The sequence below is a fragment of the Nelumbo lutea genome, chromosome 3 (genome assembly GCF_056320005.1).
Source record: "Nelumbo lutea isolate HS-2025 chromosome 3, American lotus-T2T, whole genome shotgun sequence".
NCBI classification, from domain to species: domain Eukaryota; kingdom Viridiplantae; phylum Streptophyta; class Magnoliopsida; order Proteales; family Nelumbonaceae; genus Nelumbo; species Nelumbo lutea.
The window spans coordinates 23,640,036-23,784,214 of NC_142686.1; the positions used below are offsets into that span (position 1 = coordinate 23,640,036).

A 144,179-nucleotide genomic window follows, 5' to 3' on the forward strand; every position below is an offset into this window, starting at 1 on the left:
CAATAGTTTTAGGATGAGAGAGTTGCGACAAGGAATCGGCTATTGGTTTGGTTATGGCCTATGGGTCTTGTGGCAAGGCATCAACCACAAGAGCAACTACTCCATCTGCATGACTACCATTAAAATTTAGGAGCTGAGTGGGCTATTTCACCAACATATATAGAAAATGCAAGGTTCAGTTCAAATAATTTTTTTTTGTTTTCCAAGTATTCAAAATGAAAAACTAAAAATTAAGGTAATCCTTTTAATGAAAAAATAATAATTTTTTGAGTAATTTTGGCTCTCACTCTCTTCTCCATGCAAACAAAAATGGGTGTTATTGTAGAATAAACACATTTTACAGTAGTAGCTGGAAAAATACTTTGGTGAATTGAATTGAGTCGATCGTATTGAATTCAACAAATTAAAGGGCTGAACTAGGCCATGAATGTCGGTGCGATTTTGAACTTAATTAGAATGCAAGGCAGAAGACTGAAGGCGTACTAGGCCAGATCCAGTACCATGGCACGTTCCAAGGAGGAGGATTGCTCCTATTTTCAACAACTTAAGCAACACAATCTCTACTACCATCCAAAATTATTTAGCGCACTCTTTAATTAATTTGTTGTTGGCTCGTACGAATTCCCTTCTGTAACGATTGGTGTCTTCTCTGCAGTGCTGCCCTCATATCTTCATTATATAACAAGTTTGAGCTCTGGAGCTTCCTAGTCACCTACCACCAAATAGTGAAAGGGACTGCTCTGCTACCGGCTGGACGATCTCCATCAAAAGCTAGTATGCATGGTGGAGTCGGCTCTACTCATCATCAGATACAAACCTAATTTCTAATTTGTGTCCATATATAGCGTTTGGCCAGTGCTAGGGATCTTCAAAGCGATAGGAAGGTTTTGCTTGTTACCATTGATGTTTCAACCTAAATTGTTTTAGGATTATTCATACAAATTGGTGAGAGTTAAATGCTATATGAGAGTCACTTCAGTTAGACTAACTAGAGTTCAACCCCTTGAGTAAGAAATTCCCAGAGAACTATGTATTTTTAAGGTATACCTGTAACCTGCTGTTTCAACAATAAATAGCCTTAAATAATGATGATATATGGATTTGTATTGATCTATATATCCAAAACATTTTAGATAAAAACAGCAATCCATACATATCAAAGTAACTTCTGGAGCATTTCAGGAAATGCATAGAAATCGTAAAACAATTGAATTTTCCTTGATTGAAATAGAGAGGATTTTCCAATAACCCGGTAGAGCTAAAATTGTCACTCGGCAACATGGAATCAAACACACCTACCTAGCTAATTACAGGCTTTCCGTGGTAAGTTCAATGAACCTCGAGTGTATCTTGCTCTGTCCCCTATAATGTCTATTATGTGGGCTTGAATCTGTTACCTACAAGTTGTTCTCATATCTCTATCTATACATTTTCCTTTTCTTTTTTCTTTTAACTAAGAAAAAGATATTTCCAATACACGGCAATGGTGTAGAAATAGAAATATTTTGTGCGTAGCTATTATGTACCAACAAAATGGACAAGAATATGGTTCTGAAATGGGTGCTTGACCGAAGCTGGCATTTGAAGAAGAGATTCACATCTCCGCCCCACAATATCCCATAACATTTCCCCGTTGTGTATTGAGAACATCTATCAGTTCTGATCTAATCATCGGAAAATGTTTCCAATATAGGGCGTAGATATACTGTGGGGCGGAGATGTAAACTCTTGAAGAAGTCCAACAGCATATCCCTGATGTGAACTCTTGAAGAAGAAGCATGCAGTCACATCATCCACTACTATGATTCTATGAATAGTACAAGAAATAGACTAGAATAAAATTGCTACTGCCCACTTGTCACGGGGATAGTCAACGAGGCCCGTGCGGCATTTGATGGGGTCGAGAAAGCCTATGAAAGAAAGCAACAATACATACCAGGCAACAAAAAATGCACACAGATTAGACAAAAGGTGACTTGTATTGCATTAATCAATGGTAAGCACAAGCACACAGTACAGTGTCGAAGGGATCTCGTGCTTAACCTTTACACGCTCATGAACTCACTCGACTACCTACCTCCCCTCAAAGAGTACGTTAAGCTTTTGGGGGAGTGACAGTAAGAAACATCAAAAGAATGGAAATTCATACTATGTATTTACAATAACGCCATTGGTGGTACCCCCTTACAAGATACATGCGTAGTCCACCCATGACACACAAGCTGACACCTTGAAGGCACGCGGTTGGCACTTTGATGGCTCATGGTAGGTGCTTGATTGCGCGGCAAAGGAGTCACTCGTGACATTCTCCTCCACTCGATTCGATCTACGTCCTCGGAGATCGGCTTCGGCTGGTCCCTTAGATTCACTACTGCGGAAGGAAGGTTCTCCTGCTGCTCCCAAACCTGCTGTCGTCCAAGGCCGAGGTGTATAGTCTTGTAACATGGTTGGGTTGGCCTACTCTGTTGTGGTTTCCTAGGGCTAAGTCCTTTCCTGGCGGCCTCAAGGTATGTTAATGGCTGATTCGACTTGGTTATTGGGTAGGTTTGGGCCAGGTAATGGTCAAAATGATGGTTTGGATTGTTGGGGTGTTGGTTCCCATGAATATTTTCCCAAGGGTGACTCACAAGGCTCCTACATGATTCAGTCTGAGGGATGGTGCGAAAGTGGTCCCTAGGCAGCTTGGGTGGCACTCGCTTTCCCCTGTGGTTGTGGTGATAGGCGATATTGAACTTGGACACGGCCTTGGGTCTTCTACTTTGCTTGGTGGTAGTCGATGCGCACGAACTCTGTTGCTGGAGAGGTGTAGACGGCTGGATGGCCTGTTGTTTCCTACTGCTGCTGTAGTTGTTGGCTCGAGGTGCGACTTCTTCATCTTGTAGAGGGGTGAACTTCTTTGCTCCCTTCATGTTGGCGTTGAACAAGACTTCTTCATGAAAAAGTTGTAGTGCAGAAACTTGCTTCCCATGAACTCGAGTAGAAGTCACAACTGGTACCATGCAAGGGGAGCGCTCGTCCAAGATGCATAGAGAGTTGATGTGAGGCAGGAGCGCGGCTTCTGCTTGTCTCATGAAGTCCATTCCCAAGACAACTCGGAAGTCATCCAAGGGTACAACTGAAAGATTAATCTTGTCTGCCCACGGCCCAACTTAGAGGTCAACACCCCGAGTCGTGCCTTCAATCGCCTTTGCCCCGGAGTTCACAGCCTTGATCCACCTTGTCTCTTTCACGGTGTTCAGCTTGAGTCGCTTGGCCTCGGCAACAGAAATGAAGTTGTGGGAGGTCCCTGTATCAACAAGGGCTTGAGTCGGCTTCTCGCCAAGGAGGATGTCTACATACTTCAGCCCCCTTTGGGCTCTCTTTGGCCTTCCATGATTGGCCTCTTTCTTCACCATGGCATTGAAGAGTTGAAAGGCACCCACTCTTGGCGCCTGCACAGACTTTCCCTCATCACTTTGCTCGTCATCACTGAGCTTGGCAACAAGGGCATTGATCTTCTTCTTGGTTGGGCAGTTGTGAACCAAGTGATTTCCCCCACAAAGGAAGCAAGAAATTGGGGACCCAGCGGTTCTGGGCATGTAATGGTGCTGAGGGCCTTACTCTCCTTGTGGCTTCTTCCCGTAGTCTTGTCTTGCTGGCTTGTTGAAGCTGGAGTTGTCGTACGGAGGGCGTGAGCGACTTTCTCCCCCACTCAAATTAGGGGAACGCGGGCTTTCTGGCTTAGGAGCTTCTTCATCTGACAAGCCGGTCTCATTGAGTTGCTCCGCCACTGCCATTGATGTGGCGAGGTCCTGTACGTTGCAGCGTTGGAGTTTTAGCTAGGCCCATGGCTTCAGTCCATCCATGAAGTTGAACAGTAGATCCTTGTCGGACATGTCCGTGATCTCCAAGGTAAGGGCTGAAAACTCTTTAACGTAATCGTGGAGTGAGTCCCCATGTTAGAGTGCTTTCAACTTCTTCCGCGCCAAGTACTCCACGTTCTCCGGGTAGAATTGCCACTTTAGCTCTCGTTTGAAATCAGCCCATGTCTCAATGGTGCACGTACCCCGTTCAATGTCTTGGCATCGCCTGCACCACCATGGCATAGCAATGTCAGTCAAATACATGATCACTGTACGAATTTGTGTTAGGTCATCACCAATGCTAGCGGCATGGAAATATTGTTCCATCTGCCACAAGAAGTTGTCAAGTTCCCTAGCATCTCGGGAGCCGGCATAAGGTGTGGGCTCCCGAATCTTCACACGAGTAGGGACCAGCGTTGTAGAGGGGCTTGGGGTGCTGGCCACCAGTCTCTTGAGGAGCGACATGTCTCCTCTTAGTTCATCCACTTGAGTCTGGATGTCGGAAGGAGAGGCCATGGCTACTTTCATGGCCATCCATTCAGCTTTCATCTCATCCACCTGGTCTTGGATGTCGGATCGAGATGAGTTCCCTTCTTGTCGAGATTTTGTTCCAAGGACTTCCTTTAGGGTTCTATTCAGGACGTCTTGGACCTCATTCATAATGCCATTTAAACGGGCTTCTAGCTCCACCATGGAGATTTCAATTGTTTCCACATTCAAGTGGATTTCTTCTACACGGTCACGCATCTCCCCAACAGTCACTTCACAGCGAAGGATGCGTGTGTCGAAGGCAACAAGCGTATCAGCTGACTTGTCAGGCTTGCTTGTCTTGGATGTGCGACCCTTTGGGACCTTCTCTGCAGCGGCTTCATCGCCTAGAGACTCATCAGTCTCCCTTGCATGGGCAAGGCCATGCCTAATCCTGTCGGTGAGTTCCTTGTTGTGCTTCATTGCGCCACCACGAGCATTGAGGAGCAACCTGGCTCTGATACCAACTGTCACGGGGATAGTCAGCGAGGCCCCGTGCGGCGCTCGATGGGGTCGAGAAAGCCTACAAAAGAAAGCAACAACACACACCAGGCAACAAAAAATGCACACAGATTAGACAAAAGGTGACTTGTATTGCATTAATCAATGGTAAGCACAAACACACAGTACAGTGTCGAGGGGATCTCGTGCTTAACCTTTACACGCTCATGAACTCACTCGACTACCTACCTCCCCTCAAAGAGTATGTTAAGCTTTTGGGGGAGTGACAGTAAGAAACATCAAAAGAATGGAAATTCATACTATATATTTACAATAACGCTATTGGCGGTCCCCCCTTACAACATACATGCGTAGTCCACCCATAACACACAAGTTGACACCTTAAAGGCACGCGGTTGACACTCTGATGGCTCATGGTAAGTGCTTAATGACGCAGCAAAGGAGTCACTCGTGACACACTGGCCACATCTGGACTCGAGTGTCTACGTGTTGCCCTTTCTTCAACTACTGTTGGATCACCAATTTTGTAGCAAGCCTCAAGATAATGATATTCTACAAAGTGGTACGAAGCCATTTTTGGAGTTGATTCCCTCATTACAACCAAGGGAAGCCTTTCTATCGACTGGAAGGGAGATAATTAAACCAACGAAAGTAGTTGATAACTGCACATCTGTCAATAAAAGATTAAAAGAAACGTATTATTTACATTTACATATGGATCTTAGCTTAATTATATTGGTGGTTGCCTTGACGTAGAGGCAGTTAGGCTGTTTCTTTTCTGAAAGTCAAGTATTGGCATTAATGGATTATAAACTAAAAGGTTAAAAGATTGTATTGCATTGCAGATTGAACCGTGTTTGGATGAATCTCGAGATTGATCCGATCGCCTATTTGGCTGATTCAGATTGCACCGAACCGTTAATCATGTACTTCTAACTGTCGTTGTGTTACCATATATCAAACTCACCTATAGTCTAGAATTACATAAACCCCAAAAATAGCTTCATAAGCTCAGCCTATAGATGACTTAACCACGGACCATAGGCCGTGGCTGGTATAACGAACCATTGTGGTCAGTTGTGTCAATCTCCGATTGGCACCATGCGTCAAGTAAAGGTGGCCATCGAAATAAATATCAGACTTGAGACGTACCAACTTCATCTTTGAAGAGTGTAAACACTAGACAGTAGAAAAGTATTACACCGATGACTGGTCTGGATTCTGGAATGCTTACTTTGGATCTGGTAACTGGTGATACTGGATTGTAATTAAATGCGTCTGGAGCCATAATTTTTCGTGATGTACAATACTTGGACCCCAGACCATCCTAATGTTCTGTGTATGGACTTTCTTCTTTTCACGTGTTCTTGTCTTTGAATTTTGAAGTCCTACAAAAAAAAATATTAAAAATGGAATGGAGCTCTTTTTGTCAAATAAAAAAATCATTTTTTATTAGGAGTTGAAAATAAGTTGCATAGAGAAACACGTATCCACCTTAGCAGCCGCAAGCTATATTCGTGCACAAATTAAATTGTTTGTTAGAATGGGCTGGGCCTGGACTAATTGGTCGATCATCGGTATGGAGGTGCCCAAATCTGAAAATCACGTACATCACCCTACTAACAACAACACAAAGACTCATTTTGTAGTGAATATTATACATATAAGGCAAAATGAGGAAATTGAAACGAGAGGTGTCAACTCAAAAGGTATGATGGACGATATCTTAACGACATACCCAGCTAACCTTGTCTGCTGGGTATATGATATGGCTTGTAGTAAGATGTGGGTGTGTGTGTGTGGGTGGGGGGGGGGGGGGGGGCACACAACCATTGTTCCATGATTTTAATTACCCGGTTCCCCACATGTTCACCAGGCCTGCCTCAGCTAGGAAAAATATATATATAAATATATATAATAAGAGGGCCTGGGGTAGTGTCAGTTTAAGTCAATTAGATTGGAATTAAATGAATTCCTAGAGAAAAGAATGCCAAAAATGATTCCAGGCTGCACAGATACGGCCCACAGAAATGATTTAGGGCCCGTTTCTTAATAACCACAGTTCTAAATTGTAAATGCTCACTTGAGCAAGTGCACTGGCTCAAGAAGGGATTTGACTTGCTCATGTGACTTGTTTCAAAAAGGCTGGATGGATCAAAACCGGGGCAAAATGAGCAGTAGTAGAGATACTACTCAATCTGACTAATTTCAATTTTGCGTCCCATCAATAGCCTCAAGTGGAAAAGAAAAAGAGGGAAACGTCCTTAAAAACATGGACCAAAAGTGTAATTCTGATGGAAGATGAAACTTGAAACTTGAAACTTGAAAGCGTCCCCCATCCACTGGGTCCTTACTCAGTCACTCGTATTGAACATTTGTTATAATTTCAATGGGCCCCGCCCGACTGCCCCAGCCCAATGCTATGTAAAATCGTGGGTCAGCACTCTCCTATTTTGAGAGGGATAATGGGTTGGCTGGCGTGAGAACAACAATCTTTTTCAAGGTTAAGTGTTGAGATTTGATTGGTCCAAGAGTTCAATTATGTGGCTTTAAAATAATAAAGTTTAGAAAATTGTAAAAACGGGAATGGAAATTTTAGAGCAAATTTTGAAGAGGAGGAAGATGACACGTGGACTGAGTCGCTATATAATATAAGTATAGATATAGTCTTTTATTAAGCCTCTTCTAAGCCATTTAAATGAATATAGATTTAAAATAAAATAATGTAACGGAGCACAAGGCTAAAATAAAAGCTGTGTTTTCTCACAATTTTTCTAAGATGGTAATTTAAGTATGCATCTTTAATTTAATCCTTCTTTTAGATTTGACTCGACCATGTAATAGAAAAATAAAAATAAAAAACAATATGCTGATGGAGAAGCAAAGCTATGAAATGTTCCCAACTCAGATGAACCGAACGTGGTCAGAATTCTCCATCAAGGATCTTGGTATATCCTATTCCTTGTATATTCTACTAATCATGTGAACACAGTCTGATATCTATTGCTGTGTTACTGTCGGGTTGAAGTAAGAGTCATTACTCAATGTTGGGCTGGACATGGAGTTAAGTAGTTAATCTTTGGCATCTCTCATTTTCCAACTGCGTTGTCTGTTTGTCACACTTTTTAACATCCCAAAATGTTCAGTCTGCATCTTCTGCACTAGGCTTTTATGTTTATTCATACGCTCGCTTCAGAGAGATTTCACGCAGTGGCTTCTGGCTTTGCAAGGTGAGCAAACCATAAGCCTGTCTGGGAGAGCTTTTATGGTGATTGAGCTGCGGCGATAGAACTGCCACCGGAAAGTCGACTTTTTTGGCTCATGTAAGACTATTTTTCTGAACTCTTATCGAATAGGGCTTTAGTCTTTTCAGATTTCTTCGCTTAAATTCAATGCGAGAAGCTACAGTGTGAAAGGCCTCCTAATGGGAATTTGGTGAATACCCAGCAATGCCCGAGCAAAGCAACAAATCAACTTTCTGGTGGAACTAGTGTCAGTTGCTTCTTCAAATCACTTCAGTCAACACAGTTTCACCAAAACTGAAGCCCTCCCAAATGGGCTCCAAATGTCTGTTTAAGAAGGCTAAAGTGAAGTGGCTTCTTGGCATCCAAGGTGGCCCTATACAAACAGCTTTTAAATTATTTTTGGTGAAAAACCAGAAAAGCCCATATCAGCTGTCTGTCAGTCAGTTTAGGCTGTCAGCTTCAACTTCTTCAAATAATTTAGATGCCATTTGGTAAGTCTTTTTTTAAACATCTTTCAAAAAACAGTGGGTTTTTGCATAAAAATTTTGGCAGCCCATTACCTGTTTGGTTGGAGGTGCATCTTTCTACATGAAAACGCACGAAATAATAGGGGTAATCATGGGTCGGGCGGGCTTTGCCTTCATTACAACAGACTTAGCTAGGCTCGGGCCTGGCCCGACTCGCATTATAGGCCTAAAAATATAAGCCCGGACCGGGCCAGGACAAGATTTCAGGCCTAATTATTGTATTTCAATTCCAAAATTAAATAACCTGTAAGAAACTTTAAACTTAATATCAAGATAAAAGCTTCTAACTTAAAAGAAATTAAATAATTATACCTTATCATTTGTAAGTTTCATTTGGTCATTAGTATGCTAAAATGATAATTTTAACAAATCAATTCTTCTATCAACAAAAAATCAACTTAGAACCTATAATATCTATCAAAAAATAACCATTCATTGTCATATAAACATCCACAAAACAACTTTAAACATCTCTATAAGGGGCTCCATCTTCCATTCAATTCCTACAAATAAAAGGTGAAATAAAAAAGATATTATCAAACTAAGAAAAAATAGTTCAAATTAATATAAATAAATAAGTAATGAAATATTGAAAATGATTTCAATTTTATCCCAAACTTGCAACCACTCTAAACGTCAGATTTATCTTCATCAGTAGAAAATTCGTCTTTCAGTGTGTGCGTGTGTGTGTGTGTGAGTGAGAGAGAGAGAAAGACGAGAATATTAGGGTTTGGTACTTTCTTTTTAGTAATTTTTATATTTCATTAAATACTATATTAGAATTTGGTAAGATTTAAGACTACAGGATTAAAATCTTTAATCTCCTATAAATCTCTATTAATCTCCGTTTAATATATAAAACATCAATTATCAAATATTTTTAAATAACATATATACATAAAGATATATATTATTTATAAATATCAAGGCCGAGCATAAAAACCTAGGCTCAAGCCCGACCCTAAATTTTATGGGCCTGGGCCTAGGCCACGCCTTAACAAAAAACTTAGGCCCAGGCCCATATTTTCCAAGCCGGGCCAAAATGATCACCCCTACAAAAGAAGTCAAAAAACTCTATTTAGAGTTTCTCAAAATGGGATTTTCACGTTTTTCAGAGCTGTATCTTTCAGCGGATCCATCTTTTCCCAATCAAATAAAAAAACACAAAAACACAAAATGTCAACATTATAAAAAACTGACAATCCACACGAAAATATGCACCAAACCTTGTTTAAAGCATCCCAGAACCGCTAAGTGCTAAACCAACATAACTAAATATTTAATTCAGCCCTCCAAAATGAGCCCTACCGAATGAGAATTCATCAAAATTCACCGGGTAGTTTTGATTGGTTAAACTAAAAGGAAGGAAACACTCAAATTCCAAAGTTTGAACGATCAGAACCACCCCATGAAATTTTTGAATTTTCTATTGGTTAATGTACGACTTAGCATAAAAGCCCATGTATATGAGATCCATTGTGGAATATCATAGGGTTGCCTTCAAGTCATTCTTATCTAATAAATACCATTCAGGGTCAATAAACACTACCTGCTATTTCTTAATTCCAGTTTGCAGATGAGAATTCATCAAAACCAGCTGGTGAAATTTGATGAATTCTCTTCCACTCTCATGTAACTATGACCTATAGCCGAACCCTTACTTGATGTCCCTCCCTCGAGTCGGGATCTCCTGCCATATGCCAATAAAATATGTTTCGACACCCTTCCAAGTTCCAACATCTCTCCGTCAGATTAGGACCTATCATAAAAGTAAAAGTATGAAACATGCAGTATCAAAACAAATCTGGATTTTCTCTCACTGAGCGTACTTCCCACCGACCACACAGCTCTATTCCTATGTATAACAAATTTATTAACTACACAAAATGTTCCAAACGTACCACCGGGAGAGGACCACATCCGGGAGAGAAGCACATCCGGACTCTACCAAAACATGGGAAAACGGTGTTGCACCCAAGAAACGGTCGAAATTTTATTTTTTTAGTTTTTTTTTTATATTTTGTTTTTTTAGCTTTTAGCATGCTTTTTATTATTAAAAAAATTGGGGGTTTGAAACACCTGTGATGGTACGCAAATGTGAGCTAACTCGGGGTAGTAAACTCAGTAAAACAACTCCGATGCTTAAGTGAGTACTTATGTTGTGAATACGAGTTGAATGCTTGAGAACTTAAGTGCTAGTGAGTAGAATAATCATGCATACCTTTGCTTTGAGGTTTCATGTCTTTATATACTGTAATAGTCGTGAGCCTTATGAAAGATCTCCGAGATCTCCCGGCTGTGCAGATAAGGTTTATTCCGTTTTTGAAAAAAAGCAATATGTTGATAAGGTTTATCGTTTTACCTCCGATTCAAGTGGAGCTATGCTGTTAGGCGTTTTTGTATGCCCTTAACTTCAATCAACATGATGTACTTTATGAGTTTTTTGTAAATGAACAAAAGTGCATATTTGATTCATGTTCCCTTAATATGCTTCTGTGTAATACCTTTAAACTGGACACTTAATGAGATTCATGTTAGTTTATAATGTTCACAGCCAGTGGGTCGATCTGGGGAGACCTATCCTGACAAATCTGACACTGTGGTGCCACCAAGTCGGTTGGGGTGGCCTGTCTCAGTTGCTAGGGTGAGACCCTAGGCACATACTGTACCAGATTTCCAGTACTGCCCTAGACTTTGGAGATTGATGGGCAAAACTGTAAAGTTACACCTGACCCCTAGACTCGATTATGATACTGCACTGGGTGTTGGATTAGGCTGTTTTTGATGTACCTTTCAGTGAGATCCTTAGCGGGGGTCAAAACCTGGGTATGTTGGGACAATCTAAGAATTCATCTGAGTGGATGATCATAATGAGAGGATCAGCCCCTTTGTCGGACAAAGGTAATGATCGGGGATGCCTCTCGCTGATGGAAACCAAGACTGCCGGCAATCGATTTCAATCGTTGAAATTTCTTTTGCAAAATATATTTTATATGAGATATAAAAGTATATATATTATGGTTTCTAAAAGATTTGCAAAAGGTTTTAATTCCCAAGATCCATATAAGCAGAGAGTGCAACACTGTTCCTTGCAGCCGAGGGAGAGGTCCTCCCTTGTCGAGCAGTGTAAGATCATTATGGGCTGAGAGGTTAAGTGTAAGACCATTGAGGATAATACCCAATGGGGCTAATCTTGCATCTACCCACAGTCCCTGGGTGTTACAAGGTGGCTTGGCCCAAGGACCACTTAGGGTAAGTGTTGGGCCCATAGAGCCCATGAGATGGGTTTCAGGGGGTGCACTGTCCATAACAGTGTTTTCGGCCAGGCCTTGTAACAAAGGCTGGGCCGAACCGATGTGGCTAAGGTGTAGATCAATGTTTTGGTCCCACACCATACAAGGAAGCCCAATTGGGCAACAGTTTGGAAGGCTAAATGAATACATAACTGATGAAGGAAGATTTGGCCCGACCTCTCTCATGTGACACGTGGCAGAAACAACAGCTCGGCAAAAGGGGCCAAGCCTAGGCGGGAACAAGGGGACACACTTCGCCGAACTGACCCTTGTAACAGCTCGGGATACACTTCGCCGAACTGACCCACCTTGTAACAGCTCGGGATACACTTCGTCGAACTGACCCTTGGAACAGGTCGGGATACACTTCGCCGAACTGACCCACCTTGTAACAGCTCGGGGTACACTTCGCCGAACTGACCCACCTTGTAATAGTTCGGGATACACCTCGCCGAAATTGACCTGCACTATAGATACCTTCGAGCTCAAGACCGCCTCGCTCAACACTTCGCATCACCTTCTGGGCACCAAATCCAAACAAGTCGTACCATGCCTGACACTAGGGAAGTCCGTGCCCGAGGGCGCCACGCCTGACTGACTTGGGATCTGACGTTTGGCAGCAGCACTCTAAACGACCACCTGCCACCACCACTGACGCCGCCATCTCCAGTTATACGGTTAGGCAGTGACGGTTCTGTCTCAGCAGAAAGGACAATGGCCGAATTGACAAGCACAAGAGTAATCATACCCGATCTGACAAGGGCCTCGGGACGAGTACACGAAGTGACTATAAGAGCCCCCTGCCCCCCGACAATGGAGGTATGCAAACTTTGCGCTATCTGGTACTACCTTGCTTTTGAAGGATTCTAACTTGAGCTTTCTTAGCCTCTACATCGGGTTCCCCCCGAAGCTTTCCCATCTCCTCCGTTTCAGGTTTCCTGCTACCCCGTTCGGAATCAAGGAAGTGGACAGCTAAGACCAGCCGGATCGCGCTCCATTAATTGGCGCCATCTGTGGGAAACGCTTCAAAAAGCCTCCCTCCAAACTTCGATACCCCCTTCTTTCTTCAAAAAACCCAACACTCATGGCCTCCTCCAGCAACACCGGACGTGGCACGGAGACAAACGCCACCGGGGAGCAACTTCAGGTCCCCGTAGTGTGCGTTGGACAGTTCACCATCCCCCTTTCGGCGGATGGGATCCCCATCTTGAACACGCCACAAGCAGTGGCACCCGTAAACCCTCCTACCACAAGCGTCCCCTTTCTTCTCTCCATTGAGACAACCTTCACTGAACCAACTGCCATCCCCCTGGCAGCTAGCCAAAACCGATTGAAGGACCTGATGCAGTGCATGCGGGCAATGCAAGCCCAAATGCAACAGTTCCAGCAACACCAGCTTCACCAGCACCAAGTGCTGCACAACATCTCCCAGTATCACTATCAACAGCAGTTCCCCCAACTGCCACTGAACCAACAACTACTTCCACCTCGCCACCCCGCTCCGAGGCCGGTCAAGGCCTCCCCGCAGGATGGGCGCCCCCGCCAGGCGAAGGCCTCCCGGCCCCATAACCACCCCAACAGTCAGGCCTCGTCGCCAGGCCGAAGAGAGAAAAATGTCATCCCCGCCTCGCAACCCGCAGGAGGGTCGGGAACCTCGCCCACGCGGTCGGCACCCCGGCGCTCCAAGCCCGAGCTTCCGCTCACCGAAAACTGATTCAGCGCCCTGGCGGCAGACTACCAGCACTCCGGGCCCATCGAGCTCGGTAACACAGAGGCCAGCAGCGCCAACACAAGGCCCACTCAACGGCGTAGGCGTCGGCGAAGTCGCCAAACCGCCACCCGCGCCTTGTCGGAATTCAGAGGCAAAGACACGAGCTCGGATGAGGTAGGGGCTGCCCCGCCTCTCTCCATTCCTTCCCCCCTCGCATCGGAACTCCTAGCGGTCCCCTTACCCAGAGACTTCAAGCTCCCACCTCTGGACAAAACGACGGGTCCTTCGACCCCAACGACCACGTTGACGCCTTTCAGTCGCAAATGCACCTCGCCAGGGCTAGCAAATCGTGCATGTGCGTGGCCTTTACCACCACCCTCAGGGGGTAGTCCGCACTTGGTACAGGAACCTGGCCCCCGGGTCGATAAAGTGCTAGGCCCAGTTCGTGCAAGTCTTCACTACACACTTCGTCACTAGCCGACAGTGCCCCAGAACAGAGGAAAGCATCTTCGGAGTGGTCCAAAGAGAAGGAGAATATATTCGGGGCTACATCAAGCAGTTCAATGAAGCATGCTTGCAAATACCGCGGTTGGACCCCGCAGTGCAGCTCGCGGCGGCCAAAAGAGGGGTGACGCACAAAGAGTTCAAATGGCACATGGTGGCCAACCAGCCCGCGACCGTGGCCGAATTCCTCAAACTCGCGGATAAGTTCATGAGGACAGAGGAAGAAATCAACCAACGAACCGAAGGCGGGAACGAGAAAAGAAAGAGAGAAGGCGAGCTCTCCAACCCGGTGAGTAGAAAAAAACCCGACCCGGGAGCTGAAGCTGAACCAGTCCTTCCGGGTCCCCCTAGCAGTTCGGACGGACTACACGCCGTTAAACACGAGGCGGACAAAGATCTTAATGACGATCAAAGACGCTTCGTACGTTAAGTGGCCACCTCGCCTAAAAGGAAATCCGAACGAGAGAAACAAGAATTTGTATTGTAGTTTCCATAGAGACCATGGTCATAGCACCGAACAGTGTAATAACCTCCGGGACGAGATAGAGGGACTCATCCGTCGTGGATACTTGAGAAACTTTGTACAGCACAGCAATAACAATAAAGCATGTCGGCAAAGGGAGCACGAAAAGGATGCCCCCGAGTCTAGCAACAGACCTGCCGAACCGTTGCAGAAGCAGCCTCCGGAAGAGAGGCTAGTTCGGGGAACCATCCATGTAATAGTGGGAGGTTCGGTGGTAGCGGGGTGTACCTCGGCAGCAGCCCGGAATTCAGTTCGCGAAGCGACCCTCGAAGAACGGAACCCCCCAAAGAGACCAAAGGCCGAAGAACCAATCTTTTTCACGGAGGACGACGCGCGAGGAGTCCACTACCCCCATGATGACACGCTTGTCATTAAGCTAAGGATCAGCGACTTCGAGGTCAGGCGCGTACTCGTAGATTCGGGCAGCTCAGCGAACATCCTCTTCAAATCAGCATTTGACCAGCTGCAGTTAAAGAGGAGCGAGCTGAAGCCCGCGAACACTCCCCTGGTAGGTTTCAGCGGAGAGGAAGTCAGGCCCCTCGAAAAAGTAATTGTCCCTGTGGAAGTCGGCACATGGCCTTGTGCGGTCAGACTCAACCATGATTTCCTGGTAGTCGCGACCCCCTCCCCATACAATGCCATAATAGGGCGGCCGATCACGCATATCCTACGGGCGGCGGTCTCCACCTACTATTTGGCCAAGAAGTTCCCTACGGACTTCAGTATAGGGGTAGCGCGGGGCGACTAGCTCGAGTCCCGTAAGTGCTACGTTGCCGCCCTAAAGGGAAAAACCAAGGCGGCCGACGACCACGAACTAGAGCGGCCGGCGAAGCAAGGTGAGGAGCGAGCTTCGCCCACGGAGGAAACAGTCGCAATCCCAACTTCAGCTACGGACCCAGCTCGCACACTAAGCATCGGAGCTTCCATCGAAGACCCCCTACGAGCCGAACTGGTGAGTTTTTTACTTCAAAATTTAGATATTTTTGCCTGGTCCGCGGCCGACATGCCCGGCATTAGCCTCGGACTGATAACTCACAAACTTAATACTGACCCTGTAGTCAGACCCGTTAGACAGAAGAAACGCAACTTAGCCCCAGAACGCTGGAGAGCGGTCGACGAGGAGGTTGAGAAGCTCCTCGCAGCAAACTTCATAAGGGAAGTCCACTACCCGAGCTGGGTGGCCAACCCGGTGTTGGTAAAAAAGGCAAGCGGCAAGTGGCGCATGTGCGTCGACTATACCGACCTGAACCGAGCTTGCCCGAAAGACTGCTTCCCCCTCCCCAGAATTGACCGCCTAGTGGATGCGACCTCAGGAAACGAGTTGCTAAGCTTCCTGGACGCCTACTCGGGCTACAACCAAGTTAGGATGAACCCATCCGATGAGGAAAAAACCAGCTTCATAACCGAGTTCGGCCTGTATTGCTACAAAGTCATGCCCTTTGGACTAAAAAATGCAGGGGCAACTTTCCAAAGACTTGTAAATAAGCTATTTCGGCCCCTGATTGGTACGAAGATAGAGTGCTATGTAGACGACATGGTCGTCAAGACTCAGTTTTCACAAGAGTTAATACAAGACTTAGATTCTGTTTTCCAAATCCTGCGTCAGTTTAGCATGAAGTTGAATCCCAACAAGTGTGTCTTCGGCATCACCTCGGGCAAGTTCCTAGGCTACATTTTCAATCGACGCGGTATTGAGGCGAACCCGGACAAAATAAAAGCCATTCTAGATATGAAACCACCTCGGAAAGTAAAAGAGGTTCAAAGGCTAAACGGCCGCATAGCCGCTCTAAGCCGCTTCTTGTCTAAGTCAGCAGACCGCTGCCTACCCTTCTTCAAGGCAGTCAAAGGCAAAGGGTTCGAGTGGACCCAAGACTGCCAGTTCGCGTTCGATGAACTAAAAGGTTACCTCGCTAGTGTGCCAACCTTAGCCCTGCCCGAGGTGAGCGAGGTCTTAGAACTGTACCTCTCGGCGAGTGACGAGGCAGTCAGTTCGGTACTAATAAAGGAAACAGACCGGGTCCAACGCCCCATATATTATGTTAGTAAAATTTTGCAGGGAGCAGAGGCAAGGTACCCGGAGATAGAAAAACTAGCATATGCTAGTAATAGCAGCTCGTAAACTCCGTCCGTACTTCCAGGCTCACACCGTCATCGTCCTAACTGACAAACCTCTTAGACAAGTTTTACTCAAACTCAAAGTCTCCGGTCGACTGACGAAATGGGCCATCGAACTCAGCGAGTACGACCTCCAGTACAAACCGAGAACCGCTATCAAGGCCCAAGCTTTGGCAGATTTTATCGCCGAGTGCACTTTCAGCCACGAAGCCCCACAGGTCGAGCCCGAGGTCCCCAATTGCGGCGAACCCGGAGCTCCTGAGCCCATAGAGTCTGAACCCCGTGAAGTAGCAGCCAGTGTGGCATCTCTCCTGGTCAGGCGAAGAGCGAATTGGGATGAGGAGCCCTGGATCCTTCACGTGGATGGTTCCTCGAACCGGAAAGGCAGCGGAGCTGGAATAGTCTTGTGCGGCCCGAGCAGCACAAAAGTAGAATACGCACTACGCTTTGAGTTCGTGGCATCCAACAACGAGGCAGAGTACGAAGTACTGATCGTCGGGCTGGACCTAGCGCGAAAGGTTAAGACAAAACACTTGGTTATCTGCAGCGATTCTCAGCTCGTGGTAAACCAAGTTACCGGCGAATACGAAGCACGCAATCTCTCCATGATCGCATATTTGTCCAAAGTAAAAGAAGCCCTGCTCAACTTCCGGTCACACATCATCAGGCAAATCCCGAGGTCAGAAAACACTGAGGCCGATGCCCTGTCCCGGTTAGCCAGTACGAGTCACAACAATATGAGAACTGTGTACATAGAAGACTTACCTCGGCCTAGTATTCTCGGGGGGACAGAGGAGGTCGCTCCCGTCTTAGAAGCAGAGCCGAGCTGGATCGATCCACTCGCGAGCTTCCTGATAGACGGAACCCTCCTTGCAAAACGGAATGCGGCCAAGAGGGTGCAGCGCCAGGTGGCCAAATACGTCATAATAGACGAACGGTTATACCGACGGTCGTACACGCTCTCCTATTTGCAGTGCCTGCGACCTACCGAAGCCGAGTTCGTACTCCGCGACACTCATGAAGGCCTATGCAGCGGACACTTGGGGGGCAGAGCACTCACCCAAAAGACACTTCGACAATGATACTACTGGCCAACGATGATGGCAGAAGCTGTCGAGCTCGTCAGAAAATGCGACAAGTGTCAGAAGCACGCTAACATCCACCATCAACCTGCCTCTAACCTCAAATACCTCGCCAGCCTGTGGCTCTTTGCATAATGGGGCATCGACCTCCTAGGGTCATTCCAACCAGCAACAGGCGAAAGAAAATTCTTAGTTGTTGCGGTAGATTATTTTACGAATTGGATAGAAGCCGAACCTCTAGCAACTGTCACGGCTCGAAACATACAGAACTTCTTTTGGAAGAACATAGTATGTCGGTTCGGGTTACCTCGGGTTCTAATCTCCGACAATGGCAAACAGTTCGAGGATATCAAGTTCCAAGAGTGGTGCCAGAACATGGGGATTCGGAAAAATTTCACGTCAATCGCGCACCCGCAGGCAAACGGTCAGACGGAAGTAATGAACAGAGCCGTCCAGCGCGGACTAAAAGCACGTCTGGATCGAGCTAAGGGATTGTGGGCCGAAGAGCTACCAAGTGTCTTATGGGCTCACCGAACGACCGAAAAAGTAGCCACGGGAGAAACCCCCTTCAACCTCACCTACGGAACTGAAGCGGTGATCCCGGCGGAAATCGAAATACCAACGTTGCGATTAGAAACATACGACGATCAAACGAACGGAGACGAGTTACGCACCAACCTCGACCTACTGGACGAGGTAAGGGACCTCGCGCACATCCGAACAGTGGCATACCAGCAGCAGGTAGCTCGCTACTACAATAGCAGAGTAAAGCAATGAAGCTTCCGAGTCGGCGACCTGGTCCTCCGTAAGATTATGGTGCCCGAACCCGGCATCGGCAAGCTTGGACCTAATTGGGAAGGGCCCTATAAAGTAAAAACAGCGCTCAGGGGCGCATACAAACTCGAAACCTTGGAAGGCAAACGAGTACCCCGAACGTGGAACATCGTGAACTTGAGGCGATACTACCTATAAACCACCTAGCGAAGTGGACGAAATCAGGCCCTATGTGCCACAAGGCAAGCCGAGGAACTTCGGCGTAGACAGCACATTATCAGCTCAGCAAAAAATCAGTTCGCGGCATAAAAGACCACGGAAATTTAAAAACCCGACAAAGAAACAGCTCGGGGAAGATGAGCAAGGGGAAAAAGACACTCCATTGCAAGAAACAATACATTGGCAAAAAAAAAAAAATTTACATGCTCGGAGCCACTTCTTCGCCATCGGAAGGCACTTCAACAACTCCCGAAGGCCCTACCTCTCCTTCAGAGTCCAGCTCGCCATCGACAGCATTGGCCATCTCCTGAGTTATACGCGAAGTGGTTATGGCACTTACACCGAGGTCGGGGTATGTATTCCGGATCATCCACCGGCTCAACTTGAACTCCCTCCTATAAGAGTCCACAATCAGATCGTCAAAACGCGGGGAGGCAATGTAGTCTTCAACTGCCTTCTTCTTGGCGTCTTCAATGCCTTGGGAAAAAATCTGTGTTCTCTCCCTGATGTCCTCCTGAAGATACTCGACTTGATGCTGCAAATCCAACTTCAAGTCCGCCATATGCTTGACAACTACCCCCATGGCCTCGGCGTCACACTGAGACCTCGCCTGTCTGGCCATCGCAACGCGAGCAGCCTCTTCAGCAGCATAAGCAGTCGCTCAGCAGCCCGGGTATTTGCCTCTGCAGCACGGAAGGCTTCTTCGGCAGCATGAGCGGCAGCCTCAGCAGCTCGCGCCTGTCGCGAACTCCTCTCCACTTGGGCCGCTAAGGCATGAATCGAAGAATTCACCTACCAAAAGAAACAAGTGAACAAATGACAGCATAAGTAACAGAATAAAAAAGGAAGACAGAATCTAACTTACCACCATGGCATGTGTTACGGCGCGGCAAGCGACCTGATTCAAGGGAAGATCGGTCAACGCCGCGACCTCCTCGGGGAAAGTAGCGTCCCTACTCTTCTGAAGTGCGTAGTTCGGCGTCAACACGCTCCTAAACTCCCCTTGAGCTCCCGAGCCTGAGGGCCCAGCCCGCGTATGAGCAGACCCGGAGTGAGCAGGAGCACTTGAGTATGCAGGAGCGCCCATATGAGTGGTTTCAGCGTAAGGCGCCTCGGCAGTATCGTGCACCGGTGGAGTCACTTCGGGCTCCCTGGGCGAATCCTCTGGCATATGTTCTGGGGCTTGGGGCTCCTCATCCAGGGGCAGCTCGGTACAAGTTCGCTTGGCAACCCACTTCCTCCTCTTCATACCTTAGAACAAACGCCCCCCACGAATTCTCTCCGCATCCATCACACCTACAGAAACGAGTTCGACATCAAAAAAAAAAACAAAAGCCGCATAGCCAGAAACCTACCCGAACTCAGGCCAGCTGCAATAAGCATGGCCTCCGTTAAGTAGTGGTGGCACTTTAAGCCTTGTCATGCCCATTGCCGGAGACCCTTCACCGTCTCTTTATCAAGAGTTATGCCCAAATCGGGAGCGGCCTCACCCCACCCGGTCTGAAAGGGCCATCCTTGTGCACTTCGCACGCCGAAATAGTCCCGCTTCCAAGCCGTGATCTTATTAGGAAGATCGTGCAGAAGCTTGAAACCCTGGCGATGAGAAAGGTAATACGCCCATCTCCCCCCAGGAAGAGAACCCGCTTGTCTCTTGAGCATCAAGATAGAGGAGAATATATCTAAGTCTAAGGGAAAGTTCTGCTCGCAAAAAAGGGAAATTGTCCCCACCAGGTTCCGAATAGAGTTCGGATGAAGCTGGCCAATGGTGACACCGAAGTGGTTTATGACGTCGACGAGAAGGGGATGGAAAGGAAGTCGCAACCCTGTAGCAAGCTACTCTCGAAAAATCATGATCTCGTCGGGACCGTGTTCCCAAGGAAAGCTACCCGAAGGAATAAAATATGTGTACCCCACAGGAAGATTATAAGACAAAAGTATGGATTGAAGCCCCTCAGGCGTCATGGTCGAAGGGCCAAACCGGTCTAGCATCCGACCTCGGCGGGAGGTAGACGCCAAACTGCCCGAAGCGACTCGACCTACTGGTTCGTAGTCCTCAAACTCCACCTCAGGATCACTGAGGCAGTCTGGGGAATCGTCTGAGCTATCAAAGCTAGACATTGGGGAAAAGACGAATTCAAGAAAGTACTCACCGGAAAGTTTGAAGAAAAACCAAAGAACCGTGAACTGTATAACCAGCCTTGACGCGAGCTGGAAAAGACTTGGACGCGAGCTGAAAGGTTGGACGCGAACTCAGTAGACAAACCGCAGAAGTGACAACAACCGGGGTCCCCCACTATTTATAGCAACAGTAACCAAGAATCGACCGTGCAGACCGAAGATGATCCGACGGCCCACGTTCTTACCGATCGCAAAACCCTTAAGGTCGAGACGTGATTGGTGCACGTCTTTCCAAAAAAAGCAAAACATCAGCGCATTTTTTTGAAACCGACGTCGCTTCGATACGCGTCTTTTCGAAACTGACGCGCCGCAAGTCTCCGTAACAGTCTACCGCGCATGTACAGCAGTGACGTGTCTTTTTGAAATGACCCGCCGTCACGTCCCAACGGCGCGAATTGGTTTGAAATTTAAAACGCGCGATCACAACCACCAGCGTTCTTGAGTAAGCACGTTTCCAGCCTTCTCGGAAACTGAAAGAACCCTAGCAAAAGCGTCTCGAACAGTGAAGGTTCGAAGGACGAGACAAATCCACCAGCTACCTCGCGAAAACTCCTCGCACCATGGCAAGACCCCCGACGCAAGGAGTGGGGGGCAATTGATGAAGGAAGATTTGGCCCGACCTCTCTCATGTGACACGTGGCAGAAACAACAGCTCGGCAAAAGGGGCTAAGCCTAGGCGGGAACAAGGGGACACACTTCGCCGAACTGACCCTTGTAACAGCTCGGGATACACTTCGCCGAACTGACCCACCTTGTAACAGCTCGGGATACACTTCGCCGAACTGACCCACCTTGTAACAGCTCGGGATACACTTCGCCGAACTGACCCTTGTAACAGGTCGGGATACACTTCGCCGAACTGACCCACCTTGTAACAGCTCGGGATACACTTCGCCGAACTGACCCACCTTGTAACAGTTCGGGATACACCTCGCCGAAACTGACCTGCACTATAGATACCTCCGAGCTCAAGACCGCCTCGCTCAGCACTTCGCATCACCTTCTGGGCACCAAAGCCAAACAAGTCGTACCATGCCTGACACTAGGGAAGTCCATGCCCGAGGGCGCCATGCCTGACTGACTTGGGATCTGACGTTTGGCAGCAGCACTCTAAACGGCCACCTGCCACCACCACTGATGCCGCCATCTCCAGTTAGACGGTTAGGCAGTGACGGTTCTGTCTCAGCAGAAAGGACGACGGCCGAATTGACAAGCACAAGGGTAATCATACCCGATCTGACAAGGGCCTCGGGACGAGTACACGAAGTGACTATAAGAGCCCCCTGCCCCCCGACAACGGAGGTATGCAAACTTTGCGCTATCTGGTACTACCTTCTTTTGAAGGATTCTAACTTGAGCTTCGGAGCCTCTACACCAGGTTCCCCCCGAAGCTTTCCCATCTCCTCCATTTCAAGTTCCCTGCTACCCCGTTCGGAAGCAAGGCAGCGGACAGCTAAGACCAGCCGAATCGCGCTCCATCAATAACCTTAAATGGGCCTTAAGCCCATTTCGAACTAGCTGATTTGATTAGTCACTTAAAGGGGCGAATTCTGAGGTGGATCAGCTGATAGGATTGGGCCCAGACCCTATCCACTTAGAGAGTCTGAGATCTAAATAAGATTTAGATGTTGAAGCCTCCTAATTAGATTAGGAGATGGTTGATCTAATCTGTAGATAAGATAAGGGTTATCCCTTATCACTTAAAGGAACTTCCTATCCAAATATGATTTGGATTAGCAACTCCTAATGAGATTAGGAGCTGATCCCTTTAAGATTATAAAAGGAAGAGGGGGCGACAGCCTTTAGACATGCAACAAATACACTCTTGTCTCCAGAGCTGAGATCAAAAGAAGAGAGAATTCCGCACCCTGAAAATACTCTCTTGCCGCCTCCTTCCTGCAGCTGCCGCCTCCAACAGTTCGATCTCCAGTTCTTGGGAGAAATCAAGATTCGATCTTGATACCAATCTTTTGAGTTGTATTGACAAGCCATCCAGTTGATTCTTGCGAAGGGTCAAGTTCTTTTGGAAGAACACTGCTGATTCTGCTCCACCCTGCACTGTGTCATCTTCAGTGGGAGTAGATTTTGGATCATTCCTTGGGCATTAACACCTCCATTGGGAGATACTGCTTCTTTGTATCAGGTATAATCTCACTCTATTCCTTTTGGTTCAGATCTGGTTTAATTTATGGTTCAAGAATGACCCTTGAAAATATGATTTTCTAAATAGGGAATGTGATTCCCAATTGAAGGGAGAGAAAAAATTTTTAAATTTGCCCCCTTATTCCACAATCTTTGGGTGTCCATGTGATGGATATCCAATCCCTTCAAGGACGAGTCTTATCGTGATCTCGAGAAATTCGGGGCTTGTTGGGGAGGCCTTTGGAATTGATCATGTGACGTTTCGGCTCTCTAGCTCCAAACTGCCACTTTGATTCTTTAGTCCCAAACTGGATTGGGTGTCGAGGTGCCTTTACATCGAGGTGGTTTTTTGGGCCGAGGTGGCTGAATAGCCGAGCTCTGAATGTTGCGAACTAGGTTCGCTTGGCTGAATTGTCACCCCTTGATCAGATTGCGCCTTCATGTCCCCTTCTTGCTAGGTTGTGCCAAATCACCCTTCATCAATTGCACCCCGCTCCTCCAAACAGGAGTCCCAACCCGATGCGGGGAGTTCATGACGAGTCCAAGTGGATTTGGCACAAAGTCTAGACGACTTGAAGGGCGAACCGTTGATCTGGCCTGTTCAACCACATAGATCAGCCATGAAATGACATTGATCGTGTCTCAGCCACGCGCGGACGTCACACTGTTTATGAACTCTGCGGACATCAAAATACACGCTAAATCGATTTCAACCTCGGGGGGTGTGCAACCGTTTCCTTAGGAGTCGTTGGATCGTGTTGATCTTGATCGTTGATTCTCAGATATATATTGGCTATAAATAGGGGCCAAAGGGCCCATTTTCCTCGCCACAAATCCACAAATCTGCAATTTTTTTGGCCAAGGTTAAGGTTGTTGAGGAGTACAAGTCCTTAGTGGAGCTTCGGGAAAGGTTGGTCAAGGCAGGGACTGCGGGTTACTGCAAGGTGTTCAAACTTAGCAGGTGGTTGACCCGACGTAAATTTCCCCACCTCGACCGCAGTGCCATAAACACGTTGAAGATCACCAAGGAGATGGCCATCGAAGTTGCCAAAGATTCGGACTTCGAAGCGGAGAGTGATGACGACGTGCTTGACGAAGAAGAGGAGAATGGTGCTGGTGAGGACCGTATGGAGACAAATCCTCCTACCGAAGTCTCCAATAAGGATGAAGAGCCCCGAACTGATTGAAGCCTCTTTTCTTCGACCCCCCCCCCCTCTTTTTGTAATGCTCAATATTCCAAGCCTCTGAGCTCGATCAATTGTAATATTTCTCTCTCTTTTTTTTGTACTTGAAGTTCTATATCAATGAAATACAAGTGTTTTGCAATATTTATGTGCAAATTTTTCTAAATGTAGATTACTCCCGAACTAGCAAACTAAACCAAATAGGAGTAAACTTTTTCTAAGTATAGGTTACTCCCGAGCTAGTGAGCTTGACACTAGTTGAATGATCTAATTGCCATTATATGCCTGGACGAACAGACACTGTAAGGTACATACCCGATATGTCTATGCCTGGGTTACTCATTTTCCTAAGTGTTGGTTATCCGTAAGTGTCGAGCAAACAAGCTTGACTCTAGGTGGGATTCACCTTACGTTGTTGTACGCCGAGGTGAATTAGACACTATAGGGTTTGCACCCGAGTTGTCTATGCCTCATAGATGTCTAAGACTTGTCTGCCTATGTCAAAAAGGCGACTAGGACTTGTCTGCTTATGCTAGAGAGGCGACTAGGACTTGTCTGCCTATGCCGAAGAGGCGACTGGACTTGTCTACCTATGCCGATGAGGTGACTAGGACTTATCGTAGTGTCGAGGTCATCTGTCAGCTCAGCGCCATAACCCTTAGGCTTTTGGGAATGACTCGCGGTCCTCTCTCCAGCCAGTTGTCTTTTTCGACTAATTTGATGGTCACATAGACTTGAAAAAATTTTGCCTTTTCCAAAGTCTCGAGCTCATATGGGCCTTCCCCGAATACCTGTTTTACTCGGTATGGACCTTCCCAATTCGGCCCGAGCTTACCAATGCTGGGCTCAGGTACCATAACCTTCTGAAAACCCAAGTCGCCAACGCGGAAGTGTCATTTTCTGAACCGGGCAATATAGTACCGAGCTACTCTTTGTTGGTTAGTTGTGGTATGAATGTAAGCTAGGTCTCGTACCTCCTCTACCAAGTCTAGGTTGGTACGGAGCATGTCATCATCTGTTTCCTCATCATAAGCTTCCAATCGTAATGTGGGCACCTCTATTTCTATCGGGATCAGTGCTTCTATACCATACGTGAGGTTGAAAGGGGTTTCACCTGTCGCAGTCTTAATAGTAGTTTGGTATGCCCAAAGGACACTGGGTAGTTCGTCCACCCACAATCCCTTGGCTCGAGCTAAGCAATCCCCATTTCAGCTTGCCCGTTTGCCTGAGGGTGTGCCACCGAGGTAAAATTTTGTTGAATCCCCATTTCAACACACCAGTTTTGAAACTTAACATCTTCAAACAGCTTCCCATTGTCGAATATCAGCACTCGAGGTAGTCCGAAGGGACATACTATGCTTTTCCAGAAGAAATTCTATATGTTGCGAGTCGTGATCGTTACTAAGGGTTCGGCTTCCACCCATTTCGTAAACAATCTACTGCTACAACCAAGAACCTCCGCTGCTTTGTTGCTGGTGGGAAAGGACCAAGGATGTCAATTCCCCACTGCGCAAAGGGTCAAGGGGGGGGGGGGGGAGGTATTTCAAATCAGCAGCAGGTTGATGGTGAATGTTCTCATGCCTCTGACACTTGTCACACTTTTTGACGAGCTCGAGTGCATCTACCTTCATCGTGGGACCAATAATAACCTTGCCTTAACACTTTCTATGCGAAAGCTCTGCCCCCCAAATGTCCACCGCACAAGCCTTCATGGGTGTCGCGATGTACATGCTCATCTTCTAAGGTTCGCAAGTAGCACAGGTAAGGGAGCGTGAAAGATCTTCTATACAGTTGTCTATCTATGAGGACGTACTTAGCTAACTGGCGCTCAACCCTTCGGGCCGCATTGCATTTTGCAGGTAGGGTCCCATGGAGCAAATAACTCACGAGTGGGTCGATCCAGCTTGGTTCCGCTTGTGATACGAGAGCGACCTCTTCTGCCCCCCCCCCAAGAATACTGGGTCGAGGTAAGTCCTCTATGTACACAGTTCGCATGGTGTTGTTGCTCGTGCTAGATAGTCACGACAAGGCGTCGGCCTCAGCCTTCTTGGACATTGGAATTTGTCTGATAAATCAGGAGATGAAACTACGCAAGATCTCTCTAACTTTGCCCAAGTAAGCTGCCATAGTGGGGTTACGGGCTCCGTACTCACCAATGACTTGGTTAACCACTAGTTGTGAGTCGATACATACGATGAGGTGATTTGCTTTCATTTCCCTTGCTAAGGTTAACACGGCGACCGGCGTTTCATATTCTGCCGTGTTGTTCGATGCCTCGAATCTGAACCGGAGAGAATATTCCATCTTCACCTCGCTTAGGCCGAACAGTAACAGTTCTGCACCGCATCCCTACTGGTTGGATGAGCCGTCAACGTGGAGGATCTAGGGCTCCTCGTCCTAGGTCGGTTCCACTCGGACTAGGACTGGCGCCGCAATGGTTGATGCTCCCGTCGTGTGAGCGAGCTCGGCCAACTCAAGGGACGCTATGCTGAACATGCACTCTGCTACAAAATCAGCTAAAATCTGGGCTTTGACCGTTGGCCGAGGCTCATACCAGATATCGTATTCGCTCAGCTCGATGAATCACTTCATTAACCTTCCAGACACTTAGGGCTTGAATAGAATCTGCCTTAGAGGTTTGTTGGTGAGAACAACAGTGGTGTGGGCTTGGAAGTACGGGCGAAATTTTCAGGCTACTATGATAAGTGCGTATGCCAGTTTCTCAATCCCTGGATATCTAGTTTCTGCATCCTACAAAATTTTGCTAACATAGTAGATGGGTCGTTGAACCCGATCAACTTCTTTGATCAATACCGAACTAACCACTTCATCATTCATAGAGAGGTATAGCTTTAACACATCCCCTTCTTCGGGTCGAGTTAAAACTGGGGCGGTACCTAAGTATCTTTTCAACTCGTCAATAGTGAGTTGGCATTCTTCAGTCCATTCGAAGTCCTTACTCTTTTTTATAGCTTTAAAAAAGCGTAAGCACCGGTCTGCCGATTTGGACATGAAATGGCTCAGGGCGGCTATCCGAACAGTCAGCATCTGAACCTATTTTATTTTGCAGGGTGGTCTCATATCTAGAATGGCTTTTATTTTGTCTAGGTTGGCCACGATGCCACGTCGATTAACTATATAGCCTACAAATTTACCCGAAGTGACTCTGAATACACTTATTTGGATTTAACTTCATGTTATATCTTCATAAAATTCGAAAAACATTTTTAAATCATTCAACAGAAAATTTGAAAATTGGGTCTTCACGACCATGTCATCAACATGGCATTCTACTTTATTGCTGATTAATGGCTCAAAAATCTTATTTACAAGGAATTGGAATGTTACCCTAGCATTTTTCAATCTGATGGGCATGACCTTGTAACAATATAACCCGAGCTCAGTTATGAAAGCAATCTTCTGTTCGTCAGTAGGATCCATCCTAATCTGGTTGTAACCGGAACAGGCATCCAGGAAGCTCAACAACTCATGCCATCATGTCACGTCCACTAGGCAGTCGATCTTAGATAGTGAGAAGCAATCTTTCGGACAGGCTCTATTCAGGTCGGTGTAGTTGGCGCACATGCGCCACTTGCCATTGGCTTTTTTTCACCAGAACCGGGTTGGCCACCCAGCTCGGGTACTGGACTTCCCTGATGAAGTCTGCCATGAGGAGCTTCCCAACCTCTTCATCGACTACCCTCCAACGTTTTGGGGCGAGGTTTAGTTTCTTCTGCCTTACTGGCCTGACTAAAGGGTTAGTATTAAGCTTGTAAGTTATGATTTTTGGATCAATCCTGGCATCTTGGCCGCAGACCAAGCAAAAACATCTAAATTTTCAAGTAAGAAACTTACTAGCTTGGATCGAAGTGGTTCGTTGATCGAGGCACCGATCTAGAGAGTCTTGGCCGGTTCGGCAGCAAAGACTGGTATGTGGACCGTCTCCTCTTTTGGGGCAGCTCGTTCGTCAGTATACTCCATTGGTCGCTCGAGCTCAACATCCTCTGCTAGCTTTGTTTTTCCTTTTAGGGCAGCCACGTGGCACTTGCGTGATTAGAGTTGGTCACCTCGCACGACTCCCACTCCGTAATTAGTTGGAAACTTCATCGCGAAATAGTAAGTGGATACTACCGCACCTAGAACATGCATGATGGGCTGACCTACTATGGCGTTGTAGGGGGAGGGAGTCGCGACTACCAGGAATGTGTGCTCAAATCGCACGATGTTTGGCCATGTGTCAGCTCCTCGGGTATTGTGATTCGACCAAGAGGTCTGACCTCCTCGCCCCTGAACCCTACCAAAGGAGAATCTACCGGTTTTAGGTCGCTTTTTTGTAACTGTAGTTTGTGTCAAAGGTCTCCTTGAAGAATATATCTGTTGAGCTGCCTGAGTCTACCAAGATGTGTTTAACATTGAAGTAATTAATCCTTAGCTTCACCACCAAGCAATAGACATCCAGATTTCTTGTTGTTGGGTTTCCCCTTAGTTGGGGAGGTCATTTGATGGAGGAGTCCTTAATAGCCATTATGATCTTTCCTCGCTTGGCGTTCAAAGGCATGTAGCTCATTCTCTCCACAGGTGGGGTCCTAAAGCGGCTTCTTGAGTTGCTTCTTCCCCTACTCGAGGACTTGCTTTTCTTCCTTTCCTGTCCACCACTACTTGTTCCTTCATTCTCTCTCTTCCTCTTTTCCGGCGATGGATTGTCGATCTTTTGGTTGATCTCTTCCTCGGTACCGATGAACTAATCTGCTAACTTGAGAAATTCGATGATATCTTTTGGTTTGTTATCTACCACATGCCACTTGAACTCTTTATGGGTAATTCCTTTCTTTGTCGCGGTGAGTCGTACCGCTGAGTCGAGGTCTAATATCGGCAAGCAAGTATCATTGAAGCGCTTTATATAGCTTCGAATTGATTCTCCCTCCCTCTAAACCACGTTCAGAAGGCTTTCTTGCGTCTTTGGGCACTTCTTACTGGTATTGAAGTGCATAGTAAACAGGTCGGCGAACTGGGACCAGCTTTTGATGGAGCCCGACGCGAGGTTCAGATACCAAGTTTGGACTACCCCCTTAGACGTAGTGGAGAAGGCCACACACACATGTAGGACTTATCAGCCCCAGGTAGGTGCATCTGAGATTGGAAAGAGTCCACATGGTCGTTGGGGTCAAACGACCCGTCATACTTGCCTAATGGGGGCATCTTAAAACTTTTTGGCATTGGAGTTGCTAAGAGCTTGGGAGACAGAGGGGATGATCGGCAAAGTAGTGGAGGCAGAGTCATCGTAGCCACCAAGCTCACTTCTTCTTTTCCTTTGGCTTGCTCTTCTTGTCGGTCTAGCTTCGTCGGTGGACTATCTCTGGTCGAGGGGTGGCATGTCTTACGACGTCGCCACTGCTACTTCTTCACTGGCTCACCGTTGGTATTGTTGACCTCAGTCTGGTCTGGTATTTCGGCATTATCACGAGGTAGATCATGGTTCCTTCTCATTGGATTCTCTTGATTCTAGGCTTGAAATGGCCATCGCGAGGGATGAAGAGGTCTTCTCTTGAGTTTGCACTCGAACACCGAATTGGTTAGTATTTGCTCGCGAGCCGTCATTTTCCTGCTGGGAGTACCGAGGCGGATTGGTCCTATTGGGCTAACTATCCCAGGACCAATTTTTGAGATTTCCTTGCGAGACTGGAAGAGTGTGCTGACCACCTCTCCTCCCATGGGGCAAAACCTGACCCCTGAGAGGAATCGAAACTTGCGAGGTCTCTTCACCCCAATGGGGAGATCGGCTAATGTTTTGGTTGGTTCTAGGACGATTCGAGTTCTGGCCCTGATGATACCTTGGGTGCCAGGGCAGAATAGCTACCGGTTCGGCTGTAGTGGAGGGAACTGGTGCTGATACTGATAGTACAGATAGTACTGCTGGAACTGTTGGACATGTTGCATCTGGATCTGAATTGCCCATACGCACTGAACGAGGTTATGGAACTGAGAATGCTCGATTTCGGGGGAAACCACGAATGACTCAGAGAAAGTCATGCCTAACACTAGGGGACGTGGGACGCTCACTTGCGTGGTGCTTTGTGGTGCGAACATTGACGGGACTCCAAACACTATGAGTGAAATAGTAAAGTAGTCGATGCATGCCGTACGACCTTGGGGGAAGGTTGATTGCTGGGTTTGCCCCCCGGTGACGTTCATCTCAATACTTTTTTCGGTGTGGCTATAAGATGTCAATGAAGTTGCGATTGAGTTTAAAACTATAAAGAAATAGGGATGACCTTTCGATCATTTCCCACAGACAGCGCCGATTGATGGTGCGCGATCTAGCTACTCCTAGTTGGAAGGTGATCAAAACTCTAATTGGGCAGCGAGCTGGACCGATCTACAAAACAGTGAATCAGAGAACCCATGGTAGCTAACTCGGCAAGGTCGCTTCATTGCTTAAGTCAATACTTATGCTGTGACTGCAAGTTGAATGCTTTAGAGTTTGAGTGCTAGTGAGTAGAATAATCACGCGTGCATTTGCCTTGAGGTTTCATGTCTTTATATACTGGATTAGTCATGGGCCTTACAAATGACCTCCGAGATCTCCGGGTTGGGCAATTAAGGTTTGTTTTGTTTTTGAATGATAACAGTATGTTGATAAGGTTTATCATTTTACCTCCGATTCAGGCAGATATAGGACAAGTCTTATCATGATCCTAAGAAATTCGGGGCCCTTTGGGGAGGCCTTTGTAGTCGATCGTGACGTTTCGGCTCCCTCGAACTGCCACTTCGATTCTTTAGCCCCAAATTAGATCGAGTATCGAGGTGCCTTTACATCGATGTGGTTTGGGCCGAGGTGGCTGAATACCCAAGCTCTGAATGTTGTGAACTGAGTTTGCTTGGTTGAGTTGTCTCCCCTCAATCAAATCGTGCCTCTTTGCTAGGTCGTGCCAAATCACTCTTCATCAACTTGAAAACAAGTGTTTCAGATCGTATCTTTTTCAAAAGATATGATACAATACACCCCGTATCGAACGTATCGTATCGATACTTTAAACCATGGTTACACCATATTTAATATTTTGTTGGTAAGAGATCCAGACTCCAGTCGGAATAATACGAAGGCATGGGTCAATCAAATCTAGTAATGGCCAATGACACGTTCCAATTAAGGATGTAAACAGATAGGATTGAATTCGAATCAATGTATATTTAAATTAAATCCGATATCAATTCGGATCTGATAGAATTTGATTTAAATTTGACTCCTATCAGTAAATAGAATCTTTAGATCTGATTCAACCCGACTTGTTTTTTTTTTTAAATAATAAAGTATAAAATAAAATTAAAATATACTAACTTAAATAAAATAAAAACAAAAATACAAATATTTTTTAACTATTTTCATCATATATATATATATATATATATGTCTTATAAAAAATTAATATAATAAATTTATAATAAATATATTTATAAATAAATATATAACATATATAAAGTGAATCCAATCCCATGTCAGATCGGATCCTATTATCCGATCTAAAAATCTGAACAGGAATGATCCGAATTCGATTTACGCAACATCGACCTTTTGAAGCAATTATTTTTGCGTTCTGTTGTTGGGATCCAACATACAAGAGTAGTAGCACACAGAAATTCATTATTTATTCAACATCCAACATTGACCTTGGGTTGCAGGCTTGCAGCCAGGTAATATCCCCACTTATTTGTGGACTAAGATGAGAATGAACTCAACAGATTCCATGTGGTTAATAAATTCTCCATTTACATTGAAAATTCCCAAGCGTTGGGTCACTGACTCACTGGGGACGTGGGGCCGTGAGGGTGAATAACGATGGGTTAAAGGTTAAAGCGAAAGCCACCTCCAAAATCTCATTCAGATCCCGTGTTGAATCACAACTCCTTAGACTGTTGATTACTCATCCCCATGAAAGACAGTGATTAAGTGCCCTCACTCCAACCCCATTCACGACTAATCAACAGTCTAGTCTAAGTCAATTTCAAACTTATAACACAACATAAATATACAACGATATAATTTATCAAGAACAAGTTTGGACTTGGTCGTAAATCGTAACCCCCGTAGAGATGATGCTTCTACCACTAATAAATTATTCAAGAAAAATCTGTCGAGTCACCTTCCACCATATTCTTTATTTCTTTGTAGTTAAAGTCGAACAATCAAAATCAGAAAGGAAGAGCGCATGAAAGGACCCATATTTCCTTTAATTAATGCACACTGCCACCAACAAACCACCACCCCACAACATCACGAGGAGCCAGCCCAGCCTAACACAATCTAGAATTTCCAGTCAAAGGGCCGGGGATCAGGACCCCACACGCACAACGCTTTGTTCAAATCCATCCTTTTAAAACAAAAGCTGGAAACAACCAAGAGAAGTTGAATCCAAACAATATACCACCAAGAACCCACCAAAATGAAACCATATTTACATTGAGTAATAAATGACACATTGACTCAATAATTTAACATTCCCTTTATACAAATTCTCTCTCTCTCTTTCTCTCTCTCTCTCTCTCTCTCAAGGCCGCAAACACAACCGAAAAAAAAAGAAATCAAAGGGTAGCCAACCCCTCCCTCCTAATCTTCATTTTCATTACACAAACGCAAGAAAGACAGACTCTGAGACCTTGACCATGAGAAGAGACCCCTAAACCTCTCTCAACCTTCTTTCTAACCTAAGAAAACTACCCTAATCTAATAATAACAATTAAGAAGAGAAGGGTTTGTTTTGGCTTTCCCTCTCTTTATTTGCTGGATCTTCATCACATCTACATACATACATACATCCCTCTTTACATACATAGATAATACCATCCTATCAATGAAGATTGATCGAGGAAAACCGAAAACATATTTACAATAATAACACAATTCCCTCCCTTCTCTCTCTTGCTCTCTGTCCTTCTGAAAATTCGAATTAAAGGCTCTCTTCTCTTGCTTTCTTCAAAAAAAAAAAATGAAAACGTTGTTGACCTGGTGTTGTGATTTTTAGTTCTCTTCTATGTACTGATGGAAAACGTTGGAGAGGGTTTCTAAGCAACGGCAGGAATGCTGCAGGTTCGCCTGTCCCTGTCGAGGCAATCGAAACCCTCGATTCTCACCGCCGGATTGTTCCCGAACGTCGCGCGAACGCATCCTCCCTTGCGGGCGGACGAGGACGGGGAAGAAGAAAGACCCGACGGAGTTGGGATCGGAACCGGTGCAAGCGAGGTCAGCTTCTCCTCCCCAAAACGGGCGTCTTGGATTAGTGGGTTAGTTGCCCGAGTCGGTGGAGACCCACAGAAAAACGGGGGCGACGAAGCCGCCTGAGCTGCCGATTGCTCTACTCCATAACTACCCTGTAATAACACAACAAACGCACTGTTGTGACAAACCATATCAAAGGAAAAGTTTTTATCTTCTGCAAGGCGCTCCGTGAGAGGGTTTTTTCAGAAGAAGAACATGGAATCATATAATACCTTAGTCAGAATGATGTCTAGAAGCTCAGTCCCGGCTTTCGACTCGCAAAAATCAGGTTGACTGCTTTGGTCGGGCAAAAGCAGAAAAATTAATACTATACGAATTATAAATAGAAATTTCAAGGCGATTCGACATGAAGATTCAAGACCAAGTGACGCGAAAAGATCTAGAAAGGAAAAAATAAAGTACCTGAAGTGCCATCTCAATGGTCTGATTGAGTCGTTGATGGCATGATTCAAGAGGCCGAGTCTGCGAGGTTTGGGGCAAACGACGAGATCTTTCCGCTCAGAGATGGAGAAGGAGCTCCTCCTCTCATCACAGGCTGCGAAGGCGTTCTGCTGAAAACCGCAATGGTTCATCTTGACTGCTCTTCGAGATCTGAAGGAGAACGTCTGGTACAGCAAAAGGAAGAAAAACTTTAGCCGAGACTTAATGGTTGGGTAGCAGATCCAAACGAAAGACCAAGGATCTAGTCATAAAGATAATATATTTGCCATATTTCCGACGAGATCTAAGCAAAAGATGGAACCCTAGACTTTCTGAAGGCACAAGGCAGGAAAATTAAGAGCTTCCAGTAAAAGCAGCTGAAACAGTGAAATACTTATAGATCTATGAACAAGGCAAAATCTTTTCTACCCACAAGTAAAACCACCCAGAGAAGAAACAAATTTTCGGAACACACTCAGAACACAGCTCATCAAAACCATCAAAGACGGTGCCCTAACATCTAGAGGGACAAACGCGAACCGGAGACAAATTGCATGCCCAACAAAACAAAACAAAAAAAACAAACAAATTAACAAGAAAAAAAAAAGGATCTTTATCAAAGAAAAGAAGCAAAAGAGGAACAGAGATCTTAATAGCACACGGGGAGGAGAAAGAAAAAAAAATCACCTGAACTTGCACAACTTATCTCCGAGAAGGGAGGGAAAAACGAACAAAAAAACGAAGAAAAAAATTGCAGAGAAAGGTAGACAAGGAGAAAGAAGGATGAAGAAGCGGTTGGTTAGATTTATAGGGTAGAGAGAGAGGGGAGGTGAGAACCAAGAAACCAACAAGTAGAAAGTAAAAATAAATAAAGAAATGGACAGCAGCGTCACGGAATTAGACAAACCAGAAAGTGGGGGCAGAACCTGCAACTGCAAGCCTTTCGTCTCACCCAACACCTTCTTTTTTATTTACTCTTTCTCTTTTATAATTTCTTCACGCAGCGGTGCCTCCTACTAAAAACTGCATCGATTTTAGCTCCTCTCCTCAACCCATAAACCCAAACCGAATTCTGATTCTCTCTCTCTCTCTCTTACTTGTAAATATAAATATAAATAATAAAAGAAAAAAAAAGAGAAACCAAACAAAAGGTGAAATATGAGGAGAGAGAAGAGGGATAGTGATAAGATCTAGGACGGTGGAGATAGAAGACCGTTTGGGTCATTCCCTCTTTTGGGCTGTTCCCCTCCATTCGTTTTTTTCCTTTTTTTTCTATTATTCTATTTTTTTATCTATTTCTTTTTCTTATTTTTCCTGGTGCAATCCACTTGTCTCGTCCCTCACTCTGTATCACGTGGGAGACTTTTTCAAATAAAAATCCAGCCTGCCAAGTGAACAGTTTTTGTTCCTCCGCGTCTCCGCTGACTGTGACTGGATTTTAACTTTTAACATTTTTTACTTAAAAAAATATAAAAATAAGCTTATTTTTTAAAAGGAGGACTAAGCTGGTGCTTAGGAGGGAAGGAGTAGAGAGAGGACCACAATCACAAACAAGATCGTGGAGGAATTCGGAATTCACTGTTCACTCCTTGGAACTTTAATCAATTCTGTCTTGGAATCCATTCCCCATTCCCTATTCCTCACTTTTCATTTCATTTCAAAATTCAAAACTTGAACTAGTCAGACAGAAGACCAGAGAGGGGAGAGAGTGATGAGAGAGACCACATGCCTTTACTGAGCATCTTTACTATATAAAGCCGATTCTTACCTTTGGCCTCACGTCCATACGGCCATCCAAAATTTTAGTCCTTCGGGTTTTTCTCTTAACCACTATCTCCCCTTTCACTATCTATACTTTCTCTTCTCTCTCATCTCTTGCACGTATTTAATCAATCCAAATGGGACATGTACCATTCCCGACAAGGGTAGATTCCATTGAATTAACAGTACTTGAATGAGCCAATCACAAATTCACAATGACTGTACTTGCATAGTGTGAGCATAACTAAATAAATTAGCAATATATTACGTATATAAACATTTTTGAAGGAAATGTTTGGAATTATATTGTAGTCTTAGATATGAAAAATAAGTGACTAACTCGACAAAAAAAAAACAATCGATAAATATATGCATAATAGCTCATAGGTATTACATAGCCCTTGAACTACAACAATTAATTTATACAACACTTCTCAAAAATTAAGATCTATAAATATTTCTACTAGTAAAAGAAATTCAACTTGTAAATTGTAAAGAATAAACAAGGCCCAAAAAACCCTTTATGCCAATGACCAAATAAGTTATGGTTTATTTAGCAAGTATTTTCATAGGATCTTTCGGGCTTTTCAAAAACTAACAAACTAGAAAATAGCCTTTTTTTTATTAGTTGGCAATTGTTGTTGTTGGATTCTGTAATAGGGGTAGAATCAAAAACTGATATTGAATTTCATGATAGGTCCCACCTACGGAGAGAGAGGAAAGTCGTCACAAGCCCCGGGGTTGGATCGAGGGGTAGTGACTATGGCAATCGAGTAAATCAAGTGAAAGGAGGAGCTAACGAGCTCAATGAAGGTGAAAGGATAGGGTTAGCAATGGGGCGGGTTCAGGGTGGAGCATCCATTTTTCATTGAGAATAGAGAATTCCTGAATTTTTTCCCACTCCAAGGCAATTACTTAAAAAATATCTATTTTATGAATAATTTATACATAGAATACAGGAATTTGTGGGTATTTTAGAATTGAATTATAATACTTTATGGATAATTAAAAGTACAATTATGGGATCCTAAGATTTTAAAAATTTTGGAAAAACTTAGAGATATTTTAAATATCAATATTGAACCTAGATATATTTTACTAATTTACCTTTGGGTTCAAGAAATTATATCTAAAACCTGGCCCCACCCCGTCCTTGTTTAGGGTCGAGAAAAACCTGCCCCATTCGGGGCGGGGTGGGGCGGGGCCCCAGTTTTATAGGGAAATTGCCATCCCTATGAAAGGAGAAACTAAGGCCCCAGTTTTTATGTTTGGTTCATCGGATGACATAAGATGCTATGGGAAAAAAGGTGGATTATAGATCCCAATTTTTGGAATGTGGAGTCCCACCATTTTGGTGGGAAACAAGTGAGAATGTAGGGGAAATTTATTTAACAAAAAGGAAAACACCTTCCTTTATTGTATTTCTAAGAGTTATACGAGATCCATGACCCACAAATAAATGTTTAATTATTTGATAATATATTTAAAAAATAATTAATAACTTAAAATAACATAATTAATACAAATATTATTCAATAAATAGTTTTGAATAAAATATTAAAATTATTAATTAAGTCATACGTATTAATAAAATAAAAAATAAACTAATAAAATTACAAGATTAACTCATATAATAATAATTAACTAATTAATCAAATTAATAATTAACAATAAAATACTAAATCATAAAATATTACTAATTAATTAAGAATTAACAAAAATACATTTTATAATTAAATAATTATTTTTAGTTTAATTAAAATAAACTATTTATCAAAAAATAATTTAATAATATATGAGTAATTAATATTAAAATATTAAAACGTTTAATTAAGTCATTGGTATTAATGGAATATATATTAATAATAACCTATAAACTAATAAAATGTAAAATAATAATTAATTAACCAATTAAGGATTTTAAATAATTAATAATAAGATACTAAATACTACAAAGTATTATTATCTGATAAATTTGATAAATAATTAATAATAAAATAAAATTATTATTTAATTCATGGTAAATATTATTAAAATAAATTTTAAAATATTAATTATTAATATTAATTAAATGTAAAACGATTTCATTAATGTATAAATAATTTAATAATTAATATAAAATAATAAAAAATTATTTATTATTACTATGATTGATTTTCTCATTTTTTCCCTTTTGCAACCAAACAATGGAGCATACTTTCCCATCCCACCAAAATGAAGGTGAAAGGAGAAGCTAAGGTGTGTTAAGGTAGTAAAAAATCCTGTTCAAAAAAAAAAAAAAAAATCAAACCAAACTAACAAAAGCGAAGTAAAAAATCTAACCGATCTAATTGGTTTGCAATTTTTGAAAAAACGAAGATACCAGTTTGATTTTGGTTAACCAATATGAAAAGTCTTCCGTTAACTAAATTGATCAATTGGTTAATGATTGATTTTTTGGTTCACGGTTTCCCAATCGGTGGTACCAACTTGGTTTAAAAATAGGCCCATGATTTGGTTAATCAAACCATGAACACCCCTACTAAAGAGTGTCTAGAGTCTTGTACTTTTTACCTCCAGGCAAGGCGGAGCCCGGTAACGTTTTTCCACGCCAAGTCGACTAGTGGAACTTCATTAGTAAATCCTTAGAGAGAAGAAACTTGCGAAGGATTGACCGTTTATCCACGCTCTGCACATCACTCAAAGCCAGAGAAGTCGATGGGAAAGTGGATGACTAAGGACGGGGAAGCGAGTGCTTCAAAATCCTCTTCTACAAAGAAGGGGAAGAAAGCTGCGAAAGAAGTTTTAATGAGCTGTTTATATGGGAATCCAATTCCGCTAGAAGAAGCGCGAGAACGGTGACCAGAGAGATAGGACAATAAGGTTCGACTAAGAATTCTATTTTTTCTGATATGTATTTCCAGTTTCTTATTGCCATTTTCCTTAAAAACTTCCTTCTTTATTCTGGTTATGCTTGTTTGTATCTCCTCTGCATTTTGTGGTTTCTTAATCGTGACTTTTTCTTGGTACGATGCTTTTATTGTTTTATTTTTTTCCAGAAAACAGGGAAGAAGAACGGTCGTGTGGAAGCTCTAGAAAGTAATTCTATATTGTGTTCTTTTTTACCTCGATACTCAGTAATCAGCTACATATTGGTATTTTTTTCTTCTCTTACTTAATATATGATTTAGTTATTCAGAGATGAGAGTGCTGAGGAGGTACCACTTGCCCGCTGCCATTACACACAAGCAGAGGTCGACGGCTACATTTGGTTATTCAGAGACGATAGAGATACGACGAATATTGGCTGCAGAAGAAACCAATAACTCTCCCCTTCGGAAACCCCAAGCAGCTTCAGAGGATCCAGGTGACCAGTATCTCAGTAATCACTCCTTATTTTCGATGCCTTGCTGTACTTTGTATGTTAATGGCCGCCTGAATCTTGCTAAGTCTCATCTCTAAGAAAGTGGGATTGCTGATTTCAATCTAACAAGTGGCTTGGTCTCTCCTTTAATGGCACTCGTAAGATTTAGACAATTGTTGGAGGGTTATACAATTTTCAAACAGTAACGTTACCCAGTGAATTCAGTATATAAGAGTAGTTTAAGAAATTTACCCATAAATAAATATACCTGTTTTAAAAAAATCCTAAGTCCCTATTTACTTTTTGGTAAGTTATTTATCCATCTAACAGATGAGTATCATTTAGCCGAATAAGTGATACCCAAAAAAATAAACTTTTTTTAGTTATCACATAAATCTGAAAAATAAGCATAGGATTCTTAGTCAATGGGAACCAAAATCCTGTTGCCCAACTTTCACTCTCTCTCAAAATCCAAGAAAAAGAACACTCCCTTAGAATTTTGTTTGATATTTCAACTACAAGTTAATGCAATTAAGATGCCTTAGGAAATGCAGAAACGGAGAAATCAGTTCAATGTGGCTAAGTTTCTATCTAGACTTATAACAAGAATATGAAGCATTAAAATCTCAAATATTTAGGAATCCCATATTGCCACAAATTGAGGGTGTTCTCTATACATGATTGGAAGAGTCAACAATGATCTCCACAGGATTGCCCTTGTTTCTTGTCGTAGTAACAATAGTGGCAATGGCAGAGGCAGTCATGGTGGTCGTGGTACAGGTGGTAGAGGTAGAGGAGGTGAGTTGGTCAAGGGTAGGTTCTGAGTTTGGCAACTCAACCCCTCATTGCCTATTGAGTTTGGCAATCACAACTCACAAGTTTCAAATAATTATTGGTGAAGCTACCAATAGCCACCCCTAACCAATCCTTTTATGGATTGGTACCACATCATTCCTCGTGAATTATTCAGATGTTTTGAAAAAATTGAGCATACCCTCAAGTTTAAAACTCACAAAGTCACAATAGTCACCCCTTATGAAGTCATATTCATTTCCTAGCTCCTTAGGCCTAGCCCCCCACCAGGTTCAAACGAAGATAGATTATATCTATTAATAATTGGTTCAATTTGCCTTTTCATCAAATAAAAGAAACATGTTAAGTCCTATTTAATATTCACTGAGCACAAGTTTTTGCTTTCACCCTTGCAAACAAACAACTTGGGAGTTTGTATTCACAGGCAGATTGAGAGAAGTGAGGTGCCTATGATGGAAAATTTATATTTATCTTCAAAAGGGTTAGAAGGACTTTTATGAGCTAGCGGGCTTTTAAAGTAGGCTCCCAAAAAGGCATGTCAAACGCCTCCTTAATTTTTGTGAAAATTTGCCGAACTTTTATTGTTTTTTTTTTTTTTTTTTCTAATTGTCAAACTTTTAAATGAGTGCATGAATAAGAGGGAAATCAAAAGGACATGTTTCACTTGGTGAGGTGTCACCCAAGCATCGAAAAAACAAATGTAATGAAGTCCTTGATCTTCTAGGTTCAGATCAGATGCAATCGTTGAATGACCTAGACTTGCTAAACCGTTCGCCACAAAGTTTGCTTCTCACAGACATGAGAATAGGAAATGACGAGTCCTAAGCAATTATGAATATGAAAACATTCGTTAATGAAGTTTTTTTTTTTTTTGAAAACATTCGTTACTAATATTCCATGTTTTTTTTTAAAGATAAATATATTCAGATGAGCAAATTACAAAGTTCTATGCAGAGTGATTAAAGGAAGGATAATGAGAAAGCAAAATATGTTGTGTTTACATCATTTTGCTAGTTAATGTGCAGGAAAATTATACTTTTTATTAATATATACAAATTTTATAGAGTTAAAGTTAGGAAACAGATTAGTAGTTGATATGAGCAGTCCAAGAGTAATCCAATGTAGGCAACATCGATGTTCAAGTGTACTGATCACCATCTGAGAATCTGAGCAAATTATGAGAATAGATTTTCCCAGTTGCTAAGCATAAGATATTCTTTGATAGATTGCAAAAAGTTCTGCTTCCTCTACTGAACTCAAAAGTTTCCTTTGTTCTGCAATTTGTAAGCACTCCAGTTGAGTAGTTAGAATAATAATCCAAAAAGAGAAATAAAATTGGGTAATTTTGCCTGCATATGTAAAGATGATACAATCAGTATTATGATTAAGATGAAGACATAATTGATGAGAGAATATTGGATTTGAAGTACAATCTGTTGATTTATCCAATATTTGGTTAAAAATACTTTTTGTTTTTTAAATAATCTACATATTAGAAAGGTAAGAATCCTTAAAAACTCTTTCCTTTCTTACGGACCAAATATAGTTGATGTAACCGTTTTCGGCCATGTACCAATGTTTTGTGATGTAAACATTTTTTGGCTAAGTACCTTGTTATTTGACCCGGTGGTGACATGCCTTAGTGATGAGCTACTTGGTGGCGAACTGCCGAGTGGAGAACTGCCTAGGGGCGAACTGCCTAGTGATGAACTGCTTGGTGGCGAACTGCCTGGTGAATTGCCTGGGGGCGAACTGCCGGGTGGAGAACTGCCTGGGGGCGAACTGCCTAGTGACGAACTGCCTGGTGGCAAACTATCCAGTGGCGAATTGCCTGGTGGCGAGCTCCCTAGTGGCGAACTGCCTGGATGGTGAGGTGCCTGGTGGCGAGCTCCCTGGTGGCGAACTGCCTGGTGGCGAACTGCCTGGTGGAGAGCTACCTGGTGGCGAACTCCCCACTAGGCGGCCTGTGACTTTGAGAATGGTGGAGCTCCCTAGTGCAGCGCAACCCGGTTGCCCTCAACATGAGGTGGTCTTTTTTCCTTTGTAGGTAGTGGGAGCTGAGGGACCTGCGAGAACTCCATCTTTTCCTCCTCTTTGTAGGTAGCGGGAGCTGAGGGACCTGCGAGAACTGAATCAAAGGACCCGGGGGTATTTTCCCGGCGGGGGCTCTCCGACGCTTAAGTTAGCACTCTGATTGTAGAGAGCTTTGAAGATAATATTGGAGGAACGAGTGAGCTAGAGAGCAGGGATTACCTCCACATTTTCCCCCTTCCTCCCCTTTGGGGGGTGAGGTCTTTATATACCAGAGTCCTCGCGGGTTAGGTGGGTGAAAAACTTCCAAACGGTAAGACTCGTCACATTCCATCAGAACTAGGGTACGGTGGTGAACTCCTCGAGGTCGTCAGGCTGGCGCTTGTGTCAGGCGGTCAGGTCGGTGCCTGGGTCAGGTTGTCAGGACGGCACTTGCGTCAGTCGGCGGGTCGGTGTCTGGGCCAGGTTGTCAGGTCGGCGCCCGTGTCAGTCGGCGGGTCAGTGTCTGGGCCAGGTCGTTAGGCAGGAGATCTTCCTGCGATACGCCAAACTACTCCTGTACCAACCTTCTCTACAAGTGACGAGCTGCCTAGGGCAAGCTGCCTGTGGCGAGCTGCTTATGGTGAGCTGTCCATGGCGAGCTGCCTGTGGCAAGCCCTGGCATTTGCCTATGGTGAATTGCCTATGGCGAGCTGCTGCTTATGCCTATGGCAAGCTGCCTATGGTGAGCTGCTGCTTATGCCTGTGGCAAGCTACCGATGGCGAGCTGCCTGTGGCGAGCTGCCTATGGCGAGCTGCTTATGGCGAGCTGCTTGTGGCGAGCTGACTATGGTGAGCTGGCTATGGCGAGCTGCCTATGGTGAGCTAGGCCATACTTAGTTGGCACGAGGTGCCACGTGTCACAATTCCACTGGAGGGCCAAATCTGCCCTCATCAATTGCCCCCCACTCCCGAGTTGAGAGTACCTCAGCGAAGGGAGTAGATTTCTCTTGGCCCGTAAGTCGACGAGCTAGTAAGTGATGATCCAATTTCTAGTGCAGCCCGTAGGCTTTGGGAGTGACTCGTAGTCTACTCTTCTTTGACTTTTGCCCGTGCCGGAGAGGTGACCGAGTCTTAAGCAGTAATGTGGCCCATAGGCTTTGGGAGTGGCTCGTAGTCTACTCTTTTTTTACTTTGCCCGTGCCGGAGAGGCAACCGGATCTTAAGTAGTAATGTGGCCCATAGGCTTTGGGAGTGACTCGTAGTCTACTCTTTTCTGACTTTGCCTGTGCCGGAGAGGCGACCGGGTCTTAAGTAGTAATGTGGCCCGTAGGCTTTGCCTGTGAGGTGTTGAGCTATGATTGTGCTGCATCAGCTTCGTAATGCTGGTCACCCATTCCTACAAGAAGCTACTAGGAGCTTGACCTTCAGGGGTAGCACTACTAACTTTAGGTTGCCAGCTCACACGGGAGCCTTGGAAGGCTTGACCGGTAAGGGCACCTATGTAGTCTGTTGGCCGCCAATTCCCGGGAAAGCCACAAATAGCTCATCTTTGTAGGGGGGACCTTGCGGAGAGGACTGCTGAGGCATTATCTGAATTGAAAGTAAGGTTGGTAGAGCTACTTAGTCCGTTAGCTCCCTGCATAGTATTTGAGTTCATAAAAAATGTAAATTATAAAGTGGTAGCTTCAATTTCTAAAAAGTGAGGACTTAGCTTTGGTAAGATGAGAACTTAGCTTTTGTAGGACGAGAACTTAGCTTTTTGTAGCGTGTTCCCACAAACAACACCAATTGATGTAACCGTTTTCGGCCACGTACCAATGTTTTGTGATGTAAATTTTTTTTGGCTAAGTACCTCGTTATTTGACTGGGTGGTGACGTGCCTTAGTGATGAGCTACTTGGTGGCAAACTGCCTGGTGGAGAACTGCCTGGGGGCGAACTGCCTGGTGACGAATTGCTTGGTGGCGAACTGCCTGGTGACGAACTGCTTGGTGGTGAACTGTCCGGTGGCGAACTGCTTGGTGGCGACCTCCCTGGTGGAGAGCTACCTGGTGGCGAACTCCCCACTAGGCGGCCTGTGACTTCGAGAATGGTGGAGCTCCTTGGTGCAGCACAACCCGACTGCCCTCAGCATGAGGTGGTCTTTTTTCCTTTGTAGGCAATAGGAGCTGAGGGACCCGCAAGAACTCCATCTTTTCCTCCTCTTTGTAGGTGGCGGGAGCTGAGGGACCTGCGAGAACTGAATCAAAGGACCCGGGGGTATTTTCCCGATGGGGGCTCTCCGACACTTAAGGTAGCACTCTGATTGTAGAGAGCTTTGAAGATAATATTGGAGGAATGAGAGAGCTAGATAGCAGGGATTACCTCCAAATTTTTCCCCCTTCCTCCCCTTTGAGGTGTGAGGTCTTTATATACCAGAGTCCTCGCGGGTTAGGTGGGTGAAAAGCTTCCAAACGGTAAGACTCGTCACATCCCGTCAGAACCGGGGTACGGTGGTGAACTCCTCGAGGTCGTCAGGCTGGCACTTGTGTTAGGCGTCCAGGTCGGCACCTGGGCCAGGTTGTCAGGGCAGCGCCTACGTCAGTCGGTGGGTCAGTGTCTGGGCCAGGTTGTCAGGTTGGCACCCGTGTTAGTCGGCGGGTCAGTGTCTGGGCCAGGTCGTCAGGCAGGAGATCTTCCTACGATACACCAAACTACTCCTATATCGACCTTCTCTACAAGTGACGAGCTGCCTAGGGCGAGCTACCTGTGGTGAGCTGCTTATGGCGAGTTGCCCATGGCGAGCTGCCTATGGTGAGTTGCCTGTGGCAAGCCCTGGCATTTGCTTGTGGCGAGTTGCCTATGGCGAGTTGCTTGTGGCGAGCTACTTATGGTGAGCAGATGCCTATGCCTGTGGCAAGCTGCCTGTGGCGAGTTGCCTATGCCTGTGGTGAGCTGCCTGTGGCTAGCGGCTTGTGGCGATCTGCCTATGGCGAGCTGCTGCCTATGCCTGTGGCAAGTTGCCTATGGCGAGCTGCCTGTGGCAAGTTGCCTATGGCGAGCTGCCTGTGGCGAGCTGCCTATGGTGAGCTGACTATGGCGAGCTGCCTGTGGCGAATTACCTGTGGCAAGCTACCTATGGTGAGCTGCCTGTGGAAAGCTGCCTATGGCGAGGTAGGCCATACTTATTTGGCACGAGGTGCCACGTGTCACAATTCCACTGGAGGGCCAAATCTACCATTATCAATAGTATAATGCAATAGCATACCCGCTAGGAATTTTGCAAAAGTTAGTTTTGTTTGGAACTTTTTGAGCAACACTAATTATACATTCAATGCAATTATTGAAAATTTTGCTATTTCTCCTCTTCCAGATATTCCACATGATTACGCTAGACTGTTTTGGTTTTAAGTTAGTATTAACCATGATTGACTATTCCATAATTCTGTCCCACCAAACTTCCACATTTGTTTCATGATTACACTAAATTTTATCCAAATTTGTTTCACCTCTTCACAGTAATGAAGGAGGTGTTCTAATTCCTCTTCATTTCCATAGAATGGGCATTCTGCTTCATCCTGGCATCCCATCTTTTTTAGTTTCTGTTTTGTCAATAATTTATTACTTAATACTAAGTAAATAAAATAATGAATTTTGGGCGGATTCTTTAGATTCCAAATTTTGTTTAATCTTTTAATTCTCTCATTATCATGCACTTCGCCTTTCAGGAGAGAGTAAGCCGATTCCATGGAATAATCACCAGTTGGATTAAGTTTCCAAATCAACCTATCTTCTACATCCCTCGATGGGATTATTAAATCGTGTAACACTATGGACGATTACAAACATTAATGTTTTGTCTAGTCTCCTCAAAATAAACATGCATGAAAATTAAGAAAAAACAACAATTAAAGCTATGAGTATGTACCTTTGCAACATAAAGAACAAAAACCTTTTGCTTTTTTTATTTTTTTCTAAAGGGGCGTTCTTTTCTGGATTTTAAGAGGGGGAAAGTTGGTCAATGGAATTTGATTCCCATTGATAAAAAATCCCATATTCTTTTTTCAAATTTATGTGGGGATTGAGAAATCTTATTTTGTACCACTTACCACAGGGTAAGTGGTACCCATCTCCTAGGTGGGCAAGTAACTTTTCCACCTGGGGGAAAATCGCCAACACTTGAATGGGACAAAATTGCCCTTTTTAATAATGAATTTTTATGGCTAAAATGTTCATTGTTTACATGGTAAATAAAAGAACATGGGCAAATGCACTTACCCGAGTAAGTACATTTACTTGGGTAAGTAACTCACCGCGAATGAGACCAATGTGTCAAGAAAAACTTATAAATATTGCAATAAAAAACTCCAAAAGTGGGAAGATTTTTCGCAACATGAAAACATCCTTCAAAGTTCAAAGCATTCAATTGATGAACACATATGCAACATTTTAAAGCTTAATTTTTTTTCTCAAGTTGACATTCAGCCTGATTGCAAGTCCAATAGTTAAATGCTTTAACGGATTCCATGTTAAGTTTAAACAAAAGTGACTTCTAGCTAGGGTGGAAAACAAAATTAGTAACCAAAACTGGAAATCTAGTTAATTTGATTAGAGTTACATCATTGGTGATTTTAAAGATATAGTGTGATAATTATTTTCTTTCAAAGTAGATAAAAGTGGCATTTGGCAAGTCTTAATAGAAAGATCTTCCAACAACCTAGACAACCAAAAGACATAATGAGCTTTTGTTTTTGTCTTTAAAAATCTAAATTGTTTGATAAGTATCCTATGTTAGATAGTTTTGTATGCCCTTAGCTTCAATCAAATTGATGTACTTTATGAGTTTATTGTAAATGAATAAAAGTGCATATTTGATTCATGTTCCCTTGGTATGTTTCTGTGTAATACCCTTAAACTGGACACTTAATGAGACTCGTGTTAGTTTATAATGTTCATAGCCAGTGGGTCGGTCTGGGGAGACCTATCCTGACAAGGCTAACACTGTGGTGCCACCAAGTCAGTTGGGGTGGCTTGTCTCAGCTACCGGGGTGAGACCCTAGGCACATACAGTGTGGGATTAATTGAATCTTTGAACTGGACCAGATTTCCAGTATTGCCCTGGGCCTTGGAGATTGATGGGCAAAACTGGAAAGTTACACCCAACCCCTAGACTCGATTATGATACTACACTAGGTGTTGGATTGGGCTGTCTTTGATATACCAATCAGTGAGATCCTTAGCGGGGGTCAAAACCTGGGTATGTTGGGACAGTCTGAGAATTCATCTGAGTGGGTGATCATAGTGACAGGATCAGCCCATTTGTCGAACAAAGGTAATGATCAGGGATGCACTCTCATTGATGGAAACCAAGACTACCGGTAGCCAATTTCAATCGTTGAGATTTGTTTTGCAAAATATATTTTATATGAGATATAAAAAGTATATATATATATTATGGTTTTGAAATATTTGCAAAAGGTTTTAATTCCCGGGATCCATACTTGAGAGAGTGCAACACTGTTCCTTGCAGCCGAGGGAGAGGTCCTCTGTTGTCGGGCAGTGTATGATCATTATGGGTTGAGAGGTTAAGTGTAAGACCATTGAGGACAATACCTGATGGGCTAATTTTGCATCTGCCCACAGTCCCTGGGTGTTACAAGGTGGCTTGGCCCAGGGACCACTTAGGGTAAGTGTTGGGCCCATAGAGCCCATCTGATAGGTTTTCAGGGGGTGCACTGTCCATAACAGTGTATTCGGCCAGGCCTTGTAACAAAGGCTGGGTTGAACCCATGTGGCTGATGTGTAGATCAATGTTTGGGTTCCACGCCATACAAGGAAGCCCAACTGGGCAGCAGTTTGGAAGGCTTAATGAATACATAACCCTTAATGGGCCTTAAGCCCATTTCGAACTTGGCTAATTTGATTAGTCTTTAAGAGGCGAATTCTGAGATAAGATCAGTTGATAGGATTGGGCCCACATCCTATCCACTCAGAGAGTCCAAGATCTAAATGAGATTTAGAGTTGGAAACTTCCTAATTAGATTAGGAGCTGGCTGATCTAATCTGCAGATAAGATAAGGATTATCCCTTATCTTAAAGGGACTTCTAATCTAGATATGATTTGGGTTAGCAACTCCTAATGAGATTAGGAGCTGATCCCTTTAAGTCTATAAAAAGAAGAAGGGGCGGCAGCCTTTAGACATCCAAGAGACTCACCAACAATAGTCTTGTCTTTAGAGCTGAGATCACAGAAGAGAGAATTCTGCACCCTGCAAATACTCTCTAGCTGCCTCTTTTTTGCAGCCGCCGCCTTTTGCAATTCGATCTCCATTGCTTGGGAGAAATCAAGATCGGATCTTGATTCCAATTTTTTGGAGAAAAGATTGGTAGGAGTTGTATTCGCTAGCCACCTAGGTGATTCTTGGGAAGAATCAAGCTCTTAGGAAGGACACTGCTGATTCTGCTCCACCCTGCACTGCGCCATCTTCAGTGGGAACAGATTTTGGTTTCTACCTTGGGCGTGAACACCTCCGTTGAGAGATATTATTTCTCTGTATCAGGTATTATTTCTCTCTCCTCCTTTTTGTTCAGATTTAGTTTAATTTATGGTTCAATAATGATCATTGAAAATATGATTTTCTAAATAGGGAATTCGATTCCCAGTTGAAGGGAAAGAAAAATTTTTGAAATTCACCCTCATTTATTCCGCAATCTTGGGCGCTCATATGATGGATTTCCTATCCCTTCATCCTAGTCTACCATTGTCTAGCAAATTGTTAAATGAAAGATTTTAGGTACAGAAAGACATAGAACTTTATTTGAAGCTTCTGGATTTTTGGCCATTTTAGGCTTCCAATAACTTTTTAGGGCATAGATTTTTCAAACTTGTGTGTTTCATTGCCAAATAGAGAAAGACCAAACACTAGCCTTCCAAATTTTGAAAAAGGCAATTTGGGTAGTTGACTCAATAAATAGTTTGTTTCTTTGATGACCACAAAATAAAGTTGTTGCCAAGGAAAATCATTTCGAATATCAATTACCCTTAATATCTAGTTAGAAATGGCTATGCTAAGAATAATATGAACAATGCCCTTGACAAAAGAATAGTTTGCATTCCATACAACCAAAGTGAGTTGATAATAATTTCCCACGTATTATTAGTCAGCAATCACTATTGCTCTTCAATAAGGAACTTTTATTGCTTGAGAAATGTGAGATAGCTTTAATAATTAGATTAATTGGGGAGGGGGTATTCAAAACAAACTAAACTGCCACACCTTCAAAAACATATTGATTTTGTTAATGTGGCAGTTATTTTTGTTTTGACAAAAACAAAACCAGCCATGTAATTCTTTGGTGAGGGTAGAGGTTGGGATAAGACAATAGTTGTTTGGTGGTGTGCAAGAAGTAGAATTTAACATGGAGAGGGATAAAGTAGGATTAATTTAGGAAGGGTATTATGGATGGAGGATGATTTTGTGAGGTAATGTCGTAATGAGATATTTTACAAGTAGCCTAATATTGCATAGAAGAGCTGGAGGTGGCCATATGTGCATCAGACTTGTGAGTGCATGGAGTGTAGAGTGTTGGATATATATGCAGTAGAACAAGGTAGAACCGTCTTGAACTCACTATTGGATTTGCAAACACAAAGGCAAATAGAAATTTTAGTTTCTTTAAATATCACATAATTAAGCACATACAGCCATCCAATGTGAGGTGAAGGTACTTGTAGCCATGATAGAATGGAGTGTAGCCTATATATAAAAATCTTTATCTTTTCAAATTCTTTTTTATTTTATTTTTTGGTAATAGTTCTAGACTTCTAGAAGAGAAATAAACCATATAACCACACCCCATAATCTATTACTCTATATATTTCACTTCTAATAAAGGTGTTACCACTATATATTCTACTTTTTACTTCCAAGAAACTAGAACCAAAGTACAACTGTAATGATTTATTGGGATAGTGTTGGGAGCATTTGTTAGGAGCAATCTAAACTCAACTTGTACAATCAACATTTGTATATGTATCTCCACGGTTAGCAAACATTTGATGTATTCCTCAGTATTTATAAGAGTTCATACTAGATCTATAACCCATAAATAAAATATTATTTATTTAATAATATATTAATAAAATCATTTAATTTAATATTTAATTATTTTAATGATTAAAATTTTAAAATTATTAATTAAGTCTATGATAAAATAAAATACAAACCAATAAAAAATAAAATACTAATTAATGTCAATAATTAATTAATTAATTAATTAATAGCAAATTAATAATTAAAAATATAATGTTAAATCATAATAATATTATTAATTAATTAAGAATTAACAACAAAATATTTAATAATTTAATTAAAATAAATTAAAAGATATAATTTATTAGTGAATAATAATTTAATAACTTATAAATAATTAATGTTAAAATATTAAAATTAGTAATTAGGTCATGGGTATTAAAAATATATTACTAATAACAACTTTTAAACTAGCAAAATGCAAAATATGAATTAATTAAAATTATTAATGAACTAATTATGGATTTAAATAATTAGTATATAATTATAAATAAAAATAAAATTATTAATTGATTCATATTAAATATTAACAAAACAAATTTTAAAATATGAATTATTAATTAATGATTAATTATATAATTATCAATATTAATTCATTATAAAATTACTAGGGCATATCAATATAGTAATAAGAATATTACTAATTAATTAATTAATAATTGTTGCCAGGGTTTATATTTCAACTATTTTCCCTTTTGCAAAAAACCAATGGAACATTACAAATTTTCACCCATTTTTCCTTTTGTCATCCCTTCCCATCCCATCCTTTTCACATCTCACCAAAATCTTCCTAGCGACCGAACACAGCCTTATGATTAAGAACAAGAAGGCCACTAACATAGTTCATTAGTTTGGCGTGTACTATCTATTGCATCTCTAATTTTACCAACTTCAAGTCCAAAATGGGCACTGAAAGAGTTGTGAAAATTATTCTCAATCACTGTTGTTTCGAACATGGATCCCGGGACATAGGTTTTAGTGTTTAGGTCCAAAAACCATACCCTACCACGTATAGAAGGTTTATTCTTTTTTTATTAATGTAAAGGGTCTATTCTAGTATGCCAGGAAATCAATTTGCTATTGTTAGCTCTGTGAAATGACACATTTTGGTAGTATCATGATGGGTATTTCCTCAAGGGTTGGGTTGAAGATTGAGAGGGAGATACAAGGAGAGAGAGAGAGAAAAAGAAGAAGAAGAATAAATAAGTGGGGAGGGTAACACAAAGTTAAATTTTTTTGGAGTCGACACACCCAGTATGTCTAGATTCCACTAACTTTAGCGAATCATAAAATTAAGAATGTATTTGAAAGTGGTGGTTGCAGAAATTTCTCTGCAACCTAGGTGCAAAGGATGTGAGCTCTGGTAGATCGGAGGTGATATGGACATGGTAAGCATTAAGCAACCTATACGAAAAAACTACAACTAATCAATATGCAACACCCATAATGTATAGCTTATGTAGTTGGAAGAAGTATATGGAAAGAAAAAGGAAAAAATAAGAAACTGAGTCCATTTGGAACATAAGAGGAGAGGATAAGTAAGCCTTTCCTCTCCCGTATGTCTGCTTCTTTATTCTCTTGTTACTGTTGGTGCTTTTCTAATGTACTTTTTCTTTATTCATTTATATATGGAGCAGAATGAATGGGTCATCTTTTCTTCTCTCTTTTTTTTTTTCTTTTTTTGTTTTATTTTCCGTTTCCTTTAGTTTTCAATTTATTTCATTTCTTTTATGTTTTTATTGTATCCTTCCCCTTCCATTTTATTAAACTTTTTCCTAAGCTTATTGCAACATCTAATTAAGTTGGGGACAGATTGGATACAGACTTTGACCTTTTGCATTTTTTATACTAATACATAGATAGGTCTATTGAATACAAAACTATGTTTTCTAGCTCGTCAACAACGAGATCACATCTCCACCCCACAAGGTGCCGCCCCACAGCACATCCCTGTCGTGTATTGGGAACATCTCCTGATGATGACATCAGTGGGACTGGTACTATCATCGAGAGATGTTCCCAATACACTGCAGGGATGTGCTGTGGGGTGGAGATGTGAAATCGTCAACAACAACAAGAGATTTTACAAGTTGCATATGATGTGTCTTAAATTTTTTAGGTATATTTTTTTTCTAAATCATTAATTAATACTTTAATTTACATTTAATAACAACATACTTATTATTTACAAGAAATAACAAATTATTTATTAAAAACAAAAAAAATTTACAAAATATTCAATATTGTAATATTAAATTGAATTTATCAAATATAGTAATCTACATTTATATAAAAATATTTTTTATTTCATGAAAATTAAAGAAACAAAAATGTTAATAATAGAATAATTATTTTAATATTTAAAAATTATGAATTTGCATGTGATGTAGATCTTAGAAATTTTAAAAGATTTTATAGATTTTAAGTTGAGATAATCTATTTTATTGATATTTTAATTTACATGTGAGAATTCAATATTTTGTTAACGTTTTTTGATAGTGTAAAAAATAAATAATAATATATAGAAAATAATTGATATACAGATTAAAAGATAATAAATGCATATACTTTGTGCCTTTGACTCATGATTGATACATTATTAATAAAATTGTATGATATCTGTACATCACACTATATTAATTATAATATATTTTTTTTATATACACCTTTAAAATACACAATTTTTATGTATTTAATTTCTTTATAAATTTTTTATATTTTTCATATATATATATATATATATATATATATATATATCAAACATTTCCGGCTTTCCGCAAGTTTCATCAACTTCCAAAACCTATCCATATCCGAATTATTGGTTGGGACTGATACTTCGATCCTTGAAGCTGGATGATGACGTCGATGAGGTTGTGTGGGCTTAGGATTAGATCAAGGGTTTTTATTCGTAAGGCTTGTACCGCTGGGCACAGGCCCAGCCCACAGTTGGACTAACTATTCTCATTGCCAATTTGCCATCTACAATTTGAGCCGTAGATCAAAACCCTAGAGCTCTTACTGATTTATAAGCATTTCATGCCCTTACAATGTATTTCCTTCAGCTCTGAAAGCCCTAGATTGGCAGCCGCGGATAAACTCACAACTTTGTTGTTTCAGCTGCAGCTGTTACAGGTATGCTTTCTTGCTTCTGTTTTCGATCCTGCTGAAGTACGCATTTCTGTTATTACCGTTGTTTGTTGTCTTGATTTTTCTTCCCTGTTTTTTTTAATAAAGTACTTTCTCGATTTACAGATTTTGCTACAATGTCTGTGGGAGAGCAAGCTTGCAGTCTTGCTTTATTGATCCTCCACGACGAGGGAATTCCCGTCACTGTATCCTTTTCTGATCTCGTCGTTTTAGTTCTTTGCCTGGACTTTCCTATGTTGCGTATACTTATTTACCCGTTTGTTCTAGTATTGATCCGTTTTCTGGGATTATTTGTTGATGGAGGTTGTGGTATATATAGGGTTCATTGCGTTTGGTTCACTTGGGAGATAATTTTTGGATTCTTCCATAAGAATTAGGCTTTTCTCCTTAACTAGTTCTAAACAGGCGGAGAAGATTTCTACCATTGTGAAATCCTCGAATGTGTCGGTCGAATCTTACTGGCCAAGTTTATTTGCTAAGCTTGCGGAGAAGAGAAATATTGAAGATCTCATCATGAATGCTGGTTCTGGTGGAGGTGGCGCCCCGGTTGCTGTTTCTGCCCCGGCCGGAGGTGGTGGCGCTACTGCTGCTTCTGCTGCTCCTGCTGCAGAGGAAAAGAAGGTATAATTCACTTGTTTTAAGTATTTCGTGGGCTGTTGAAATGTAATTCTCTAGTCGCTACATTCTTATTTTGTTTTATTTGGTTATTGTTTTCTTGGTATTTCAGGAAGAACCAAAGGAAGAGAGTGACGAGGACATGGGATTCAGCTTGTTCGATTAGGAGCTCCTTTAAGTATGATATAGTCTTTTGCAAAACTAGGATCTCTCCCAGGGTAGATATTTTGTTAAACTTGTTGGCTCTATTGTGGGAATTTTGATTGCTGTTAGTGTATGTTAACAAGCCCAAAACTCCGCAATCCGATTTGCAAAATTTTGCGTTGGGATTGTTCTGATTATGAGTGGTTTATAAACTGAAAATTCGAATTTGGTATCTAAGGAAATTATTGAAATTGATTAAGTTGTTGGAAAGTCCTTCCAAGGCATTTGATGAAATCCCTTATAATGACTTCGTTTTTCTCGTCTTCCCTTTATGCCTTGTCCGTTTGCATTCTCAATCACGTTGCCCTCCCAATGTCTGCTCTGTATGCTTTAGTTATGCTTTGTTATTGTTGTGTAATTAATAATTTGCTATTTCTCATTGGTTCATTCTCTTTCCTCTTTAATAGCCTTATTAAGGGAGGTCTTATTTGTCACCTAAATGTACACCTAGGGTTGATCTTCCGAAAATTGAAACTGGTGGATATGTTTGCATTGGTAGTATTATTTTAATTAATCCCTCTCTCTAGCACACAAGATGGAAAGGCCTGATAGGTTATAGCCTGAAAAGGTTATGGACTGCGCATATCTAATAACCTAGGAAGCACGGATAAAGTTTTCTATATGTCAATTTTTTTGTCATGCATTTGAAAATTCGAGATATGGGGTTTGATAGTGTGGCAACCATTTTTTAGTCTTGTTTATAAAGTTTATATAATAATGTAGCAATGGAAACAACATTAAAAATAATAAACCAGCGAAACCTGATTCATGTAGAAGACCTCATGGTTGGATATTATGATGTTTTACAAGTTACCATTGTTCTTTGTTCTCTATTGCTAGCAAAGAGATGAGAATTATTATTGCAAAAGTAATGTACTTTTGAATTTTGATGATGGCTGATTGTGGTTTTAATTTCGTTAGGAGTTCTTGTATTATCGTCTTTGTGGAGGTTTCTGTATTAGGTGTTTGTATTTCTACAAAAAAATGTAGGTTTTTCTATTGCATTGGGCCAAATGCTCCTGGCGATTATCCCCCATCTCCCCAAGTTCCCATGGTGCTTCACCACCCATTCAGATTTCAAATTTTTCGCTTCACATTCAGATTTCAGATAAAAAACTATACTTTTATTTACATTAATTTTTTTCCTTGCTCATAAAAGAACAGACTGAAAGTGTGAAACCAATCCTATACTGAACGGTATCACACTGTTCTTTTGGTGCAATGAGGGAAGGGTGTTCATGATTGGGTGGATTCTCTTTCACCATGTTGCGCAAGGCCGTACCACTCACTGAGATTAGCTCTCTCCCACTCTTTTTCCATTTCCCGGTAAAAGAAAAATAATAGAGAATAATCGACAAGGAGGTTTTTAGGTGTTGTATCTCTAAATATTGAAGACTAAATAAATTAATGTCATTCTACAAGGATAATGTGGGCTGATAAAATGCTGTGGTGTTCATGTTCTTTTTGGATAATCAGTAATCTGGGGTATGGTTTTGTGTATAATTGTTGTTGTGTTTAACGGTGGTCAGTTTGTTTTATCATTATTCATTAATGCTCAGGAGGGGAGATCCCAGGTTTGGTCTATCTCTTGTTTTTTTTGCATCCTTCTATTTAGTGATTATAGCGATAAGAGCAACGTTTGGGCTATAATGTCAATAAAAATAAATTTTAAAATGATTATTAAAATAAGTTTTTTTTTTTGAAAATTATCAAATAGGGGCAGAAAATCTGTTCATCTCCTTCAAATCACCAAACAATCCCTAATATCACAGATCTCTATTCTTTTTCTCACCCTTATGGTTTTTAGTTTGCTGCAAACAAAAATGGCGAAGAAGCGAGAGAGATCTGTTTGGTCTGAGGACACGGTCTGGTGATTCGGGCTCCTCTCCCAGCATCAGAGGTAGTAGATAGTACAAGTCTCCGGGGAGGAGCTCTTTATTATGGATGAGTCGTTGAGAGAAGAGATTGCGGCTCCGGAATATGCCGTTGCCTGGAAATTTGTTGGTGATTGACTCTACGGTGATGGGTGCGTATAGCTCTACGATTCCAGTTAGATGTTACCAGTTTGATCACCTCATGTTCGCATCCGATGCCATGAATTGAAACACAGTTTCCCAGAAGAACTACTATAATGTGTGCGTTGTGCCTTGTTCTTACCCTCTCTGTTCTTTCTTTTCTAGAATTTCTTATTAATTTCTTCCCCTAAGAAAAATGATTAGAGAGAAAATTTGTGTTGGTAAGTTGCTTCGCTTCTTCACTGGGCACATTAGGTCGGAGTAAGAGAGGCATCTCTTGCTGCTTAACTGCTTTTGCCTCGGAAAAGAAAAAGAAAGGGGAGTGTCCTGCTTTGAGTTTGGAAAAACTCAAATGCAGAGAAGAAGAAGAAGAAGAAGAAGGAAGAGAGATTGGTGGTATGAGGAAAAAGGAGATGAACACTATTTCTACCCCAATTTGATATTTGAAAGAAAAAGTTAGCCTATTGTAAAAATTATGTTAAAAAATTTACTTTTATTGATATTAGGGTCAAAAAATTGCCCTTATCAGATAGAATCCCTTGTATTTATGCCTGGGATTTGGTTCCACACGTGTTTGTGTGAGTGGGTAGGTTCTGAAATATATTATTAGGATGCTAGAAAATGAGTAGGGAAAAGTACTTTGCAGCTCACTGTAGAATTCTAAATTACAAACCCCCATGACATTGCATCTTGCCTGTGGGTTTGGATTCATCTCTGTATGGTGGGGTTTAAGAATTCTGAGCTGGGCTGATCACTGATTCTCCCAAATAAGTATAATCTTCCTACATATATTGTTTGTCATTAGGATTTGATTGTACAAGTCGAATGTAATAATTTTTGCCAATGTTCAAAGTATTGATACACCCCTCCATGAGTTGTATTGGGTCAGCCTCAGTAACTGGTTCAGAGGGTAGTTGGGTTTTAAATTAACCCCTCTGAATCGGTTTTGAAAAAAATAAATAAAATGTAAAAGAAATGTATCGATACAGGCCAATAAGCCCTGTTAGTGTATTGGCTCATGTCGATATTTAGAACCTTGATTTTTGCTTTGATTTTGTTAATGAATCTTTTTGCAGGGTGTTTATATTGTTGGTAGGTGTTTTAGATTTTTAGTAGTTTTGAAGCCTTACAATTTACAAATTCAATTTTCACCCAAAAAATTATATGCAAATTGAATTTAGTTCTCTCTTCCATCATTCTTAATGCTTGTGTGTATTATTGCTTATGGTTGTATGAATTCTGCTTTCCCTCACCTTCAAAACTCTTTTGCCTATATTTAGTGTTTTGTGGATTCACCTTTAATTATTCAAAGACATGTAATCTATTAATGCGGAAAATTTTGTTGACGCAATAGGTTTCAAAGTTTTCAGTATAAATTAAAAATCAAATTATTTTGAGGTTGTCATTACCTAACACCAATCAGAAAAGATCAACTTAATCTCTCTTTTACCCATGCAAAAGTTATTATTAAAAGTGTCAATTTATGCCATCCAAGTTTATTGCAAATTTCACTCATGAAAAATTTAGTGATTCATTTGAGAGAGAGTTGGCGCTTAAGTGAATTAAATTTCCATGATGGTGGATTTCGTCCTCCAATAATATCATGACATATGGCATCTCAAAATAGCTGAACGACACCTAGATGTCACCCAAGTGATGATTTGGAGTCTCAAATCGTAGTTCGTCTTTGCCTCGACTTGGCTTACTTGCCTTTATTGCTGACCTGGCGACCTCGACTACAACTTAAGTCGGCCTACAACACCTTATCCAGGGCCGACCTGTAGTACCTTGTCACCCACCGAAGTGACCTTGACGCGAGGCGCAACCTCTCTCGAGGTTTTGCCAACCTAACTGAGGACCAGACGGTCACCTGCGAGATGTGTTCGTCGACAAATTCGGTATGCATAACCCAACACTCCCTGATTTCTCTGAAGTTGGCTTGCATACCGAATGTTCCAGAGGATGGTCAATGTGCATAGCAGTTACCTACAAGGATTTCGGACTAGTAAGGCACGACCTCCCAAAAATCATGGATGCGGTGCGCGAAGCCTACATCAAACAAAGCCTATATAAAGGCACCAACCACAATGACACAGAGTGCGCGCGATTATTTGCTCACTAGCTTACTAGCATACAAACTTTTAGCTCACACAACCCAGTATTAACTTAAGCATCAGAGCGACCTTGCCGGGTTAGCCACCCCGAGTTTTCAAATCCTCTGTCTTGCAGCTTGGCCCAGCTCGCTACACGACTAAGGTCTAGGTCATCTTCCATCTAGGAACATCCAAATTGTGCATCATCAATTGGCGTCATATGTGGGAAACGCTACAAAAAGCCATGTTTTCACCTTCAAAAAAGCCAAGTCCTCATCTTCAAGAAAGCTAAGATCTTGCCTTTTAAAAATTTAAGTTTTCACTCTCTAATTTTCATTTTTTAAGAACTAAAAAGCATTTTTAAGCAGTGCCAACATCCAGAACGAATATCAATTACTGGGGGCCAAGAACATCTGTGATGAACCTTGAGAACTCCCCTGTGACAATTAGACAAATTCAGGCCGAACCCAGCATTCCCAGTGCCCCAGATAAATATACCGCTACCGCATGTGAATGCCCCTCCCCCCGCGATAGAGATATCAGCAGTTCCCTTCGGGATTGAAGCATGGAAATTCTATGAGATGAAGCATGAATTTACAGATCTGAGCATGGGAGAAGCCCGATGTAGATAGCAACAAAACGACCTCAACTCATTCTCATAGCAACCAGCCAGGACAAGGCCTCATTATCCCTGTTTCGCGAGGTCTTCTCTACAATCAATCTCTTCATTGCTCCCGTTGAAGCCGGTGGCCAATGGATTGCCTGGACGCCCTTGCAGGTTGAGCCTTCAAAGGCTCCCGTGCAAACTGGCGACCTAAAGTCAGTAGTGCTGCCCCCGTAGGTCGAGCTCCCAGTGGCTTCTTGTATGAGTGGATGACCGACATTACTATGAGGCCGATGCAGTGCAGCCGTGGCCCCGAACTGCCGACTCACGCCGACAACAACTTTATGTATCAACAACCCTCACAAGGGGTGGGGGGGGGGGGGAGAACATGTACGTTGTGGTCTCGCAAGTACTCACCCAAGAAGATAATCTCACGGGATGACGTAGAAGCATCCATATGAGAAGTTACTACAGAATGACCACCCGCTTAGGTGGAAAGGACATGCCACACGTTAGCTAAATTATATTATGGGGAGCGGACTATGAGTCGCTCCTAGAGCCCAAGGGCCACAGTGTCGAACAAATAGTGACCTCGACGCTAAACATGAATAAGACCTAGTCGCCTCTTCGGCACGGGCAGAATAAAAAAGCAGTTCGCGTTCAGCCCCATCGGTGTGCAGACAGGTAGGGTACATACCGTTCTGCCTCAGCCTCATCGGTGTGCAGAAGAAGAAAGAGAAGAAAAAGACAGAAAAATAAGTGAAGGAAGGATGACTAATTCAACACAGAAAAAGAACAATGACAGACACAAACTTGGCCAATCTCTTCACAGTAGACCTTCACCTCAGTTTCAGGCTCTGCATCGAACTCGTTGGATACTTTTTTGAGAACCAGATCGAGGGACATTGTGTCAAAGTCTACCTAAGTGGAGCAACCTGATAAAGTAGTCACATAGAACCCTTTGTTGAGGACGGCATGATGAGCTTTGCTCTTGAGGTACTTAGTCGGATTACAGAACCCCTTGATGGTCTAATCCCTAATAAGGTAGATGTCCTCGGGGTACCTATTCCACCTCTCCTCAAGCAGATGAATTTGCTCTTGTGCATTGATAATCAAGACTGTGAGGTCCTGCTTAAGGCTGCAAACACTTGGACTCTTCCAACTAGAGGAGAAAATTGGATTGATGCCAACGACTATGAGCTCATCAAACAGTCATTCCAGGTGAAAGGAACTATCTACTCCCTTCATCGAGTTGCCCTCAGCTCGGGAGTGGGGGGCAATTGATGAGGGCAGATTTCACCCTCCAATAACCTCATGACACATGGCATCCCGAAACAGTTGGATGACACCCAGGTGCCACCTAAGCAATGATTTGGAATCCCAAATCGTAGTTCATCTTCGCCCCGACCTGGCGACTTGCCTTTATCGTTGACTTGGCATCCTCGACCGCAACTTATGTCGGCTTGTAGCACCTCATCTAGGGCCGACCTGTAGTACCTCATCACCAGCCGAAGTGACCTCGATGGGAGGCGCGACCTCTCTCGAGGACTTGCCGACCTAACCGAGGACCAAGTGGTGACCTATGAGATGTGCTCGCCGACAAATTCATCATGCATACCCTGATACTCCCAGGTTTCTTTGAAGTTGGCCCGCATACCGAATGTTCCGGAGGATGGTCAATGTGCATAGCAGTTATCTTTGAGGATTTCAGACCGGTAAGGCACGACCTCCTAGAAATCTCAGATGCGCTGCGCGAAGCCTACACCAAACAATGTCTATATAAAGGCACCAACCGCAATGACACAGAGTACACGCGACTATTTGCTCACTATCTTACTAGCATACAAACTTTTAGCTTGCACAATCCAGTACTTAAGCATCGGAGCAACCTTGCCGGATTAGCCACCTCAGATTCTCTAATCCTCTGTCTTGTAGCTTGGTCCAACTCGCTACACGACTAAGGTCCGGGTCATCTTCCAGCTAAAAGCTTCCAGATCACGCATCATCAAACCCCATATAAATTTGAGAGTAGAACATCTATATTTTCTCCCAGAATTGACCCGATTTTTTTGTCATTCTGGTATGATCGTCAAACCCATCATACATATATATATATATATATATTGCGTTGTTTGTGAAAAAAAGAAAGGCATGAAAACACAAAAAGACAACAATGCTACTATCTAATCAATAAAAAAAGATTATTTATAAGAACGCCCATCTAATTTGATGGATTTATTTAAACCTACCTTTTATATTTTAAATTTTTAAAACACCCACTATTTACTTAATCAATCTTTCACTATCAATTGTTTGATTTGCCATCTAAAAATAGTAATATGATCACTTAACTGAATCATAAGGGCATGCCTTATTAGGGGGAAAAATGATATTTTCATTAGAGTAAAATACAAAAACCTCCCCTGAAGTTTCTCACAATCATAAAAACGTTTGTTATAGTTTTATTTTAACAAAAATCTCCCTTCCTTCAATGACTAGACAGAAAATGTCAGCATTTAGAAACTTACCCTGAAGTGTCATTCAATTAATTTATAAAAAACTATATTTTCCCTCAATCCCCTTCATGGCATCGCGCCTGTCTTGTATCTCCATCACCATCTCAAGAACCTTCCCCTCTCGTGCTCCTACACCGCCCTCTGCAATGTCTCCTCACCTCCCGTTCTTGCCCCACTTGATATAATCTTCTCTATCACCTCTTCTTCCGGGTACTCCCCCGTTACTATGAAATACCGACGGTACACTGTACTCCACCATCATCCGCTGTCTGAATTTCTAGAAGTCCATTAGCTCCTTTAGCTTCTTCCACAGCCTGATGGTGACCGAAGTCCTTGTGCAGTCCACCAACATCCCTTCTTTGTATCTAGAGAGTCTCCTATTAGCAATGTTGGCGCAGTCCATATCCTCAAGTTGAGACTTTATGTATCTTGCCTTTTAAGCACGGTCACGATATCGGCATTGGTTCGTGTGTGCAAGGCTTTTAGGGCCTCCGGCTCATGGAGGCACTTGCTCTCATCATTAGCTTGCTGTATCCAGCCAAGGATGTCTTTGATGAAGCTAATCTCTTCACCATCTCGGCCTTCTATGGTCTATTTGATTTTGCGTCGCCGTCACTTCCATCTCCAAGTTGACGTTGCTAGCTTCCAGATCTTTCATGGCTTCTTTCTTCATATCCACATAGTTGAGGAGGGGTTTTGTTATCAAACCGTTTATCTTGCTCTGTTTTCTCATATCAGTTGAAACTTGGAATCACAGAACTTTGGAAGAGAGACGCTTAAGCTGCGAGAGTAGATTATGGCTATATGAGATGTTTTTAGATTTAAAGGACCCAATTTTAGAAATAATTTCCTTCCTAGAAGTGAAGTCTATATACAAGTGACTTACAATGATGTGTTTATACATAAGAATGATTTAAAAACCTGTATTTACAAAATTCTGGGGCTAAAAATGTACAACACATTGTGTGCTTTATGATTTGGAAACACGTTTACAGAAAACTCATGAGAATGAGCCCTCATTCCCATTAGTCTCATTGACTACTAATGGTGGATGGTTGGCTATAGGAACCTCATACGGATGCCATGCGACCAAGCCAATGAATGGTGAACATCAGTTAATTCTATGCTAAAACAACATTCCATTAACACAAAAAGCCGCTGCTTTGAAGATTTTTTATAAGAAAAATTCTCTATATCATTCAACAGGTCCATACCTCCAAAATACATTAAAATTTATAGTTCAATAAATAGATTTTTTTTTAACGCAAATAGGGCAATGAAAAAGAGAAACGTAACTGAACACAAAATTACAGATTCATGGGAGATTGAAAGAGGAGGAAGAAATCGGCAAAGAAAGTTAGGGAGAAAAGGAAAGAGCTGTGTTTCGTTTGGGTTTGGATGAAAGATTGAAAGAAATGCCCCTTTCCTCCTCTTTAGACGATAGAATTCAAGGATAGTACAAAGGATAAAAGACGTTGACGGGAGAGGTAAAGAGGATACCAGGTCGACTGGGGTATTTCAGCCAAAATGTACACAAAAGGGTAAAATGGGAATTTGGAACAAATTTGATGCATCGGTCTGATGTTTTCCATCTGAGTCATTGTTGGAAGCAAGGTTCACAATATCGATACACTTGATACGCCAGGCGAATCGAAACTCCTTTTGGTGGTTTTTCTTTCTTTTTTTTTTATTTTTATTTTTGCCAACTAGTTCAAGGGAGTTGGTTTAGGTCTTTGCCACACCCTGAACCGGTCAGACGACCGATACACCCACTGTAGGGGTGTATCGGTGGGGTGCTAGAATGATATATATTGGCTGATACGGGTCGATATGTGTCGATACTTTGAACCTTGGTTGGAAGGGAAAGTTTTTGTCAAATTCTTTAAAAATTTAGGGGAGGTTTTAGCTAAAGTGAAACTATAGGAAGGTTTTTATGTTAGTTGGCTAAATTTATTGAAATGCCCATTGGTGTCAAAACTATTATTTTCCACTTTCATCTAATGGAAGGTCAATGAAATAAATTGATTGCAAACTATTGGAGTTACTTCGGTAAACAAGAGAGTTTAGCTTCGGTCAGAGCAGAGGTGGTTCAAACAACCTTTATAGATATTCCCAATGCAAGATTACAAGAGGCTGTTGGAAGTGTTTGAGCACAGACTTGCTTTTAATTAATATTAATGGCCTTAAATTAGGGGTGATCATGGGCTAGGCCCGGGCTAGGCTTTACGCTTATGATAAGGGCTCTATAGCTTAGGTTCGGGCCTAGCTCGGCCTAGCCCAAGGTTTCAGGCCTGAAACATAAGCCCTAGCCTAGGTCTATACGGGCCTGAACCAGGCCGGGTCAGGCTGGGCCAGGTCGAGTATGATTCCGAGCCAATATCACTCATATATAAAATATTACATATCTATATATTAAATGACATAATATGCATATAAACCTATTTTATACATTATATAATATAAAATATTACATATAATATAAATTATACATGTCATATTATAATATTTATATATAAAATATATAATATAATATAAAATAATATGTATTTATTATACACAAAATGTATAAATTTAAATATATACTCGCCATGCCGGCTCAGGCGTATTAAGTCCAAGTCCAACTCCAAAATTTATGGGCCTGACCGAGCCCGGGACTGAACACAAAACCCAACGCCAAGCCATGAATTATTTGGCCGGGCTGAAACGAAGACTACGTTAAATCATCTTATGCAATGGGTTAATCAAGAAGTCACATCATCTAACAACAAATCAAAGTCTTTAATTTAATTGTTTCCGCAGGCTACCACACTGTCATTGAATAGTACATTGTTTGTTGTAAATCTTTCCTCTTCAACGGAAACTTGGTAAGAGAAGCTTCTCATTGAGTAGTGCTACACGGGTCCAACATTCTAATGCCTTGAATAACGAAAATACGCTCATGAGTCCCACTTTCTACCGTTATAATGGTCCTATCAGCTCATGTAGTTTAAATTCTTTCCGTTGTTTGTGATGTATATCATTTTTTGTGATATATAAATTTTTTGGTTAAGTACTTTGTTATTTGACCTGGTGGTGACGTGCCTTGGTGATGAGTTACTTGGTAGCGAATTGCCTGGTGGCGAACTACCTGATGGAGAACTGCCTGAGGGCGAACTACCTGGGGGTGAGCTCCCTGAGGGTGAATTGCCTGGTGGTGAACTGCCTGGTGGCGAGCTCCTTGGTGGCGAGCTCCCTGGTGGCAAACTCCTTGACGGAAGCTACTTTGTGGCGAGCTCCCTACTAGGTGGCCTATGACTTAGAGAATAGTGGAGCTCCCTGGTGCAGTGCAACCCGACTGCTCTCTACATGAGGTGGTATTCTTTCCTTTGTAGGCAGTGGAGTTGAGGGACCTGCGAGAACTCCATATTTTCCTCCTCTTTGTAGGCGGCAGGAGCTGAAGGACCTGCGAGGACTGAATCAGAGGACCCGGGGGTATTTTCCCAGCGGGGGCTCTCCGACGCCTAAGTTAGCACTTTGATTGTAGAGAGCTTTGAAGATGGTATTGGAGAAACGAGAGAGCTAGGGAGTAGGGATTACCTCCATTTTTTTCCATCCCTTGGCTTTGGGGGTCGGAGTCCTTATATAGTGGTGTCCTCGTGGGTTAGGTGGGTGAAAAGCCTTCAAACGGTAAGACTCATCATATCTCGTCAGAACCAGGGTACGGCGGTGAATTCCTCGAGGTTGTCAGGCTAGCGCTTGTGTTAGGCGGCCAGGTCGGCGCCTGGGCCAGGTTGTCAAGTTGGCGCTTGTGTCAGTCGGCGGGTCGGTGTCTGGGCCAGGTTGTCAAGTCGACGGGTCGGTGTCTGGGCCAGGTTGTCAAGTCGACGGGTCGGTGTCTGGGCCAGGTTGTCAATCAACGGGTCGGTGTCTGGGCCAGGTTGTCAATCAGCGGGTCAGTGTCTGGGCCAGGTTGTCAATCGGCGGGTCGGTGTCTGGGTCAGGTTGTCAGGCAGGAGATCTTCCTACGATATGCCAAACTACTCTTCTGTACCGAGCTACCCTACAAGTGGCGAGCTGCCCGAGGGAGCTATGCCTAGTTGCTTGTGGCAAGCTTTGCCGAGCTGCCTGGCTCCTTGGTGGCGAGCTCCTTGGAGAGCTGCCTATCTCCTTGGCGAGCTACCGAGCTCCTTGGTGAGTTAACGAGCTAGTGGGGTATGCTGTTATGGTTCATCGATGGGCGTCTTGTGGGTTGCCAGGTCGGCCAAGTCAGATCATGTGTCAGGCTGATCCGGCCGGGTCGGGTAGGCCGCGCCAGGTCACGCACAGGCCATGCTAGGCCGCACAGGCCGTGCATAGGCCACACCAGGTCGCGTGCAGGCCGTGCCAGGCCACACAGGCCGTGCATAAGCCACACCAGGTCGCGTGCAAGCCGTGCCAGGCCACACAGGCCGTGCATAAGCCACACCAGGTCGCGTGCAGGCCATGCCAAGCCGAGTGCAGACTACCTATAGGCCATATGTAGGTCGCACCACGCCACGCTAGGCCAGTGCTCAGTGATACATCAACTTGATAAGTTATTGAGTGAGTGTTTGCCTAATTTTCAGGAAGTGCAACGTATCACAATTTCAATGAAACAATTTCAATGAAGGCCAAATCTGCCGATGGTTGCCACACCCATTCGTCAATTATTCCAAAACAAGTATACATTTAAAATTTTCTTCTTCGTTACCGGTTACCCTTATATTTAAAACAAATGTGTGATGGATATGGTCAAGGGCATGATTAATTAATGAAAAAAATTGAACTTAAATAGAAGAGAAACAGAGAGATCTGACATGTTGTACAAACTCTTTTTAGAAAAAGGGAATCACGTACACGTACGCAATAAAATGATGACAACAGTGGATGAGGGAGAATCTTTGATGAGATCCTGCCCTCTTCCGATCACAAAAGCTCTCCTTGGTTTTCGTAATCATCATAGCTTTTAGCTTTGCTGGTCAAAATTCCATCCATGTATCGGAATCAGATACGCAAAGACAAAAGAGGTCCCTCTTCACTTCAGTCTTTGGGCAAGATGCTGTTCCACTTGAAGAGAAAAGATCTGTATGATCGAGATCCCACCTAAATGTTGACTCTGATGAGATTCTGGCAATCTGATCTTTCAGTCTACAGTTTATTGCAGAAATTTGATCTACGATATCAAACGGTTCCTGCAATCCCAAAACTTGATAGTTGATATGGAGGCCAAGGTGAGCAGAGTAGACTGGTGTCATACCGACATAACCAGCTTGCTAGGTCCTGCCCTGTCCTGTCGTGCCGTATCTGTATCTTCATGTGCTGATTTGGGCATGGACACTGACAGCCTTGCTGCTTCTTCCCGGTCCCAGACTCCCAGCCAAAAAGCCAAAACCACTCAATTATGATTGGATGTGTGGAATATTTAAAACTAATGTCATGGGCCCAGTAGATCAGCACAGAAGATTCTCATAAACGGTCCAAAGCCAACGGTTTCTTTATAAAGCTGGAAATAAGTATGACGACGTCGGCTCTGCTACCAAGGTAGACGCCATCACGACGTTCTATACTTTATTCTTTTCTTGTAATGTTTGCGCTGAGAAATAAAATAGTAAAATAGCCATCGGCCCACGTGATCGAGACCCATCGGCCCCACGTGATCGAGACCCATCGTGAAGCATATCTTTTCTTTTATTTTCCTGTTTTAAACAGGAGTTTAAGACCGAGGGTGTATTGGGCACACCGAGCTGAGATCTTCTACTAATGATAACGATACATGTTCCAACCCTCTACGAACTTGATTTAACACCGTACATTTTCAATGAGACTGGGATCCCCGTCTTCAGAGCAAAGCCCGTTTCAACAGTCTTTGCATCGGGAATATTTCCGTAGTTACGTGATGTATTTCATGAGAGATATTCCCAATGATGTTTTCTGGTTGACAGGGCTATGCAATAGAGGTAGGACTCCCAATCACCTGACAACAAAACGCATCATAACCCTTTATCAACATAATCTCACACGGTACATTTCATACATGGCATACTACCCTAGGGAGCTGATGTGGTTAACGATGATTGGTTCGTTAGTAGAGTCTAAGTGTGGATTTTTCGAACTCGAACTCATAATAGAAAATCTCATAGAAGGCCGGGGGATCCAAATAAAATATGAAAACAAAAATAAGATCTCCATTAATTAATTAATGTATCAGGGTCGCATTATATCTGATTACTACATCAAATACTGCCATGGAATGTGTCTTTGCCAAGCAATACCCACATGCAATCCAGAAAACTCCCGTTCCTTCAACAATTGGCGTCTCTGTTACTTCATTCAAGACTGGGTTCCGACCTACCACGCTGAAGGAACTACCGTTGTATGGTCAGCTGGCAAATGCATAGATGAGAGTCATCAGAAGGCTGAACTTGTTCTATTGTGAAGACATGGCATAGAGCCCTTGAGCACGCCCCTTGAGGGTTGAATTTATATCGGGTGTGGCTGTGATTGCGTTGTCCATCACGTAGATTGATCCAAACGAGGATGCAATTGGGACAAAGCTTGTGATTTTGGATAGCCAGCGATAAATGCCCAACCCAACTGCTGGTTTACACTTGTTTCTGGTTGATCTATGCCGTTAGAGCTCGATGAAACAGAGAAATCGCTGTCGGTGGTTTGTAGAAAGGAAGAATGTTCTGAAGGAAAATGAGGATAATGGATGCTTACCCGGTTGACTCCACGCCATCAGACGTTGAAATTGCTGCATGCCACCCTCTTGCTCTTGAGCTAGGGCTCTGATGAAAATGAAACCGCAGAAAGAGAGTTCAAACAAATGAGGGGGAAAGATAGGGCTCGGGTTTTGTTTTTATCTAACCAGTTGAACTGGGTTGACAACATTAACAGTCTCGTTACATCAACGGAATAGCAATCACTAAATAGAGAAACGTGCACATCTTCTGTTGGAGAGTTCACGCGCCCCGTGAATCGAAGGGTCCACTGAATCCGGACTCTTTGTCACCCGACCGTTCTCCTCTACTTGCAACTTGGACCGTACACCATCCCATTGTTTGAATTGGATGGTGCAGAAGTTATAAGCCCACAGGCCAGAACCACTCCCCCCATAGACTATACCAAGTTCCCTCCTGGGCTCAGTTTGGAAGGAGTATAAATAAATTCCTATACAAACAAATTTAGACTATTTTGTATTATTCTGTATATATTTGTATTTTACATATTAATATTCTTTGTAAGGCTCAGTTTATGAAAAAGTATAAATACAATTGTAAAAAGAATACTAATAGAAGAATGCAAATACATGCAAAATAAAAGCTTTTGCAGTCTATATATTTGTATTTATATTATTTCTAGATTGATCTGAGTTAAGGCTCAATTTAGAAGAGTACAAATACAAATATGTGGAGTGCAAATCATTGTATCTTGTAATGTTCGGAGAACTGGACTGGGCATAGAACTGAAGAAGGGAGAGGTTTACAGGTCAAAGGTTCCACTGGGGTTGAACCAAAGGTCGAACCGTGATGACGTGACATATGCATATATATATATTATGCATCATATAAATACTATGTAAATATATTTTATATCTTTTAATATATTTAAATATGATAGATAAATGGTAAATTTCTTAATTTTTAAAGCAATCATTAGGGTTTAAGTCTTTTTATTTATATTTTTTTCTTTAAATTACGTGTATAATAAAATAATTTGTACAATAAAGAGTCATTAATTAACACACATAAAGAGGTGAACTATTGATAATTATGCAAAATATAGAAATAAGATGTCATGGATTTGAGTCTTGTATTTTAAAATTTCAATTATTTAGTGAAATTTAAAACTTGATTGGTTTTATGTTGGGACATATAAAATTTGTTTTGAAAAATAAAGCTACATTTATGATTGGGTTGGGCTGAAATCAAGATACCTTAAGTTGGAATAAAACGTTTAGGAACTTTTTTATATATAGCATTTTACATATCATTAATATTAAAATAAGCAAAAAAAAAAAAACAAAAAATGGACTCAAAACCATAAATAAAATTTTGAGAACTTATTTGGGCACATATCAATCGTAAAAACAAAAGAAACATTGTTTAGGATTGTTAGGATCAAGGTTTTTAAAACCAGACCAGATAGGGAGTTGTTCTGGGGACTGGCTCCCAAGTTGTATGGTCCAACTGTCCGGTCTGAATGGATGGCCCGTTCTGATAAAAAAATAAAAAATAAATAAAAAGGCAAAAAACTGTTATCCAAATAGGACTGGTTTCCAAGTCATATGGTGTGACTGGATCAACCATTCGCTAACTAAATCAATGATTTTTGGTCAAAAAGCAGCTTTGGAGTGAAATAGAATTGGTCAAATTCCTAATTTTTAGTCCAACAATTTGGTCCAGGCTGGTTTTAAAAACACTGGTTAGAACAGGGCTGCCACAGTTTTCTTGAGCCCCAAAATCGACCCAAAAATATTGCATTTACAAGCGGAGGTCATTTAAAACAATGTCCACAAGCTAACCAGGGGCCTTAGAAGAACAACCCCGCCATTGCAGATAGTAGAAAGTGATCAAAACATTGGCGAATCTTATGCATCTACAGACAAAAGGCTTTTTTGGATTCCTTCAATCCCATAGCTTTGAAAAGCATATGTGATGTAACCGTTTTTGGTCACGTACCAATTTTTTTGGCTAAGTACCTCGTCATTTGACCTAGTGGTGACGTGCCTTGGTGATGAGCTACTTGGTGGCGAACTCCTTGGTGGAGAACTGCTTGGTGGTGAGCTCCCTGGTGGACTCGTCATTTGACCTGCTCCTAGGTGGCCTGCAACTCAGAGGATGGTGAAGCTCCCTGGTGTAGCACAACCCGACTACCCTCTGCATGAGGTGATTTCCTCTCCTTTATAGGCAGCGGGAGCTGAGGGACCTTCGAGAACTGAATCAGAGGACCCTGGGGTATTTTCCCGGCGGGGACTCTCTAATGCCTAAGTTAGCATTCTGATTATAGAGAGCTTGGAGAGAAATGAGAGAGCTAGAGAGCAGGGGTTACCATCCTTTTTTTGGCTTTGGGGGTCGGAGTCCTTATATAGTAGTGTTCTCGCGGGTTAGGTGGGTGAAAGGCCTTCAAATGGTAAGACTCGTCATATCCCATCAGAACCGGGGTACGGTGGTGAACTCTTCGAGGTTGTTAGGCTGGCGCTTGTGTCAGGCGGCCAGGTCGGCGCCTTAGCCAGGTTGTCAGGTTGACGCCTATGTCAGTCGGCGGGTCGATGTCTGGGCCAGGTTGTCAGGTCAGCACTTGTGTCAGTCGGCGGGCCGGTGTTTGGGCCAGGTTGTTAGGCAGGAGATCTTCCTGCGATACGCCAAACTACTCTTCTGTATCGAGCTACCCTACAAGTGGCGAGCTGCCCGGGGGAGCTATGCCGAGCTCCTTGTCTATGCCTAGTTGCTTGTGGCGAGCTTTGCCGAGCTGCCTGGCTCCTTGGTGGCAAGCTCCTTGGAGAGCTGCCTAGCTCCTTGGCGAGCTCTTTGGTGAGATACCGAACTCCTTGGTGAGCTACCGAGCTCGTGGGGTATGCCGTTATGGTTCATCGGTGGGCGTCTTATGGGTTGCCAGGTCGGCCAGGTCGGATCATGTGCAGGGATGATCCAGGTCGGCCAGGCCGTGCAGTAGCGCGCAGGCCGCGTGCATGCAACGCGTTGGATGATGCAGGCTGCGCCAGGCCAGCCAGGTCGGTGCCCTAGCAGGACACCGACTTAGTAAATTGTTGCATGAGTGTTGCCTAATTGTCACGAGGTACCACGTGTCTCAATTCCACTAGAGGGCCAAATCTGCCCTCATCAATATGCTTTATGCTATGTTTTGGCATCTTATTCGCCTAAAACTTTGCTATGTTAGTAGATACCATGGTTATTGGTAAAATTGTGCATAATAAGCTTATTTTGTTATATGTGTGCTTTAACTTTTGGAAAAAGTAAACTATTCTGAGTGGTACACCACTCAAAATTAAAACACATATTAACAAAGATTTCACAGTATACAAATAAGATAATTTTAATAGATTATTCATGCATATGCAAATATTATACAAAGAAAATGAATTTACTAGTCGGGTTGTTTAACAAATATCCCAAAATGAGCATATACATAACAAATTATTTTGGAGCTCAAAGGGAGTTTTTGAATTTTCTCCCCACCCTTTCATAGAAAGATTCTCTCCCACCATTTTTATAGGTAAGTTTGAATTTTTAGTATTCATATTAAAAGCTAAAATTACTAATAAATAATATCACTGGAAAAACCACCAAGATAAGGTGGGGTATATAGATGAGATGGACAATTTGGTGGGTATATGGCCTAGTCTTGATTGCCCCCTCCACGTGGCAGAAATAGTTAGAGAAGCTCTCTACTTTTTTTTTCCCTTTTCTCTACAAAAGAAATATGCCTATTTTTTCGTTGCATTTTTAAAGGAGATTTATTAGACACCAACTAGTTTTATTCATTTGTTGGACACTTGGACTGTATTACATATAATTTAAACAATATTTTTCTGTAGCATTAATCCAAGAAACCGAATGGTATAGCCTCCTGTATTTATGCCAAACATGTATCTATTGAAAACAACCTCATGAGTATTGTAATGTGAGTTGTTCTCGATGTGTGGCTGAAACACATTGTGAGGTTGGTGTGAAGAATAGGAAATAGATCTGCACTTTAAACTCATAATTCCCCAACCTTAATACAGGTTGGATTTGATCTCAAGTCTCCACTAGAATCAGTTGAAGATCTTACCAATTAGCCAATTGGATTTTGACATCTTTTAAAGAAACATCATCACTTCAGTAACATGTTTATTTTGATGCCAATTAGGCCTAGTGCCCTAATGATAAAATATCATAAGGAGGGTTTTGTATTTTTTCTAATACTAAGGGTTTATTTGGTTTACAGTTAGAATCAGAACCCAAATCCTTCAGAATCAGGAGAGAGAGAGGGCATGTCATTCCACTAGGAATGAAAATAGAATTTCAACTCTGCCCAACCAAACAGTTGGAATGAAATAGACTATTCCGATTCCAATTTCAAACCCCTATTCCCGTGAGTGAAACGAGACCTAATATAATATATCGGCCACCTAGAAACAAGCCAGGGTGTCTTATTTTATTATAAAACATTAGTATTAGAGTTAATTCATTTTGGCCTGAAAAGTTTTATAGATCCATTCTCTTCTTCATGAGGTCACTCTTATACCTAACTTACCTTTATAGAGGGATTCTTTTGAAAAGAAGCAAATAAGGTTCAAAGTATCGATATAGCCTGATATGCCAGTAGAGGTGTACCAGGCTGTATCGGTCCCCGCTCTTTTTTCTTTTTTCTTTGTGAACCTAATTTAGAGGGGTCAATCTAGGGTCCTTCTACCCTTGAACCGGGTTAAACCCCAAAACAGCCCTTTATACGTATCAAAATTTTTGGAAGCAAAATGATATATCGATAGGCTGAAATAAAAAATGATAAAAAACTTAAACTGAAACACTATTTTTTCCCCATTTTAAAATGACAACTTTGTTTTTAACATCAAAACATATAGAGGAAATGAAAACCAAAGCTTTTCCTGTAAAAGGGACAGAAATAATTATGACAATATTTGAATATGGAGAAATTTTAAGTGAAATTCACCCAAAGGAAAAACCAAACCCTAGTCTCCGGTGGCTGCTAGGGTTATTGACTGATGTAGACTGGAGTGGAGCTAATTGGAGAGTCCAACCAAGAAAGCTAGGATTTTCCGTCAGCCAGCTATATGACAAAGAACCCTTGTATTATAAATTCCATATCCCGCAAATGACGCTAGACAATTCCCTTTTTCTCTTTTAGCTAATTAACAATTGGGATGTTGAATTGAGGAAATGTAGTTGTTGGTACAGACACATGGAATTTAAAAGTCATACTGCAATAAGTTACATCAATGGGGCTGATCCAGATTGTATCAAGATGAATTATAATTGTTCAAACTAAAAAACTCCATTCCCCATATCCAATCTAACTTTGTGGGCGTAAGATAGGGTGGGTTGCTCTTGATTTATTGGTAGACAAAGATATCTCACAGGGGCCTTTCCAACTTTATACTAAATCGTTACCTTACTACTTTTTGTTTCCCTTTGAATGAAGAAAGATGAAAAAAAATATTAACTCGTGCCAAACGGGAACCTGATCCATTGACAAGTTTCTTTTTTTTAAACAACTCAAAAATTAACCACGACAATATTGTTTGTTTGCACTGCAAATTCATCCATACTGCAAGGTGCCAACCGGATGGTTGGTTAGATCTCCTACTGGTTATATTGAAAGTGCCAAGGTCTCCTACTGCAAATTCATCTGTGAGAATTAAAGTATGAAAGTGCCAATGAATAGAGAGCAAATTTAGGTTTTGTTTTGTTTCGGATTTTTCCCTCTTTTATGTGGTTGTATTGCACTCATTTCATTTGTGTTACCATGTATTTACACTAATGCAAATGCATTTGTATTACAAATCCAAGTCTAATCTGAATCAGGCGGATAAGATTTGGTTTGAATCCAAATGTTAAAGGACCAAATTTGGATACAGGTACATCCCATTCAAATCTGATTTACTTGCAACCCTAAAATTTGTTGCATGTAGGAAAATCCCTAATCTTTGTAAAGTTTTGCTATGTCCTTTGGTACGGATGTTAATCAACTTGATTGAATGCCACGTTAGACAAAGCATTGGAAAAAAAAAACAAATAATTAGGCCCCGTTCATTTTTCAGTAAGTTATTTTTCCGGGTAAATGTAATTATTTAAGCAAGTTTTTCTTGGAAAACATTTACCCATGTTCTTTTATTTCTCATGTAAATAAAAAAATGATCATTTTAGTTATAAAAATCCATTATTAAAAGGGGCATTTTTATCCAATTCAAGTGTTATTAACTTTTTCCCTAGGTGGGAAAGTTATTTACCCACATAGAAAATTGGTATCACTTACACACATAAATGATACCCAAAAAAATAAACTTTTCTTGATCCCTACATAAATCTAAAAAAAGAATATGAATTCTTAATCAATGAAAACCAAAATCACATTGACCAACTTTCCTCATCTCAAAAAAAAAAAAAAAAGAATGCTCACTTAATGATAATTGACATTGCTTACGGAAAGAGAACACCTTTTGTTCTTCTAAGTGACTCTTTCTTGGAAGATAATAATAATTAGATTTAGGGAAAAAAAAAACCAAAAGCCATGATTTCTTTATCTAACCTTTCCTTCACCTAATTCAAGCTGAATCAGAATCAGAGCCCTGCACCTGCAAATCCTTGGGCGAACAACAAGCCAAGCCTAAGCATGAGTCCACGGCCCACCTCTCAAGTCTCGACTCAATACAAAATATGAAAATATTAATCCCAATTGAAAAAATGAGGTCACTGTAATTTTGGAGGAGAAGCTCTGAGGCGTGTCTGAAGACATTGTCTTTAGAATGTTATTTGCCCCATTCAGTTTTATTGAGTTTGCTCTTAGGTTACAGGCAAATCCGTTCCTAGGATACAATAGAGTCTTGGACGAGAATTTGCAACTAGCAAAGTTGAAGAATCTCCGAGGAAACCTTCTGTGAGATTGTAGCAGACCGGACTGAGAGAGAAAGAGAGAGAAAATGGATTTCAAAAATGTGTGTTTTTGGAGTCTGATTCATACTCCTTAAATAGTTTATGAAGAGGTATGAAGAAAAAGTAGATACTGGTTTAGAGAAGGCACATTGAACAATCACAATTTCAAACATTGTGACTGTTTAAAAAGTAGTTAACAATTAATGACTGTTAACTTTGAATTGTGCCTCTGGATCACACCCGATTAAATCATGATCGTTGATTTCATCAACAATGATCAATGGTCAGCATCGCACCAAAACCAAAGCCGCCTTTTGCGAGCCACGCGGGTGCGAGCAAAGTGCGCTTCATTGCGCCACACACACGGACGATATCAAACTCCCATACTCTCCTCTACTATTTATAAGGGGTGTAAATCAGCTCCTATTAAAATACTGGAAATAAAGCTTATAATTTTCCAATGTGGGACAAGTTCAAAACTAGGTTTTGTAAGAGAAAAACTAATTTTTCAATCAAGTGTGTAGATGCAATTTCTTATGTAATTGACCAATCAAACCCATTGAATTTAATCTCTTATGAGATTAAAATCCAACAATCCCTATTCTATTGATAGGCCATAATCGAAGCTTAAGAGAATAGGGTTAATTGCAGTTTAATTTAAAAAATAGAAAACATTAATTATCGCCATCAACTGATTGCTTCTTTTCGTTGGAAGAAGATGCTGAGTGCTGACCTCAGAGGCTCAGGTTACTTCTTCGGTTTGAGATCGACTTCAATCAGTTCAGGGCAGTGCTCACACCATTTGAACAGTCTCTTCCAACCTTACATTGGGAATATCTCCCCATGATATAAATCATATACATACGGAAATATTCTCAATACAAGGCTGTAATGGGTGTTTGAATGGGTGGGGTTTTGTACTGACTGAAGCTGAACTCCTTCGGTTTCCCATTTGCATAGGTCGGTGCAGCTTCCTTGTTTCTGCCAGTGATGTTCTCTCGTCGTTGTCAAGTTACTCACTACTTCCTTTCCTTCTCCTACTTCATAATAAAGTGAATTTTAGTTTCCATGCCAGTCTCGCAATTGGTCGTGCCCAAGTCAACACACAAACAATTGTTACGACTAGGAAGGCCATAGGAGGAATGGATTATGGATCTCTCTTTTTGGGTGTCCATTAATCAGCCTTTTTGAGCCTCCATCTCCAATTAATCTCCCGCTTGGGTCCTTCAAACTCGATCCATTGAAGAAATTTAGATGGACACCCAAGCCCGTAGACCGCACTTCATCCAGTTGTGCGTCAATCTGATATGCTTTATCCATTATGCATGGGTTCTCACTTCTCAGTTGGTCTTCAATTGAACATTTGAACGAACCACCTCTCTTCTCTCTGCCTTTATTAATAATCCTTTAATTATTTTGTGGAGTGTCTGAGAGTCTGACCCTGGCGTTGGGATTACAATTAGGGGTAGCAATGAGCTGAGCTTTTCACGAGCTGCTTAAACTCAGTTCGTTTCGGTTTCAGTCGAGTCTCATTCAATGGCTCAATTATTAAATGAGTCGAGGCTCGCGAGCCCAAATCAAGCTCGTGAGCCTGCTCAAATTTATATATAATAAAATTATAGATATATATATAACAATATATCTATATATATTTGATATTTAATATATATAATAAAAATATTATAATTATTAATTATTATAGTTCTTAATTTTTTAAATATAAAACAAAAAAATTATATTTAATTTTTATTTTTATAAAAAGATATTTATAACATGTATAATAAAATATAAAACAAGTTGAGCCGAGCTTGAACTTATGAACTTTTGACTCGAACCGAGCTCAAACTCAAGGTTCTGGCTCGTACCAAACTCGAATTCAAACTTGAGCCTTGTAGAATAGTCTCAAGCCGAGCTTAAACCTGATGCTATTCCGCTAGGCTTGGCTCGAATCCATCCCTATTTACAATGCACTTCACACTTCCATCCCTATTTACAAGGTCTGTCTCGCTTCCCACGAACATGAACAGCACCCAGGCGCGGCTGGGCCTATTGCTACTGCTTCCTCCCAGTCTCCCACAAAAGAGTAGTTGTCTACTTGTCTTCTGGTCAAATATCAACATCACAATATCACTAGGTGTTGGCTGCAATAGAGCATTCACAAAAAGTTCAGCATCGTTTGTTCTCTTTCAACTTTCAACAAAACTGAAATGGGTCAACTGCACGAGATATGACAAATCACTTTTTCTTTTGCAAAAAATTAAAAAACCCTAATCAAGCAAGTTTGGAAATCATGTCACACTAGCCACAACTGAATGAATCCTGACAACCCAACAGACATCTCCCTCAAAGCATTCTAGTAGACCCTCAACACGGTTCTTATCTAATGTCCACAGGAATTAGTATCCCCTCCAGTTTGGGGTGTAACAGATTGAATTCAAATCGAATTAAATATCTTAAAAAATTTGATATCCAAATTCAATTAAATATTCAAATATTTGATTCTATTTGAATTCAACTGTTTAATTATTTTAGGTAAGTAATAAATATTTTATTTATATAAAAATATATAAATTATTTATATAATTAAAATATTATAAATATAAATTATATTTAGGGTTGGACTATGATATGGAAAGGATATGATATCTGAAAATTTTCTGACCAATCAATTGGAATCATAAACGTGATTACTAATCAGGTGTTTATCAAAATTCATGGGTGGGTTTTGATTGGTCAAAACTTTTTCCATACCATATCTTTTCCACATCATAAATTTTCCCTGATATAAAATATTTAGATATTTAGATATTTTATATATTATATAAGAATTAAAAATGATCGAATCTAATCAGGTCATATTGAAATCCGATTGAATCTCAAATACGAAATCAGATTTTCAATACATTAGACGACGCTAGGGATAAGAAGGATGAGTATCACTCATTTGAATGAATTTCATCTCCTTGGCCTTAATTGTTTACCGGGTTATTCTGCAATATCTTTTGAGCGGAATACAGAAATTTGTATATTTTTATTTCCATTTTCAAATATCAATGAAAACATAGCCTGAAAGTCTTTGAGGACCTTGACAGTTTATACTATAGTAGTAGGTTTGCAAGTGCAGAACTGAGATGGGAATATCCATTTGAGTTCCAGTTGATGCAGCATATTATGGAAATGGTTGAAGAGATTAATAATTAAATGAAAGTACATGTGATTTCTGAAATCAAACAACCATTCAGAATGGAGTCATGGAGTTCCATCTCAGAAGAATCCCCGGGAAAACAGTGTGAGATGGTAAGGAGAGGATGAGTAAAAAAGCCGGGCTGCTTCTCATTTTCGTCAAAATCAAGAAACAGGTTGACATGATGTTGTCAAGTGTCGATGTAGCTCAAACAGAAGCAGGGTCAGTGGCAGCAGAGAGAGAGAGAGAGAGAGAGAGAGAGAGAGACCCCGGGAAAACAGTGTGAGATGGTAAGGAGAGGATGAGTAAAAAAGCCGGGCTGCTTCTCATTTTCGTCAAAATCAAGAAACAGGTTGACATGATGTTGTCAAGTGTCGATGTAGCTCAAACAGAAGCAGGGTCAGTGGCAGCAGAGAGAGAGAGAGAGAGAGAGAGAGAGAGAGAGAGAGAGAGAGACTCTAGATTCTCTTTTGCTGATTTTGAGAAGGCACACTCAATTCTCCATCCCCTAAAATCTGTAACAAGGATGAAGATCAGCTAGACAAGCATGGGCATGTAGAAATACAAACAGATAATTGTATGTTCGGTAATGTATTTTCACAAAGCCCTATATGATGTAGGACATAATAAAGTGCTGCCTTACAGATATGCCCAATTGTCTTCCCCTCATTCGATGAATTATCGTGCTTCTAATCAACATGATACATGGGAAGCAGGATTAATTGAGTTTGCTATACTTTGTACCATAAAACATGTACCGTTTAAGTGTACATTGTGCAACACAATAACATTACTTTCATCACCACTAGGCCAACTTTTGGCTAAACAAATGCATTACAACAATGATAAACATGAACAGAAAAAAAAAAAAAAAAAACTTGAGTAATCCTGCAGCTGAGTTTGTAAGTTAAGTGTCCTTATTTGAGCATCCCAAGTTACTACTGGATTTGTTTTTAGTTCTAAAGCAATTAAAAGTTGATTTGGGTCAGTTCCTAGTCAAAATCAAATACTGTAAGGGACATCTTAGTTCAAAATTTGAGTCTATAAATTGAGTCATTATCTAGCAATTTAAGAAAAAGTTGATTTGAAGAAATAAAGTTTGGTTTAGTGTTTTCTAGTTGTTGCCAGAAAATTCTCTTTTTTCCCTGTCACTCCTATTTCCTCCTCTTAATTGACTTATCTCTAAGTTTCTGCTCATTCTTTGGTGGACAACAAACTGTCTAATTGCTTCCTCATCCCTATTATTCATTCTTAATCACCCAAAGCCCCTCCACCCACAAAGCTGGCCACCAGATCTAAAATTTGTAGGACTCCAAACCCATCCTACATGAGAAATCCTTGAATATACTTGGGTAAGGATGTAGAATCTCAACCAGATTTCTTTCTTCCTCCCAAGTTCCAATATAGCAACATGAACAATGGCCTTCCAGTGCATTCTGTCCCAAAGCCTGCATGATTTCTTCCATTATCTAAGCAGTAAGCATATCCACAACACCTCTAGGAGCTATAAACTTAAGGCTGAACATCCCTTCTGCGTTTTTTCCACCGTCATAATGGATATCAAATTTAATTTCTACAAGTGAAACATGGACCATCTATAAACAAGAGCTTGTTGCTAACTACAATTCTTCTCTAGGAGAATCCATCAATAGAGGATGAGCCCAATGGTACACAACACTTGTTATGAGTGCAGGAAGGTCTTTTCACCATGAGACTGGGGTGTACAAAATTTACCTTGAGGGAGAGGGATTAACAAATATTAGAACATCCAACTTATCACTGGTCACTTTTGGGCTGTAGAGAGTTGAATAGAAATTTGAATAAGACTCAAAATGCTTTTTCTGCCAATGGTAATGAATCTGGTGGATGGTAGAATAATTAAAACCAGTTTCATCTTCTAAACTACCTGCTTAGGTGGTCCACCACATGCTATAGTAGCATTATAACACCCTCCATCAGTATCCATTTTCTTTCTTATCATGGAATCTTGTCTAAAAATGAAAAAAAAAAATATTGTTTTTACTTCTAAAAATTGCACTATCTTCAAATGTCATCATTCTTCTTTGGTCTTCTTTTCAACTATTGTTTATACATCATATTTTATAATCAGTAATAAAATCTAGCATATTAACAATTACCATAAGAGAAAAAACTTTTATACAAAAGGAAGATTGAAGGCCCACAGCAGAATTTTTTTTTTTTTGATAATCGAAATGATTTTATAAAACAACAATAGGCAATAGTACAAAGTCCTCAAGGAAAGGTACGAGTTGCAACCTCTCCGGGCTAGTTAAGTACAGATTTTCAAATTAATAACAACTTACATAGAAGCACAAAAAAGATCTTCCCTAGAAACCCCCTTGTTTGGCTAAAGCATCAACCAAAGAATTAGCAGACCTACTAACCCATTTTACCTCAACTCTCATATTACTGGTTAACCACTTTACTTTTTTGATGAGATCTTTGTAGCCCCAAATGGTGGTATTCAAGTTTCGGAGCCACCTGGTTACCACCTGAGAGTCCCCTTCAACTAGGAGATGCTCCACCCCAAGCTTGTTGGCGATTTGAATTCCTTGTACTGCAGCAAGGATTTCTGCCCTTGTGGAATCCCACACTCCCACCGGTCCTGAGAATAGGAAAATTATGTTGTTGTCCTTATTTCTCAGGATACCCCCTATACCTGAAGGCCCGGGGTTGCCTTGGCTACTTCCATCAAAGTTCAGCTTGATGACACATTCCAAAGGCAGAATCCATTCTCATAGAATTCTATCATTCTTTGTTGAAGTGTTAGCTATTACTAGCCAATTTCTCCACAAATCATCAAAGGAGAAGTCATCAAAGATATCCACAGTTTTCAGCCAATGGATTGCTCTTGTTAGGATACAATCCTTCATTTCATCTAACCCTCTTTCCTTCTCTAAGAAAATTCTTGCATTCCTTTCCTCCCAATGAGTCCACAGAGTGGCTGCCCTGACGCATTTCCACATGACCTTACCTCTTCTAGTGTGCCAAACAAAGACAGATGGGTTGAATAACAAGTTTAAATCAGAAGGCAAAGACCACCTACCTCCAAATAACCAAAGGCTCCACCTCCATATAGCTGTAGCAAAGGAACAAGAGATCAGCAAATGGACATAGTCCTCATTCTCGACCTTACACAAGGAACACCAATTTGGGGAAAGACAAAGCGAGGGTCTCTTTTTCTGTAAGTTTTCCAAAGCATTGATCTTCCCATAGAAGACTTCCTGGCAGAATACATCACTTTTTGGGGGAATAGGTCGTGCCCAGACTTCTTTGACAGGGAATCCTTGGGAAAATGGGTTAGAACTGAGGGATTTTAGAAAAGAAGAGCAAGTAAAAGTACCTTCTGGAAGAGGAGTCCAAACCCTTTGATCAGAAGAAGTGGGGTCCAAGCAAACGGATTCTAGTAAATGAATTAGTTCAATAACACAATTTGACTCACCATTCCTTAACCCTCTACGAAATCCAAAGTCCCAGTTTAAAGATAAGGGGTTTAACGGGCTCGGGAGAAAAGTTGCAATTGGCTCATGTTTGTGAAGGGAAATGGAATAGAGCGAGGGGAAACAATCTTTGAGGGGTTGAGTACCCACCCAAATATCCTCCCAAAACATAATAGCATTACTAGAACAAGCATCATACCTTATGAATTTGAGGAAGCGAGGGAGAATACCATGTATAGGCTTCCAAGGTGTAGTAAGGGTAGCTCGGCGAGATATCCCAGAATCCCAACCATTTCCTGCACAACCATGAATGCTTGCCACTACCTCATGCCATAATCTCTCTCTCTCTCTCTCTCTCTCTCGGGGCCATCTCCATAGCCACTTCCCAAGAAGGGCTACATTCTTCAGCACTATGTTCCTTATCCCTAAACCCCCTTCTTCCTTTGGTTTGTTAACTATCTCCCATCTGTTCAAGTAATCCTTTTTCACCTCTCCTGGTTCCCATAGAAAGTCCCTCATTCTCTTCTCCAGTTTCTTATCCTCCCTTGGAGGAATCCTGAACACAGAAAGGAAGTAGGTTGGAAGGTTGGCAAGTGTAGCCTTAATTAAAGTCAGCCTGCCCCCTATTGAAATTTAATTCTTTTTCCAAGCCGCCAAGCACTTATTCTTTAGGGTTGGCTCCTAAGGGTAGCCCTAAGTAGGTCAAAGGCCAAGAGGAAATATTGCAACTTAAGCATTGTGCAATGGATTCAATCTCCCTATTCTCCAAGTTTACTCCAGCCACACAACTTTTATCAAAATTTACCTTCAAGTTGGAGACCCTCTCAAAAGTACTTATTAGAATCTTAAAGTCTCCACTTTGCTCAACTCAATCCCCTCATAGAAAATAACAATATCATCAACAAATTGAAGGTGAGTTACTGGAATGCCTCTGCTCCCTATTCTCCATCCCTTTATTTGACCCTCCTCATCTGCTTTGGAGATCATCCTACTAAAGACATCAGCAACAGGTGTAAAGAGGAAAGGGGAGAGTGGATCCCCTTGTCTTAAGCCTCTATTGGCTGGAAAAAAGTCCTTAACCACCCCATTCACCAACACTGAATAACGACAAGAGTTTAAGCATCCTCTTATCCAATTACACCATTTATCCCCAAATCCACATCTTCTCGACATCTCCAGCAGGAAATTCCAATCCACTAAGTCATAGGCTTTCTCCAAGTCCAGTTTGTAAACAAATCCTTTCCTGTCCGATCTCCTTATCTTTTCCACTCTCGTTTGCAATAAGGATTTGATCTGTAATTTGTCTATCCTGTATAAAGGCTCCTTGTGCTTGGCTAACAAGAGAGGGGAGAACTACTTTGATCGTCCTAGAGAGCACTTTTGCCAGAATCTTATAGATGCTTGTCACCAGGTTAATTGGCCGAAAATCTTTGGGGTGTCTGGCATCATTCTTTTTGAGAATTAAGGCTATAAAGGTGGCATTGATTCCAGGACTCACAATTTTTTTATCCTCAAATTTTCTAAATACTCCAATTAAGTCTTCTTTGACTATGTCCCAACAGTCCTGATAAAATGCCATTGTAAATCCGTCAAGACCCAGTGCCTTAGCCCTATTTATAAAAAAAATAACTTGTTTAATTTCCTCTTCCTCAATCATTCTTTCCAGCCATCCCTTATCTGTTTGGTTCAAAGTTGGCCAATTCTCCTCCCCTACTATTAACCGATTCTCTAAGGGTCTTTAAAAGATGGATTTGAAGTGATCCACAATCCTACTGGCAATCTCCTCTTGAGAGGTTATCTCCACACCATCAACCTCAAGCTTTAGTATCAAATTTTTCCTCCTCCCATTAGCCAAATCATGAAAAATTTTGGTATTCCCATCCCCTTCATTGATCCACTTATGTCTGGATTTTGGTCTCCAAGAGATCTCCTCCCTCAACAAAGTCTCCTCTAACTCCTTTTTCAGTTTCCTCCTCATTTCTCTGTCTTGCTCATCCATCATCCCTTGGGATTCTTTTGCATCTAACTCCTCAATTTGAACCAATAATCTAGATTTTACCTCCTCCACTCTTCCAAATTGAACCTTATTCCATTCTTTTATTTTGCCTCTCAACCTTTTTAATTTTTTGTGGAATCTAACCCCATCCCATTTGACTTCTCTAAACTCTTCATTCCACCATTCCTTAACCTTAGGCAAGAAGTCCGGGTGTGTCAGCCACATATTTTCAAACCTGAATGGTCTAGGTCCATTACCAAGAGGTTCTTGTCCTACTTCTATAGGATAGTGATCAGAGGTTATCCTAGGTAGGGCCTTAGCCACCAAACCTCTCCAGTGGCTCTCCCAACCCTCATTAAATAGGAATCTGTCAAGCTTTGAGCAAATTGGGTTTTCTTGGAAGTTGGACCAAGTGTAGGTAGCCTATAGTAGAGGAAGCTCCCGTAACTCATAGGAATTTATGAAGTCAATGAACTTTCTCATACTAGTTGTAATGGCCTGCCTAGGATTATTTGACTCATTTGTGAATCTTATTGCATTAAAATCACCCCCCAAACACCAAGGACCTTCCCACAAACCTTGAATCCCATGAAGCTCCTCCTAGAACTCATTCCTCTCTATGTGATTATTTGGACCATACACATTTGTTAGCACCCAAGTAAATCCATCTTCCACCATTTTGAATTTTAGGGATATAGTGAAGTTTCCTATTAGCTCCTCTACTGGTTCTCCGAAGTCCTCCCTCCACAAAGTTACTATTCCCCCCGAAGCTCCCCACGACGGAGCTGAGCACCATCTTACCCCTCTTATTTTCCAGATCTCTCTAACCCACCTTCTATCCAGTTCAGCTAATTTTGTCTCCTACAACATCACAACATCAGGTCTTTCTCTTCTAAGTAACTCCTTAATCGATCTCCTTTTTCTAGCACTACCCAAACCCTTACATTCCAGCTTATTATCTTCATTACCTCTCAAAAATTTAGCCCTCCAGTAAAGTGTTCCTTCAATTAGAGCCCTTCTTTCTTTCCCCTCTACCACTGAACTCGATATCCCCTTCGATGTCCATTATTAGTCTCTCTACTTCAGACTGTTTCTTCTTTTTCCTACCCTCATTTCCCACTGACTTCCTATTCTGCCCTTTATTTCCTAATTCCTGCCCCAATCTATTGGTTCTTGCCTCTGATTCAGGGTTTTTTGGAGCCACCTCTATCATTTCCTCCTTCTGTTTATATTCCCCCAACAGGGCACAAATCTGCTCCCAAATCCATTCTAACTCCTCTTGTTTCCTTTCTAACAACCCAACTCTCTTCTCTGATCGGACTCCATCATTATCAATTGCCACTTCCCTACTACCAGTTGGTTGGTCTGGTCGGGATTCCAAGACATTTGTTACAAGCAGAGAACCCAAGTTGGTATCTAAAACCAAATGGACAGGCTTACCTGGAATTAGCATAGATGGTTGCATGTGGACCAGCTGCTGGGTATCAATTCTTGGAGTCAGGACTAGGCCCTTCCCCTTTTCCAGACTTAGCTGTGGAAGCAGACTAGGTACAACCAATACTTCCTCACCCTCTACAGTCAAAGAAGCTTCATTTCTCTTTTCCTCTGCGTGAATCCTTAGGTAAGGCTCCAAGATTGATTCTTGTCTCTCTGGCCCGATGTCCTGATTAGGCTGCACATATGGGATGGACTCGTTTATTGGCTGGGATTCACTCTGCCTTACCTCTTTCAGTGTTCCCAACTCCAACTGTCTTTTGTATAGCATGCCCAGTTTGGGAAAGATCTGTTCTCCGCTGCTAAGGCTCACTCTTCTTTGCGTTTTGATAGTACCAGAATCTTACGGATCCATCTCCTCCTCTAGGAATAACAGTTCAGTGTTTACACCATTTGCTGTCATATAGATAATAGTTCATTTTGGTTGTATATGTATGGTTTTACATTTTTTTTTGATAAGTTGGTCTTTCTGATATTTAACATACAGAAAAATTATTTTGAAAATAAATAAAAAAACATCAATTTTAGGAGTCTTTGGATGTTCAAGTATCTTGTTTTCCAGGATATCTCTTTCTCACACTTTTATCCATGCTTTCCAAGTGATTGTGTCCAAGTTACATTATAAGGAAAACAATTTTTTCATAAAGAGAATCATAGAGGTGAACAAATGATACATCCAAATGCAAAGCTTTTTCCTTGATCAGTACCCAAAATGTAAACCTTTTAACAGAACCTCCTATGTCTTGTAAAATAAAAATAAGATGATCATTTGTACCTTTAAGAAATGGGTTCCTTTTCTTCCTGATGAGTTGATCAAGTCATTCTCCTTCAAGAATTCCAGTGAAACCTCATCTCCTTATCTTGCAGCTTCTCTGTCTCTTGAATTTACAGGGACAAACTTTGGCAATCCAGCATTCATTTTTGGCAATTAGTAAAAGAACCAGCACATAACATCAAAGAGAATAAAAGGATATCATAAAATATTTATCAAGGAAGAAGTAAATATTATATGCAACATAATACCTAACTACAGATCAAATCATTATACACAAGAAGCACTAGATATCCAAAAATCTATTTTCATTGTTTTTTTTTTTTAACTTACAGGTGGTTAAATCATGCAGGACTTGGTTTTAATATTTTAAATGAATTATGACATGAAAATTTGTTGCTTTAGCTGCGTCAAGTTCTGATACCTTTTACGTTTAAGAAGCTTCAGTAACAATGATATCAATGGGTACACATTTCACATTCAAGCATTTTCTATTGGTTTACTGGATGCTTTAGGTACATCCATCCTGTCTATAGTAGCGTCATAACAGTCATATGCTACTCAGTTACAACTTCCAGTTTATCATTTGATAGAGGCAAACATATTATTTTTACTTGACAGTGGTAGATCATTTGGTCTCATGTATTACTGTGTCTGGATCTTGTTCTAGCTGCATTGGACATGCTATTCCATGTGAAGAAAGATCTTTAGTTCAGATGTTGTCTTACATATCATAAGTGCAATCTCTAGGAAACTTATCCACACAATCATCCAATATGCCAGATGTTTTGCTTTAACTAGTAAATGCCATATTGGCCCTTTTTATGAGCAATGATACTTTGTAGCTTTATTAAACGTGAAGAAAAGTTCAAACTTTACAATATGCCATCATACAAAAACCAGAAACAGATTAAATCTCACCACTCTCATCTTCAGATTCTACTCTGATTCCCTTATAATGATCCCCTACACCAAGCTTACCCAAACATAGGTTCTCTTTGAGAGACTCCAGTCCCAGCCAGGAGAGCCATCCATACCATTTGCTGATCTTGGAATCCGCCTGAATGTGCAATACAGGCCAGTCCTAGAGCTCGTGCATGTCTAACCAGAAACCACAAAGCCCATGGTACGTCAACTCCAAATTTCAGCCAATTTATAACTACTTGGCAGTCCCCTGCTACTTGTATTTCAGTCCAGCCTGCTGACCACTATGAACTATTCTTTAACATTTATCAAATGGGAGTCTCAATTGCAGATCACAATTCAGGTGAAGAACATCTTATATCCTGATTCCTAATGAACACTGATGTTTCTTACATTGATAAATCATATCAGTAGTTGAATATTCCCACCCTGGGACTACAAAGGCTCACTAGCAAAGAACCAGATAAAAGGTATAATCATGGAATATAATGCAGACAGAGAGTCTTTAATGAATCTAATTTGACCAGGTATTAATATAGCACAAATCGCTATGCAAAATAACCAGTTACCTGATATAAATATTTTGACCATGTTTCTAATTGGTGCATGGGCAGTCCTGCAATGACATCAAAGAGGTTTAGTTAATTACTTAGGGGATGTTCAACAATGTGTACGGTTTTGTTTTTGTTTTCAAAAGAAAAAAAAAAAAACCATACACATTGCATCTTTTTCTCATAACATCCCCTTTAGAAAAGATATAGAATTCTAAGACAGGTCTTACAATATTGTGAAAACTCAAAGAACACTAACATGTTTTTGATCATTGAAGAAACTCTACTACAAATAACATTCACTTTCCAAAACACTAATAACTCCAAGAAACATTATCTCAAAATCAACCATACAAAAAGAATTCTCAACGACCCCCCAAACAAAAGAGTAAATTACAAAGACTCGCTTGTGCTATGGGGTCAGTGACAAATACCCCCTGAACTTTCATTTGTGACAAAGGCCCCCCCTAAACTTTCACTTTGCGACAAATACCCCCTGACAGTCAAGTTAGATGGCGAAATGCATTACCAAAATGTGCACATAAACTTTCCTTATTTTCTTTTCCTTGCCCTTTCTCTTAATCCCTAATTGACCAAAAATAACAAGAATCATTTCACTGATACAAAAAAAAAGTTTTTTTTTCTTTTTAATTCTTGATTCATTTCACTGACATGAATGCCTCTCTCCATCTTAAAACCAAACAAAACCATAAGTTTATATCTATCATAAAGAAACCTCTACCATTTTATTGGAATGCTGAATCCAGCCAGAAATCTGCAAGGATCTATTGGAGCAATTGACGGGACTTCAATGTTATATTTAGAAAACTAATTGAATCATAAATTGTTCAAATATATAAGAAAGGGTAGTTTGGGGATTTAAAAAAGTTTAAAAATCTAAATGAGAATCTTTTTTGAAGTTAACTGACGGAATACTACCTGAGGGGGGCATTTGTCACTGATTCCATAGTACAAGGGGTTCTTTATAATTTACCCAAAAGGAAAGAAAAGACACAAACATGTGAATACCAATTTAGAATTTATTGCTTTCTGAGAAGAAGGGAAACATATAACATATATGTGCCTTGGCAAAACTTACCCGGACATGTAAGGATGGTAAATTTCTTTTATTTTTATCAATAACAAAATTGATCACCCCCACCAAAAAGTAATAGTGAAATGTAAGTACCAATTTGGAATTCATTGTTTCCTAAGCAAGGAGGGGAGCATCTAGCATATATATATATATATATATATATATTTGCAAACTCATTTGGACATGAATCAATGGTGAATTGACCTTATCGAATTGTGTAACACCTGTTAATTGTAAAAAATTGACCAGTAATGTACATGCTTTGCTTAAAAAAGAAATGGACATCTTGTATTTATTCCACCTCAATTTCACTGCCGATTTACTAAAAATCATGATTGGACATCTTGTTGAGAAACAATATATGACTAATCAGCTACCCATTTTATTCATCTTTTCAAAACATAACTATAAACAAGCGAGTAATGAGATACCTGCGCCCATTCCTCTTGAGTTTGGGGATATGGCGGTAAAGGGGCATTTGGCTACCCTCGAATCCTTTGCAGACACCGGTACCGGACCTCGACTTCTGACCCCTCATCCCGAACCCACAGCAACTTCCTTGACCTGCTGAGATACCTTTCCCTTTCCTCTTGTTTCTCTTTCTGGAGCCGGGCTGCGGACCCAGACTATCAAGCCGTAGTCGAACATCAGGACCTGGTAGAACAGAAGCAGATGAAGAAGAAACTTGACCAAGAACGAGAAGCGGTCTTCCTTCTTTTCTCTTTGAGTGATGGAATTTGAGCCAAGCTTGTCTTAAGAATACTTGAATGGCGTGGAAGGGTAGTTCTCTTCTCTGGTTGGAGTAGGCGAATAGAGCGAGAGAAGGGCTGACATATGCCATGCCAATGCCATGTTTATAGAGAATGGTGGCCAAAACAAACACAAGGAAAGAAAAAGAAGCCTGCGACTATGGTCCATGAGAGGCTGAGTGAATAGGTGTCAGCCTGTCAGGCTGTCGGTCAGCTGGTCGGGGCCGCTTTCCTAGCAATTCTTTGGGTAAAACCTTTTCCAGCTTTAAAACCTCTCTTCATCACCCCTTCTAAGTTTTTAATGCAGCAGTATCAGAAGATGAGAACCTTCTGTAGTTTGTATAGGCGGATTTTATGATCTTTCCGGTAGGACCCATTACAAGTGGCAATTTGTGGGGCTCCAGCTTTGGACTTTAACGAAATAAACCTTGTCAACTCTATGGTTTTGTGTTTTTTGTTTGTGAATTTGTTCAGGAAGGGGAGGGAGTTCATGACCCACCAACTACATGGGCATCTGGGTTTCACTGTTTGGCTCCAAAACCGGGACGATGTGGAATCTAAAAAATAGTGATAATGTGATCCGACTCTGTTATTGCCCAATATCTGCTCTGATCCAGAGACAGTTTATGTTTAACCCTGTGGAAAGCATTAATTCAGTGGATTTGTCATCTAGTCCTTTGGGATCTAACTTCAATTCTTGATTGAAATTATCCAAGGCTGTTTTTGCAATGTGGGAGTAGAATCATATTGGACCTGAAATTTGTACCTACTTCTATTCCGGCAAATTAAATAAATAACCCGTCCCTAGCTTCATCTTAAGTTCCACTAAATCGTGAAAATTGAAGGCTAAAATTCCATGTTTTCTCAAGTTCTATTCTACCTACGACACCAAATAAAATGGTCCCTATGTGCCGAAATCAGAATTGAAGATCATTTTGTTAAATTAAAAGTCATAGAATCATGGTGACTTTTGATTTAGGGTATCTTTTATCTGGGGCTGGTTTAGTGGTTCTGTCTGAATTGCATAGCCTTTTCGAAGGAAACAATTTCTAATTAGCTGTACAGTAAACCAGACTAAACAGATCTCTCATCTAGAGGATGGAATCAGAATGATTGATGATTTGGATAGGGGGTCTCCTCGATTAGAAATATGTCTCAACTTTTGGCAGTCCATGTCACCTGTTATAATGAAGCTCTCAAAGTGAAAGTGAACTGCTCTAGCCACTGAAAGATTCATCTCTTTAATAGTTTAATTTAAGAAAGACCCAAAAAGAAAAGAGGCCTACTTTGTGCTCATGTGACATGACGGGGCTATAAGACTGAAACCTGCCATTGCCATGGACACTTGCACATTAAGGGTCTTCATGTGTGTTGGCATTCCCATTTGTCTACCAGCTCAATAACCCTTGAGCTAGTTTGACTTTGACAACCAATTGAATAGAATTGTTTGGGCCTGGGCCTGGGCATGGCTTTTGAAAGTTCCAGCCCAAAGAAACATGGTATTAGGATTTCGTACCATGTATTATCTCCTGAATCTTTGTTGAGTTGCTTTCGTTAAAAGCTGCTTTGGAGAAGCCACTAAAAGAAGCTTTTGGGGAAAGTCTTTATTTGGGTTGAAAGACGGTCAACATATGCTTTTTAGGTCCTTCACCAAACATTGCTTATAGGCTATTCCGGTAAGGCCCATCTCACAAAGCCTTCCCAGCCAGGCAGGCCATATATGAATATGAGTGCTTTCCCTGAAACCCCGAGACAGAAAATTAACCTCTAGCTAAGTGAATGGCAAACAGCTAGGGGTGCAATTTGGGTGGGCTCGAGTTGGTCTTATATCAGAATTTGAATGGGTTTGGACCTTTATGGTCCGCAGGTCTGAGCCCAAAGCTGTAAAATACCAAATCGGGCAAACGTACCCAAGTTGCACCCTTACAAACAGCAGATGAAAAGCCACATAGGGCAAGTCTTTGATCATATATCCTATCCACCAGGCAGAAGAAGAGTTATGCAGCTTACAAGGCAAGTGACGTAAAGGGTGGAGAAAAAGAACAAGGAAAAAACTGTTCCCTTCCTATTGACGAACACACCCATCATCTTGGACAGCCCAATTGACGTGGAAAAACTTATTTTGTTCTTAGCCAATAGGCCCGATACATCTCATGATCATAATTAAACCAACAACTATAACTTTTTATTATAATTGCATCTAGATGCTTCTTCCATGGTTTATTTACGTCTACTACTTTAATTCTTTCCTCATACAAGTGGACCCATATGTGGCTCTCTCCCTTTGAGTGTACTATGTGCTTCCTTCTTATTTCATTCTAATGGCAGCCTTGTCCATCTATCGATCTGCTGCTTTACTTCAATTCAAATCTCATGGAGATAAACTCTTATTAAAAAGATAAAGGAAGCTAAAGCTACCCTTGTCTCCATCCTCTTGTTCCTTCCTTTGTCTCTTTCCCTTCCCTCTTCACTTTTCATTATTCACGACTCTATTAACACATCATCTCTTTACCCTTCTTTGATGGACTACTCCAAATCCCTCTAAAATCCGTGTCACCCCACATGTAGTTTGCTTTGATTTGTGGGTCCATTGCTGCAACTTTTATACAGTATTTACAAAAGCTTACCTATGTATGTAGGATATTCATGACATGCACATTCATGATCTAGTCATCAAGCAACATAATCTGGGTGGGTCAGTGTGCAGGGAAGAAAAGTGGGGAGGAATCTCTTTGAATTCTCCCTTCCCACATTCTTACTTTGCTCATCTTCTCTTCACACCACTGTAACTGTTCTTCATTGATCTCAGACATTCTCAGCACCCTAGACACTACTTTCAGATCTATCAGGCCCATCAGTATCTCCATCTCCTCCTCCTCGCTTAACTTTCTTTTTCTTATGCATTTGTGAGCACGACAGAGATCTTTAAGCTTTCTCTTTTTCTGCAAATCAATTCCAGCAAAGTGTTTAGAATTTTTATCATGCATGTATAGAAGTTAATTTAGGAGGCAAATAATGAAATCTGAGATTGAGAGTTGAGATTAGTCTCACTTTTTCATTTGCTTTCTTCACCATTTTTAGTTGAATTGGGTCGACCCCACGGTGCCTCTTAAAAAAAGATTTAATGATCTCACAGTGGTTCTCCTTATCCGCCTTGAGAAAATTCATGAATGTTCGAATTCCATCTTCCATTATTCTAAGGAATTTAGTTGATGAGATCTTCGATCCAAACTCCTCCTTTTGATCATCACCTGAATCTTAAGCAAAATAAAATAATGGAAAATGCCAGAATTTCAAAACTCAATAGGTATAAAGCCAAAACAATGAAAACATTTCGTGGAAAATTGTTCCTCATGATTCTGTTTGTTTTCATACACGTAAAATGAAGGAAAATTAGGAAAATGATTTGTTTTCCTATATATTAAAGGGGGTTCTTTTTTCAGATTTTGAGAGGGGGGAAAATTGGTCAATGAGATTTTGGTTCCTATTAATCAAGACTCTCATGTTCTTTTTTAAGATTTATGTGGAGACCATAGAAAAGTTATTTTCTTGGATATCACTTACTTACTAGGTGGATAAATAACTTTCCCACCTAGGGGTTAAGTTGCCAACACTGGGACAAAAATATCCCTTTTAATAATGGATTTTATGGATAAAATTGTCATTGACTTAGTTAATGAGAAATAAAAGAACATGAGTAAATGCACTTATTGGGTAAGTGTTTACAAGAAAAAACTTATTCAGGTAACTGCATTGACCTGGATAAGTAACTTACTAAAAAAGGAACAAGGCCTAAATATCATTTTCCAAGGAAGTCACTAGTATTTCCAAGGAAATCACTCATCTTCCTTCACTTTACAACCGCAATCAAAGGAAGCCAGCAATATAGATAATGACAAGGACTAGTTTTTCATTAGTACCTCGGAACTCAGGAACTTGAAGTAGTTTCGGTGCAGAGATCCTCATCCTGGCATAAACTTCAGGTCTCCTGCCATACTCATAAGGCTCATTCTCGATGTACCTCTGTAACAAAACCTGAAATTGCTGAAACTGCTGCGCAATTCGACCAGGACAGCCAATATCTCCTTCTTGTGAAGCTCTGAGACGCTGAAAGTTCTTGTAGTTCCAGTTAAGAGCTTCCCATGCCAAGCAAATTTGCGCTACATAAGCATTCTCCAGTTCATGATATGGGTTTCTACTGTACCCACGAGGCCTTTTGGTTGTAAATTTATGTACGATCCTCTGTGAGATAGACCTTGGAAATACTTCAATCGTCCTAAGAGATTCTGATGACAAATTAATTAAGGTTGTGTTAATTAATCACGGGCAACCAATCAGTCAAAGGGTGTATAAAAGATAAAAGACGGAAAAAAGAAAAACCAAGAAAAGAGTCACTCCAGTTAATTAATAGCTTGCCTGTTTCACTGAGTTTCTGTGCACTAATTCGATTCAGGAACGTCATCTCCTCATCATACTTCTGGAACACAGTGTAGGACTCCCAGTTGGGGCAGCTTCTTCTAGATGAAGAAGAAAAAGGGTCTTCTGAATCCCTGAAATTAATGGAACTTTTCCATTCAGAAGAACTCTTAGACGTAGACCTAACTGTAAACGAGTCCCCAAACATCTCATCGCCATCCTTCACTTGAGCTTCAAGCTTTCTGGTTTTCAACCGAGGTGGCACAAATATTAAAAATTTTTCATCTTCTGGCAAGTTCCTCTCTGCATTTTCGTTGTCTGTTCCTTCTCCGTTGTTACACCCTTCACAGCAAACATTGTCAAAAACAAAAAGAAAAAACGACCCATAAAACCAATAAAACAAACTAGAATTAATGCTTACTTTCATCTCGGTTCAATTTCATAGGTGTGGCAAATGAATCAGTATCACTAGAGGTAAAGGTCTCGTCAGCCTTAGCTTCACTATCATGTTCGTAATTTGATGCAAGTGAGCTACAAACAGGCAATTGTTCCTCGAAAAATATTTCTCGAAGGCCTTCGAATATGCTGTCGTCGGACCCTGTTCGTTCATCAATAAGAGTTTTATTCTTCTCGAGGCTTTTAATGGATAGAAACGATGGGGCTTCTCCACCATGAATGATGTTGGCCACCAGATCCTCTTTCCCAGTACACGCAGTGCTGTAGTATGCATGATTTTCTTCTTCGTCTTCCTCTTCTTCGGAATAGCCAACTTGGTATTCATAGTCGCTGCTGCAAAAAGAAATAATAAAGTAAAATAACACAGACAGACAGATAGATAGAGAGAGAGAGATGATTGCAGCATATATACCTGTTGGATATTGTTTTTGTGCACAGAAAATGATGAAAGAACTTGGGAAGCAAAATGGAAGAGAAGTAGAAGAAGAGGAACAGAAGGTAGAAGGAGGTTGAGACATTGAAGAACAACACAACAAGCGGCTCTTTTGGACATGGACATAGCATTTTGTTAATGGTTGGTTATTGCTCCTTTGAAATCAAATGGCCCTTCCACCCAAGTCCCAAGTTTTCTTTCCAGGACAAAAGAAACGGTATAAAAAGTCGGGCATTCACATCACAATATCTCCTTATTATAACGTCCAAAATGCCCAGGTGGCTTCATCAAATGACCAATCTGTCCTATTTCAGTAGAATTAAATACAATTTTTTATGATAGTGTATGACCCCATTAACAAACAGTAGGTCTCTCAAATACAACTTCTGCTGATAGTTTCCAGGTCGATTCAACCCAAAGTCCCAAACTGCTCTTCATAATCTCTGTTGCGATTTGCGAAGTGGGGCTTAGACAGACAGTTGGACTCTCTTGCATGCGTACATGCCAATGTGCGAAGCACTCTGTTGGGGAATAATCGCAGAAGTTAAAAAGCAAAAAATTTATTATTCTTGGCGTTAAAAGTAGAAATTTCTTGTAGTGTAGTTGGTATGAAAAGCAGACACTTCTTGTAATCTACAAGGGACCCCTCCAATAGCCAAAAGCTAGCTAGGCCACAGCCCACACGCAGCCATGAATCTGTTAATTGCTAGTAGTTCTTTAACTTTTTAAAAGAAATGTTAAGATATTGTTGATAGTTCAGAAAAGAATTTCTAGATTAATCCAATTTAAGAATTAAGAGTTCAGGGAGTGTAATAATATAAAGAGTGTTAAGGTGTTTTGGTCAGTTCAATGTGGTTCTTAAAGTATTCTTGCCTGGTAGTGGAAGAAAACCGTCACTTGAAAAGGTAAAGGGTGTTTCCGTCATTTTGGACATTCAAGCCGTTCGGTCGTCGGTCCCCCAGTCACCGACTCACCTCTCCTCTTAACTTGGCCGTTAAGGTTCTGATTTCTGAATTCTGAGCATCCCATGGGCCATGGCATGCACACGTAGAATGGGTCTACACTTTTTGACCAGGATTGAACCTGGTCCCAATCCTTGATCCATTAACCCAGTTTAAATTCAGACTGGATGGAGGGGGGTGCATGTATTTTTGTGTAGAATAGCTTGCAGAATAAGTCCAAAAAAGTATACAAATAAGTTCAAGATTTAGGAACTGCGATCATGTAACATAAAGAAAAACATATAGCACTATAGCAACATGATCATGATTCATCACCTAACGCAGTAAATTCTTCTTACTTTTTCTTTTTTATGATCAATCATGATTCATCACCTAATTGTTTTACACTTCTATAAACGGAAGTTACTCAATTCGATTTTAAATGGGATTATTTTGGATTTAGATGTTAAAATTTGCATCTAATTAATAATTGTATTATATATAATTATATAAATTTTAAATTGATGAATAAAATATTTTATATTTATATATAGTACATGTATAAATGAAAGATAATTAGTTTTCTTAAAATTATTTTTATATATAATAAGATGAATGTGGATTTAATCTAAATCCGGTCCGAGTCAAATTTTTTATTGGATTTGGATCCATATGTTTGATAATTGGATTGGATGTGGATATAGTTGAATCGGATCTTATTGGAATCCTACTTCTGAACAATATGCAGTTAAGTTACTTAGAAAATGCAGCTTATTAGAGCAATATCCACAAATATTTTATTGCCCAGTTGCCAAATAGCAACAAAAAAAAATGGTGTAACTAATTCTTCTATTTCCAGGGAAATATTGCGTTTATAAGTTTCAATACTAAAAAGGCTATGGTACTGAAACACAAAATGGGTTGCTTAAGTCATTTCTTTCATGGTTTGATATCAGAAAGTAACATAGGTTAAGAATTAAGATTCTCTCCACATGCCTTGAAACGATGCCTTAACCCAAAACAAAAAGTAAAAAAATAAATAAATAAAAATAAAAGCCCAGCATAAGTATAGCTAACTTTAGCCTTTTCTTTCCTTATCTCGTTTTTGGTGGCCCATTAACTTGGGCTTGGCAATTTACTATTGGCTGGATTGGGCTTGATCAAAGTCCATAGGGTGGATGTGGTAAGGCTCGGTGTATGCAGTATGAATTTCATGTGCACCGGTGTAAATGCATGAGAGTGCAAAAAGGTTGACTGTAAATTTTGGTTTATTTTTGTTTCATATTTTGATTTTGTCTTATTTGTTTGTGAGAAATAAAATAGGAAGTAGAATGATATCTTCATCTTATATAAAAGAGAACAGAGGTAGCACAAGGATTATATGTTTGATGATGAGTGAGAAGATGATGTATTCCTCATTATATATAAGAGAATTTATTTAGGAGGGAGGTGTACAAACTATAGTTTTAAACAAAAAGATGCAAAACTGAACCAGATACAAATTTTGCACCTGGTTCAGATTTACATTGCAAATAAACACAGCCTAAAGTTATTCCCTCATCCAAAACATCTAGGGGTTGCAAATGGATGGATTGAGTGTGGATTAAAGACCAATCCATCCACCAGCTGACCACACCCATCAACAACTCATTTCTGACATGCATATGTCATATGCATTGCGACCCAACCTAATCCATCCATTGTTTGAGTCCAGATTGTCAGGTGACAAAATCATGCACAGCAAGAGGAAACTCGCGATATGCTACCCAACTCTGTGCATGATTTTGTCTCTATTCCATCTACATCCCATGACCCATTTAAATATTTAAGTTTATGCAAATATTTGAGAAAATAGTATTTTTTTTATATCTTATGTATTCCCTGTCATGTCATTTGCCACAATGTCTAACGGTGAAAGGAAATAAAAAGGAAAGGAAAGGAAATAAAGCCACAACGTGTGTAAGACCCCTTTGGTTTGGTTTTCCAAACACGTTACAACTTTTGCATGATTGAGTCTTAAGTGACTTCCTTTCAAGGTTTTTAAAATCGAATCGGACAACAAACCGTTTAGGGCCCGGTTTCTAGGTCGAATGATTTGACCATTTGAACCAAACAGACAGCCCATTTTAATAAAAAATAAAAAATAAAAATAAAAATGGCCAAAATTCATTGAATGGTTTAAACGGTTCGATCATCCAGGTCAGCGGTTTGCTGACCAAATCAACAGTTTTTGGCCAAAAAACGGTTCTGGGGCGCATTGTGCATGTGTTGCGCACAAGCAAGTATGTAGAAAATAATTACTAATTAGGCTCAGTTTAGAAAATTTGCAAATACAAATATGTACAATATAAATACATAAAAATATATATAACGTTTTGCATTTTACATATTTGTATTTGTACTCTTTCAAAATTTAGCCTTAATTTTATTAGTTAACTATATTAGATTTTATCAAGAATATAAGAGGAGTATTATGCAGAAGTGCACATAGTAAAACATATAAAGTAACATGATATGATCAATTTAAATTTTTATGGCATTCATCAAAACCAAGGCAAGTGTCTGTTTAGATAAAATCTAAAATCTCTCTCTCTCTCCCTATGTAAATATGGCATGAGTCCCAAAGAAACCCTCCTTTTGTTACTTCACCTCTCTCTGTCATGCACACTCACACACATATGACACTTCATTAGGGGACACATGGACCAAAACGCACACACACATATACAAATATGACACTCCATTAGGGGACACATGGACCAAAATGCGTGCGCATATACACAACTATGGCACTCTATTAGGGGACACTGGACCAAAACGTGCATACACACACACACAACTATGACACTTCATTAGGGGACACATGGACCAAAACGTTCACACACACATACAAATATGACATTCCATTAGGGGACACAGCCAAAACACGTGCACACACAGACACAACTATGTCGCTTCATTAGGCGACACATGGACCAAAATGCATGCACACGCACACATACACAAATATGACACTCCATTAGGGGACACATGGACCAAAACGCGTGTGCACACACACACAACTATGACACTCCATTAGGGGACACATTGACCAAAATATGCATGCACACACACACACACACACACTACTGTGACACTCCATTAGGGGACACATGGATCAAAACGCATACGCGCACACACCCCCCCCCCTCTCTCTCAAAAATGACTATGACACCAGGTCCAACACAACCCCCTTTTTCTTATTCACCCCTCTCTTTGGTCCATGTCACCTATTTCACATAATGTGAGGAGGAAATCTAGATTCATTTTTTCCTTGGTGTATATATACCCTTATATGCATGTCCATGCAAGTGGATTTTCAGCATTTTTAATTCCAACCCGGAAATTAATATAAAAAAAATCCAATTTGGAAATGAAACTATTTTCCCATATGAATGGTGAGCTAATGGTATAACCGTTTGAGTCAAATTGATCAGGTCAAGATATTATAATTAAATACTAAAAATATGAAATATATTTATAATAATAAAAAGTTTATAGAAAAATGCAAAAAAAAGAGACTAAATTTATCTCTAATATTATACAATTATCATATTAAACAAAAATAAATGTGATAAATGAGAGTCATTTTTATAAATGATAAAAGAAGCTAAAATGGAGAAAAAAAAAATCCCCGACCTGTTAATTGATTGGGTCATAGCAGTTCAACCGGCAGGATCACAAATTATTAACCAAGTCAATGTTTTTTTTTTTTTTGCATACAACAGTTTTGGTGGTGAAATGTATCTAGAATCTGCCAAATTACCAATTGACCAGTCCAACCAACCGATTTGATCACAGATTGGAAACGTTGCTGGATTTTGGTCCCAAGTAGAAAGAAATTAAAGCGACAACATTGGTATGATGAATTGGCCGCAGCACTCAGGTGGGTGGCACCACCTGGAAAACTTTTCCCCTATTTCTTGAAAGACTTTAATTCCTTGTTCAATTAATACAGGGCATCCAAATTCTAAACGTGCTGATGTGGTTGTGAATACGAAACTAATTTTGGGATTTCTATGGCAATAATTGCTCATAAACAATGAGCAATGGAAAAACGAGGCTAACTACATAATGATTGTTATTATATATTTAAAATGTCTCTACAATGTGAAAAAAAGAATGAAACTAGCTAGACCATTCAGATTTGTTTAGGGAGGGGAGGACCGTTTATATTTCGAACTTAATTAACACAGACGATTAATAGATAGAACGCTCATCAGTGCAGATAATGACATTCAATTTCCAGGAAGAAAGAATCATGAACCACTGCCTGGAACCCCTGGATTAAACTAGTTTTAGCACTTGGCCGCTTTCATGGCGTACTTGGGTCATAACAACCAGGACCAGAGGCTCGGCTCAACCCCTGAACTAACCAATTAAGATAATGCTTCTAAATAAATATTAGACTGATGAGCCCAAAAGCAAGAAGTAGAAAATCAAGGGGAGTATCTTCGTTAATTCTATATTAAATAATTATACGCCTTACCAAGGAGAGAGAGAGAGAGAGAGAGAGCGAGAGAGAGAGAGAGAACCAACCTCCAAAGAAGATAATATAAAGTTCAAGTTAGGATTGAAAATGAAAAGTAAGCAGGCTGTAAAGATAGCGATGGAGGAGCATATAAAGAAATTACATGGCAACAGCGTTAAGAGAAGATGTTTGGTCGTGCGGGTTGGTGACCATATTAACCACTCTAAGTAATCCCTGTTGATCCACTCAACAGTTCCAGCCGACAGCACAGATCTTGAAATATCTGTTTGTCAATTATTTTCGTAAAACAACCTTGGATTTCTGTCGAGTTTCTGTAGTTCGGAAAATTAGACGAGTTGACTCCAGCTTAGTACGGAGTTAATTAATTAAAAATTTAATACTGATAATACTTAATTAATTATTGGTAGTTTTAGCTAATTAGTAAGTTGGTGAAGCTTGTGGGGCGCTCGTATAATCCCCACTAGCTAGCAATTTTTTAAGTAATTGGGGACGATATTGGTTAATTAAAACTGTGAGGCTGAGTTAATTAGCTAAAAGATGGTGAGTGAACTCAGGCGAATTTAATTTGTAAAATGACTTGAAAAGTTAACGGGTGCAAGAGAGATATTAATTTGATATATCCTCAGAGCAGGCTTCGAAATCCATAATTCTGTTCCACGTACTCTCGAGTAATCATAGAGTACTTGGGAGTGGAAATGGAATTGAATTCCACTCTCCAGACAACTCCATGATTACCAGCCAATTTGTGATTTCTGCTCCATTAAGAAATTGGGTCCAAATAGCCGAACCCAGGAAGCTAGCAATGGAATTGGCCTCCCAGTTCCATTTCCATCTTGCTCAGAGAATTACAGTATTTTACATGGGAATGAGTCTTACCCTATATATTTTATTTGCAATATATATTATTCACTTAACAATGCCATTTGCACTTCCATTTGTCTGATAAAGATAGCCCATTTGTCTGCATGTGTGTGTGAGAGAGCAAGAGAGATCTTCGTCTTCTACAGAGGACACAGCACAGCACCAGACTAGAGCATTCCACAAACACAGAGCCAGAATAGTGTCCACATACGTAGCTATCACAACATTTCAGACCTTGGAAAGAATAGAATACTATACGCCCCTTCTATTGGTCTAGCTAGCTAGCGTGACAGATTGCGGGGTCCGGTAGGTGGAAACCGTTGAAGGTGGTTACACTGGTAGAGACAAGAATATCTATCCGGTGACACGAGACTTAACTTTCATGAACTATATTTGCTAAAAAAAAATAAGGTCACCACTGTTGAACGGGAACCTTCTTACCCAATCAATTTTCGCAAAATACTTTACAATAATCAGGGAAGATTAGGGTGTCTCAAGATACAAAATGGCCACTTGTGCCGGTGACACGTGGCACATCATGATCTACTACTTGATGGGTCCTACCTAGTAGGATACCATGTTAAAGCCGTTGATCGACCTGATTAATTATCATAGATCGTCATTTGTTACTTGGAAATTTCTTTTGGCCACATGTAGATCTTACTACTTAAACCTGTCTAATTAGCAAGAATTAAAACATGAAAAAGTTTTAGGGTGTGGAATATATATATCAGCAGCAGCTTCGTGTTCAAGTTTGAGCAGCGTATAGAAAACGACGTACTGCATCTGCATCTTATTAATATTTGAAATAATTTCAGAATTCCTCGATCTACTTGTTAGACATCCTGTTTCTTGGCTTGAGAGGTAGAAGGCCAGTTTCGAGTCTTAACATGGAGGGGAATCTTCCTCCTGGTTTTAGATTTCACCCAACCGATGAAGAACTCATTACGTATTATTTAACTCGCAAGGTTTCCGATTCCAACTTTGTATCAAGAGCTATTGCGGTTGTTGATCTCAATAAATGTGAACCTTGGGACCTCCCAGGTAGTCTCTTCTTCTTCTTCTTCTTCTTCTTCTTCTTCCGCTAATCTTTATATATTATTTTCAATGTTGTTTTATGGTATCTTATTGGATTTTTGTATAATTATAGCTAGGCTCCAAGCTCATGTTAGATTGATTCTTTAGTCCTGATTGAAAATTTCCGCGCTAACGATCGAATAAAGATAAATTCAGTGCCACTTATCATTTCTTTCATTTTTCTTCCATTAATCAAGAGATTCAAGATGATCAAGTTACTTTTTCGATACAAGCAAACCATATAATTAAACTATAAATCGAAGCAAGGGAGTTGTTCTATCAGAGCGCACCAAGAACCAGAGAACTCGTGCATGTAATGTCTTAGCTAGAGTGGTTTGCCCAACGGAAAAAGGTAATTTTGGTTGACTTTTGTATAGGCAAAGCTTCTATGGGGGAGAAAGAATGGTACTTTTTCAGCTTGAGGGACCGAAAATACCCAACTGGCCTTCGAACAAACCGAGCCACAGATGCAGGTTATTGGAAAACAACAGGCAAAGACAAGGAGATCTTTCACTGTGGTGTGGTGGCAGGGTTGAAGAAAACCCTAGTATTCTACAAGGGTAGAGCTCCCAAGGGAGAGAAAAGCAACTGGGTGATGCATGAATATAGGCTAGAAACCAAGTTTACGTACAAACCCATTAAGGTTGGTAATTAAAGATGCATGTATATATACTGAATTAAGTTGAAATACAAGCTAGCTAGCTTATAGATACCTCCCTTCTGGTTCTTCTGAATTCGATATTTATCAATGAGAGCTTTTTGCATGTTTCTTCACAGGAGGAGTGGGTGGTTTGTAGGGTGTTTCATAAGAGCGCCACCAGTAAGAAACCAGAGTTTACTCCATTGCACGCGTCTCTTGAATCAAATTGTGAAGCCGGTACATTGATGAATGAGTTAGAAGGGATCGGATTATTTCCAGACCCAAGTAGTACTGTAGTTAATTCTTCATCAAGCTGTTTCGGTGCTATTTCTAGTAACAATAACAATAGCAACAATGATATCAGCTGCTGTGTCGTCAACCCAAACATGAATTGGGTTCCGGCAAGAGAAGCCACCAACAATAATAATATTGCCCCACCGTCATGGCCTACTCCAGGCTTGCTTAGCTCAAACCTATCAATGAATTCAATGATCTTGAGGGCATTACAGCTGGGCGGGTATCAACTTCAACCCCGAGAAAAAGCAACAATGACCGACTTAAGCTCATCAATTCATCCAGATCCAGTACTGCAAGAGAACTCCCGCTTCATAACTGATTTAAATTCAAACTTCCCTGCATCTTCTTCATCTAAGGCTATTGATGCCGATGCCGTGCAGCAACAACCATTACTATTCAATCTGGACTCTACGTGGAGAAGCTGTTGAAGCAAAGGACTAACACACAAGTTGTAATTTTTATTTTCTTTTTTCAGGTAGTGGATTTGAACCATGCCATATATGCATGATCAAAAGTTGGAACCAACCATCCCAATCAGCATTAAATAATGCACAAGTGTAATCATTGTGTACTTCATCATCGATCAATTCCTTCAAACTTGTAGTTAGATGGAAAAATCAAAATCCCCATTTGTTTCTTGTCACCTTTATGTGCAATCTAAAGAATGCTTTAATTTTATGTCCTTTTGTAAATTATATTTGGAAGCAGCCTAATTAACTTTACGCTGTGTTTGGTTTGAAATTAAGTTCCCCTCTTTTCTTTTCCTTACCCTTCTTTTCTTTCAAACCAAATTAACGTAGCCTCAATGAAAATGTGTGTGATGAATTGAATAGAATGTATATATAATTAGAATGGCTGTAATAATGTTAGATTAATGGCATGCGCCCATGAATGCATAAGATAAATGTTCTGCTGTCTATTTTTTGTCAGTGTGCACGTGTACATATCGGCAATATCTACAGCATGGTGATGATGATCAGTAATATCAAGGGGCTGACAAGACTCCCCTAATTGGCATCCTTAATAATGTTAGATTAATGTCTATTTTTCTTTCCTTTTTTTTTGGGGGGGGGGGGGGGATTATTTTAGAAATGCCATCCACACAGCATATTTCTTACACTAGTTCATAATGTCAAACCCCCTGATGGTGTTAACATTGATTGAGAAATTATCTAATATATCTATTTAAGCAATGGTCGAGGCTGGGTGGTGTCTGATGTTAATTGATGACGAATATTATATATTCTACCATATAAAAACCGCAACACATCACTTAGATGGATCGGATCCAGTGATTTATTATATTTATAGATACTATTTTGACAAACAACATCTTTCGTTTGATTTGATACACGACTTAGTTTGCTCTAGCTCTAGGAGATTCACACGTTAATGGCCTTGACTTTTTGGTCTGATTTGATACATTATTTGTATGGCCTAGATTGGTTGAAATCTTGGTATCACTTGAATGATAGAGATTTATCATTGATCTTGGGAGACCGATTTAGTGGCTCAAATCTGTTGATTTGGTCCTTGATGAATTAATTTTTGGGTGATGGCTAATTTTTTGTGCTAAGTACCTCGTCATTTGGTTTGCTTTCAAGTGGCCGATGACTCAAGCCGAAGTGAACTTTAGCTGTCGAGCTGAGTCGAGTTGGGCAGGCTAGGTGGCGAGCTGACTATAGTGTCGAGCTGCCTATGAGGTGTCAAGCTGACCAGGTGGCAAACTGCCTGTGAGGTGCCGGGCTGATCAGGTGCCGAGCTGCCTGTGAGGTTCTAGGCTGACTAGGTGTTGAGCTGCCTGGTGGTGAGATGAATTGATGAGCTTCATTGCTCTTTAGAGATCTGCAATGAACCAAATGTCAGAGGACCCAGGGTGGCTAACCCGGCGAGGTCGCTCCGATGCTTAAGTCAGTACTCTCATAGTAGATTGCGAGCTAAAAATCACAAATTCTGAGAGCTAAAACTTGCTTACTTGCTTGTTTGCTTGCCCCCTTGCCATGGGGTTGGTGCCTTTATATAGGCATTGTTTGGCGTGGGCTTCACGCACCATATCTAAGATTTCTGCGAGGTCATCTAAGTGGTTCGAGATTACTAGAGGTAACCGCCATGCATGTTAACCACACTCCGGATCGTTCTGCATGTGGGCCAACTTCTAAAGATCATGGGAGTGTTAGGATATGCATGCCAAATTTGTCGGTTAGCACATCTCGCAGGTCGCCAGGTCGGCGCTTGTGCCAGGCCACTGGGTCGCACTAGGGCCAGTCCACCAGGTCGCACCAGTGCCAAGCTGCCAGCTCGTGCCTGTGCAGGCTACTAGCTCGCGCCAAGGCCAAGCCATCAAGTCGTGCCTGTGGTTGGGACACCATCAAATTGACTAAGGCAAGTTGTTGCCAAAGTGGTTACAGGTGTCACCTAGTTGTTTTAAGGAGCCATATATCATAATATCATTGGAGGGCCAAATCCGCCCTCATCATTTGCCCCCTCCCCCACTCCTAAGCCGAAAGTAACTCGACGAAGGGAGTAGATTTCTCCTTTTGTCCCGAAATGAATAATTCAATGAGCTCGTAAGCGTCAATTCAATTCTTTAGGCTCTGGGAGCGACTCGCAGTCCGCTCCTTGATTTTGCCCATGCCGAAGAGGCGACTGGGTCTTATATGGTGAGGAGGTCTTCGCTAGTTTGGTGTTTTGGCCTTTACGCTTCGGGAGCGACTCGTAGTCCACTCTCCTTGATCTTGCCCATGCCGAAGAAGCGACTGGGTCTTATGTGGTATTTTAGCCCTTAGGCTCTGGGAGTGACTCGTAGTCCACTCTCCTTGATCTTTGATTTTGCCCATGCCAAAGAGGCAACTAGGACTTTTCGTAGTGCCAATGTCTTTTATCAATTCGCCAGTTCGCGCCTGGGCCAGGCTGCCAGGTCGGCACTAGGGCTAGGCCGCTAGGTCGCACCTGTGCCAGGATGCCAGCTCGCACCAGGGCCAAGGCCAAGCCACTAGGACGTGCCTGTGCTAGGGCCATGTTGAGCCAGGACCAGAGCCAAGCCACCAGGTCATGCCTGGGCCACGGCTGCGTTGCATCAGCCTCGTTAGTGACGTCGGTTACCCACTCCTACAAGAAGCTAATAGAAACTCGACCTACGGGGGTAGCACTACTGACTTTAGGTCACTAGCTCACACGGGAGCCTTAGAAGGCTCAACCGACAGGGGTTTCCATGTAGTCTGTTGGCCGCCTACTCCCGCGGAAGCCACGAAGAGCTCATCTTTGCAAAGGGTGCCTTGCAAAGAGGACTGATGAGGCTTTACCCGAGTTGAAATAAAATTGGTAGAGCTGCTTAGTCTGTTGGCCATCAACTTCCTGCATAGTCTTTGAGTTCATAAAAAATGGAAGCTAGAAAGTGAGAGCTTTTAGTAGAACTTAGCTTTCTAGAAGAAGAGGACTTGGGCTTTCAGAAGATGAGAACTTAGCTTTTTGTAATGTTTCCCATAGATGGCGCCAATTGATGAATCAATTTTTGGGTGATGGCCAATTTTTTGTGTTAAGTACCTCGTCATTTGGTTTGCTTCCAAGTGGCCAATGACTCAGGTCGAAGTGAACTTTGGCTGTCGAGCTGAGTCGAGCTGGGCAGGCTAGGTGGCGAGCTGACTATAGTGTTGAGTTGCCTATGAGGTGCCGAGCTGACTAGGTGTCGAGCTGCCTGTGAGGTACCGGGCTGACCAGGTGTTGAGCTGCCTGTGAGGTGCTGGGCTAACCAGGTGCCAAGCTGCCTATGAGGTGCTGGGCTGACTAGGTGTCGAGCTGCCTAGTGGCGAGTTGAATTGATGAGTTTCGTAGCTCTTTAGAGACCTGCAAGGAACCAAATGTCAGAGGACCCAGGGTGGCTAACCCGACGAGGTTGCTCCGATGCTTAAGTCAGTACTCTCATAGTAGACTATGAGCTAAAAATCACAGTCTAAGAGCTAGAACTTGCTTACTTGCTTACTTGCTTGCCCCTTGACATTGGGGTTGGTGTCTTTATATAGGCATTGTTTGGCGTGGGGTTCACGCACCATATCCGAGATTTCTACAAGGTTGTCTAAGTGGTTCGAGATTACTGGAGGTAACCGCCATGCACGTTGACCACACTTCGGATCGTTCGGCACGTGGGCCAACTTCTAAAGATCGTGGGAGTGTTAAGATATGCATGCCAAATTTGTCAGTGAGCACGTCTTGTAGGTCACCAGGTCGGCGCCTGTGCCAGGCCGCTAGGTCTTGCCTGGGCCAGGCTGCCAACTCGTGCTAGGGCCAGTCCGCCAGGTCGCGGCAGTGCCAGGCCGTCAAGTCACGCCAGTGCCAGGCCGTCAGGTTGTGCCTGTGTCAGGCCGTGCCTGTGGTTGGGACACCATCAACTTGACTATAGCAAGTTGTTGTCAAAGTGGTTCCAGGTATTACCTACTTGTTCTGAAGTGTCATATGTCACAATATCATTGGAGGGCCAAATTCGCCCTCATCGGTCCTCATTTTGATAGACTAATTTAGTTGAAATATTGATATATACGTTATTTGATTGGTTGATATAATTTGACTAATTTTGGGAGGCCACTTGGTTCATTTTTCCAAAAAGCCAAAGAAGTTAGTTAAAAATTAAACATGGAATCATTGATGTTTTTGACCCTCTAGGTTTGGCATCTTATCATCCCCAAAGGCAGCAACCGATTTATTGGCCCTAGTTTGACTCATACTATTGTAGTTTCTTTAGATAAAACTTGACTTAGAACTTACTTGGATGAGTTTAGGGTGGATGCCATAACTTTTATTGCAAGGCTTGTGTTTCCCTCACTCTAGATGATAGTAAGATATGTGTTTTTATGGGTTGAGTTTGCACTGCTATCCAACCCTGGTTGGTGGACAATTGGTCCTCCGTGGTGAGTTCACATCCCCGCCCCACAGCACATCTCCATCGTGTATTGAGAACACCTCTCGATGATAGTACCAGAACCGATGATATCATCATCGGGAGATGTTCACAATACATGTCGGATATGTGCTGTGGGGCATTATGAGGAGGAGTTGTGTGAACTCTTCCGTGGCAATTTTGAACTGTTGTCTATTAGAGGAAACTTTGTCCTTGGATGCAAGTGTTGTTGCCATTCTCTTACTAAATTTAGGTCTCTTCTTTTCTTTTCTTATGACTTCTGTGTGGGTCATCCTGCAGGCCATTACCCAATGTTAGGCCAAGTTATTTGGGGTCTTGGAGGGGTCCCATTTAAAAAAAAAAAATATGTATGTGCATTGAGTGTTATCTATACTATATAAAATGAATACTTAGTTAGTTATGGTGCAGGTTATAAAAGTTAAATTTGATTATATAATGTTAAATTATATCTTTAGATTTATTTATACATGTAAATAACGCCGTCATTGCACTATTATTTAACATGACACATGTATGTTAAATACTTAAATGCCCCTACCTTTAGTAGGTTTTTATACTAAAGGACGAGATGATATTAGTAAGTGAGATTGGCTATTGCCGTTGGAGCACACAATAATCCAATAAGCATTTTCTATGAGTGTCTTAAAAAAATTTACATATAAATTAATGGCTTTTTACTCTCTTATAATTAACTTATAAGGTATTAGTGATATGGGGGACTTAATCCAAGTAGATGGTATCTCATACCGTAGCGCAACCTTTTAATAATTAATAGGATAGTGAAGAAAACGTGTTGAAAGGCATCTTGTCCCATTAGCCTTAATTACTTAAATTGCTTGGAAATATATCCACTATTAATCAAATATATAGTTCATTAAAACATGTTTACCTTCAGTTCGAAATTCAACAACTCTTAAATTCCAAAGATTGAAACACGCACTTCTACACATCCCTAGGTAAAACTTTAATAATGCCTCTTTTATATCAACCAATTCCTATCATTGGCTTTATTCCCTCATTCACTCCACCCCATAATTCTTAACAATTAAAATCGCCACTATTGGGCCATACTTGAACCACATGTAGTTTAGGTTGATCTTATAAACCCTATTAAGAGAATCAAGTTGCTACGTATGAAAACCTCTACTACAATATATATGACCTTTGTTAAAAATAGATTGAAGATTGGGAAGAATGAATTGTTTAATAAGATTATTAGCAAACAACGAAGAATGGCTTAATAAGAATGAACATATATAGTTTCTATTAAAAAATAAGCATTCAATGTTGAGTACTGAAATTAAAACTGTAGAACGATTTGGTTTTATAAGTGGTTCTCCATGAGTTTTTACTTGAATATAACTGTAAGAATGGTGGACAAATTTTTAGAAGACTTGTCAATCATATATTACTCATAAAGGAATAAGAGAAGGGAAAATGTACATAAAGATAAGAAAGCAACTTTTATATTTTTAAAAAGGTGAGAGAGAAATTAAAGTAGGAAACGATTAATTAACAAATCTTCTCTCTTCTTGAATTACTACCACTTTATTATGTAAAAACTTCAAATGCCCCCCATTATAATCTTTGAATATTTTAAAAATATTTATTGGCCTTTATCAGATATAGTTTTACTGATTTGGTGTTTTGATTTTAGTATCACATACGTATCCTCTTTTAAAATCCATTATTTTGAGGTAATGAAAGCATTAGATGTTATATGACAATTGACAAGTACCTAAAAGAGATTCAGGCTTTTTATTTTAATTTGGTTATATATTGAGAATATATTTTTTCCACTTATTAAAGTTTTTACAAAATTAGATTTGAAATGGAAGCTTTTTTTCAGGGTTTTTTTTTTTTTTTGCCCAACATATATGCAATGATGCAGTATAATATATTATAAATATCATGCATAATAATTCTCAAATTAATCATATTTCTTATTCTTTATAATTATTTGGCAAAGTACTTTGCTTATTTGGAAAAGTTAAACCAAATGTCCCAACCATTCTATTCCCATCAAGAAATACAATTTTGTTTTAGCAAGAGATGATAAGTAGCACAATGAAAACTAATCCGAACCAAATGTACAATCAAGGTTCAAAATATCGATATGGGGTGTATCAGACATTTCGATATTTGTTTTTTTACTTTTTTTAATTTTTGTTTCAAAACTGATTCAGAGGAGTCGGTCTAGGACCCCTCCATCCTCTGAACCAGTCAAACCCCCGATACACCCACTGTAAGGACATTATCGGAAGGATCCCAAAATAATACATATTGACTGATACAAACTGATACATAATGATACTTTGAACCTTGGTTCAAATTAACGCATTTCCTGTATTTTCTCTTGTTGATCGACACATGCCCTTCATGGTTAATTTCAATCATTCTCTCAGGCACTCAAAACATGGTAAATTTTTGTAGGTACTCTGATGTTTGATTCACCTCTCTAAGTGGTTTTACTTTTTAAGGTGCCTCGAACGAGGACTGAGAATTCATCTTCAGGCCACTCTTCCCACCCCACAGGACTTCATGGGTATAGATGGGCAGCAAACAGATGCATGTACAAAGTATAATGGGCTACAGAGCGTGTTCACTCTTGGTTGCTTTCGTAGCCCACTGTACACGCTTTTATTTGCAGCTCTTCCTGTTTCAGTCTTCATTTTCTAAGGACGATATAGATATAACCAAAGAAATGCCTAATGGGAGCTATCATATATTACAAAAAATAGTATAATTAAGACCTAAGAGATATTTTTTAACGGTGGCTCGTTATATTTTAATATTTAATTTAAAAATAATAATCACATGCATGTGAGAAATGAGAGGAGGTGGTCATGTCGGCATTGAGGCGAGAACACTCTCTTTCCTCTATATCTGCTGTCCTCCACGCCGTGTGTAAAATCTAACGTAGCCTATCACAAGTGGACGTACCAGTGGTCTATATACATGAATTAACGAGGACCCCATGCGATGCAGGGAAAATTTGAAAGATTAAATAATTTTATTTATTATTAATTAATTGATAAATTAATAATTAAAATTTGTTGTTGATTAATTAAAAATATTCAAATTTATTGTTAATATTTAAAATTTTAATAATTATATTTTTATTTAATGTTGATTATAAAAAATAATAATTATTAATTTAATATGAACATATATTTTTTAATAAATTCAATTTTATTAATCATTTGTAGAAATTTTAATAACTGTTATCATTTTATTATTTTTAAATAAAATTTTGATTGACTTTAAATAAATAAAAATAATTACAAAAGCTACCATTTTTATTAATTTTACTAATAATTAACAATTTTATAGGAATGGCAACGTAGGGGTGCAAGTTGGGTTGGACCGAATTAACAATTTACACTGTTTCGCCCTAACTTGCAAAAGTTGCACCCCTAATGGCAACAGGCGGGTTCATGGCAGGGCACCCATCCCTATCCACGCCCCATAGTCAAGACACTCTACCCCATCTCCACTCCGTCCCCAGTGTTAGGTGTGTTCAGAGCAAGGTACCCAGTTCCCGTTAGGGAAGGGGAATCTCAAATTTCCCTACCTCGTCCTCAATGCCGGGCGAGTTCAGTGCAAGGCACCCACTCATCATCAAGGATGGGGAATCCTCAAATTTTCCCCATCCCGTCCCTAGTGTTGGGTGTCGGGCGGGTTCAAGACAAGGCACTCACTCCCCGTCAACCAAATATTCAATTTGATGACAAAAATGGTCAAATATGTTGACTATCAGCCACATGGTAAATTTCTATAGTACACTAAATTGTCTTTAATTTTCAAACATGTAATTTTATGAAAATTTTGAAAAAAATTATTACATTTGTTTAATTTTGATAATTTATTCAAATTTATTTTTAAATTGTTATTAAATAATTTATTTTTTAAATGGTTTTCTTACAGAATTACATTAATTTATCTTATATTTTTCTAATATAAACTAATCAATAATTTCCTTTTTCCAATATTATACTAATTTATCTTACTAGTTTGTGTAATTATTGGTTTAAATTACAGTTTTCCCTTTCCCATACTCATTTATCTTTAATAATTTTCAATAATTTAGAATGAAAATTACATAAATTGTCAATAGTTTTCCACAATATATCAAATGTATAATAAACTTTCCTAAATTTTCCAAAATATTCCAGTAATTTTCAATAATTATTTAATAAATTTTAAATAAACTTTCAAAAATTTTCCAAAAGTACAGTATTATATCTTTTAATTTCTAAAATGTTATTTTACAAAAATGTGGTTTTATGAAAAATTTTGAAAATTTTATTACATTTGTGTAATTATGGAGATTTATTGAAAATTAATTTAATTTCTTATTAAGTAGTTTAGTAAAAATAGTACACTAATTTATCTTTTATTTTCCAATATAAATTAATTAATAATTTCATTACCAACATTATAATATTTTATTGCCCCATCTAAATTCGGTAATTAACTATAATAATAGCAATAACTAAAATTTTATACTTTTTGATAATTGTTAAATATAATTCTCAATTTTATAGAAATTATTTAAAGAGTTTTCAATTTCTGTAAAATGTTGTTAATTAACATGAATATAATACTAAAATACTTTAAAAAGTCATGATGAGTTAATTAATAACAATATTTATTATTTTTTGGTAATTTACTAATCATACTAATAAGAATATTTAAACTTTGGTAATTAGTAGCATATTTTTTAACTTTTGGTAATAACACTATTTAATACTCGTTGAATATGGGTTGGATTAAATATTAACTATATTTAACTATTTATTAATTAATATGAATATTTTAAATGAGAGAGCGGATATGGATTGGGGGAGAGATTTCATGAATTGATCAGGGAGTAGGGTAACAAGATATGTTCCTAATAACTTAGAGGAGATATGTTAGGAGAGAGATTCTAAGAATATTTTTAGGTAGTTGGGTTGGGAATGGTGACATGGCTTGATGGGAGTGGTGGAAAGGGGAGAGGAGAGAGAGTGCAAGGAGAAACATGCTGATGTGAACAGTCTTGCTATAGATAGATAGATAAATAGATATGGGTCCTATGTGTATAAAATTCTAACATGTTCGCTCACGATTGGTTATGTTGGTGGTTTTTATACACAGCATGGCAAGTATCAAATCCCAAGTGCTAATATAACGTTGATATGGATTGGATTGTTTTAAAGGTTTTAATTCATCTGCCAACTTGAGACAACTCTGCATCTGGACTTGAGATTGACGTTGTAAGATAAATCATAGGTAGAGTTGAAGAGCAATACATGTCAAATAAACAATATTGGGTGAATTGCTGAAATCTCCCCTAAAGTTTCTAACCATTGTTGAAACATCCCCTTAAGTTTGATAATTGCAACAACTTCTCCTGAACTTTCTAACAGTTGCAAGTAGACCCTTCTATTAGAACCCTCTAACAAGAGGCATAAAAATGCCAAAATACCCATGAAGTCACTTTTGACCAAAATGCTTATTTTTCAAGATTTCTCTTCATATCAATCACTACCCCAAACCTTTCCCATCTCTTTTCCGAAATTGATTTATTTTTCAAAATGTCAGGGGAGGTGATTAATATTACCAAACTTTGGAGATGTTTCAGCAACAATCAGAAACTTCAGAGGATGTTTTCAACAATTTACCCCTTTTTATTAGGTATCTTTCCATGATTTGGTTCAAGTCAACATTAGCTATAATAATGGGTTTGTCAAACTAAGTGTTCATTTGCTTCATGGGAATAGAGGTCTGGAATTGGAATTAGAATGGTCCATTCCAATTCCAACGATTTGATTGGGTGGTTGGATTCCCATTACCGGAATGGCATTTGAGGGAATGACCATTCCCTCCCCCTCCCTTGGGAATGAGAATCCATTCCAGCTGATTTTGGTTTTAATTCCAATTCTTGTATGAACCAAACAACTAGGAGGAATAGACCATTCCAATTCTAGCTGAGTACCAAACAAAACTTAAAACTGAAAGCCCATTGGTACAATTCTCCATAGAAGAGAAAATTCAGAATCAATAAGAAAAAAAAGTGGGTATATTTATTAATATCGCATGCTTATATGTATACCTATAATCTTGTATTCACTTATTAAAACTGCATCTAGACATGCATGCATGGTCTATAAAATTACCTAGCCCACTAGAGTTCGGCTTCCGTCAGAGCAACACCCGTTCAAACAGCCTTTACAGTTTTGCATTGGAAATATCTCCGTACTTTATTTTATGGAGAGATATTTCCAATGCAAGGTTGCAAGAGGCTGTTGAGACGGTGTGAGTATGGGCTTGCCCTGACCGAAGCCGATGTCAGCCCATTGGGGGATTTTTTTGGTGCAATAAAATCATAATGGCTCAGTTTGTTTGTCTCATTTGCATTGGTGTAGATGCATGGGTTAAGTCTAAATTCTAGTTTGCTTTTACTTCGGATTTAACTTTGACATATTTGTTTGTGAGAGGTAAAATAGGAAGTAAAATGAGGTGGTCCCCATTTTATTTGAAAAAGAATGGAAGTAGAAGTGTTATATGTTTGAGAGTAAGGTAGGAAGGAAGATGATAAAGTCTAGGATGAAGGTGGTGCAAATTTTAGATCAATTTTTTAAGCTCAGTTTGGAAAGAGTATAAATACAAATATATACAATATAAACACATACAAAATAATATAAAATGCAAGGTTTTGCACTCTATAAATTTGTATTTGTATTCCTTACAAATACAAATATGTAGAGTGAAAAATCATGTATTTTGTATTATTTTCTATATATTTGTATTGTACATATTTGTATTTGTACCCCTTCCAAACTGAGCCTAAGTATAAATGCGAATATGTAGAGTGCAAAACCTTATATTTTGCATTATTTTGTATGTATTTGCACAGTACATATTTGCATTAGTACTCTTTCCAAATTCAGCCTTCAGTTTGGAAGGAGTACAAATACAAATATGTAGAGTGCAAAACTATATATTTTGTATATATTTGTATTTGTACTCCTTCCAAGCTGAGCTTTAGTACAGATACAAATCTGTAGAGTGCAAAACCTTATATTTTGTATTATTTTGTATGTATTTATATTGTACATATTTGCATTTGTATTCCTGAGCCTTAGTTTGGAAGGAGTACAAATGCAAATATATAGAGTGCAAAACCTTATATTTTGTATGTATTTGTATTGTACATATTTGGAAAGAGTGCAAATATAAATACGTACAATATAAATACATACAAAATAATACAAAATGTAAGGTTTTGCACCCTACATATTTGTATTTGTACTCTTTCTAAACTAAGTCTTAAATGCAAAATTTGCAATGTCATAAGAACAAATGAGACAAAAAGTATAAAATTATGAGATAAGAATACAGTTCCAATTACAAATAAACAGATAAGCTGAACCGGATGTAATATTTAACAGAACTAATACAAACATGCATTCTTTGTTGATAGAATAGAGCTAGTTCTATATATGATAGGAATGGACATTGGCGTTTTAAATTCAACTAGTAAATGTGTACGTGGAGGCTATTTCTGAACGCTTATAAGTGGCAGTTGAATGGGCATTCGCTTTTTTATAGATAGTAGAGATTATGAAGGCCCACAATGTTAGATCTTTGTAAACCCATTGTTGGGCTGAAGCGTTACCTAATTTACCTTCCCCAATTTACACGGTACTACACATGCCTAACAAGCGAGTTCGAGTCATAAAGCATCTCTCTCTCTCTCTCTCTTCTCGAAACCATGGCGGGAAAGCATATCGCCGGCGACTCTTTTGCGTCTAATCTTCTTTGGATGTCAAAGAACCAGCTCTACGACATCATGTCTCAGATGAATGTAAGCTTTAAATCCTCCTCAAAGAAAAATTTATTCTATTCTTCTTCCGTTATATATAAATCTTCGTTCTTTATTTTCTGTTCAAATAGTATCGCTTGCTCGTTCACTAAGACAAGTGTAGCCCCAATGTTTCTTGTTTCATATTTTTTCATACAGTCTCTAATCGAACAGAATCAACAGCAAGCGAGACAGATACTGGTAGAGAATCCTCTTTTGACGAAAGCACTTTTCCAGGTTTCTTTTACCTATTCCTTATCTTCCGTTCTGATTTTGGGTTTAAAAGGAAATAATTCTTTTTTTTTAATAAATGGATTTCTGCTTGTTCTTCTTTATCCATCCTAAATTGTTGAACTCTCTTATGTATAGAACTCGATTTGTTTGTCTGTTTTGCATTTCCTACATGGTCTAATTAAAGTTTTGTAAATTATTTTATGCCTGTTGTATTTTGCGTCAGAGTATAATCATACGATACTAAGATTTTGAATTTAAGGTCCGAATCAAAAATATAGTTTAAAATATTGTATGCAAGGATTGACTGAGGTATATATCCTTTCTAGAGCTCTGGGAAGGGAATTTAGTGAGGTTTTCAAGATCAATCAAATAATGGAAATTTTATACTTTTTTGAATAGTATAGATTTATTGGACTGTTTAGTGTGTAACAAGCTGACAATGTATCAAATTCATTTGGTTCCGACTAGTTTAACTGATATATTATCCCAAAAAGGAAAAAGAAATGGTTAACAAATAAGTATATATTCTAGAATTGTTATTATGACTCAGTTTGGGAAGAGTACAAATAAAAATATGTACAATACAAATACATACAAAATACAAAATACAAGGTTTTACACTTGCCAAACTGAGCCTATAGGACCATTTACTAAAGCTGTTTGGAAGAAAATGAATAGTTCTGGTTTCTTGGCATATAACATGTTTACACGAGTCTTGGCTGGTGAAAGAATTTAGCAAACAAGTCCATATCCTGTGGAACCTAGTTTTTTTTTTTTTTTCCTCTGTTTGTTTGCTTCTATGTGAAGATAGAGAAAAAATAATAGGACTTCCCAAAAGAAGGGATGTGAGGTGAATTCAGGGTCCATTTGGTTTGTGGTTAGGATCAGAATCAGAACCAGAAGTGGAATCCCCAAGAATTGGAATTGGTATCGCCCATTCTTGACGCCTATTTGGTTCAAACAGGAATAGGAATCGAAAAGATAGAGAAAAAATAATAGGACTTCCCAAAAGAAGGGATGTGAGGTGAATTCAGGGTCCATTTGGTTTGTGGTTAGGATCAGAATCAGAACCAGAAGTGGAATCCCCAAGAATTGGAATTGGTATCGCCCATTCTTGACGCCTATTTGGTTCAAACAGGAATAGGAATCGAAAAGATAGAGAAAAAATAATAGGACTTCCCAAAAGAAGGGATGTGAGGTGAATTCAGGGTCCATTTGGTTTGTGGTTAGGATCAGAATCAGAACCAGAAGTGGAATCCCCAAGAATTGGAATTGGTATCGCCCATTCTTGACGCCTATTTGGTTCAAACAGGAATAGGAATCGAATTCTGATTTTGCTATTTGGCTCAGCCGGAAGTCAGAATAGGAATCAGCCAAAATTTTCAGTCTTGCTCCCATTCATAGTGGTAATGACATAGATTTGGAAAAAGAGGGGAAGAAAGAAGAGGGCGGATTACAGGCTTTGACTTGACTACTGTCACAGTGGTAGCAGGAGATTTGGAAGAAGAAGAAGAAGAGGGTGGATTCCAGGCTTTGTTTGGCCGAGCAAAGATTTGGAAGAAGGGGGGGGGGGGGTGCAGAAAGAAGAAAGGAGAGGGGAGGAAGAAGAGGATTTGCTTATACCAAGTGTTAGTGATATTAGCAGCGACGACGATGAGAAAGGGGAGGAGGAAGAGAGAGAGAAAGAAGGGGGGGGGGCAGAAGAAAAGAGAAGAGGGGAGTAAGAAGAAGAATAGGAAGAAGAGAAGGTGATACAAGGGAAGGATGACTGGCCAGTGACTGGTGTCGGTCTTACCTCTGCGGAGATGATGGTCTTTGGCAACTAACTTGGACGGAGGAAGGCTTGTGAGACGATGAGGACTTGGGATCGAGTAGGGCTTTGGGTTAAAATGGGGTTTTTTTTGTCAAAACATAAAAAATGAAAAATAGAGAGGTGCAATGGGAATCACATTCCCAAGGGGGGAGGGCAGAATGGCCATCCCCTATATGGAAACCAAACAGACCCTTAGTTATTATAAATATGGAGCCTATGATCCTTTTTTGGGCATCCATCATGGTACAGTTTAAAGGGCTGAACTTTTCTAATTTTTGTAATGATTGGGAACACGTAACTTTCATTGCACAAATGGTGGTTAACTATGTACCATATGCTTATATCCTTTTTTGGGCATCCATCTGGAAAATATGTATATTTGGAAAAAATTGTTAACTTTTAGTTAGCGCAAAATGTTAAGCAGATGGCATAGATAAATTGATTCCAGGATAGCTTGTAATCATTTTCTATCTTTTTTTTTTTATTTAAAAGATCAGAAAAAAAAGAAGGCATATTATATATACATAAGCACAAATGTTTATGTGTATATAATATTAGGACAAAGCCCGTATGCAAGTGTGCAATGTTTCACAAGATGAGATGCATATACAATATAAAAAGCTATAAACAACAGGAAGCATTGAATTTAGTAGCTTCTGCATATGTAAAAGAAGAAATTTTAAGGGATAACAGCATGAGAATGGCTGTGGTAGTCTCAGATGTTGGTAAACTTGCACATAGATTAAAATTTTAGACACATGCTTTGGTTTTTTTCGTTTTTGATAATTGAAGAGTAATTTTATTATCAAAAGACGAGAACTGTTACAAGCATCCCACAGAGAGGTACAAGGTGTGACCTCCCTTGAAATTCTAAAAAACCATAGAGCACTAGAGATAAAACATTATTTATCAAAAACAAAAAACTAGAGATAAAACATTACAAGATAGCCAGGTATAGATGTTCGGATGTTCCCTCAAAACCTGTTGTTTAGCAAGATAATCAGCCATAGCATTTATTGACCTGCCCACCCAATGTAAGCTAACAGTCATATTCCTTAATAACCAGTTAGCCTTCTTTAGGAGATCCTTGTAGCACCAAATGACTGAGTTCAGGTCTATTAACTAACCCACAACAACCTTAGAGTCTCCTTCAATTTGAAGATTCTCAACACCAAGTTGATTTTCTATCTGAATACCTTGTAAAGCTGCCAACAACCTTAGAGTCTCCTATTCTCCTGGGCCTAAATACAGGGCTAAAATATTACCATCCTTATCCCTCAAAACCTCTCCTATACCTGAGGGGTCAGGATTGCCTTGACTACTTCCATCAAAATTCAGCTTTACTCAACCTTTAGGTGGCGGGGTCCATCCCATAGTAACCCTTTCCTTCTTGGAGGAACTAGCTGCCACTGCTAACCATTTCCTCCACAAGTCATCAAAGGAAAACAAGTGGAAAGAATCCAAAGTTCTCAGCCAATGAATTGTCCTTGTTAAGATGCACTCCTTGACATCGAGAAGACTTTGTTCCACTTCTTGAAAAATTCTTGCATTCCTTTCCCAAATTGTTCAAATTGCAACCGCTTTAATACATTTCCACATATCCCTCCCTCTTTTGTGGGCCATACAAAGACCGACAGGTCGAAAAGCACACTTACACCAAACAGCAATAACAAAAGAGTAGGAAGTAAGTGGAAGCGGTCCTTACCATTAGCTTTGCAAAGAATACACTAGTTAGGGGACAAGCATATAGAAGGCTTTTTTTTTTTGCAAGCAATCTAAAGTATTTATTTTCCCATAAAACACTTTCCAGCAAAACAAAATAATTTTAGGGGGAACCAGCCTAGACCAAATCTCCTTAACCAGAAGACCAACTAAGTGGAGGAAGAACCAAGGGCCTTCAAAAAAGAAGCACAAGTAGAGGGCCCTTTTGGATGGGGGGGGGGACCAAATCCTCTTGTCTGATTTTAAAGGATCCAAACAGATATTATCAAGAACCAGAAGGAGTTGCGAAACAATACCAAGTTCAACATCCCTTAAACTTCGATGGAAGTCAACTTAAAGACAAAGTTGAAAGGGGGAGGGAAGAAAGTTGGAGACAATCTTATGCTTAAACAAGGAAATAGAGTAGATTCAGTAGAGAGAAGGAAAGAGGTCTTTGAGAGCTGAAGTACCCAATCAGACATCTTCCCAAAAGTGAACAGAATCCCCTAAGCAAACATCATTCCTGACAAAATTAGGAAATTGGGGAAGGATACCGTGAACCACTTTCCAAGCAGTGGTCAAGGTAGCCCGACGAGAAACACCAGCATCCCAACCATTTTCCAAGCAGCCATGAATACTAGCTATCACCTCATGCTACAATCTCCCTCTTTCCAAGGGCCATCTCCACAACCACTTACCTAATGAAGTTATATTCTTTATAACCAAATTTCCTATCCCCAACCTTATGCTTTGTTGGTAGATTCATTGGTGTGGGTCCAGAATTGGAGGATGCAAAAGGTTGGGCTGAAATTGCTTTATGGAAGGTAGGTGCTGTGGTGGAAGTAAGGAGGTTAAATGCTGCTCTCTTCCTCTTTATACTTAGAGCAAAGAGGTAGTAGAGCATATCTTGGAGCTAGAGGTGGGGCTGTGAAACGATCCAGACCTATGTATTGGCTAGTAGGCTATGATTGCTGGAGCATAAGAAATTCAAATGGCAAGAAGGTTGTTTGGGTGACTGGAGCCATCATTCCTTTACTTGCATGGTGTTTGTAGACCTCCATGGCTATTGGAGACTCTTGTGGGAAGTTTCTCAAGTATGACTAGCAGAACAAAGTATGGGATCAAATACACCTGGCAAGGATTTTAGTTGAGGTGGAAGACATTTTGAGGATTCCACAGCTAATCAAGCTTCTATTTACAGGAGAAGCATATCAAGTAAGAATCCTAGTGGGGGGTGAAGACCAAACTTTCTACAGCTTGAAAGAGAAGAAGATGATTAGCTGCAAACTGGCAGGGGCAGTATGCCATTTAACTGAAGGGTGAGGTCAATGAGGCAGTCAAAAGGGGGGACATACGGAGTGTCAAATTAAAGATGGGAAGCAAAATTGTCAGGAGGAAGCTATGCAAAATGGTGGAGAATTTGTGAGTTTTGAGAAGGCATGAGTAGCTGGGGTCCACTCTCCACTGTTATTCCTATGGCTCAAACCAGAAACAAAAATCACACGATGATAGTAAGGTGTTCCACTTGAGAAGGGATAAAAAGGTAATATCACAAGAAAAGGAGGTATTGGGCTTGAGAATGCCTTGGAAGTAAAAGGGGTTAATAATATGGGCAGATGTGTGGCTTTGGAGTAGAACGTTGTAAAGAACAGGAATGGCTTATTAACAGGAAAAAACTAAATTGAAGTTTTGAATCAGAAGAGAGCAATCATATTGAAGAGGGAAGGATGGTAATAAAATATTAGCTGCACATGTGCTTGAAAGGGCTTGTGAAGCAAGAGTGATGAAGAGATATGCATACCCAATGATGATAAACAAGAGGAAGATGGTGATTACTTTTTGGTAATTACACAATATATAACTGAAGGATGAAAAAAGGATACGGAAGGAATAAGGAAAATGGTGGATATTAGACCTGTTCATGGGCTGGGTAGCCCAGCAGGCTTGCCTGGCCCGAACCATTCTTTATCGGGCTTGTACGTATTTTGAGGCCCACAGGCTTGGGCTTCGGCTGTACGTATGAGACCCGATTATTTTTCTTGTGTATCAAATTTACTTTTACTTCCTATTTAGATTGGGCTTTGGGCTTTAAATAAGTCCTAGGCTCAGGCTCAGGCCTGAACATTTTCTGTTGGTAAATGGTAAGCCCAGCCCGACCCCAGGCTGTGAATAAGTCTTGTGGATAGACAAGAGGTACTGAGTGCTGTCTAGCATCATCCAAGAGATTGAGTCCCTGTTTTCCATGAAAGAACAAAGCATATCGAGGTAGATTGTCCTTTTGTATGAGAGAAGGTTCTAAGTAGAAATAACAGGATATGCTCATTTTTCAAGGTGTTCCTCACCCAGATTGTTGCTATGTTTTGATGAATTGACCTTGAATTTGATATTGAATATGTAATTTAATTGTAGGCTGTACCTTTGATGTTTAGAATTTAAACAGTTTAGCCTATGTAGGATTTAAATGTACAATGCTAGAACCTTTGTGTCAACAACACAATACTCTAACCAATTAAGCTAATAGAGATTTTGAAAACTTAGATTTACACATTTTTTTATGTTAAGTTTTTGTTTTGAAATAAAAGGGCTAGGAGGGGCAGACCAAAAGGGACATTGGTTGAAACAATAATTAATCAGAAATGATTTAGGTGTTCATTATTTAACAATGGATATGACACTAAACAGAATGGCATGGCGAAACAGGATTTATAGCCGACTCCGTATGGTTGGGACAAGGCTTAGGTGACGATGATTTTTTTTTTTTTTTCTTTTCAAAAGTTGTGACTCACTTTATTCAGGAACACACACACATGCCTTGCACATGGTTGGCCGTGTTTGAATAGTTTCTGAAGAATGAGTCTTTTGCCTTTGACCTTAACTCCCCCACATGGTTGGTTTCAGTCCCGGTTGGTGTGGAGGCTGGTTTGTCTGGGGTTCTCACAAGGAAACCCAATTAGAAAGAGGGTCATCTCCGGTTGCAACAGTGGTTTCAGACTATGGAGGGCTTTCTGTTGCTCTGGTGGCATGTGGGATCGTGACAACTGAGACCGAGTGACATGAAACTGCTTGTGAGTGAAACCCTTCTGCTCTCAACATGGTTGAACAAAGTGTGGAGTCCCTAATGAGTTTTTGGTAAGCATTTGGGTACTGATTCAGGTGGTGACAGATGCTGTAGCCCATGCCAAGCAAAAGTTGAATCTTTAGGGAGAGATTGAATACTTATTGACTGAATATACTACTGATTCAGATTGGGCCTTTGATAGTCTAGATTGCCTCCTAGGATGCTGGAAGGCAGACAATTTCGTTGACTTTTATGATGATGTTTTGGTGAAGCCTAGAAGAAAGGGGTCAGGTAGTGCCCGTGGAAGGGGTAGGGGGATTGATTCTCTTGTGTTGGCCTGGGTGGCCTGGGCTTTTTGAGGTTATCGTTCTGTGATTAGTTCTCTTGTGTTTTGGTCCAGGCACAGGGAGTGCTAGGTGCTATGTTGGGGCCCATTTTGTGTTGTATTCTCGGGGTTTGATCTTGTTTGGTTCCGTTTGTGTCCTAGTCCTTTTCATGGCCTGTTCAGTGTTTCTTTTGGTCTCTCCAGCTGGATATTTGGCTGAGCCTGCATCTTGTAAATTTATTTCTTTTTTATTAATATACTTTATTATTTAAAAAAAAAGCATTGCAACAATTTATCAGTTTTGTTGGACATTGACAATTGTTTTTCTCATCTCCAGGCACAGATCATGCTTGGAATGGTGCAACCTCCACAAGTGGTATATATATTTTTTGCCACTGGGCATTCGTAATTTCAACTCTATATCTGTGCATATGTATAGAATCTAAACTTTACATAAATACAGATGCCAAACATTCAGCAGTCACCATCTCAGCATCCTCAGCAATCAGTACAAACAAATCAGCAGCTGAACATTCAGACTGCACACACATTACCAATCCAAGTTGGACCACAAGATCAACGAAGTGCATCTCAGACCCAAACTACAGTGAGAAAGCAACAACTGAATCAACCTGCCGTGCCTGTCTCATCAGCTTCTGTTCCACTAGTGACCCTTCAGCCAAACACTATGTCACCACATTCTCTGCAGGCATTACAGCAGTCCAAGGGGCCCTTGAGTGCACCACTTACCCCAATATCGCTTCCACAATCCTCCTCACTACATAATATACCTTCTCTTCTATTACATTCTGCTCCACAGCTAACTCCACTTCTTCCACCCCAGATACCTAATTTCTCCAGTCAGTCACAACAATCGATGCAGACAGCAGGCTTTCCCCATCTGCCACTGCAACCACCATTGCTGCTGCAAACTAGGCCATCTTCAATGCTTTCAATCCCTCCTTTCCCAAATCAGCTTCACTCACAAATGGGTTTGAATCTGGGTTTCCAGCCATCTGGTGTAACCCAGCCTCATCTCTTGCAACCCACATTTCATGTAAGCTAAGAAGCAGAAATTATGAAGCTAAAATTGCTATTGATTATATTGCATATAAAATGCCTGAAATTAATCAGCTTTTCAAAATTTTCCAGTCAGGTTCTAAACCCCCAACTACCATTGATTCTTCATTTCCACAGGGACAGCCACCACTGCCACCACAGTCACTGTATAAGGTATAAACTGTCTCTTCATATTTTGGAATTAAATAGCTTCATTCATGAATTCATACAGGATGAATTCATATTGAGTTATCAAAAAAGAAAAGAAAAACCATAAAACTGAATTGTTAATTACAATAAAAAGGAATGTGATCATCCTGTAGCCCCAGAATTCTCATTATTGGCTAAGATGATTCTAATTGAGGATGTTCTGGTCTTTTTTCCTGTACTGATGTGCACTTGATCCTGATACAATTCTTGAGCCTTATTGTAGGAGTTGAATATAACCTCAGGTGCTCTATTGGATGTTGAATATAGCCTACCAATGGGCCTTCCCTTATTTTCTGATGATCTGATCTTGATGTTCTCTTATTCTAGGAGTTGAACAAGATGATTATCAAACTTTGTCAATATAGAAAATGTAGGATAGCCTTTCTTCAGATGACTCTTTCTGTGTTTTCCTTTTTTGTATATTCCCAATGTACAGGTTCTCATTGTACATGGGCTGATGTACTCTCATAGTCTTTCAGTCCTTTTGCATATTAATATAATACAACACAATACTTTCCCTTCTTAAAAAGGTAAAAAATTGCAGAACTTAAATGGCTAGATTATGCAAGCATACTCATTTTGTAGGACTAGTATTTGTGTATGTGCTTTGCATGTGGCAAATTTTGTGATGACGATAGTACATAATATGTTCCAAAGTTTTCTAGAATTTTTTCATATTTCTCTGTCTACAAAAAATATTCTTATCTTATTATGGTTCATTAATATAGAGATATGCCAAAATGCTTTCTACACAATTTATTCATTTTTTGTATATTTTTGAGTTTTTATCTTTTTAAACATTTTTTTATTTAATTATAACTTCATGAGTTGACACATTTGACCTGAAATGTTGAATCGATCTACCACCAAATAGGAAAACAATTTCACTTTTGGGTTGGTTTTGAATTTTGTATTTTATTTATATCATCAATAAAAAAATTAAAAACAATTCTTGCTTATCATGTCTAATTTTTAATATGATTAATATAAAATATTAGAGATGTGTCCAAATGTTTTCTAAAGAGTTTATATTTTTTTCATATTTTTTTGTGTTTTTATATTTTTAATTTTTATTATTTAATTATGAAATCTGTGGTTGAGACATATGGTTTGAGTTGTTGACCCACCACCAAGAAAACAATTTCATTTTTGGGTTGGTTTTAAATTTAATATTTTATTTCCAACATCAATAAAGCAATTATTATTTATCACACTTATTTTTCTTTAATATGATTAAAATAAAATGTTATATAGGTGCCTAAATGTTATTTACAAAATTTTGTATTATTACATAATGCTGTTGTGTTTTTATATTTTTCCATTTTTTATTTAATTATGTTATCAAGGGTTGACACATTTGACTCAAAAGGTTGAATTGTTGACCTACCATCACAAAAATAATTTTTATTTTTGGATTGCTTTTAAATTTATAATTTATATTTCATTCCAAAATTAATAAGAATAATTATTTATCACAGTTTTTTTCTTTAATATGATTAATATATATATTAGTCATATTAAAGAAAAAAAAATGTGATAAGTAATAATTATTCTTGGATACAAATATATACACATATACACACACACACAAGGATTAAAGTATCGGAATCGAGTATCGTATCGGACAACTTGGATACGAATACGCTTTGGAAATGCATGGATACGGACGAAAAATATGGATATGCTAGGGTAACACAAAAATTTCGTAATACATTAATAATATTAAGTTTAAGGTCAAATAATCATAAATAATGTATAAATACATAGAAAATGTATATTTTAATGATGTTTATGAAAAAAATATATTACAATTAATATAGTATCATGCGTAGATATCATACAATTTTATTGATAATGTATCAATCAAGAGTCCAAAATGCAAAACATATTTTCCTATTATATTTTAATTATTATATCAATTATTTTTGGTTTTACTATTTTTACTTTATTACATTAACAAAAAGGTCAACCAAATATTTAATTCTCTATGTAAATTAAAATATCCATTAATAATTTATAAAATGTATAGTTTCAACTTAAAATATATCAAATCTATTAAAATTTCTAAGATACATATCATATACAAATTCACAAATTTTGACTTTTAAAATGATTATTCCATTATTATATTTTTATTCCTATAATTTTCTAATTAAAAATCTTTTTTTGGTATAAATGTAGATTAGTAGATTTGATAGGTTCAATTTAAGATTATATTCTTGAATATTTTGTAAACAATTTCTTTATTTCTTAAATAATAAATATGATTTTATGTAATGTAAATTAATATATATATATATATATATATCATGTTCAAATTTATAAATTTTAAGTATTAAAATAATTATTCTCCTATTAATATTATATTTTTATAATTTTTTTGAGATTCAAATAATATTTTGATATAAATATGGATTTGATATATTATTTATTTCTGTTAATTTATAAAATACTGATTTTAAATATTATTTTTTTAATTTTTAGTTGGAGTTAACTGTAATATGTATTATTTATTTGAATTGCATTTATGTAATAAAGAAATAAAAGCTATATTCATTTACTCATAAACACAAAAGGCAGAGTGGCGTGGTGGCTTACAGGCGTGGACATTAAGCTCTCCTAGCCCTTGACACGAGTTTGAATCCTTCCATCTTTCTTTTTCAGAAGAGTATGTGCATTCACAACTCATGGGTAGCGTATCATTCTATATCAGTCTGTATAGTGCAATACAAACCAATACACACCCATATCGGTGGGATATGCATGACTGGTAGGATACATCTCCAATCATAGCATATCATGTGGCGGACATTAAACAATACCGATATTGACATCATGGATTAGCCCACTTGACCTAGATGGTTGAATTGCTTACTTGCCACCATGATGGAAAAACGGTTCCATTTTTGGGTAAATTTAAAAAAAACATGTATTTTATATCATTAAAAGTATTGGATGTAGATCTAATTAGAATTTATCTCTTTTTACTTTGTGAAAATAATTAAATATAGGATTCAATAAAAGAATGGAAGTTAATACACTAAGATAAGACTTAATGAGAGGGAATTGAATGAGGAGAAATGTAATAGTTCAAATTCAAATTACATTTTGTGCCCTTACAATTAGAGAGGAAACCAAATCCAAAAATAGGGCTTTTCTAGTCATGAAAAAGATTCAATGAATGTTAATGAGAGTTAATACTTTAAATATGAGGCTTAGTGAGAGGGGTTTAAATGAGGAGAAAAGTGGTTTTTCAAATTACGTTAACGTCCTTAAAATTAGACAAGGACCAAATTCAAAATTTGAGGAAATTTAGTCAAACAAAAGTTCCACACCATTATTCACACTTTTAATAATAGTATGAATAAGCATTAAATGAAAAATGTAAAACAACATTTTTCTTATAGCTTGTTTTCCAATCATTGAACAAAAGAAGTACTTATGTGTCTTTTAACCAAATAAGCAGTACTAAATGAAGATGTAAAATTACAAGTTTGCCTTTGCTTGTGTTCAAATTCAAACTTTAGAGAGGGGGCATTTGTTGTCCAATAAAAATTCCAGAAGCCAGAGATACCTATTTGCACTTTTGTAGATAGTATATATATATATATATATATATATATATATATATATATATTTATATATTTCAACTGTAGACATTCCCTATAGATGACCTATCAACTTATTCAGTGATGGTGCTCAGTTGGGCTGTTAATGGGTATTCTCTGATGTCAAACCAATGATGGGCCTGGTTTGGCTGGAACACATTATATTAGGGCATACAGCTAGAGCATCTGGACTTTGTTGATTTTGGTCATGCCAGACTACAACCTACCTAAACAAAGAAATCCGAAAACAAAGCACACACCAAATAACAACTATCCCTCACTAAACTAATCAGGACACAAGCAAAAACCCTACAAAGAATTGCAAAACTGATAAGTTTCCGAGTACTTTTTGTTTGTGTATGCACATGCACCGATATTTAAAATGCATGTCTGACACAAGGAATCCCACCATCCTAAGGCATGAGCCTGTATAAACTAGGAATAAGAGGCATAAACTTTCTGAACATGGACTTTTATTTAATAAATAATTAAAAATAAATATAGTAAATATCCTAAAAAATAGGAAAAGTTATGAGATTTACAAACTAGCAAAGCAAGGGGTAAATAGGGCAGAATGCTTCTGGGCTCAGTTCTAAGACTGATCTTCAATTTGTCTTTGTATTATATTGTTGGTAGCCGTGGCTGCCCTTATTTCTGTACTCTCTTCTTTCTCTAAGTAATAAAATTTGATTTTGATTACTGATAAAAAAAAAGAAAGTTTCATATTTACAATTCTAATAATAAAATACCTCATTTAAATATAAAATTGAAATATCACTATATGAAGCATCATAGTCTATAATCATTTTAGTGTTTATCAGCTATCAGCACTTGCAAAGTTGTACACCAAAATTTCAGAATTACCAATTCACATAAATGGCATGATATTAACATAAACAAGTGTGTCATCTCTTATTTAAATGAATGTAAAACATTGAAAAGCAATCAAAGAAAAGATTTTAATGTCTCTCTTTGTAGTATTTTATTAAAAACTAGCAAATGCTTACATGCTTTGCACTTGGTGGTATTATATCTGGTGATAATGATATGTGTATAAAAATAATTCTTATTTATTAGACTTATTTTTGTTTAATATGATGAATATATAATATTAGAGACGTGTCCATTGCCTACATGTTATGAAACCTACCACCAAGTATGAAAATAATTTCATTTCTGGGTTAGTTTTACATTTTGTATTTTATTTCAATCATCAATAAAAATATTTTTCTTTATCACACTTGTTTTTTATTTAATATGATTAAGATAAAATGTTAGAGATGCTTATTAAAAAAAACATAAAATATTAGAGATGTGCCCAAAATTTTCTAGGATTTTTAATTATTTGTATTTTTCGTGTTTATTTCTATTCAACAATTTTTATTATTTAACTTTGACATCAATACATCATGGGTTCACATCCATTTGACCTGGATGGTTGAATTGCTTACCCATTACTTGGAAGGAAGAACAATTTCATTTTTGGGCTGGCTTTAAAAATCATGGGCTTTATTGTTAAAACTATTGGACATAGATTTGATTAGTAGGATTTATTAGTGAGGGTAAAAATACCCTTAGTATAGTATTTAATGAGAGAGAATGGAGTTAATATCTTGAATATAATACTTAATGAAGGAAATTGAATGAGGTGAAAACTAGTAGTTCAAGTTACATTTTCTGCCCTCACAATTAGAAAGGGACCAAATTGAAAAATAAGGGTATTGTAGTCAAGAAGAAAAGTTCCACAAGCTCATTTGTACTTTTAGTAGTAGTATCATAGTTTTCAAGGCGCCAAGGCGAGGCTAGTGACTGGGGGGTGCCTTGTCACCTAGTCACCTAGGCAGGCACTTAGGTGTCTCGCCTAGGTGATGGATTTTTTATGTTAAAAACATAGATTCTAGGGTAGTTCCCTAGGTACCATAACCATATTTCTTTAATAATTATTCATGATTTTCATAGGAAAAGTATAAATTTCATATTAAAGTATAGAAAATCAACAGTAGTAGTAGTAGTAGTAGTAGTAGTAGTAGTAGTAGTAGTGGTGGTGGTGGTGGTGGTAATAGTGGCCTTGTATTTTAAATATAATAAAATGTTTGGAGGGTTTTCCTCCTTCGTATCACATAATGGGGAACATGATGGAATGGTTCCCAACCACTTCTCTTTATAGTATTTTATTTATAAAAAATTGGCATAAAAGGTGAGAGCATTCGAGGCGTACACCTCCAACATAGCACAACAAAAGCGTACACCTCATCTGAGTGTATGCCTTTCTAAGCACGTCCAGACTAGAGGCACATGTCTTAAGTGTGTCTGTGTCTCTCCTGTACACCACACATTTTCTTAGTACTGTGCTTCCAGCACCTTTTAAAACACTGGCATGTCCTAGGATGCACGCACAGGGAAGGAGGTTCAGCATAGGCTTATTGAATTTTAGTATCAACCTTGCTATGCTTCCTGATGGAGTGCTTCTTTTAGACGGGCAGTTCACATTTCGTAACGGACTATAGTCATGCTGGAAATTCCATGCAAGTAGAAAGAGGTGCTGCTTGGATGCCTACTCCACCAGATAATGCAGCAGGAGTGCCCCTTCCAGGCCCACCACAATTGGTACCTGGTCATGTTGGACCTGGCAGTCAGCCTCCTCGTCCTCCACAGGTAGTTTATCTGGTCAATTTGGCAAGTATGGCATCATAATTCTATCCTAAATTGTCTTATTGGTTTTTACTTTATTTTTGACGATTGTGCAGTTGTCACTTGAAATGGAGAAGGCACTACTTCAGCAAGTTATGAACCTCACACCTGAACAGATTAATCTCTTGCCCCCAGAGCAAAGGCACCAAGTGCTTCAACTTCAGCAGATGCTGCGCTAAATGATGGGCAGGAGTCTTCTATTATGAGGCACAATCCAGTAGACAATCACAAGTCTTAACCTTGCAGTTTGACTGAATATTGTAGTTAAGCTGGTGCTAGCGTTGTTCACCATCATATTAAGATATTGGCCAGCCTAAGTGAAGGAATTAGCTGAAATGCCATCAGGATAATTCCATGCAACAAGAAGCAGAACTGAGCATGTTGAGGTATCTTAGGTTGGTTGCTGCTACAGCTGCTCTAACCCCCATCAATAGCTATCTTTCATTATTAAGGGTTTTCCATGATATCTTCGTAATTTGGTTCTCGACTGTTCTTTTGCGAATGTAACATTTTATCCAGCCAAGTTTCTTTTCTTATTAGTGTGAATTGAATTCTATAATTAATGCAAGCCTTCAGATGGGTTGCAGGGATATGGCTCTTGACAGTTGCAAGTTCAGCTTCTGTCCCTATTTTGTCTTGACTCTCGAAGCTGAGTGAGGGGAATTTACCAGACGGATATATGGGAGGGCCCAGTGATTGGACAGTGGCACATATTGCATATGTTCCGTTATTGCACTGCACTGCACTGAAGTCTGAACATATATGTGGTCCACTCGAGGCCCTGGGCAATGCTTGTAGCCATCCCATCTTTGCTTGCTTTTCAGAGGGCATGTTTCAACATTTGCTGTGTCTTTAGTCCTGAGGTAAAAAGACGAAGGCAACAACATTTACTCAATTTGAAGATGACAAACTTAGTGAAAACATATATTTATGTGCCAGTGCAGGATTTGGAAATTGTAAAAGGGATTTAGTCGTGAACGGTGGACCAGTTTAATAGTTTGGGGTTTCCGTGGCGCCTCCCTCTACTTGGCACTTACAGCCATCAAAAGTAACATCCTGTGTGGTGATGCTTTTAACTTTATGTGAAATCTTGTTTTTTTATTTTTTTTTTCTTTTCCAGATCGCTAGTCATCTCAGAGTTCAATCATGTAGTTGTCCCAATTTGTCGGTGTCAACCGTGGGTAAATTCTTTCTTTTCCTGTTTAATCCCTGGAGAGATGCGGTTTACAGTTTACTGTTTGTGAGTGCAACTCTCGATCCTGGTTGGACGGGGATGAGGCAATCAGGTAAGCCAATCTTTACAAAGAACAAATTGCAACCCAACCTGATGTTTTTACTTTTAACCAAAGTCATCCTCCAAGGCTCATGTACAGTACTGCAAAGAGTATCAGAAACGCAACCTTAAGACATGTATTGGGATATACTATTACTCAGAGAGTGCATCAATGAGTGATTCAAATGATTATTATAAACATAATAAATACATATTTCTATAGTTTGTCTAGTGTGAAGTGTGAACTGCCAAAAGTATCCATCTAGAATGTGAAGCAAGTTGGTCTAAGCTGAAGCAACTTTGGGACTCGGAGTACACAATAAAACAAGACCTAAAAAGGAAGATCTTGCAAAAGTGAAGCAAGTTGTGTCTAAACTGTATCCTTATGACCAGGTATCCTCTAGACCACCGGACCAAGTTGAACCAGTTGGCACTGGTTGGCTGATTGAACATTGAAGTTTGAAAAGAATGGTCGATTTCTAGTTGACGACGGAAGAAAAGGTGTCAGGCACTCGCGACAAAGTGGGGGTCCTTCCTGTCCGAACATGGTGTTTTTCTGTTCTTTTTCAATTCGATAGTTTGATTGAACTTGTTTGGTTACTGCAAAAGAAAGTAAGTTGGGTGTAGTTGATAGTCAATAATTAGAACGATGCATTAAACCATAATAATGAATTCCATTCATGATTGAGATTCAGCTAAGATTTTAAACTCACAATTTCCTTTTGGCTTCGTCAATGTTTATCTTCATGTCGATAGCGAACTGATCAGAGAGAGAGTGGAATGGAGTCACATACATCAACAGAACAAAAATGAATATATGATTACAAGACTGGAATTCTAATTAATTAATTGGCGAAAAGTGTTGGATCTTTACTAATCTGGGCCAAGATTTATTGCACATCTTGTTTCACTTAGTTAACAACAAGATAAATTCGGTCGTTGTAAAGAAGTAAATGTAATTTAAGTGGATCCATGAGTTATAACCCCCCCGGGTAGATGATAAAAGAGGCTGGCGAAGGAAGCATGTTGCAGTAAAATCTGTGGCAGTGGGAAGCAGAGGCGCAGTACTTGCTACATGGACTGGTGGGCCAATCCCAGCATTAACTTCTTAATATAGTAAGAGGGCAGCAATTTTATGAGGGTTGGTTTGTCGGGATCGACCTTAATGTATAAATATCATCTAGCATTATTGAGAAATTCTTCAGTGCTAGATGGCAAAAGGACAATGAGAATTGATTGTCATCGATGGCTCCGAATGTCTTGTAATGTCCTCAAGTTTTCAGTATGTCTGATTTTCTTGTTGGCTGGGGTGGTGGGGGCGTGATCTTCATATATTCAAATCATGGTTTTCAAAATTGGACCGGACCAAATGGTTAGACCAGAAAAATTGGGAACCGCAGGTGACCGGTTTCTGATTTTTCCCCTAAAATCGTTGATGTTGATCAGTAAACCGTTGAATTGGCTGATTAATTGTTCGAACCGTTTGAACTGTTTAAACAGTTTTGACTATTTTTTTATTTTTTTATCAGAATGGGTCGGCCATTCGAATCGAACAGTCAAACCATTCGAACCAGTGACTGGACCCCTGACCGGTTAGGTCACCGGTTCAGTTTTAAAAACCATGATTCAAATAGATCATGGTCCCTTCTGGTAGAGTCGTTTGTTTCTCTTAGCTCCTTTGCTCCTTTATTTATTTATTTTTTTTATTTTAAACCTGACTTCTCAGGCTTGGAACTTTTCTCTGTTTGAAAAACGGAGAAGAAACGTTCTCTTAGCCAACTTTTATAAAGAGTGATGTGGTAGGCGATCATGATTCATGAGAGCTCATTATAGGCCGGTGCTTATCATATAAACCATCAAAAAATCAAAACTTTCCTCGGGATTGCTGCATGCATCAGAAAGCACGGGCCTAGCATTCATTGCCTGATTTATAGTTAGGGTGGTTGAGCAATATTCCAACCTGATCCAGCAAGTTCCTTCCTGCAGACAGAGCAATTGCTAGACCGGCCATCCATCATGGAAGCAGCTTGGATTGGATTGGAGTCGACCCCGTCTCTTCTTCTGGCCATGTAGTTCTTCCTTCAGGAATGATTAATCCTTTGCTATGGATCTATCACTCTCGTTTTGACTTCTCATCAAAGGCACTCAAGTGGATTTACACATCCATGAGGAGCCCAAGATGGCATTTGCTTTCAGCTTTCTGTCTTCGTAGGATACTCAAAAAGATTGCAAGTACAAGCACAAGAAAGTGGAAATATAATTATTTTTTTTAAAAGAATTTATTAATAAAGAAAAAATTTTAATTAGTACCCTGTATTTTTCACATTAGTCCCAAACTTTAAAACGTGACAATTCCATATCCAAACTTTCAAAATGTGTCAATCCAGTACTTGTCACTAATCAATTCGTTAACCAGCCATTATGTGACATTTGAAAAGATACAAATACCTTTTGAGTGTCATCTATTTTTTTTTTCCACACATTGATAAAAATGAACAGTCTTAGTTTCAAACCCTTGCCTCTTCTATTAAGGAAAGTTGGGATTATGTCTCAGTGGGCATTCTAGTGACCCCAACTTTCTTGAACAGAAAAGAAAAGGATTTGGGACTTTTCATTTTTTGTCAACGTTTGGATGATTGATAAAAAGAATTAGATGACACTTAAAGGATATTTGTGTCTTTTCAAATGACACTTAATGGCTGTTTAACGGGCTGGTTAATGGAATGTATTAGATTCACACATTTTGAAAGTTCAAATACTAAATTATTGCGTTTTAAAGTTCAAGGACAAAAGTGACACTAATATGGAATTTTCCCATAATTAAAAGGTGGGGGCATTTTTCCCATAATAAAAAGGTGGGGGCATAAGATTTTACCCTCCCTCTAGAAACAAAGAATTAGGAGCCCAAACTCTATATAAAGAAAAAGCTGAAAAAAAAAGAATAACTTAAGAATAATGGGGGTAGTGGCCTTTGTTTATTTTAGAGGATCAATGAACACTTTATGAATGCAACATCTCCTAACCCTCTTGGATTTAAAAATCTTTTTCTTTCTATTGCTTTTCACCAGGGTTTTCAAAACTAGATCAGATCGGACTGTCGGACCGGAAAAACCAGGAACTGGTCACCTAATCGGTTCCATTTTCCCCAAACCCGCTTTTTCCCCCAAAACGGTTGATTTTGGTCAGTAAACCGTTGAACCGGCTGGTTAACTATTCGAACGATTTTGATCATTTTTCAAAAATTTTAATTTTTTTGTCAGAACCGGCTGGCTGTTCAGGTCGAATGATCGGACCGTTTGAACTAGTAACCATACCTCTGACCAGTTTAGTTTTAAAAACCATGCTTTTCACTGCCACTCAATTTTGATTTGAGCCATTTGTCTCCTTGGGTATAGCTATTTTAATTGGGATTTTCTTCTTGGATATAATTATATTAACTATGTCCCAATACATATCAAACCCCTACCTCATTCTAACCAAAACCCACCATGTTCAAACTTTAAGGCTTTGTTTGGAAAGAATGTAAACACAAACAAGTAGAGTATGGTCCATGCAAATGCAAAGTTGGTTTAATTTTGCATTGATAAATTAATTTGCCAAATAGTTTTTAGTTGTAATGGGTGTAAACATGAATTCTTAGATTGGAATCTAACTTTTTTTTTTTCACATTGACCAACTTTGATATCATTTTGAATGCAAATATGCCTTGAAATTTGTAAAAGCTGTTACTCTCAATACATAAATGCATTCTTATACCAAATAGTAACAAAATTGGAGTGCATATATGCACTTAAGCAACATTTGCACTCTTCCGAAATGAAGCCTAACCCATTGGAGTAGAGATCTGGGATCAAATTCCACTACCACCAAGGTTGGGGGTTAAAGGGAGAGGCTACCCCCGTTGTGTAGCCCATAAAGTGAAAAAGGTTTTGCATTACACATATTTGTATTTGCACTCTTCCCCAATAAAGCCTTAGTCTCCATTTCGGAAGAGTGCAGATATTTGTTCAATGCATATATGCACTTCAATTTTGTTAGTGTTTGGTATATAAGAATGCATTTGTGTATTGAGAGTAACAACTTTTACAAATTTCAAGGCATAAAGGAATAAAGTATTGGTATCAGGTATTGTATTGGATAACTCAGATATGGATACAGATAAGGATACTTTTTGGAAATACATGGATACGGACAAAAAATATGAGAATGCATGGATACGTTAGGAAAATACATACAAATTCCATAAAAACAATAATATCATTAAATTTAAGATCAAAACATGGTTTTTGAACCGTCGTTGACCCAGACGGTCAGACTGTTTGGCCTTGGAACCGTCTAGGCAACCGGTTCCATTTTACCCCAAACCTGGTTTCTGACAAAAAACCGTTGAATCAGTCAACGACCTGTTGACCCATGTGGTTGAGCTGTCGACCCATTCAACGGTATTTTACCATTTTTATTTTTAATTATTTTTGTCAAAATGGGCCGTCCATTCGAACCGGACGGTCGAACCATTAACTCAAAAACCGGTGGCCAGAACAGTTCCATTTATAAGTCATTTTTTAAAGCCATGGATCAAAATAATCACAAATAGTATATAAATATATAGGAAATGTATATTTTAGTGATATATATAAAGAAAAATATTATAATTAATGTATTAGGGTGCATAGATATCATATTATTTTATTTATAATGCACCAATCAAGAGTGCACTAAACATATGCACCTATTATATTTTAATTATTATATAAATTATTTTTATTTTACTTTTTTAATTGTTTAACATTAACAAAAAGTAAACCAAATATTAAATGCTCAAATATGAATTAAAATATTAATTAATAATTTATAAAAACCTTAAAGTATATCAAATTTGTTAAAATTCATGGACAAGTACAAATACACACAATGCAGAATTCTGAATTCCAGCCCCCCTACTACTAGCCCTCTCCCCCCTATAAACCACATCCTGCCCATGAATTTGGCATCAATTCACAGTCAGGATGCATTCCCCCTGTACTTTGTGGCTATAAAATTCTGATATGGGCTGATTGATCATTCTCCCTAAAATTTATAATATACATATCATATAAAAATTCATAATTTTTTAATTATTAGAATAATTATTCATTTATTAATATTTTATTTATACAACTTTTCTAATATGAAAATATTTTTTTGAAATAAATGTAGATTAATGGATTTGATAAATTCAATTTAATGTTATATTCTTAAATATTTTATAAATAATATTTTTCTTTTTTATAAATAATAAATATGGTGTTAGTACTTATTAATATAAATTAAAATATTAATTAATAATTTTTAAAAATATATAAAAATTTTATTATGCATATCATTTGTAAATTTATAAATTTTAAGTATTAAATTACTCTATTATTAGTATTAAAATTTTTAAAAACAAATTTTAAGTATTAAATAAGTATTAAATTTTAAGTATTATTAGTATAAGGAGAAAGATCTAAAAATTTTATTATGCATATCATTTGTAAATTTATAAATTTTAAGTATTATTAGTATAAGGAGAAATATAAGTATTATTTTTATATATATTATATAAATATATGCATTATATATAATATTTATAATTAGCTATTTATAATATATATTATAAATATAAAAAAAATTGAAAAATCAAAGAACCAATCCGATAAAAAACTAAACTAATCAATTGGATAATCGATTGCTTTTGGTTTAGGATTTTCCAAAAAACCAAAAGACCAATTCGTTAAAAAAAAAAAAAAAAAAACACAACACAGTTCATTTAACCAAACCGTGAGCACACTTAAATGATTTTTTATGCTTTTTTACCAATGTGTTTGATAACTTTGAATGGCCCATTAGCTCTCTTGGCATAAGCTTAACATAACGTCCATGAAGAAAATGTTCCTTGAAAAGAAAAACCGACACTAAATCTCTTTCCTTGAATTCTACAAGCTTCTTATGACTGTTTGCTTGTTACTTATATTTCTCAATATGTCCTTGAATCTGCTCTTATTTGTTGATTAATTTTACACCTTACTTGGCATCTCCACTGAAGTGTAAGAGGTGGAGAAAAATTCAAGCAACAAATGGGATTGTACCCATGGGTGGCTTCAAAAGAACTACATCCTATGGTTAAATGGATAGTCTGTTCTAACAAAAAAATTAAAAAATAAAAAACAATCAAAATTATTGGACAGTTCAAACAGTTTAACCATCCAAATCAACAATTTACTGACCAAACCTACGTTTTTTGGCAAAATAACGATTTTGGGTAGAATGGAACCTGGTTTTTGCAGTCCGACCGTTCAGTCCAATTTTGAAAACCATGCGATCAACAACCACCACGGTTGAGTCTTTGTTTCTTGGAATGCATGGCAAACCAACTATGAAATCCATACTTACATCTCCCAAGGTGCATTTGCAAGAGAGTGGAGTATATAGCCTTGTCTTTTGGCCATGACTTTTCGCAATGTGACAAATTCTGCAACATTTCACGTACTGTACATGCATTCAAGGCTTGTTTATACTTTCTTACATAAGAGCAAGAGTCTTGTCTCTTCCAAAGTGTCCACCAAGATCACCACCATAAGTTATGATGATAATAGCCACTTGAATGAACAGAGAAGGATACAAAGACTTTGTATCCCATAGTCATCCAACACTCTTTTACAAGAATGGTCTTAACTTCATATTAAGATCTCCAAATTTGCTCCATTTAAGGTGTTGGAAAGCAGACTTCCAAAACTTTCAGCTTGACATGAAAAAGATAGCTCGAGTGTGATATACTTACAAAATTGACTATAAAATTGAAACAATTAAAAATCTATAACCGTACATTTTCCAAATGAGTTTTGAATTACAGTTCAAATTTGGCTATATATATATATATAGGACACTCCTGTGTCACTAATAACTAACAATCATGGTGGATTATAGATTATTAGTTACAAATAAATTCTACAGATGAAGTCATTTAGGCAAAATATTAGGAACTATTTTATTGTTGTCATAAGGCCCAAACCAACTAGCTAGGTTGGTAGGTGAATCATGTTCCACTATGCACTTGTGCATGCATGCCCAATTCAGCCATTTTCAAAACTACTAAGAATAAACAAACATTAAGAATCTTTTGTCAAGTCAATGATCAAAAACGAAGGGGGAAGGCATTTTCATATATCTATTACTGTACTCTTATTATATATATATATATATATATATATATATATATATATTTATATTTATTTATTTATATCATCAAGTTAATATTACTATTAAACCCTATATTATTACCCCAAAAAATAAAATAATATATCAATTACCATCTTTTCATTAATAAAATACTTTATGAAATTTTCATGAATTTAGTTTTGTTGCATGCATCCAGAATTTGATGTGGCTTCTTATTGCGGGAGTTCTGACCTTGCATCCCGGTGGCGGGCGGCTGAAGCCATCCACTTCCATTTCCACTATTGATGATTATGAAATTTTGCCTTTGAGATTTTCTTAAACTGTATATACTTTAAGCAAGGTGAATATAACACAATTTCTCTCTTATTTTATATCAAATCAAACACAACCCAAATGTTATTATATATTATTATAATTTAATGTATAAATTTAATAAAAAATAAGATAAAAATATTATGGATATCTCCACGTGCAAGCAGTACTAGTAGATGATAAATTTATGACCATGGCCTCCGATGTAATGAAGAACAAGGAAATAAAACATTCATTCCAGGTGGTCTCCAAGTACTCATAAGTAATTTAGAGCATTAATGGGCATCACATATTTTTACCCTATTCTTTTTTTTTTTTTACAAAAAAAAATGCCATCTCATACAATTAGTTATACATGCACCTCATTTATCATTGGATGTGATACTATCAGTAATAGACAATAGGCCCACCCCCTTTGTTAGGCAAAACAAAGGCAACGTCTTTCTCATTCCCCTTCACAACCTACCCGAAGTCCCAAACAACACTACTGCCTGCCTAAGCCTTCCCCCATGCCATCCCCTTACAAAAGTCACGAGACCCAATGTCCCTCACAGAGAGAGAGAGAGAGAGAGAGAGATGTCTCCAGACGGGCTGGCAGAGAAACTGATAGAGAACTTTCAAGCTCCCTTCCCCACCTTCACTCAGCTAGCCTCTATATTGCAGTTTCAAACTGAAGTCTTATAATTTCACAAGCTTTCGTTATCATCCATCTGAAGTTTTTCACCTCATATTTTCTGTCTTTCTCTGTCTTGGTATCATGTAAGCACCCACAACCTTCATGGATGCTCTAATCTTCTCCCCAGCTTCTCTTTTCCCATCCATTAACCGTCTCTTTGTTTATTTCTCTGTGACGTCTTCTATGGTTGCAGGAGACCTGAGAGGAACCCATTGGACCTCAATAATCTGCCTGAGGAGTACGGTCGAGACGGAAAACAGGTGTTTGAGGAAAGCTCCGCCATTGGTAAAGAAATTGCAGACACCACCACTCGATCGGGTGGGGAGGGGAGGGGAGGGGGTGTTGGGCATGGGTTAGGATTGTGTTTATTATCAAGATTATAAAGTTAGAAAATTGGAAATCCATATGGTATCTCTAAGTTTTTAGGGAAGAAAGTCCAACTGTCCTAGTGTTCAACTCAAATCATGGCTTCTCTAAGTGGTAGGAAGAACAGTGCAATTTTCTTCTCTCTCTCCGTCCCTCCTCCACTCCCCCCTCTCTTTTCTAGTAAAGATTTAATTAATTGGAATCTCGTAATGAGAATGATGGGATGAATCAACGACAAATAAGGGACTTTGGGTTTATTTCACTATGAGTGTTATTATTTGAGAAGATTTACAGATTATTGTTTTTGTTTCGAATTTTATTCATGATGTGGACAGGGAAGGTTTTGATAATTGATGAATGGTCTCTCAGTGTAGTTGCTTTATTTGAGTTTTATTGCTGCAGGTTGTAGGAGAAAGAAAAGTGGCGGAAAGGACGGAAAAGACGAGTATGGGAAGGTCTACGAGTGTAGGTTTTGCTCCCTCAAGTTCTGCAAGTCTCAAGCTCTTGGTGGACACATGAATCGCCATCGCCAAGGCAAGTTCATTTAATGCAACAATTAATAATCATAACAGGTATTAATAATATGAAAATTGCTTGCTAATATAACGAAAAATGTACAAAAGATTTTTCCCCATCCACAAAATGTCTCAAAAAGTCTATATACTACGTCTATATATGGAAGAAAACTAGCGCTTACTTCTTGAAAATTCTCATATCATCTCAGTATTACTTACTGATTTTGCCTTGGAGTAGTATTGTGATGATGGGCATTGCTATGCTAGTCTTTTCATCTTCTCTCTCTCCCCTGAGTAACACTTGTGTTTCTGTTGCTGTTGCTGAAATTCTTGTTTCTCTCTCTCTTTTGTAAGCAAAATTGTTATTGCTGCTGAAATTCTTGGTGGGTTTGGACCTGATTTGACTTGATTTGATTTGTGTGGGGTTCAGAGAGGGAGACAGAGACACTGAACCGGGCTCGTCAGCTGGTCTTCAGTAACGAAAACATAGCAGCGCAGGGGGTCCCTCATCTAGGGTATGTAATGGAACCACACAACGATCACTTCTCTTCCTCTATTTGTTTATTCATTTCTCTACACCTTTTCTCCTTCGGGTTGGCAGTTTCAAAGACTTTTTTTTTTAATTTTCTACTTTAATGAATTCTTGCTAGAAAAAAAAACTATTAAAAAATACAAATAAATAAGAGGATCCAGAAACAGATTTTGCAAAGTAGAAGGTATCTACTGTTTCTTGATTTTATCACATCGTCTACAGTGAATGGACAAAATGATGCTCAACCATGAAGGGCAACATGCATTCTTTCTTCTTACAACTTAATTAATTTGAACTGAGCCTTGGGCTTCTTCTCGTATTAGATATCTTCTCCATTTCCTACACCTTAAATATATATATATATAGGCATATGTTATCCTAGAATCTAATTTGCTTCTTTAATTATTACTAAATTAATATCAACAAATTAACAGGTTGAGAGATCTGAATCTGGGAGGCGGCCAACCCATCCCATCAGGAAGCTTTCACCAAAGTGGCAACCTGGGAGATCCATCTCTACCATACAGATCGGTTTACCCATCAAGAATATTTCCGGGTTCTTCATCAGCAATCATATCATCGCCACCACCTCCACCCCAACCACCTTACCTCTATGCCTCTACCTCTCGCGTTGTGTCTTTCCCATCTCATCAGTACCCTCCTCACCCGGTGAACGACTACTTTGTAGGCCACGTACTGGCAGGCAACTCCCACCGACACCCGAATCAGAACTACGTGGGCTCGGCGGAATCTAATTACACTTGCATCGGGGCTCCTCTGGGACATGGGTTCCCGCCTGAGGATGGAGCTGTCCGGGGGACGGACTTGTCAGCATCGGGTGGTGGTGGAGGGGGAGACGGGTCACTGCGGAATCAGGAGGATGGACTGAATTGGGGTCGTAACTATGCAGGGACACAGCAACGTTTGGATCCTTCTTCGATCAATCGGTTTCAAGATGGGTTTTAAGATTGAGTGAAAGTGGAAGTTCTAAGACCTGCCGTGACACGCCATTCTCAAAGATAAACCAAACAACTGACAAATGGGGTCATGCAAGAAAGAGGAACCCTTTTTCTTTTTCAATTGGGCAGCTTTTGAGCTCATTCATACTCTCAGCTAGTTTGGCTTTGAGCTGGGTGTCTGTTTGTATGTGTGTAAAAGGGAAACTAGAGGTGGGGGAGGAGGGGTGCAGGCGGACAAGAAGTTAGATATTAACTGAAAGTTTCCAAACCTTTTTGCATTTCGACTTCGTTTTGCATGGGAAAGACGATTTTTCTCTCTTTCTTTGTTTTTATTTTTGTATTTCCGTGTCCTTTTCTTTACCTATAATCTATTATTTGAAACATAGTGGGAAAGCCTACTCCCGAGTGGCCAAGTCCCACCTCTCTCTCCCCAATTTGGGCATCTTTTAGTTTCATGAAACACCTTGCCCAAATGGTGCTTGCTCAATTGGAGAAATGGCCTAGAGAATAATAGTTGGTTTTCCTCCCTTGATTTCAGTCCATTTCATTTTCTTTCTTGAGCAGAACTAATCAAAATCAAATGAACAAGGTCCATGAAAGCTCTTTGAGAGAGCCTCTTCAAAGAAGAAGATGACAACCCGTACAGAAAAAATAAATGCTTGGTAGAGTCATTTTGGTTGATTCGTTTTCTCTTTTTCTTCTATGGTTTATCTCCATTGACTAGATATCAATCTTCAGACAGGCAAGCATTTAAGTTAGTGATCAGTCTGTCTGAGGAGGGAGACTGGTTTGGGACCCAGGTCTTTTATTTCCTTCCCTTTTTCCTTAAAGAGTATTGAAATTTCTGGAAATACAAAAAAGAAAAGATAATAGACGTTTCCTTTTATTAGTAGCTTTGGATTAGAATCCCTACTTATCGAGATGGGCTATGTCTCCATTTAGAATCTGGGTAGCATTTTTGTTTTTTTTTTTTTAGGATTTTCCTATCATTTCTTATTCTCTCGTGGCAGTATTTCTTCAAACAGAAAGAGTCATTTGGCGCGGCTTTCTGTCAGCCTTTAACCCTACTATAACAACTAGACATGATTCTGACATGAACCTTCATCTGTAAATGTCTGATGTCTTTAGATTATAACGGCCATAATTTAATTTTCTGATTACGGAGTTGATTTCTTCACCCTGCCAAGTTATTCAACCCAAAGCATGGGAGTAAGCAACGGTGGCGACTCTAATTAATTAAGAGCCTTTGGTTACAGCTGAAGTTGTTTAATTGAACCACTTATTTCATTGAATTTTATTGGATAAAATAATGATTCAAATTATAGATCGAAGAATATTGAAAGGTATAGTCTATATATCCAACTCCAGCTTCAGCCATCAACGAGCCCACAACCTCTTTAAACACTTATTAACTAAAAGACAAAGCAATAAGCATTTCGGTTCCGCGGCCACTTCGGCAAATAGATGCAGGAGCACTAATTGGCTCGTTTCAGTCAAGCGGCCGGCTAACTTCATTACTTCACTACTCAATCTAGCTAGCTATTAAGCTTGAGGTTCATATGCCAAGGTTTATAAAGTTGGTTTTTATAGACATTTTTTAATACATATAGAGAGAAGATGATGTAGTAGGGGAGAAGGCTAATAAGTTTTATGCAAGTTGGAATCATTTCGAAACAATAAGAAGTAGAAATGATGCCATCAACCCATCTTAGTAAATATTTATCATCATAGGAATTTCATCTTAATTCATTTTTACTAAGTTAGCACCATCTCAGAGTTTTCATCTTAGTTTGTTTTAACCAAGATAGCATTATTTTGAATTTATACTCAATTAGGACTTTCCTTTTAAAGCACTTTAGTAGGATTCTATTTTAAAGTGTTTTATTATAATAGGATTTTATTTTTTTAAGGAGTTTTAGTAGGATTTTATTATGAAGTGTTTTTAAATTAGATTTAGGAGACATAAGGGTGTATGTCTATATAAAGAGTAGTTAGGGGAAGGTTAAGATAGTTTTCTTGCCATCAAATTTCCCTTAATTGTTTAGTGAAAAATTATTCTTCTTAAAATTTGGCTTCTACTCTTTTCTTTGAAGCTTTTTTCATGTGTTTCATTTCCGTACTGTGCCAGTCCATGACATAACAATATATTGCATAAAGAGTTTGAACCTAAATTAGATTAA

At 39.6% G+C, this 144,179-nt stretch overlaps 6 protein-coding genes, 3 long non-coding RNA genes and 1 pseudogene across 25 annotated transcripts; 5 read left to right on the forward strand and 5 right to left on the reverse strand.

Annotated features, from left to right (window-relative positions):
• Positions 1–32,749: 32,749 nt before the first annotated feature.
• On the reverse strand, positions 32,750–35,748 carry LOC148863634 (uncharacterized). Of its 6 annotated transcripts, none has more exons than XM_088975596.1 (4): positions 34,931–35,748; positions 34,006–34,208; positions 33,816–33,876; positions 32,750–33,695 (listed from the first exon to the last, which is right to left on the reverse strand). In XM_088975596.1, the coding sequence occupies exons 2-4, from the start codon at positions 34,173–34,175 to the stop codon at positions 33,390–33,392; spliced, it is 537 nt and encodes a 178-aa protein (XP_088831722.1). In that variant the 5' UTR covers positions 34,176–34,208; positions 34,931–35,748; the 3' UTR covers positions 32,750–33,389. The 6 variants fall into 6 exon arrangements, with proteins under 6 accessions (XP_088831722.1, XP_088831723.1, XP_088831719.1 ...); XM_088975597.1 differs by having other exon boundaries at positions 34,950–35,165; XM_088975593.1 differs by having other exon boundaries at positions 33,816–33,879; positions 34,931–35,108.
• A 2,593-nt stretch (positions 35,749–38,341) lies between these two features.
• On the forward strand, positions 38,342–39,298 carry LOC148863635 (uncharacterized). Its single transcript, XR_016110514.1, has 3 exons — positions 38,342–38,646; positions 38,823–38,862; positions 38,963–39,298. It is a non-coding gene; the product is annotated as an uncharacterized LOC148863635 (long non-coding RNA).
• Positions 39,299–53,075: 13,777 nt separating this feature from the next.
• Positions 53,076–54,223, forward strand: LOC148863636 (large ribosomal subunit protein P1z-like). The gene is made up of 4 exons (XM_088975598.1): positions 53,076–53,155; positions 53,276–53,355; positions 53,576–53,791; positions 53,898–54,223. Exons 2-4 carry the CDS (start codon positions 53,287–53,289, stop codon positions 53,949–53,951), a joined length of 339 nt encoding a protein of 112 aa, XP_088831724.1. The 5' UTR covers positions 53,076–53,155; positions 53,276–53,286; the 3' UTR covers positions 53,952–54,223.
• Positions 54,224–61,251: 7,028 nt separating this feature from the next.
• LOC148863637 (syntaxin-111 pseudogene) lies at positions 61,252–61,950 on the reverse strand (annotated as a pseudogene).
• A 5,424-nt stretch (positions 61,951–67,374) lies between these two features.
• Positions 67,375–68,112, reverse strand: LOC148863638 (uncharacterized). Its single transcript, XR_016110596.1, has 2 exons — positions 67,935–68,112; positions 67,375–67,828 (listed from the first exon to the last, which is right to left on the reverse strand). It is a non-coding gene; the product is annotated as an uncharacterized LOC148863638 (long non-coding RNA).
• A 10,222-nt stretch (positions 68,113–78,334) lies between these two features.
• On the reverse strand, positions 78,335–89,176 carry LOC148863639 (uncharacterized). The gene is made up of 4 exons (XR_016109166.1): positions 88,740–89,176; positions 87,231–87,277; positions 85,741–85,863; positions 78,335–78,529 (listed from the first exon to the last, which is right to left on the reverse strand). It is a non-coding gene; the product is annotated as an uncharacterized LOC148863639 (long non-coding RNA).
• Positions 89,177–91,214: 2,038 nt separating this feature from the next.
• Positions 91,215–94,912, reverse strand: LOC148863640 (uncharacterized). 4 transcript variants are annotated; one of them, XM_088975095.1, is made up of 6 exons: positions 94,342–94,912; positions 93,895–94,262; positions 93,474–93,815; positions 92,978–93,343; positions 92,109–92,314; positions 91,215–91,999 (listed from the first exon to the last, which is right to left on the reverse strand). In XM_088975095.1, the coding sequence occupies exons 1-6, from the start codon at positions 94,491–94,493 to the stop codon at positions 91,754–91,756; spliced, it is 1,680 nt and encodes a 559-aa protein (XP_088831221.1). In that variant the 5' UTR covers positions 94,494–94,912; the 3' UTR covers positions 91,215–91,753. The 4 variants fall into 4 exon arrangements, with proteins under 4 accessions (XP_088831221.1, XP_088831224.1, XP_088831223.1 ...); XM_088975098.1 differs by having other exon boundaries at positions 92,109–92,308; positions 93,895–94,259; positions 94,342–94,597; XM_088975097.1 differs by having other exon boundaries at positions 92,109–92,308; positions 94,342–94,597.
• A 6,486-nt stretch (positions 94,913–101,398) lies between these two features.
• On the forward strand, positions 101,399–103,476 carry LOC148863641 (NAC domain-containing protein 92-like). The gene is made up of 3 exons (XM_088980611.1): positions 101,399–101,739; positions 102,150–102,415; positions 102,550–103,476. The coding sequence occupies exons 1-3, from the start codon at positions 101,586–101,588 to the stop codon at positions 103,135–103,137; spliced, it is 1,008 nt and encodes a 335-aa protein (XP_088836737.1). The 5' UTR covers positions 101,399–101,585; the 3' UTR covers positions 103,138–103,476.
• Positions 103,477–115,250: 11,774 nt separating this feature from the next.
• On the forward strand, positions 115,251–131,671 carry LOC148863642 (cleavage stimulating factor 64-like). 9 transcript variants are annotated; one of them, XR_016108993.1, is made up of 9 exons: positions 115,254–115,473; positions 115,630–115,707; positions 122,939–122,977; positions 123,065–123,658; positions 123,754–123,834; positions 129,954–130,133; positions 130,226–130,564; positions 130,746–131,032; positions 131,114–131,671. XR_016108993.1 is itself a non-coding variant. In XM_088974498.1 (7 exons), the coding sequence occupies exons 1-7, from the start codon at positions 115,381–115,383 to the stop codon at positions 130,346–130,348; spliced, it is 1,188 nt and encodes a 395-aa protein (XP_088830624.1). In that variant the 5' UTR covers positions 115,254–115,380; the 3' UTR covers positions 130,349–130,761. The 9 variants fall into 9 exon arrangements, 5 of the variants coding, with proteins under 5 accessions (XP_088830629.1, XP_088830624.1, XP_088830628.1 ...); XR_016108995.1 differs by having other exon boundaries at positions 130,757–131,032; XR_016108994.1 differs by having other exon boundaries at positions 130,757–131,173.
• A 7,764-nt stretch (positions 131,672–139,435) lies between these two features.
• On the forward strand, positions 139,436–142,382 carry LOC148863643 (zinc finger protein JAGGED-like). Its single transcript, XM_088979957.1, has 5 exons — positions 139,436–139,710; positions 139,821–139,912; positions 140,396–140,527; positions 140,939–141,023; positions 141,475–142,382. Coding segments are annotated over exons 1-5 (843 nt in total). The 5' UTR covers positions 139,436–139,708; the 3' UTR covers positions 142,007–142,382.
• The last annotated feature ends 1,797 nt before the right edge of the window (positions 142,383–144,179 follow it).

What these genes read in the sequence shown, in the direction of transcription:
- LOC148863642 (XM_088974498.1), top strand. Translation starts at nt 115,381, where the DNA reads ATGGCGGGAAAGCATATCGCCGGCGACTCTTTTGCGTCTAATCTTCTT. An exon ending in TGACGAAAGCACTTTTCCAG is followed by an intron (nt 115,708 to 122,938) that starts GTTTCTTTTACC and finishes TCTCATCTCCAG; the next exon opens with GCACAGATCATGCTTGGAAT. An exon ending in TCTTGCAACCCACATTTCAT is followed by an intron (nt 123,659 to 123,753) that starts GTAAGCTAAGAA and finishes AAAATTTTCCAG; the next exon opens with TCAGGTTCTAAACCCCCAAC.
- LOC148863634 (XM_088975593.1), bottom strand. Translation starts at nt 34,175, where the DNA reads ATGAACCATTGCGGTTTTCAGCAGAACGCCTTCGCAGCCTGTGATGAG. An exon ending in CCATTGAGATGGCACTTCAG is followed by an intron (nt 33,880 to 34,005) that starts GTACTTTATTTT and finishes GCCCGACCAAAG; the next exon opens with CAGTCAACCTGATTTTTGCG. An exon ending in TAGACATCATTCTGACTAAG is followed by an intron (nt 33,696 to 33,815) that starts GTATTATATGAT and finishes GTGTTATTACAG; the next exon opens with GGTAGTTATGGAGTAGAGCA.
- LOC148863640 (XM_088975095.1), bottom strand. Translation starts at nt 94,493, where the DNA reads ATGCTATGTCCATGTCCAAAAGAGCCGCTTGTTGTGTTGTTCTTCAAT. An exon ending in ACAAAAACAATATCCAACAG is followed by an intron (nt 94,263 to 94,341) that starts GTATATATGCTG and finishes TTCTTTTTGCAG; the next exon opens with CAGCGACTATGAATACCAAG. An exon ending in ACAGAAACTCAGTGAAACAG is followed by an intron (nt 93,344 to 93,473) that starts GCAAGCTATTAA and finishes ATTTGTCATCAG; the next exon opens with AATCTCTTAGGACGATTGAA.
- LOC148863636 (XM_088975598.1), top strand. Translation starts at nt 53,287, where the DNA reads ATGTCTGTGGGAGAGCAAGCTTGCAGTCTTGCTTTATTGATCCTCCAC. An exon ending in ACGAGGGAATTCCCGTCACT is followed by an intron (nt 53,356 to 53,575) that starts GTATCCTTTTCT and finishes AGTTCTAAACAG; the next exon opens with GCGGAGAAGATTTCTACCAT. An exon ending in CTGCTGCAGAGGAAAAGAAG is followed by an intron (nt 53,792 to 53,897) that starts GTATAATTCACT and finishes TTGGTATTTCAG; the next exon opens with GAAGAACCAAAGGAAGAGAG.
- LOC148863643 (XM_088979957.1), top strand. An exon ending in CATGAATCGCCATCGCCAAG is followed by an intron (nt 140,528 to 140,938) that starts GCAAGTTCATTT and finishes TGTGGGGTTCAG; the next exon opens with AGAGGGAGACAGAGACACTG. An exon ending in CAGGGGGTCCCTCATCTAGG is followed by an intron (nt 141,024 to 141,474) that starts GTATGTAATGGA and finishes ACAAATTAACAG; the next exon opens with GTTGAGAGATCTGAATCTGG.
- LOC148863641 (XM_088980611.1), top strand. Translation starts at nt 101,586, where the DNA reads ATGGAGGGGAATCTTCCTCCTGGTTTTAGATTTCACCCAACCGATGAA. An exon ending in TGAACCTTGGGACCTCCCAG is followed by an intron (nt 101,740 to 102,149) that starts GTAGTCTCTTCT and finishes ACTTTTGTATAG; the next exon opens with GCAAAGCTTCTATGGGGGAG. An exon ending in TTACGTACAAACCCATTAAG is followed by an intron (nt 102,416 to 102,549) that starts GTTGGTAATTAA and finishes GTTTCTTCACAG; the next exon opens with GAGGAGTGGGTGGTTTGTAG.